This window comes from Vigna umbellata, chromosome 1 (genome assembly GCF_029865625.1).
Source record: "Vigna umbellata cultivar VRB3 chromosome 1, Vumbellata_1.0, whole genome shotgun sequence".
NCBI classification, from domain to species: Eukaryota; Viridiplantae; Streptophyta; class Magnoliopsida; order Fabales; family Fabaceae; genus Vigna; species Vigna umbellata.
Window position 1 is genome coordinate 47,469,605 of NC_142165.1, and position 144,179 is coordinate 47,613,783.

The 144,179-nt window shown below is 31.3% G+C and overlaps 10 protein-coding genes and 1 long non-coding RNA gene across 11 annotated transcripts; 7 read left to right on the forward strand and 4 right to left on the reverse strand.

Annotated features, from left to right (window-relative positions):
• Positions 1-8,352: 8,352 nt before the first annotated feature.
• LOC124828171 (pentatricopeptide repeat-containing protein At5g56310-like) lies at positions 8,353-11,125 on the reverse strand. The gene is made up of 2 exons (XM_088103470.1): positions 10,247-11,125; positions 8,353-9,519 (listed from the first exon to the last, which is right to left on the reverse strand). Exons 1-2 carry the CDS (start codon positions 11,025-11,027, stop codon positions 8,594-8,596), a joined length of 1,707 nt encoding a protein of 568 aa, XP_087959596.1. The 5' UTR covers positions 11,028-11,125; the 3' UTR covers positions 8,353-8,593.
• Positions 11,126-11,759: 634 nt separating this feature from the next.
• Positions 11,760-17,555, reverse strand: LOC124828172 (uncharacterized). The gene is made up of 9 exons (XM_088103471.1): positions 16,841-17,555; positions 14,893-15,096; positions 14,539-14,781; positions 14,083-14,149; positions 13,803-13,991; positions 13,538-13,629; positions 12,831-13,010; positions 12,613-12,749; positions 11,760-12,443 (listed from the first exon to the last, which is right to left on the reverse strand). The coding sequence occupies exons 1-9, from the start codon at positions 17,354-17,356 to the stop codon at positions 12,257-12,259; spliced, it is 1,815 nt and encodes a 604-aa protein (XP_087959597.1). The 5' UTR covers positions 17,357-17,555; the 3' UTR covers positions 11,760-12,256.
• Positions 17,556-32,990: 15,435 nt separating this feature from the next.
• LOC148205551 (uncharacterized) lies at positions 32,991-48,982 on the forward strand. The gene is made up of 14 exons (XM_088103473.1): positions 32,991-33,380; positions 35,933-36,012; positions 37,157-37,315; positions 37,963-38,176; positions 42,752-42,838; positions 42,920-43,059; positions 43,295-43,375; positions 43,496-43,560; positions 46,070-46,242; positions 46,770-46,900; positions 46,999-47,086; positions 47,613-47,826; positions 47,959-48,059; positions 48,221-48,982. Exons 1-14 carry the CDS (start codon positions 33,213-33,215, stop codon positions 48,713-48,715), a joined length of 2,196 nt encoding a protein of 731 aa, XP_087959599.1. The 5' UTR covers positions 32,991-33,212; the 3' UTR covers positions 48,716-48,982.
• Positions 48,983-49,402: 420 nt separating this feature from the next.
• On the reverse strand, positions 49,403-50,103 carry LOC124829106 (uncharacterized). Its single transcript, XM_047302570.2, has one exon. The coding sequence runs from the start codon at positions 49,985-49,987 to the stop codon at positions 49,550-49,552; it is 438 nt and encodes a 145-aa protein (XP_047158526.2). The 5' UTR covers positions 49,988-50,103; the 3' UTR covers positions 49,403-49,549.
• A 35,545-nt stretch (positions 50,104-85,648) lies between these two features.
• LOC148205552 (uncharacterized) lies at positions 85,649-87,077 on the forward strand. The gene has a single exon (XM_088111250.1). The coding sequence runs from the start codon at positions 85,796-85,798 to the stop codon at positions 87,068-87,070; it is 1,275 nt and encodes a 424-aa protein (XP_087967376.1). The 5' UTR covers positions 85,649-85,795; the 3' UTR covers positions 87,071-87,077.
• Positions 87,078-87,096: 19 nt separating this feature from the next.
• LOC148205553 (uncharacterized) lies at positions 87,097-87,690 on the forward strand. The gene has a single exon (XM_088104763.1). It carries the CDS (start codon positions 87,097-87,099, stop codon positions 87,688-87,690), a length of 594 nt encoding a protein of 197 aa, XP_087960889.1.
• A 2,661-nt stretch (positions 87,691-90,351) lies between these two features.
• On the forward strand, positions 90,352-91,780 carry LOC148205554 (uncharacterized). Its single transcript, XM_088111257.1, has one exon. It carries the CDS (start codon positions 90,499-90,501, stop codon positions 91,771-91,773), a length of 1,275 nt encoding a protein of 424 aa, XP_087967383.1. The 5' UTR covers positions 90,352-90,498; the 3' UTR covers positions 91,774-91,780.
• Positions 91,781-91,799: 19 nt separating this feature from the next.
• Positions 91,800-92,393, forward strand: LOC148205555 (uncharacterized). The gene has a single exon (XM_088104768.1). The coding sequence runs from the start codon at positions 91,800-91,802 to the stop codon at positions 92,391-92,393; it is 594 nt and encodes a 197-aa protein (XP_087960894.1).
• A 10,642-nt stretch (positions 92,394-103,035) lies between these two features.
• Positions 103,036-105,157, forward strand: LOC148205556 (uncharacterized). Its single transcript, XR_015782501.1, has 3 exons — positions 103,036-103,078; positions 103,186-103,275; positions 105,050-105,157. It is a non-coding gene; the product is annotated as an uncharacterized LOC148205556 (long non-coding RNA).
• Positions 105,158-105,534: 377 nt separating this feature from the next.
• LOC148205557 (uncharacterized) lies at positions 105,535-107,203 on the forward strand. The gene is made up of 2 exons (XM_088104773.1): positions 105,535-106,857; positions 107,162-107,203. The coding sequence occupies exons 1-2, from the start codon at positions 105,535-105,537 to the stop codon at positions 107,201-107,203; spliced, it is 1,365 nt and encodes a 454-aa protein (XP_087960899.1).
• Positions 107,204-115,290: 8,087 nt separating this feature from the next.
• Positions 115,291-117,562, reverse strand: LOC148205558 (homeobox-leucine zipper protein ATHB-16-like). Its single transcript, XM_088103475.1, has 3 exons — positions 117,023-117,562; positions 116,353-116,726; positions 115,291-116,186 (listed from the first exon to the last, which is right to left on the reverse strand). Exons 1-3 carry the CDS (start codon positions 117,081-117,083, stop codon positions 115,707-115,709), a joined length of 915 nt encoding a protein of 304 aa, XP_087959601.1. The 5' UTR covers positions 117,084-117,562; the 3' UTR covers positions 115,291-115,706.
• Between the last annotated feature and the right edge of the window lie 26,617 nt (positions 117,563-144,179).

A 144,179-nucleotide genomic window follows, 5' to 3' on the forward strand; every position in this document is an offset into this window, starting at 1 on the left:
CTTTTACCTGATATTCTTCTGTAAAATGGCCCATTGTTAGTCGAGAATTAGTTTGGCAGATTATCCTATTGGCTTAAACATCTTTAGCCAATATAATGTTGGCTATTATAGCTTCATATTCGACCTATTTATTAGACGTCTTGAAGATGAAGTGCAATGATTTCTTTACCAGCATATCATTTGATCTTTCTAATACTATACGGCTCTTGCTTCCTTGGGTTTAGAAGAACCGTCCATATACAAGGTCCACCACTCTTACTTTAAAACATTATCTCCTTGGAGATTGTTGCCAAAATCTGCTAGGTATTGAGTCTTTATTGGTCCTCTTGGCACGTAGTAGATATTAAACTCTAACAACTCGATGGACCACAACAACATTCTTCTAGCCAAGTTTGACTTATGCAAAATCTTTTATATCGGGTAATTGGTCTCTACCTTGACAATGTAGCTTCTGCAATATGGTGGGAAGGTTAACACAACTTTAACATCATCAAATTTAACTTGATAGTCTTCATCCAACACAAACTTTGCCAACTTCTTCAATAGTTTGACCATAGGCTTGGTCTTTTCAACTTATCTTGGCAGGAAACAATATATCTTTTTCAATCTTCCTTTCAGCCTCTAAACCTCTTTGACATTCTTGGGGCTTCTCATATCAATTGTAGGCTTAAATTTTTGGGATTTGTCTCTATCCCATTGTGTTTTAACAAAAAAAACCCAAGAACTTTCCTCCATCAACCCCGAATACGTACCTTTTCGGGTTACGAAACATGTTGTAAGCTTTGAAGGCCAAAAAAATGTTGAACAAATAATTTGCGCTAGTGTTGGGTAGGAGACTTTACTACCATGTCATCTACATATACTTTTTCGCTTTTGCTACTTAGGTGCCAAAATACATTGTCCATGAGCTATTGATAGGTTGTTCCAACATTCTTGAGGTCAAAGCGCATGATCTTGTAGTAGTAGTTGGCTTCTTTTGTGATGAAAGTGATATTTAGCTTGTCTCCTTCAGCCATGAGAATTTAATTCTACCTTCAGTAAGCATCCAAAAAACTCAACATGTTGTGATCGGTAGCTCCATGTGACCGACAACTCCATTTACTAATCGATCAATATTGGGTAACAGGTAAGCATTCTTTTGGAAAGCCTTGTTGAGGTCTATGTAGTTTACACACATTTTCCACTTCTCACTAGCCTTCTTCACTAAGACAACATCGATCAACCATGTTATGTAACATGCTTCCTTAACGAACTCAATCTATAGTAACTTTTTAGCCTCAGCCTTAGCGTCCAACCTTCTCTTCTCCAACTTCCTTTTCTTTTTGTGATAACGACATGACCTCATTGAAGATGGACAACCAATGAGAGGTTGTCTTCATATTAACTCCCAGAAGTTCAGTTTTTATCTATGTAAACAGATCAACATTTTCAATTAAAATGTGGCCAATAACTTTTTCTCCTTCTTCATCCACTACCACCCCTATTTGCAGGCCTAGTCCCCTTGCAAGGAGAACATCTTGGTTTCCCCAATAAGCTTCCTTTGTGCATTGTTGCCTCTCCTAGGGTCGATGTCATCTTCTTTTGTAGTTTCAGCATAATTAAAACTAAGTTATAGGGTTGGGAGCCATAAAGTTCCTTTGTAGCATTCTTATGTCGTCTTTCCATCTCCATGACTGTGATGATATCTCTTAACGATGACGAGAACTTCGTGACTAAGTGGGGAATGGATACAATTGTGCCTAACAAGTTGAGTGGTGGTTGACCCAACAAGATGGTATACAATGTGTTTGCATCTATCACCAGATACCACATAGGTATGGTCTTTGTTAACTTCCCTTCTCCAAAGGTGGTATACAGGTCGATATATCTACTGATCTGCCTTGATATACCAAGATATTTTTTCCAGTAAAGTTCTCGATCTCCTCCGTTATGACTATAGAGTTATCTTGTTCAGGGTCCATGTGTCGGAAGTCGACATCCTCTTCCTTCTGAATGTCCTAAATATTGATTTAACACACTACACAACTCTTAGATGTCACTTCCTGGCTAAGACCGATGAGCCTTCTTCGGCAAACCCTTCAGATATTATATTGATGGTATTCCTTAGTGGGTTTCTGGTATCAGAACGTCTCTTGTCACATTGAGTCATCTACTCTTTCTTTTCCTCCCTATTCTGATCCCTATGATTTCATTTCCTATTGTCATACCTTTGATACCTGGCACATGAGCTTCTCGCATCATTGAGCCTCACAAATTGCTTAAGATGGCTAACCTGGATAAGCTCCTTAATATTGTCTTTTAGGATAGCACACTCATATGTTGTGTGGTCGTAATTGCGATGATATCTGCAATGTTTCTCCATATAGATATTAGGTGGTGTTTGGGCTTTCCTAGGTGGTGCAAGAGGTCCGTCTATAAAGCCTCCTCAAGGACACAAGAGCTTTGGCATTCAAGGGCGTATACCGTGAGAATCACATAGACTTCGACTCCTTCTAATGAAATCCTCCCTTTTGGTTAGCATCTCGGTTAACCCCTTTATTTTTAGCCAGTATGGTCTCGACTATGATCTTATTTCTATACTTTCTTATCTCCTCTAGTCGAATAAATTTGGCGGCTCGTTGCCTTAACTCGTCTGTGCTCATGGGTTGTATCACACATAGATCATCCGTTAAGGGTCCCAACCTCAATGTCGTGATCATATAGTGCAAAACTACTTCGAGATTTAGGTTCCTTATCTTCAAATCTACCTTACTAATCCTGTCATTGAAAGTTCATAAAGATTCTCATGTCTCTTCCTTAACACTGAGAAGTGTCAGGGAGATGAGGTGATAACGTCGACTAGTGACGAATTGTGTCATAAAGGACAATGTCAAGGTGTCAAACCAACCGATAGAGTACGGGGGTAGGCGATAAACCACTCCAGGATGGCTCTTGTCAAAGTAATCGTTAGTCTAATATATAATGACTTGAGTTATATACATATCGTCATGCTTGTCTGGATCAATGCTACCATCATACCGATCCATCATTAAGGCCTTCCACTTCTTGGAGGAGTGAGGTATATGTGATACCATCAACAAAGGGATGTTGGCGATTTCTGCTAACACTCAAGTCAAGCAAGTGCGTTAAATCGTAATGAATATTGTAATTAATGAACGTAATTAATACATTTCATAGTTATGTATACTATTGTTCTTAGGCCATTATTTGGGTCTTACCTCGATAGACTTAGGTCATGTGACCTAATTTTCTACTAATCTTAAGTTATCCTTTTGTCTTTAGCTTAATTGTGGATTATCATAACGGATAATTTGGCTGATATGATCCATTCTTGGCCAAATACGTGTGGACTAGATACATTTCGATTCAATTGATCGATATAACTAGTTCAGAGATAATCTTATATTAACACGAGTGAAGTGTCCTCTACATAAATATTATATATAATTCGTTTAAAAATTTAATATTAAAATATCAGAGATTACACTTAAAATTATTATATTTTTACTCTCCATATTATCTTATATTTTAATTTAAATATTTTTATTGTGTTTTAATTTCGTATTGATTTTTTAGCCTTTATATTATCATAAATATTTATGTAGTAGTAGTGCATCATACATGGTCTTATCTAATTTAAAAAAAAAATTGTTTAATATATTTTGTAAAGTTATACATAATGCGAGTGATTAACAAAATCAGAGATAGAACGGAATGCTAGAAATTCTACTCAAGATGTATCGTATATTATGGAATATTATTTTTCCTTTCAAACAAGAATGAGGGGTTTCTCAAAGTTGATATTAGTTAGTTACCGGAGTGTTTTTATAGGAAATATAGATAAAAAAAATATGGATAACAGTAAGGGAGAAAAGGAAATTAATAAAAACTGATAAAAAAATGAAATAGAAAATAGAAATGTCTCATTAATTTTTTTAAAAGGATTACAAATATTTAATTTAAATATTTGATTTTCTAAAGTCTGTAATTGATTGTTAACAAGTGTGATAACTAATGTTGAAAACGTCATAAGATATAATGAATGAAACTTGAACACGTTCTCCAGTGCATGAATCTTAGTTGTTCTGTCGCTTTTGAAAAGTTCATAATCAGGTTCAACTGAATTTTCGTCAATGACGGCGCAATTGAAAAGATTTAGATAATGTCGGAAAATCACTAACTTAACACGTATAGATGATGAAATGGACTGATATTCAAAGAGTTTTAAAAATTATTTTTAAATTATAAAAACATTCTAAATTATTTATAATAAGTTTTGTAAATTTTCTGAGAATTACTTTACATGATTTTGGTGAAATGGATCGTAAATCTTAAACTGGGGTAAACAAATTAAACTAACATATCTTGAGCCAAAACATTTATAGGAACTCATAAAAATATACACTTAAGTAATGTAATTAAACTTTAAAACAAAGGAATGAAGAACCGTGACTTCTCTTCCGAGAAAAATAAGAGAAGTAGTCTCTATTTCTTTTAAATCTTCATCACTATTCATTATCATGCTTCACTTCATAAGATAGGAGGAATAATGTTCACTCTTTTATGTAAATTGGAATTTATTTTACATCGAAATTTTTTATAATCGTCATTACTTAAACTTTTTTTATATATTATTGTGTTTTCTTTTCTATTATAGTTATTAAAATTTAATTAATTAAGTAATTAACTTTAAACACAAGATATCTACACACATAAATCTATAAATCTATAATTGTTAAAAAGATAGTCTTAACATCAATCCTAACCTTAATCCCAATCCCAACCAACTAATGATCTTACTCTTTTTTAATTAATGCGAGACTTTATACCAATGTTGAATCCCTACAATTCCCCTAATCCTAACTCTATCCAACTCGTGATTTTTTTTAACTAATGTGAGGCTTCATACTAATATTGAATTCTCACAATCTCACTATCCCTAATCTTAACCAACTAGTGATCTTACTCTTTTTTAACTAATGTGAGGTTTCATACCAACATTGAATTCTCACAATCTCCCTATTCCTAATCTTAACCAACTAGTGATCTTACTCTTTCTTAAGAAATGTAAGACTTTGTATCAACATTGAATCCCCACAATCCCCCTGACTCTAACCAACTAGTGATCTTACTCTTTTTAACTAATGTGAGATTTCATACCAGTATTGAATCTCCACAATCCCCCCAATAAGTTTATGAGGTCTCTCTACTTATATACTAGTTTTTATAGACTTTTATCTGATGTGGGGCTTCAGTCTCACATTTAATCATACCACTCTCCTCCTAAATAGGTTTGTGGGGGCTTTTAACTTATAAATTAGTCATCTTACTCAATTTTTTACCCAATGTGGGGTTTCATACTTAGTGAATCCTAACAATTTCTCCCTCATTTGGTTATTCATTCTTTTTTACCTTCTTACTCATATTTACCCGGTTTGAGAGTTCAAAAACCCAAATGAGATCCTAAAACTCTCCCATTAATAGCTTTTCGAGTTCATCTACATATGTATTTGCCATCTTACTCACTTTTACCACCCTAATCTTAAACCCTTATCCTTACATACTTTTCATATCACTCTTTTTTACCCCATTTTAGGTTTCAAGCTCATACTAAATACTAACAATCTTCCCATCAATATGTCTATGGATCTTTTTTACTTATATATCAATGATATTATCATTATTTTCTATGTGGGACCTTGGACACCTACCAATCTCTCTAAGGTTGATGTGAGAATTCAAACTCACATTCAGTCCTAACCATTTGTGTCCCTCTATGTCCATCCATTTATGTACTAGTTAACTTACTCATTTTTATCCTTCTATGATATCCTAAACCCTAAACCCTTACCAATCCCTAGTGATCTTTTACATTTTTAACTGATGTGAGACTTCATTCCAACGTTGAATCTCTACAAAACCTCATTATGTTTATGGGATCACTCTACTTATATAATAGTCATCTTATTCATTTTTAGCTAATGTGCGATTCTAGACTCACATTTAATCATACCAATCTCCCCTAAATAAGTCAATGTGTCTTTCTACTTACATCCTGGTCATTTTACTTTTTTTTTTCATATATGGGGTTTCAGACTTAGTGAATCCTAACAATCTCTCCCTCAATAGGTTCTTTTTAATCCTTTTTACCTATGTACTAATCTTTTGACTCATATTTCCTATGTGTAGTAGTTCAGACTCATTGAATACTACAAAGCTTCCCTTAATAGGTTTTCAAGTCCTTTTACTTATATATTTGTCATCTTACTCACTTTTACCCTAAACCCCCTAATTGTATACCCTTCTCTTTATATATTTTTCATATTACTCATTTTTACTCGATATGAGATTTCAAACTCATTGAATACTAACAATCTTCCCATCAATAGGTTTACAAATCATTTTTTTCTTATATATCAATGATCTTATCATTATTTCCTGTTGGAACTTTTGACACATATTAAATCCTAACAATGTCCCTACACTTGTTGTAGGAATTCAAACTAATGTTCATTGCTAACCATTTGTGACCCTCAGTCTCCATCCATTTATATACTAATTAACTTAGTCATTTTTATCCTTCTAGAAACCCTAAACCCTAAGCATGAAACCCTAACCCTAAATCATACAACATTCCCTAAATCTTAAACACTAAACCATAACTGTCAATAACTACCATGTAATTTACTGATTGGTGCTGCGAACATTTTGTTGTTAATGATTTAAACGTCGTCAACAAAAAGGATCAAATTAAACATAAATTACGAAATTAGGAATTACATTGAATATTCGAAAAAAATGAGTCTCATATTAAATAAAGTTGATGAAAATAGGGACCAACAGTGGTATTAAGCATATTATTAACATAAATTTTAGCTTTTCGTTAGAAAAATAAAGTTATAAAATAGACTTTTATAAATTAGACATAAAATCTACACAAATAAAATTAGACGGACACACGGCTAATGTTTTCTTTAGATTAAGAATAAAATAACGAAAAATGAAATAAAAATAGAGAAATAAGAAAATTAAAATGTAAATAAAACACAATGATAAAAATACTTTATTTACATGAATAGAACCAAAAAGTATTTATTTTCTTAACATAATTTTAGTAATTAAAGAAATAAAGTATATATTATGTTATTTTTTCTTAACATCAAATTAATTTAAATAAAATAATTTGACGTCATACAAAGTATTTCTTTTTCAGATATAAAAAAAGGTTGATTTTCTTATCATTTTATACTAACTGGGGTGGTGATATTCTGTCGGTCTTAAAGAAAAACCTATCTTTCTCTCTTTTTTTTTCTTTTCCCCAAAAAAAAATATAGAAATTAGATTAGTTTATCCTAAATCTCTCCTTTCTTTCTGAAAAAATAACGGTGTAAATGATATGACATCTTTCCCAATAATTTTGAGTTCTTTACGTCTTCATTTCATTGTAGATTGCAATGATCATATTGTACTATTTAGTCTGCAACATATATCCAACAAACCTCAATTTGTCGAGTTTGCAATGAATGATTGATTGCCGTTTTTTTTTGGAAGTTAACACATTTGAATGGTGATAACACAATCTGCAAAATTTCACCACACTGGGTAAGCCTAATAAGATTGTCCAACCTCATTAAGGGGAAAGTGAAGTTTGTCATGACGACTGCTAACTCAATTTTTAATGCTAATCTTTGCCAGTGTAGTATTAGTTGGATTTGGATTTTTTAAATTAATGGGGTGTTTAGAGAGTAAATTTTAAATTTATAACAGTTATCAGAAATTTATCTGTTTATTATAACTATGAATTAAGTCTGTGTTATTCAACTAGAGCTTCTTCATCTCAAATAAAACGCGTTTTTTCAGTTACACAAAAAATTGCTAGCATCTACCAGAGCCACACTTTCAGCTAATATTTTGAAGGGATAATATTTCATAATCTCAAATCATTAACATCCTGCAGTTTTCAATTTGATTCTAGAAATGATTAATTATCAAGAGAGAGGAAAGAACAAGAGAGCATGATATCTTATTGGGAAGACAAGATCCCCCAATTTTTTGAAATGCTGTTTGCAGAAAATTTGTATTCTTATCTCACAATTCAATGATATTTGCCCCCTGCCACCAGACAAAATGTATGTTCTATTGAATATTCAAAACAAATTTTTTTAATGGGAAATTCAGCATTCAATGATATAAGAAATGTTTAATAATAACGATGATGAAAAAATACTTTGCTACATTCAAATTACGAAATTGCTTGAGAAATAATTGTAAAATTTATCTCATTGCTTTTAACTAAGAAAAATAAGAGCAAAAGAGAGAAGTATAAACTAGAGTAATATTACAAACAAGACAAAAAAAAAATGAAGAGCTTAATTGATCTATGGTTGATGTTTTGTTCTTCATTTCTTTTTCAGTTGTTATGTTTATGTAGATCCTGTTAATGACAATGTCACTCCTTTTGGGTAGCATGCAATAATTCGGAACTAACAAATAGTGTTGTTAAATAATGTTGTATAGACAATATAACTTGGGAAATTATGGTGAGATAGCTTAATATGGATCACTACTTGTAGAATTTCTCAATAAAAAATCTTCAGTCACCTTTTACTTTCATATGTGATGTTATCCTCCTTAAAGCAACATGAATATCATTAATATTAGGATGTGATGGATCTCCTCCAACGAAATAATGGACTCTGTTTCCAATCTGCAACCAACTATGAGCACTTTGTTTCTTAATTCCTTGCTCTTTCATCAGAACCCTGATTCTATGAACATCCTTCCACTTGCCAGCAGCAGCATATATATTGGACAGCATAACATAAGCACCAGAATTATTAGGATCCAAATTCAAAATTCTTGTAGCTGCCAGTTCCCCCAATTCTACATTTAAATGAACACTACAGGCCGCTAGCACAGCACCCCAGATGCTGGAATCTGCCTTGAATGGCATTTCATGGATAATTTTGCAAGCTCTGCGCAACTGACCTGCTCGACTCATCACATCAACTAAGCAAGCATAGTGTTCAGGCCTTGATGGAATGCCATAATTATGAACCATCAAACTGAATAGATTCATGCTCTCGTCGACTTTCCCAGCACGACAACACGCAGATAATAAACTCAGAAAAGTTATGCCATCAGGTTGAACACTGATTGTCACCATCTGGTCAAAGTAGAAGCGTGCTTTGTCATAGAGACCATGCTGAGCAAAGGCAGCAATGATAGTGTTCCATGAAATTACGTCTGGATGGGAAATTTGTCCAAAAACTAGCTCAGAATCAACAATGCCACCGCATTTGCTATGCATAGTAATCAGATTATTACTCACCGACAAGTGTGACTCAAAGCCATGCTTAATTACAAGAACATGCACCTGTCTTCCTTCTTCAAGTGATGCGAGACTGGCACAGGCAATGAAAACTGAAACAAAAGTCACATCATCTGGTCGCATACCAGTCCTCATCATATGTGAAAACAAATTCAGTGCCTCTTCCCCTCTCCCATTTTGAGCATAACCTACAAACGGTGAATCGATTGTGAAAAGATGGAATAATAAAAGAAAAAATATGCAATGACAGAGTAGAAGAAAACAAGCTCCTCCTTCTCCTAGGAATACATGTTATTATTTTATTTTTTCTACAGTTAATAAAAAAATGTGCTATAAATTGATAAGGCTTTTTCAAATTGAGATTAATTTTAGAGCAAGCCAGGAACACTCCCCTTTGATTTAATTTAAAAATATATTGTGATCTAGGTGCCTTTACTGAAATTTAGGGGTTTACACACTTTTTTACACACATTTTACATCATAGACTTAGGTTCGTTTGTTTATACTTAAAATTTATTTCCTGATCCAATGTGATTTTAGATTATTTTCAAGTTCTATCTCTAATCTAAGCAGGAAGGAGTAGGTTTTTTCCCAATACCTCATAGAGTCAAACTCAGACTTAACCAAAGGCATGCTAGAATACATGCTCTTGCAGGGTAAAGTTTTCCTTAATCTTGTTCTAGAAAAGAAATCAATAACAAAATAACTAGAATCCTAATAACCTACCTTATTTCGTTTGTGTCTCTATCTATTTACTGAATTAAAAACCAAACAGTTTTCTCAAGGAGTAAGACACCTAATGATATGCCCTATAAGGTATAATAAATTATCTTATTAAAATCACGGACACTGTTCGGCATCAAGCTAAGAACTAGCGGATGCTACACATGTTTCGAATATTACAGGTTCGCATACCCGTTATGATTATATTCCAAGATATGCGATCTCTGCATCGAATCTCTTCAAACAAAGCTCTGGCCTCTTCCATCTTCCCTTGTTTACAAAATCCAGTAATCATAGCGGTCCTCGCCACGTCATTCTTTTGCGGCATTCTCCCAAACACTTCCCGTGCTTCCTCATACAACCCATTCTCCAGCAACCCATTGATCATCACAGTCCACGACACCGCGTTCTTCCGAGGCATCGCTTCGAACAGTGCCCTCGCGCGCCCAATCCCACCCTCCACTCTGGCGTACGCATCGACCATGGCGGTATACGACACGACATTCGGATGCGGCATCTCTTCGAAGAGCCTCTGCGCATCCCTCACGCGTCCGAACCTCGCTAGTCCCGAGATCACGGCGTTGTACGAGGCAGCGTTCTTCTCTGGCGCCGCGGCGAAGTAGCGAAAAGCGTCATCGAGGTCGTCGTTTTGGATGCACGCGGCAATGATGGAGTTCCAGGAAACGACGTTTCGCAGCGGCATGGAGTGAAAGAGTGTTTTGGAATGTTGGATAAGGCCGTTTTGTGAGTAGGCGGAGAGCATGGAGTTCCACGTGACAAAGTCTTTGGTGGGCATTTCGTCGAACAGTTTGCGCGCGGCGTCGACTTTTCCAGCGCGTGAGAGGGATGTGATCTTGAGATTGGCGAGGTAGACATCGCGAGTGGAGGAGAAGAGCGTGGCAAGCAGAAAGAGGGAGTGTCGTCGTGCAAAGATTGGGTTTGTCAGCGAAACTGAGACTATACCAGTGAGCATGGAGTTTCTGCAACTCCAACTTTTGTAGTTCCTTTTGTTTTATATCGTTGTATCTGCCAAATATATCTTACAGTAATTATCCAAGGTCTTTTCATTCACTAATCAAGATATTATAAAATTTCTTTTTGGTGATTTAGTAAAATAAACCACATGGGTTTAAGCTTTTGAATTTTATTTTTCTTTCTAATTTCACTAAAGAATAATGAGCATTGTCTAATCAGAAAAAGGCCTTCAATATTACCAAAAATTCTCTCCTAATAAAAACTTTGGTGCTTTCTTGATTTTCAGTCCTAACAAGAAAATAACAATGTTTAAAAAATGTTTTAGAGTAACCGTTTATACAGGATGATGATAGATTGGCCTTGGGGCTCCAACAGAAATAAAATAATTTGATTTAAACTTACATTAGTATGTTATTTGATTTTGATTCTCAAAGATTTTCTGAACACAAGATGATAACACTTTTAAGATTGTTATTTAATACTTCGACTTGTCCCTTGTTAGTATTTTAAACATTGTTATTTGTTTCTTTTGAAAAATATCGGTGAAATAGAATTTGCGACATGAGATAGTTATTTTCCGTCTATCAGATTGTATTATCATAATAACGTTATTGTATTTCGTGTGACATTTCTCTATGTAAGTATGATGGAGCTCTGAAATTGAATATACAAGATAGGTAATCTACTTTGGAATTTTGAAAGAATTCGTTCTTCCTAAAATACATCCTCCTTGATCAATGATGATGTTTAAATACCGTCCAATTCTGCTAAAAAAGATAAAATTAACAATGAGTTTCTGTTTTCTTCTTTTCCTTTTCAAAGCTATGAAGTATGAACAAATACAACTAACTTTAAACTAACAACTATCTTGCCACACTAAAAATACAAAATTATCTTGCCACGGCCAAACAAATGAAAAATCACCAGGCATCCATGATGACCTAACCTTGACAGAGTAAAGAGCAAACCACCAAATACAGTATATATATATATATATATATAGAGAGAGAGATCAATGAAGCAGGTGGGGTCGAAGTACGCAACACAACAAGCAGAGGCAACCATTACCAACAACTTTTTTTACCAGACAGCCCAGGACCCCACATAAATACTCTCTGCCCTGTCGCCCGAAAGGTCAACTCATTATGCTTTTGATCTGAGGATCCTTAGCTTCCAATGCCTGCATGCAACCCTAACAGTTTAGTCGTTACTTTTTAAGATCCAATCTTATGTTTCAGTAAAGTGAAAGGAGTCAGCAACGTCAAAGTGCACGGCAAGTTGCACGACAGCTGAACGCACGGCTTCAGACGATGGTGCAACAGAAGTGGGTAGATGGGGTAAACAAATTGGCAGATACTGTTCACTTTCCTCAGGCGGGCAGAAAAAAGAGATCACGGATCGGCAGAATATGAATCTGTGTACATAAATGATACCAAGATGTCACACAGTATGTCCATTCAATAATTTTAATAGCGCTTAAAGTCCAAATAGCAGTTGACATCCCCCGAGACCAATCAATCACCGATTATAAATTAAAAGAAAAAAGAAAAAACTACATAGGCTAAAAAGTAAAGAACAAGCACCTTAGAATAAGCCGCCTCAAAAATGGATCACTTATAACCTGCGCCCATACTAAATTCATGGTAGTTGATGAGCAAAGACTTATTTCCCACTCAGTGAAAGCATTATCTATTATGTTCTCTGCTTCATTGTACACATCCTACAGGTTAACAAAACACAATTAGACCAACGATAATTGAAGTTAACTACAGATATGTTAAAGATTACTCGTGTTGCTTACTGTATCAGCCTCATTAGGGAAGACACCAATCATTTGGCAGAATGCTGACAAAGGACAAGTCAAAAAAAAGGTAAATTGGCTTCCATTATTGGAATTTACATCAGATGGATTCTTGAAAATTGGTCTTAAGGGTGAAAGGAATAAAGCAGCCGTTTCACCCCTTTCAGCGCCATGTAAAACCTGCAAAAATTTGTGATGTACACAATCAATCAAGGCTTGTCAAAGAAAATACCATGGGTCAATCAATTCTCAAGCCTAAGATTAACCGCATCCAATTTCCTACCAATTCCAACTTCCAACACATTTGCTATGGAAGAAGCCAACAAGCAAATATCCTACGCCTAAAACGAACTATAAAATCATTATATAACCCAGAAAGATGCTGTATTTGTCAGTTTTTTTGGTAAGCACACACGAATCATTGATAGTGGTCCTTTCTTTCCATCCATTTAACTCTGTCCTTGAAGAAAGTTAAACATTCATATTCAAATTGTAGAAGTTCAACAAGGCAGGGTTTCTGTGGTTGGTTAGTTAAAATTCAATTTCAAGGATTTTGACAAACCCTTGGACTACACAGTAATAAACTAATTACAAGTTTTATTAAGCCATTAAAAAGTACAATTAGATTCTGGGAATATCCTGAACAGCTCAACCTAACAAAGTTCTCACGCAACTCATACACAAGTTCTGAGTTATGACAAACCTGCCTTGAATGCATGGCTGTTATCACTGTCAATAATCAAAAAAAGAGGTTTCCGAGTGAAGGGGATAAGATCGCCAGGGTAGAGATTATTTGTACCTGATAATTTGAATAAAGCACATGTAAATGCAGCATCATCAGATATACCTTATTCTATATATCATTTCATCTAAACTAACCCAAAAATTGAGAAAATATAAAATTCTTTTAACGTTTCCTTGAACAATCTGAACAGAAATTTTATAGAGAATAGAATCAGAGCATCTACTTACCACTATTTCCCTTGGGACCAAACCACAGATAATTGTCATAATAGCCACTTTCTCTCTTGCCATTATTTTGAGTTTCAGAAAGTCCAGAATTCTGTCCATGGGAAGTCTGAGAAGAGACTCTGTGTCTTGAAGATTTGGATGAACCTCCAGAATTTTCTACCTGAGAGACATTATTAAGACCAGCGTTCCCTGCATGAATGATCATTAAGATAACTTACCTATTATAACAGGCATGAGAGGAAGACTATTTACACTTGAAAAAGAAAGAGAAAATGTAAACCTGAGGCTGAAAGGTATACTAGCACGACACTGTCTGGTGGCAGTTCCTCACAAATTGTAGCCATTACCTGCATAACATCATGAAGCTTATATAAGAAACAACAAATTGTGTTCAACGGCCAGTGAAAGATTGCGTATAAATAGGATGTAAAAAGCCATTTGTTTTCAACAAGTCAAATTTTTGGCATTGGTTCATAAATCAGATCATACAACACAAAAGAAATACCGAATGTATGTGTGCACAAATAGATAAGAGAGTGTATTATAAAAATCACTAAACTAACGAAGCAGACCAAAGGCAAACCAAAATATCCAAGTGATGATAGGAGAAGCCATAAAATTGTCATGCAATATCATCTGATATTGACAAGGTCTAGTTACCATGACAGTTTACTAATTTTAGTAAGCAGACAAGCAAGTATGTAATATAATCTTTCCAGTACACTTGAAAACTCACTGCTATCATATGTGTCACAGATGGACGGTACAGGGTAGCTTTTCTAGGATTAGGAGGTATATTTGGATCCGTCATATCTGCAGTGAGATTCATGTCTATTATCCCAGAAGCTCCTGAGTGATCAATTGTGTCACCGTTCTCCTTAGGTTTAAATGTATGCTTTTGGTAGAATGTTCCGCTAGGCTCCCATTCTAAACACTGTATCATTCTATACATGTCCAATGTAAGCTCAGCAAACTTGACCTGAAAGAGAGAATATACAAAGATTCATAAGCTCCAGTTCCTTTTTAGCCACTAAAGTAAATCAACAATCCAAATTTAAGAATCATCACAGTAATGTGAACCAGTATTAACCTCATTTCGATGATAACTTGTCAACAGGGCATCTTGAAATTTTAAAACTCTCTTAGCATGAAAACGAGCTACATAAGGAAGAGATGCTCGATGAGTATCAAATGTGGCACAATATCGCATGGGTCTGAAATTAAAGCCCTTATCAACTTTTGTGAAACGGTTAATTTCTTGCACCACTTGCTTCCATTCCTTAAAGTTAGTTTCCTGAAAAGAAATTATTCACATTCATAAGTCAAGCATGCAATATAGTACATATAATTTTTTCTCGAGGTTGAATAAAGGAATACAAAGCATCAACAAGTTCTGTTATAACAAAATTAATGAGATCTATTTTTAAAGAAAAAACAGAAGTTAAATATTAATATTGAACAATATGAATTAAAAAGTATAAAACAATCAGATTGAGAAGTGGAGGCTTGATTTCCAATCCTAAAGAACAACAACCAAAGATGTAAAGTTATAGGTAATTGATAACACCTGAAGCAGAACAATGCAGTGATGATCATGATATCGGGCCAGAGATAAAAAAGATAGAGTAATTTTACAAAGAAATACCAATCATAGTCTATAGGGCTGTTGTCATCATGCGAATAATAAAGTATCATTATTTTCTGCATAAACACTTTTGTTATCCTGATCATTTGATAAACTTATCAAATCAACACATGAAATGCATTTAGGAAATTCGGAACCTCGTGTTTTGTTTTGAAAAACTGACAGAAATTTTATTAGTATGCTCTTGTTTGACAAACTGATTTTGACCATAAAATCATAAATAAAAATCAATATTCGATTTAAGTAAAACAATTTTGACTGTCCATGTTTAGTGGTATGGTCCAGATTAACTCCAACATCTCACGCTCTCATTAAATAACTCTATAAATATGGTTTCAGAAGAAAATCACAACTGTACCAACAATGTTATTCTACAAAAAATTTCCCCGGCAATCAGTATAATGAATTGATCAACATATGTATATTAAGGATCTTCAGAATCGTTATTTTTGTTTTGCCATCTGAGAGTAATTTCATCAATGCACCAACAATTTATTCTAAAAAAAACTGGCCCCCACATGTACAACTTGAAATCCAGTTGATCCAGAGCATTACTATGGTTCTATAATGGGAGGCCATTTCTTTAGAAAAACTACAACTTGCTTTTCTTCAGTACTGTAAAACTGAGAACCTTCAATAACCTTGATATTTATCCTACTCCGGAACACCATAGTGATCACTTCCACAGTTCATACAATAGTCAGGTCAGCTATAACAGAAAAAAAAAAAAAACCTGAATCTTGCGGCTAAGCTATGAAAATAACCTATCGTAAAACAAAGGGAGCAAAATTTTGCTTAAATTAATATCCATTAGATAACCCATCGATTTTATCCTATGGAATCAGATGTCAATGAAACAAAGATTGAATTACTTATTTCAAAAATCTCCTACAGTGGGATTGCCATCAAACGATGAAACTAACGTAATTTAGTGACACGGATTCCATCCCAAAAACCGTGAATTCTACCATATTACATGCAAAAACACACAAGGTTAGGTGGGGCCGGTACACTACACAGATCAAGCCAGCATATGATCGCTGTTCTGTTCTATCACATAGCCCAAAACACAAGAAGCTAATCTAATCATCCTCAGGTTTTCACCTACGGAATCTAAATCAAGTATCACACAATGACCAGTAACAATTGATCTGCACGGAGCAGCTTCTAACTTAATCCCTAAGATAAAAGCATTTTCACTTTTCAGAAGAAAGGAAACACCAACCCACATCGCTTCACTCCTAACTACTTCATTTGCAGAAACAAAATAAAATAAAATAACTACACGCACATAAAAAAAGAAGATGAATATTATCAGCTCACTTTCCTCTCCAAAAGCTGAAACAAGAAATTAAAGCAAATTGAGAAGCGAACGAGAAAATGCATAGATTACCCGAAAGGTGCTCTTGCAATCCTCAACCAAAGCCCCAAAGCGTTCGACGAGGTGGTTAACCATCTCGGTCCGGTTAAGAATGACCGAAACAAGCAAAAAGCGCGCGTAGAAGCGCAACTCCTTGGAGCGAACACCGAGATCTTTGGCGTTGGGTTCGGATCCTTGGAAGTACCTTCTGCTGAGTATGGCCTCGTAGAAGACGTAGGCCTCGACGAGGAACCTGCACTCACTCGTCCTAGTGTACTGCCCGAAGTACAGCTGTCCGATTCGGCTCGCGATCTCGCCGATTTCCCACCGCTTCAGCCCGCACTCCACCAGCTTCGAGCGGTTCTCCTGCTGGTACTTCCACAACCTTGTGTACGCCTTGAACACCTTCTGGAACGCGTGCTGCTGCTGTTGCTGTCGGCTCGTGCCGCCTCCGTACGCCGCCACGTCTCGAACGCGCCCGAACTTCCTGTCCGCGCTCTCCACCAGCGCGCGGAACGTCTGCAGCGCCCGCTCCTTGTCCTCGGACATGCCTTCCAGAGAATCAGACAGAGAGAGCCTTCTTAGGTCCCCGTCCGGTGACTCTCCTCGCCGCCGGTCATCGGAGAATTCGAGAAAGTAGTGCTAACCGGAAAATAGAAACGAAATGCGCGTTTGTGTGTGTGGGCGTCGGAAAAAGAGAGAAACGGTGAACACTCAAGAGGGCGGTTACGCTTTTCGTTTGCCAAAGACTGTGTAAGAAAAGTATATAATATAATTTTTAATATTTAATGTTATAAATAACGCTATGTGCATGTGTTTTTTTTATTTATTATTATTACACTGCATTAATTATAAACATTAACATTTTATTAAATTTCATGTTAATGACTATTTGTAAGTTCATTTTTTCATTACAAAATACATCTATTAGTTTTACAAATGGTTAAATTTTACAAACCACATTTAATTAACCATTTTAATAACTTTTTTTATATATTTCTTTTATCGTCTTAATGTATATTCTAATCACATTATAATTTAGTGTTCCTCAAATTAGCAATATTATAACTCATTCATGTTTAATGGGTCTGAGGAAGAAATTCTATCACTCAGATTATTCATAGATATCAATTATCCACAAAGTTAATGAATATTTCATAATTAAAAAAACAGCATTTTGCTTGACTTATTCTTTTGAAAAAAATTAAAAATTATAACAATAATAGAAACCTGTCTATAAACAATAACATAAAATTGGTTTTCGTTAATTAATGAATTCTAAACTTGCGATTGTATTAAATATTTGAAATGAGAAGTGTATTATTACTGGTGGCAGTTGTATCTAATTTGAAAAATAATCATGATTAACGAGAGATACGTGTAATTTTATAAATAGAAAGTGTATGCCTCTGACATATATTTATAATATCTTAGATGTTAGAATATTCCGAGAGAGAAAAAAAAATGGAATTTACTGTTTATTTCGCTTTTGCTTTTTCGCTGTTTGAGAGATAATCGAATGATAGTGTTTGGATTTTGGATTATTTGCTGAAGGGACTTTCTTTCCAGCCAATTTATTTTGGCTTTTGTACTGAGGAGCGACCGATTTATTCATTTTCATTTTTGTTCTTTTTTTACGTGAGAGGTGAAAGCAATGGCAAAACCAGGACCAAAACTGGAAAAATCACGACCTTACAAATGAAATCCCAACAACATCAGCCAAAACAAACTTTGCTATAGGGTTGGCTCTTTCGTGTTTGGGGACAGAAATTATTTTATTATAACCAGTTAATTAATTACTTGTAGCAGATTAAGTAAGAGAAGGAATAATATGCTCAGAAAAACATTTGTGTCTGGTGTCTTTTTCAGAATTTTTAAAACATTAGACTTAATTATTACCCTTATTTTACTCGTAGGTATGGTACTGTCTTTTTTTCTTTTTTACGAAAAAAAATATAGTCAAAGTTTGGAATACAGGTATGCTTTTGAATAAAGAAAAACTGCTTTGGTAAACCAAAGACAGAGACTGTTTGTTTGAAGTTATTTGCTGGCACCAAATGAAACTAATTTATTTATTTTCGCTGTGTCAAACTAATGGCGAACCTTCTTCTCTCTATATATATCTGTTCAGGCTGCGTTGGCTCGTATTAAATTGATGCATCGTCCATTCGTTGCACCATAAATGCAGTTTTTGAGTGGTGGACCTTGATTCATTCATCATGATATCCATTAATTTGGAATTTAGTTATATGTCATTTTCAGTATGTAGCAATTACAATTGATAGAAACCTCACATTAGAGTATATATATTTATAGTTCTTCTTCTTACTGTACACAACAATTTTTATAGTGTTTATGAGTTGAGATTAAAATAGTTTTTAAATATTTTTTTTATTTGAGACACTTTTTAAAGTTAAAACGACAATACATCGAATATATAAAAATTAATAATTGATGTTAATATTATAACACTTTTAATATGATACTGAATTTAAAATCTAATTTAATTTTACATCATCATGTTTATAAGATAATATTTGTAATTATTTATATGTTATAAATTGACTTTATTAATAGTTGATGTAAGAGAAATTGAAAAAAAATTATGAAAAATATGAACAAAACCTTTAAATTGAAAAGTAAAAGTTGAGGTTTTTAACTGGCACGCATTTGAAAGGTTTGTGTTTTTTAGTGTAAAATTTTAAACTTGTGTTGTTAAGTGTGGTGGTGCGTAAAGATTTGTGCATAATGTGGCCAATGATATGAAACAAAATGTTAATCATTCTCTAATTGCTCGCAAAGGCATATATATGAGTTAATAATTGGGTTATGAAGTAGAATACACCCTAGCAGTTGGTGAATGATGTCACCGTTCACAGTGTTGTTTGGTTTTGTTTTGATTGGTTCAACGTGCCCAGATTGGAAAATTCTTATAATAATCGAGAACATGTCCAACCACTGAAAAAAAAATCCGAGATTGGAACTTGGGAAGAAGAACTTCGACATTGGACCTGGGATTCTTGTAATAATGATCTATCTTTTGCCTTTCATTCTTTTTCCTCCTATTTCAGTTGGTGAATCATGAGTTTTGAAGAAGTCCAAGTTAAAGTAGTCAATTTATTAATTTGACGCGTTTGAAAATGAGATTGAAAAATGGCATTGGGGTGTGTTTGATTGTAGCCAAAAAGGTTTTTGATGACATATATAGAAATTACCTAGTAAAGTGTTTTTATTTTGTAGCTTCACTTAAAAAATATAATAATAGTCAGAAATATGCATAATTGTGGTTATATAATGTGCCAAAATTGTTCTGTATCTCTAGCACAAGTTGAGAAGTGGACAAACATCATGTGACTTGGTTGACATCATTATTCTGTATCCCTAGCACAATCGAAAACCAAACCTTGATAGCCACCACCTCCCAAGTTACATCATGCAGTTCGGATGGTTACTATCTTGTACAAAATTCGTAGAAATCACGAGTTAGGAAGTTTTCCACTAAATACAAATAAGAAAGATGATCAATATCTGAATAAAATAATCAATAAATATATTAATTTAAAGTTTCATACTGTAATTAGTCTCGTAATCTTCTTTAGTTTCAAAATGTATATCAGATACTACGCAAATAAAAAATATTATTTTAATACTTGTAACTATTTATCGTCTGTTTGCAAATAACAAATAAAGTAAAATAATGACATTTTTTATTTTTTAAATTGATAAGAATTTGGGTTGGAACTCGTGAAACAAAGGAATGAAAAGTTTCGGTAAATTAATAATCAACTATGGTACGTTTGGGTTTGTCAAGAAAAAATAAGTGGCGCTTAATTAGCTAAATTATGAGCAAAAAGTACATTATTTTTAAATAAATTAAACTAATTTTCTCTTAAATAAAATTGGTTGAACTAAATTAAATTTTAATTTATGAAATTGAAAGCATGCTTTGAAATAATATGTTTGTCCATGATAGTTTAAAATTATTTTAGAATACTTTAATTTATCGAAATTATAATCCATTTTGTTCTTTCTTTATTTTCTGTAATATTTGTATATCAAAATAATCTAAATCATCATGGTATATTATAAATGATAAAATATAGTTCTATTAACTAATTTTCTAAAGATAATTATAAATTATTATACTGTATAGGTGCATGATCATATTCACGTAATAGACCGTAGAAATGATATTATAACTAATTTTAATATTGAAGTATCTTCTTCCAATTTTACTATAAAAATGACGGACAAATGATACAAAAACAAACACTTGAAAATACATAATCTATAATACTTATAACATTGACCCATAACCAAGACAATTACTATAATATATAATGAAAACTGGTAGGTGTAATAAATTATAGAGTTATGACATTTTTAGTCATTGATTTTTCTGATGAAGGACCATAGCAATAGTGTAATTTGTAAAGTGCACTCTCTCTTAAAAAGAAATTAATTAAATTACAAAACTTAAGTGCATTACAATATTTGTGTGTTGATTGTTAATCAATAAGTTTTAGCTAATTAACTTATATAATAAAAGACGACATTAAAAGTCTGTAATTGTCTAGATACAGATTTTATAGTTGCTAGTTACTTAGCATTCAAGCATTTATATTATTCATTTATGACTCACTGTAATATACATGAAGCATTAAACATTTTTCTGAATTTTCTTGAAATATAAATTCCACATCATCATAGTACAAGAAAAAACGATGATGAAAAAATCGCAGAATTTCTGCGTTGAAAAGTTGGATTATGAATTTGGTAAAAGCAAAAAAAAGAGAAAATAGGATCCATTACTTTTGATATTCTTAGTTGTAATGGAAGCATTTTTCAATGGGTTGACTTTGATAGAAAAAGGAAGGAGAGGAGCCAGAAATCTATGAACATGAATGTGACCACTAGGTTATGTCCGACCAAATAATTCACCTTTTTCTATGTTTCCAAATTCAACCGTCTCGATAATTGGATCTCTTAATTTTCCCAGCTGTCTTGGTTGTTAAATAATCTGCAAAATGTGTTATTATTTTGAGTGGTTAAATTCAATTACTGCTGTGCGTGTCTCGTAGATTAAACTACACTATTTTTCATCCACACAACCTGTTTTATTGCTTATGGATGGTCACATTTAGCTACAATTTCTACCCAACCGTTGTTGTTGCTGCCTGCAATAAAATCTGGAGTTGTTGCATCTTGATGAGTGTTTATTGTCCTCATTCAGCCACTGGACCCATCACATATTATTTTTCCATTTTTATTCCCATTTATATGTATTTTCTTCTTTTTCATTTTCAAATTAAATAACTTTTGGTTTTTTTTATTGAATGTGATGAAACTTAAAAAGTCGTCTAATTTGGGCCATAAGTTTCAAACAAGTCATTTTCCCTTGCTTTATTAGGTACAACCTTTCCCTACTCTCTAACATCGTGTTCCTTTCATGCTACAAGCTAAAACCACCGTTTTAATAAGCTTATATTTTGTTTCAAGATAACTTATTATCAAAATGAAATATAACATTTCAAAAAGAAAAATCTTTGGAATAGTTAAGTTATTAACACTAAATAACATATTAAAAAAATATTTTTAATTCAAATTTAATTTTATAAAATTTATTTATAAAATAAGATTTATATTTATTTATATATTATAAATTGGTATTATTTTTAATTAATAAAAAATTACATCAATTACTGTATAATAATAATAATGATGAGATAAACTTTTGCATTGTTGTATAAATTTGTGGTATGTAGAAATAAATTTTGGAAGAATTATTACTGTAGGAGCAAAAGGAATATTTGCTATTTTTATATTGTTGATGAAAAATCTTATGTATAAATTAAAATTTCTACAATAATCATCTTGATTTAGCGTATTGTACAGAATAAAAGCTTATGGATTGTGTACAAGAAAATTTTTTAAAAAATAAAATGATTAAATCTACTTATTTTGCAATATAACTATAATATTTGATGGTAATGCACTAATTGTTTACGAACATAAAGTAAATAGAGTGTAGAAAATAACTTTTTCTTTTCTGGAAAACAAAGTCCTCTTTTTTACATTTTGTAAAAAAAAATAATATTTTATTGCCAGTATTTAAACTGACCAAAGTTTTTCATATGTTATTAAGAGTAGTGATACTTTTTTATATTCATGTTATATATAATATAAAGGTAAAATGATTATAAATGAATAATTTTAAAAAAAATTTAAAATAGAAAAAATATAAAATAAGAAAAAGTAATATATATATATATATATATATATCAAAATATTATTTTTTATTATTAAATAATACTTTCTTTTTCCATGTTGCTATTAAGGTGGCAAAGCAAGGATACCTTTTGTGGCTTTCATCTTCCAGCTCATGTTTTATTATGATGATGATGAGTGGGAAATGTCATAATAGTAAATCATACAAATAAATAAGTTTTCATAAAATAATAATTAAATAATACAAATGAATATATTTCTATATAACAAATAATGTGAACATATTATCAAAACATTTATATTTTATTAAGAAAATATTAAAGATAAATAGTTCATTTAATATAATCAATATTGACATATATTTTGTTTATAATGTGATAAAAGCAAATAGTTTTTATTGCAAGATATTTACTAATGGTCACATTTATTTATTGGAACGAAATATTTAATATTAATGCACAATTAATATAAAACGAATCACTAAATATTTTTAATTTACAAAATAAAAATAAATGTTTCTTCAAATTTAATCACGTATTAACATTATTTTCTCCTCTAACAATCAACTATTAAAAGTTAAAACAAGAATTTAATTATCTTAATCATCAAAAGAGTTGAAAAAAAATTTAATAAAATTAAAAATTTTACACTGATTTTTTTTTATAACTCTAAAAGTAAAATATGATAATACTAATTATACTTGAAATAACTATTTACCTGAATATTAATAATAATATTAAAAAAAATATTCACAGTAACGTCAACATCCTTATCAAACAAGTCATACAAATATAATATTTCGGAATAGAAGTCACCAAACACGTGCTTCTCTGTGAATTTTTATTCTTGATTCTAAGATTAAAAAAAAATACTATAAGTATAATAAATTTCTACGTTAAAAGTTCACATCGTTTCAAAATAAAGTTAATTTATAATACATGTAGAAGTGGACGTAGATTTTACTTTATAAATTAATTTTGTAAAATTAACTTAAAGTTTAAAATTTATTTTTCAATAAAGTATCAGAGTTATTAGTTACCGTTTATCATTACTATATTTATATTTATTAGAGATTTCATTTGTTATTAAATCACTATTAAATTACTTATTAATATTTTATAGACACCTTTAATCTGACACTAACTAAAAAAATAAAATTGCAGACAAAAGAAAGAGTAGAAGTGAGTTAATTAAGAGACAGGGCATTTGTCGAAATTGGACATGATTTGCGGTTTCTTATAGAGCACAAATTGAGTGAGTGATTTAAAAGAAGAATTTAGAAGTTGACAGTTGTTTGAAATCTTGTCTGTTGTCACCTTTTCAAGTTAATCTAATCTGAAATCTCAAGTGCGTAGAGTAGGTGAAGTATCCCAAGTGACACGGAGTTCAGGAACGAGAAACAAAATGGGAAAAATAGAGCACAAATTCACTTTAGCAATGTTGTGATGCCACACACCAAAAAAAGGCACAGAAAGAAGAATCCAATGGTTAAAGGAAGAGAGGGAAAGTTTTTCTACATGTTCTTTTTGGTATAAAGATTGTTGGTAGTGTTCACTTCTGGAGTCAAAAAGAGGGAAGGTAGACCTACAAGTTTGTGTTATATATGGATCATACCTAATCAATTATTAGTGTAAGACTCAAGGAAGTTTCAAAATTCGACTGTTTCTGTGACTCTTGTCCTCTCTAAATTCATTGTCCACAGGGCGTGGGGCTCTCTCTATTAGCCTAATTAGTGCCCAAAATACAACGCTAACAAATTCACTGAGTGCCCATTTAAGCTACTACATAATAAGAGGGACTTTTTAGTTTACCTATATGAAGAAAGAGTCATAAATAACTTATTTTTACCCTAATTAAAACTCAGTTAATAGATTTAATTTAAATATTGGATTAAATTTATAGATTTTTTTTTCACATTTAATATGGTTAAAACTATAAAAGTATAAAACAGAAGCTAATTTTTTTTATTTGTATGATGCAAATATATTATGAACCGATCAACCTAAATTTATTTTGTGAATCAAGCTTGTGAATCAATCAACCTAAATTTATCTGATTCGTCTAACCAAGTCGTCCAGTTATAATGTGAGATAGACAATTTATTTATAAAAGATAATGTTATTTTCATCGTAATTATTATTCTTTTTAATCTAAATATTGTTTGTAATTTTTTATTTCAAAAAATGTCCCTGCTGAAAACAATTTTCTCTTAATAATATTCACAATGCAAAAAAAAAAATAATTGTGAGTATCCATCCACATTTTTATCTTAAAAAACAATTTAAAAAATAAAATAGAAATAATCTTATAAAGATAAAAATTAAGAAATTATACAGTTGCTTTTAATTAACCTGTTATGCAATTACTCCTTAGTTTGAAAAAATATGTAAAACTCTAAAAATGACACTTGGAAAAGAGGGAGAGGTGTCTCAACTAAAAGAGTTTGAACATTTTATAGAATTTTCCAAACCACAACTCATCCCATTTTCTCATAATCTACATCTTTCTAAAAACTCAAACCTTTTCTTTTCTCCTCCTTCTCTCTACTTTCTTTTATTTCTCCATCTTCTCTCTAAATTTTTTCCTTCTTTCTTCTTCCGATCAGCAATCCGTTGGTGCTTGAGCACTTCTGGTATAAAGGACTTCATTTTTTCATCGGTCAAAATCCTCTCTTGAAGCTGGTAAGGTCCAAACCTTCTTCATGAGAATTCTCTACGTTTTCTGTACATGCAAGAATTGATCAACTTGCATGTGTTCTTGCATTATTCCTGAGTCTTTTCTCTTTTGGTTTCTTCGGTTGGTTTCGCTGCACCAACCAGAAATTGTGGCTGTTGTAGAAGTTCTTGGATTGAAACGTGTAAAAGTGGTCTCTTGAATTCGAGGTAAGGGAAGTTAGCTAATTTAATTACTTGGTTTGATGTATGAATATATTGTTTGATGATTATGCATGTGAATGAAATTGATTTAGATGATTCTGTATGAATGTAAAAGGGAATGATTTGTGTTCGATTGAATTGATGTGGACTGTTAAATGAATATGTTCATGATGATTATTTATGATTGAGTTTCTGGTTCATTGCCGAAAGCATTGTGAAGAAGTGGGATAGTAAAATTTGAGAAATAACGTTCGTTGTGAATGTGGTCGGTATATAGAATTTGGGTAAGTGGTATAAGACTTGTTAGAACCCTTGAGTTACTTAAAACTATAATAAAGTTAGGAAATATGATATTTGGTCCTTGAGTTGATGATCCTGCATAATTGACTCTCAAATCTGAGATGAAACTCTCTAAATGATGTTAGAAAGGTTTAGGTATTCTTAATTTAGTTTAGAAATGTGTATGATTCATGTTTGGAGGGTTAGGAGTTTGTAAAAACGTTTAGTTTTGGTAAAATTTGATGTGTTCATAATTCTGCAGAAGTTTCTGCAGAATTATGCAGAAACTGAGGGTTCATGGTTGACCACTTGGCCATGCTCTGATTTGGCCGTTCGGCCTTCTTCTGTGATCGGTTATTAATTGGGTTCGTGTCTTTGAAGTCCTCCCAGTTCATGACCGTTCGACGTTAGTGCTCGATCATATGCCAACACTCGGTCTTAGTAGTGCTCAGTGATGCACTAAGCGCTCGGTCTTGTACTAGCCATTAGGCTAGTGATAACGCTCGGTCTTGTACTAGCCGTTAGGCTAATGTTAGTGCTCGTTCTTGGTAAGTGCTTGGTCTTGGACCAACGCTCGATATCGTACTTGTACAAAGTTAATAGTGTTCAGTCTAAGCCAATATTGTTCGTTCTAAATCATAAGTGTATGATGTGAGTTCAAGTGTTCGACTCCTGCTTGAGTCTTATTCTCTAAATGATCGCTCGGTCATGTTCTCATATTGGGAGTGTTCTCACGTTCGGTCTTATTCATAAGTTATGTTGAGCTTTCACGTTCGGTCTTATTCATAAGTTATGTTGAGCTTTCACGTTCGGTCCTTTTCAATGGTGGAATTATCCTTTCACTGTGATGTGGGATATGTATTTAAAGATATGATGAATGAGGAAATATGTTGTTAATGAGGTATGGTATTTAAATTGTGATATGAATGAAATCATATGGATATGAAAGAGTATTCCAGGGAGGAATATCTCAAGATTGGTTATTGAATGGTAAAGTATGAATATGGCCAGACTAAGTTGTCGTTCATCCTAACATTCTAATGGTCACCGAGTCTCAAGTAGAGAATGGTGGCACATGTGGTGAGAATAGCAGGAGGCCTGGTTGCGTATAGCTTGGGGTTCCAGATATCAGACTAAACTCATGTGTAGACTTGGGTTTCCAACTACAGTGAGGGATGAAGGGCTAACCTCATGTGGCGGCTTGGGTTTCCAGCTATGGTAATTCTGATGATTTTCCAGATTACCTTTCCACGAGTGCAAGAGCATCGTAGCTACATAATTCATACAGTCCGGACAGTCAGAGTAAAATGAACAGTCAAGGCATGCATTGTTGTATGATTATGGTTGGAAATGTATGATTGTTTGTTGCATGAGGGAATTATTGATTTATACCATATTTATGTTAGTTATCTATTTGCATAGTTAATTAAATTACACTAGCTTACCCTTATTTTCTTGTCTTGTCATGTTGTCCGTTCGGTCGTCCTTGTCTTTGCGATGATCACCCTATGGGTGTGAGCAGATGGTGCAGAAGCTTCTCTGGAGCAGGCGTTGGCAGAAGAGGATGGTCTCCGCTAAGTGTAAGACCGTTCGGTCTGGACTTTGTTTTGGTATTTAGTATAGGACCGTTCGGTTAATACACTTCTTGTATGACCGATCGGTCTGCCCTTTTTGGTTGTATAAGTGTAGGTTTCTGTAAAGTTTTTAATTTATGGTTATTTTAGGATAACTGTAAGTTAAACTTTATCTTCCTGTAACTGTTCTATTTTATTGTAAATGTAAGTACTCTTGAGTATAGTTTAAAGCTATATTTTTAGGATGTTACAAAATATATATTTATGTGTTTTATTTTATTAAGTAAGGAAAATATTTTAATGTAACAACACGTAATTCTGTGTAGTTAAAAATCACAAAAAAAATTCTGAAAATCATATCATTATATGATGTATAAATAATAACTTGCACAGTTTTTTATTTTAATTTGCAACAAAAATACTCACCGAAAAAATATATATAGATTGTCAAGCACTCTTAGTAAGAAAGGGTAACTAAAGGTGTAAGAAAGAAAGATCAAATAATTCTTTTTAGCATAAACGTTTAAATTTAAGTGCAAGTTTTTATGTATTAAACTCGAATGGACAAAGATTTTGTAAATAGATACGCCAGATTTTTATTGAACAATTCACTATTACCTTCATATATGGTTTGTTGATTCCATTTTTTCTAAAGATAGACTACAAGTTTGTCGTACATATTGAATTATAAATCTTAATCAAATACATTTACGAATTACCTCATGTAATGCAAAAAGTTCTACATGATTTAAGGATGTTGTTGTTATGATTTGTTTCACAAATCGTCATGAAATCACTGTGCCACCACATGTGAAAAAAATATCATGTTTGTTATCAACCATTGAAAGGATCTAATAAATAATTTGCATAACCTATTAGATTCAATTTTGAATCATTTAGATAAAATAAACTCATACCCTTAAGATAACGAAGTATAGGTTTTACTTTAATCCAAGGTAAATAACTATATTCTGCTTAAAAAATTTACAAGAATTATTATATCAGATCGAAAATAATTAACAAGATACATTAGTGTTCCTAGAACACTAATTCTTGTGAGCTTTTTAATTCAATATCATGAATTCTTTATATTTAGTTGTTCTCTTTGGTTTAATGGTGTTTTTAAATTCTTGAAAAATCACTTTTCTTTTAATCAAACATCATTATATGAAAGACCTTTCGATCTAGCCAAATGTGTGAATTGTGTACATTAGATAATGGACAAAAATTAATGAAATTGTTTTATAACATGTTGATTGTGAATTTGATAAACACTTGTGTGTAGAATGAAACACTAATTTTTATGAAGTTTTTAATTCAATAGTTTGATTATGATCACATCCACAACCATGAAAAAAAAAGAATCATGTACTCTTATGAAAATGGAGCAAAATCAATTGGACGGGTCTCACGAGTTTTCATCAAAAGCTCATTATTTTGTTCACCTACAAAAAGAAATGAAATAAATTCAAAATATTTCTAATATATCTTTAATGATATTGTTGTCACAATAGTAAATTAGTTGCTAACATGATTTATGTCTTTCTTTAATGGTATGAAATAGATCTATTTCATCTAAATGTATTCAGCATATGATATCTAAGATAAATAATTCTTTTTTATAACATCAACGTCTACAAATTCAAATTTTGTAAGGTTTGTTAAGTTCAAAACTAATATAAAAAATAATAATAATAATAATCATATTCCATATATGATATTATAAAATTAATATAACAATATTAAATGAATCAAAACAATAATAATAATAATAATAATAATAATAATAATAATAATATGCAAAGATGAAAATTAATAAAATCAAACCATTCTTATCATAATAAGAATATAAGATAAAATCGTAAAAGAGAAAAAAAAAATTAGAAAGAATTTGGATTGAGATACATAAATTATTATTTATACAAAAAGGCTTAGAGTAACTCAATTTATTATGTATCTTATTATAAAATAAAGTTTTTAATAAAGAGAAATAAGAAGAAGAAGAGATAATAAGAGCGAATGCACACTAACTTTATTTTATTTATATGTATTTTTAATAAGATAATCTCTTTAATGTTAAAAGAAAATCTTTACCGATTTTTATTTTAGGTTTAAATGCTTACTTCGTCCCTATGTTAAGAGGTGAATTTCTGTTTAGTATCCAGTTTTAAAAGTGAAGACATTGAATCCCAAAATTGTAAAAATTGTATAAATAAAGTCCTATCCGTTAAGTTGGTAGGAACGACATTAACTTCACGCTTGCGTGACTGCATTTTTTTCTCTCTCCTCTACTCTTCCTGCCACCTTTTTCTCTCTCTTTTCTATTTCTCTTGGTCCACCACAATCTTCTACGATTTTATATTCTCCTCCAACCGAGTTCATCTTTCCCACCTACACATAGAGAACCTAGAAACCCATACACAGAAAACCCAAGAACCTACACACAGAAACCCAGAAGCCCTTCTTCAATCTTCATTTATTTGTATTCACGAACACGGTCCAGTTTAATACTACTCCCCATTCTCTTGTACTCATCCTCTACAGTAGTGCGACTCTGCCGCTTCTTCACCTCCTCCGCCTTCCTCTCAGCCTCCGCCTGCTCCTCTTCCCGCGGTTGCCTCAGCTCCACCTTCGTCACCTTTGGCACGGGTATCGACACCCGCCTTCTTGTCCACCTTTTTCATCGCCTTCTCCAGCTCCTTCTCTCCCTAGCGACCTCCATTGTTGGCTTCACCAAATCTCGAGTCCATCAAAAATCCAAGCCAAGGACAGTCTCTTCCATCAGGTTTGTAATCAATCCACCGATTGATTTTGACTTTGCTCCCCATTCTTCCCTTAGATCTTCTTTCCTTCATCTCTGCCCGATTAGAATCTCATTCACATTCCATTTCACCGATTGAAATCAGATTCTAGCCACTTCCACCGTTTAAATCTTCCTTTGCTCCATTTAAAAGGTTTTCCTTCGATCAATCTCTCCTTCCCATCGTTTAATCGGTCCATCTTATGGTCTCTGCTTCATTTAGGGTTTTGCACAATTAAAACATCCCAAATCCTCAACCCTAGAAATTACATCGAATAAACCTTCACTTTAGGGTTCACCGTTTGCTTTCTCTATCTTCCGCTGTGCTTCTCATGGTTCCTTGCTGATATGCCTCGACCTGGACCTATCAGGGGAACTATGCAATCAGAAAACGTAGGAAAGGTCCAGCAACAAGTGGGGAATTAGAAGGAGGAGGAGGCATTGAGGGGTCATTAAACTGGCCCGGTGGCGTAGACAATGAAAATGGTGTGGATGCCAAGGGAGGAGCAGGAGGAGTGAGTATGAAAAAAAAGGCTCCTCAACCATGGTAACAGTTGACGAAAAAGATGTCATACCCTGTAGGTTGGTGAAGGTTTCACAATAGGTTGTTGCGCGAGAATGATGGAGAAGGGGGTGGGTCGGTGGTGTTCTGGTTACACGAAGCTATGGAGTTTTTTGGTGAAGAAGGTGAGTGTGATGGATTCGCAGTGGCTTCGCGATTGGGGAATTTCTGATTGCAGGTCTGTGTTGATGGTGGTGGTGGTCAGGCGAAATAGAGTTTGATGGCGGTGAAGATGATCAGCAGTGGTGCTAGGTTGCGGTGGTGGCTTGTGGTGGTCCACTTCCCACAATACACCTCTGTCCATTCCCATCCTCTCCTTATTCCTCTTCCTCCACTTCTACATCCTCATCACCACCGTCAAGGACCACTTCTCCCTCGTCACCATCAAACTCCAAAAAGAGAAAAAGAAAAAATAAAATGTCCGTTTATGAAAATTATAAAAATCATTAATGTAGAAAGAGAAAAAGCTGAACGTTACAGAAAAAACAGATAAGAAAAAAAAAATCAGATTTTATGACTTAACTCCGTTTATACTAATTTAACGGAGGAGACTTTATTTATTCAATTTTTACAACTTTAGGACTTAATAGATTCAATTTTAAAACCAGATACTAAATAGAAGTTCACCTTTTAATACGGAAAGGAAGTAAACATTTAAGCCTTTATTTTTTTTTTATTTCCCTGCTTATTCCATCTGATTAATGTACTTTCTTCATAAGCACTACGTTTCGTTACTGTTCATATGCAGAAACAAACGGATCCTAAGAATTTTTGACCATGTCCTCTAAGACTTCAATTTATTTTTAAAAAATTATATATCAAGTTAATAATACGAATATAAACTCTAAATAAATCGTTATCTTATTTTTCTTTTTTATATTTAAAACGTATGTCATTGTAATGGATGATACTCCGTCACTTCTTTCACAGAATTTTGAAAACCTTCTGACTTGATGCAATTTAAGGATTGCAAAGAAGCTAAAATCAGAATAAATGACTATATTATGGATATCATGCCTCACTTAGACTTTAAACCATATTACCTTACTTTGCTATATATCGTTTTAAAATGATTTCCAAAATTTTTATGCAAATAAGAGAGTATTTATAAATTTGAGGCATTGTTGAATAAGTGTTTTCATTTCAAAATTAAAGTTTTTTTCTGAGAGCACATAAAAGCTCATGGAGAGTCATGTAACGTGAAAAAATATAAATTAAATATGTTTTTGTCTTTAATTTAAAATGAAAATTATAAATATTTCTTTTAAAATTTTTGGTCAGAGTCCTCTAACTTTATAAATATATGGATATAATATTTTTAACCCATTTAACATTTTAAACGTGTTTGACATTCTTTTATTTTAATATTAATTAAGAAACATTTAACAAAATTTAGTTAAAAGATTAAATTCATATAATTTTAAAAATAAGAAATTAAATTGGTTTAAAATTTTAAAGAGAAATTAATTTCAAATTTTATTAAAAGTAAAGGATTAAAAAACGTATTTAATGAAAACAAGGAGTTCATAGAATAAGTTAAGAATATTATTAATGAGTAAATGTCGAACGCTTTTCCGTTTTTTACGGAGTCGAAACTAAACCCAACCTCGACCATGGTTGGTTACTTTTATCATTTTTTCAAACCCATTAAAAAATTTCAAAGGTAACTTTTATCTTTGGAATATTTTGATTCATTTGTTGTGAGAAAAATAATATATTTTAATATTTTCCAAAACAATAATTATTAAAAAAGAAAGTGATAAAAGGATTCCGTTATTGTAAGAATAAAACGGAGTTACATATTATGAAGAAGAAAAACAAAATTAGAAATGTAAGAAAAACATTTCTGTTGAATTGGTTGCTACGGGCCCTGAAGGCCCAGATAGATATCGGAAATAAGGCGCGAAGCCCAGAGGGAGTGTTGCGTGTTGCGTAGTGGTGCAGTTCGTTCACGAAACTTTACCAGAAGCTAAAGTGAGTCACCGCCACCTACACCTGCACCTCCGCCACTGCCATACCGCCGGAATCCGATTCGATCCGATCCGATCCGATCTGATCTATCGAGTGTTCCGTCGGAGAGAGAGAGATGTGGGTGTTTTACATGATCTCTCTGCCCCTCACAGTGGGGATGGTGCTTTTCACGCTGAGGTACTACGCAGCTCCACGCGTGCCTCGCTACGTGCTTTTCACCGTTGGATACACTTGGCTCTCTTCCCTCTCCATCATCGTCCTCGTCCCCGCTGATATCTGGACGGTACTTCCTAACCATTCCAATTCCATTTCGTTGCGAAATTTAAAATATCGTAGGAAGACTTCACACGACTAGCGTTTTAGGAGTTTCGCTATGGAATTCAAATTAATGATTAGGAGGTTTTGTAATTGAAGTGTGATGCATTGTCAGAGTAGAAAAGTTGTACTATCGTTTAGTTGTTGATATATAAAGTGTGTTTGCTTTGTGGCATTTTCACTTCGCTAAACATGCTTACGCTAATCCTTCCCCCACGGTGGATTTGGGTTGAATTCCACTCTATGGCTTCTCAAACATAGCCCAGACGTAGTCTTAATTTTTGAGTGAGGGGTCAAAGCAAGATTATAATGTTTGAGTTTTGTATTGCTAATTGGCAGTGCGTTTGTCTTGCTTCTTTTTATGTTCGTATCTAAAGTGTTATTCGTTTTCTAGTACATTAATAAGCACTTCTATCGTATTGAGTAGTATACTCTTTTTTTCTCTATCCTTTTTGTTCCTTTCAACTTCAGAGAAAGAAATAAGAGGTTGGGGTGTGCATTCATATAATTATCTACCGATAGTTATAAAACCGATTTTCTGAGGCCTTAGGCCTTACCTTGCTATAGTTTATTTTTTCTTTCTGGATTGGAAAAATGAGAGCAAGAGATGCCCTAGCATGTAAATCATGTGTGAAATTCCCACATAGATTCCAAGAAGACAGCTCAGTCCCTCAAAGGATGAAAGGGAATAAATTTGTTGTTTGAAGTTCGAGTATTTCCATCTACAAATCACTATAGAGTTACTATGCCAAAGAGTTTTATCATCCCTCTGGCAAAACCCTCTAAAATGAGTAGACACGACCCAATGCAGGACTGTGCACAAACCAATGCTCCTCAAAGAGCCAAAAGTCAATTATTCATGCACAAGAATTTTTGTGGTTGTGGGTGTCAGAACACCAGAGACAGGTAACTTAAACATAGAAGTAACCTCGTGATGCATACCCACATCGAATTATTTGTTTGTTACTGCTATTCAAACAAAATTCTTCTCCGCCTTGCTATCCGGTTAACCTTACAAAAGGACTTTGATGTCAAGAACTAGATTTCATTTGATCTGAAATTTGATGAAAGATTTGGGCCTAGTTTGATTCTAGTTGTCAAAGCTATTTTCCATTTTTAAAAACAAAAGAACAAAAGAAACATGTTTGGATAAGTATTTTCTGCATGCGTTTCAAAACAAAATTATTTCCAAATTACGGAAATTGAGAAACAAAAATTGCTCATTATTGTTTTTATACTTTTTTTTTTTAAATCTAATGTTATTCTTGTAATAAGTAAAGCACTATTTTAATCTCATACAATGTGCCAAGGTGGCAAAAATTAAGATTATGGTTGAGATCGTGAAAGGCTCACAAGATCATAAATATTGGAATTGTAACTCAAATAGTGGATTCTACTTCTACATAAATATTGCTTAGAAAGGGGACTTAAATTTAAGTCAACCATACGAAATTAACTTGCAAGGTGGGATTTGCACCGATTTATATATTATAATTTAGTCATATCTCTAGTCAATGTGAGATCTCTAGTCAATGTAGTATTTCTAGTCAAAGTGAGATCTCTAGTCAATGTAGTATCTCTAGTCAATGTGAGATCTCTAACACATTTTCTCATGTCAAGAACTGGAAATCACAAGCATAAGACTAGATATTTGTTGGTGGTTTGATAGTAGGTGTCGTGCTAGATTCAAGAAATCTTACTGTGATCAATTCTAATAACATTTTTTAGAGATTGAGTTTTTTTGTCTAACTCATTCTCACCAAATTGGTTCGCAAGATGAGATTTGCATGTATTTATATATCATAATTTGACCATACTTTTGGTTAATATGAATGTCCAACACACACATATATAATAATAATAATAATAATAATAAATAATAATTAAAGAAAGCAGTCCCAGCTGTGAGTGAAGGAGAAAATCGTTAGACTATTATTGGTGTGCCTCTGTGTAGCTTCACTTTTGGTATGGTTGAGCGATTAGGTGATCCACATTTTTAATTGCGATTTTGACTACAGTGATGTGCAATTGACAAATATCCACATCTCATGTACTGTTCTTTTGAAAACTTTTTTGAAACTTCTCTTACCGTTGTTTGGTTTTGTTTCTAAAAGCTACATTGAAAACAAGTCTTAAAAACTGCATTGCTGACAAGTTTTGAAAGTAAAACACTATAATTACTTAAAACAAGCCCTTATTCATTTAGCCCTGGATAGATCGACTTTTGTAATAGTGTAACAAAACAGCTCTTGATTTCAGAAAAAAATATTGTGCTACCCTATGGTTTAGACAAGGTAGATTTATGAACTTCTATTTGCATCTAAGCTTGTCATTTTTTTTCCCGTTTTCTACTTCAATTCAATATTTGTAGGCTAACACATAATATATTTCCCTCCTTTCAAAAGGAAGATTTTTTGAATTTAAATTGTTAAATGCTGAATAGTGTTGTGAATCAATGAAGAAATATATATTCAATTATTTCATTTGTATATTGAGTGTTACTTTCTTTGACACCTGCAGACAATATCTTCCTACCATGAGAATGGAGGAATTTCTTTCTTCTGGAGCTGGTCATACTGGAGTACCTTTTTGCTTACATGGTAAGCCTCTTGTAAAAGTTTTTCCCATCATTTGAGAAATGGCAATTTTTAACTCCATGTATTGGATGATGGTTCAAGACTTTCTTGAACTCCTTTTGATTATCTTGTGATCTTTATTTTTGTCTCTATTTTCCTGACAATAAAACATTCTCCAGTCTCTTTGTTTGAATCAATGAACTATGAACTTTGTAATGTGGTATAGAATTTAGGATGGAAAGTTGAAAGAAACAGAAAGGCAGAGAAAGAAGAAGGGGAAAGTGAAATAAAACAGAATAAAGAGATTTCAGAGAGAGAGAGTAGAGAGTAGAGAGATCAAAGAATGTGTACTGCACTTCTGTCATTAACATTCTATCTAGATTCATCCATGTAGAATACAACAGCTTACCTTATTTATAGGCAGCTAGCAAACAACTATGAGCTGACAATACTTGATTTACGAACTTAAATCTTTGTCTTATTGATATTTACATATCATAAAGCATATGATATGTGGAATGAGTTTAATTTGAAATAACTATTACATGCGAGCATGAATGTTGTCCATTTAAATGAAAATTGTCAAATTCAAATTCGTGTAATTTTCATCAAAGCATACCTATTGATAAGATTATTTTCATTTCGTTGTGTTATAGACCCCAGAGAAAGAGTTGAGAGTTAAAGAGTATAGAAAAGTTACAACTGTTCTATGATAGTAGATTGAATGCCAAGCCCTTAATTTTATGAACCTTAATTTCCTAACCCACTCTGTAACTGCTCTTAACTACATATCCAACTTACGAAACTACTGTAAAAGCTTTACCTGCTTTCCCTTTATTCTTGTACCTAGGCCTCAACAGAAAGGTACTTCAATGTGATATCTTTTATTTTTAAATTCTTGATAATATATAATGCATTTAAGTTGACATTTTTTTGCTGTGGAATAAACTGAGGCTTTGAGCCAACTTTGGAAGTAGTAATGCTGACAACACACGAGTAGTTATTATGAGTGCTTGTTAAACTTAGATTTTGTGTATGTGCTATTATGCCATTTGCTCTGTCTTCTCATATGCTTGCTTGCATAGAAAGTATTTCAAGTATTTGAACAGACCATACAAATCAGAAAGGCAAATTTGCTGATGTATTTGTGTCATTTTATCATGAGCAGGGTTGTTGTGCCCCTTATCCAGGGTTTTGAAGATGCTGGGGATTTCACTGTATCAGAAAGATTGAAGACCAGTTTACATGTTAACTTGATCTTTTATGTAATTGTGGGATCCATTGGCATTTTTGGAATTATTCTTCTTGTTATGATGCATCGGCATTGGTTGGTTCTCAACTTCTTAATCTTAGTTATTTTGAAATATATATTGTTGAATGAAATTTGTTGTAAGATACCGCTTCCTAGAGTTTCTTAATTATATGTTTTCTGATAAAGATTCCTATTGCACTCATTAGTTCTGTTGTTCCCGTACATCCATATCGAAAGGCAATATTTGGCTGCATTTGTTGTCATGGCTGATGTGTTGCAGAACGTTTCCCACATGCTATTTCCTCTGCTTTTTGTAATTGTGAATAATGATGATTTGTGCTAAAACCACTTTTTATGAGACATAACGTACTACATTATCTGTTAAAGACTTGCAGTAACAAGTCAGATTTTTACCCAACCTATGTAGTTTTTTTTTTCGAAAATTTTGCGTTTATTCCTAGAGACTCACATTTCCTCTCTCAGAAACTTAAATGCTATGGCACTACCAAAGCACTGAATTTTTAGTTCGTATGGTTTTCATGCCATGAAGACTCAAATGCCTACCTTCTGTCCAATTATTTTATATTTTTCTATACGACAGTCGTGATTGCCTAATTAACATTCAATTAAGGTTTTCCACTTCTACGCACATGTTTATGCTTGTTGGTTTCAACTTAAGTCCCACTTTGTTTCTTTTAATTTTTTTATTCTTATTAAAACAGGAGTGGAGGTCTTTTGGGATTAGCCATGGCTTGCTCAAATACTTTTGGACTTGTTACTGGTGCGTTTCTTCTTGGCTTTGGATTAAGTGAAATTCCCAAAGGCATTTGGAAAAATGCTGATTGGACAATCCGTCAGAAAGTTCTTTCCCACAAAATTGCTAAAATGGCTGTTAAGCTTGATGATGCTCACCAAGAACTTTCAAATGCTATTGTTGTAAGTGGTCTACATGAGGCAGGGAAATTTCTTATGTAGTTTTAAATTTTTATCTCTTATATTTTCTCAATCTGCCAGGCAAGCTTGAAAATTGTGGATTTCTCTGAAGCAAAGTATAACTTATTATTCTTGATTGTGATTTTTGTCTTGTGATCTTTTGATGACTCCCCCTCCCCCAAAGTTGTTTTCCCCAATTCTAGAAAATTTAATTTGAACTTCTGGATATACCGGATATATAGTCATTTTTAAACTATTAAGCAAAGCAAAGGGTCATTATTAAGGTAATTTGGAATCATGGAAACTGAACTATGTTTGGCATATGATACTGGTCCTGCCTTTCTTTTGGTAAGATGTTGTCCCTTACTAAGCAATAACAACAACAAAAGCCTTAACACCACTTAGTGATGTCAGTTACACAAATCACACAACATCATTTGACTCAGATAGAACTCAAATCTTTAGAGATATTTTTTCACTAAGAAATCTCTCTTAACAACTTCCTCGATGTCCTTGGTCTCTCTTCTTTTTTGTAGGACTGAAACATGCAATCTACTCTCTCTTCATCAGTTCCAATATCCTTGTTGTACATGCTTGAATCACTTCAACCGATTTCTTGTCATCTTTTCCTCAGTCTATTTCATACTAATATCTTTTGCCAAGAATGTTGATAATTTGATTGTTGCTAATTATGGTAAATTTTAAGGGAAGGATTGGTGAAGGACATTTCTATTTTAGGGAAACTCCATTTTAGATGTCTTTACTCTTTTGGAGAAGTGTTACTATCCAACAGTGTTTGGGCGGTTTTGTTGTACTAGTAAAAGCTATTTCTTAAATACAAATTGTCTCTCCATCTTTGATAAGTACGTAATATTCGATATGATTGGTTTATTTATGTCATACCGTGTGCATCACTTTTTTTTTCTTTGTTTTTGTCTGAAAATAAGAAAAACTGTAAGTAGCTGGCTATCAAAGATCCCTACATATGCGTCGTTATGCATTTCAGACATCTGAATCAACCAAGAGAGGGCCAACTAGAGAGCTTGCAATACTATGTAAAATAAGTTATTTCAACATTGGTGTAGGGCATGTATTCATACACAGGAAACTAGGCTATTAGTCCTTTATACAACAAAGGACATAATTACCATCAAGCGCACAATAGTAATTTTGATTCACTATTGGTAATGCGGGTAGGGGGGAACGTGATTAATAAAAATTACTACACCCAGTTTAATTGAACTTTATAGTGGTCGATAATCAAGAGTTAATATTATACATTTAATGTATATTGATTTGATAGATGATTTATAGGAAATTGAATATCTTCCAGTAGTATGCTTTTTATACAATCATTTTATATAAACTAGATGTGTAATGTCATTTAGATACAGGGTTGGAGTGTCATGTCTTTGTCTTCATTCTCATTGAACAAACTATCTGGAGGCATCTTTAAAATCATACCACGTTGGTAGACCCATGCTCTCCCTGATCATTTTGTTTGGCTAACCATGCATATCTTTGAGTGACCCTTGTAGTTGCCAACCTTGTAGCAATCTTTTTTTCTTCTCTGATGACTTTTCTATCCGTCAGTGTCAGCAGTTGTTGCCACTCCAGCAAACTTATTAGCTAAAACTACCTCATTTGGTGTGCCATGTGCCGATTTGTCTAGATCTGATCATCATGTCCTCAACAAACATATGACCGCTGAGTGTTTTCATCAATATGCCAAACATTGTCTGTCACCAGAGTGTGCGACCTTGTTTCAGATTGTGATTTCTGGTTGGTGGTCATCCCATGTGACCCTAATCCTAAAGTCTCCTTCAGTTGAGATGTTTTGATCATGTTCCCTTTATAACAAATTGGATGTATCATGTTATGTGTTGTTCTAGGATATGGCTTCCACTGGTTTTTCTACCCATCGTGAGAAGACAGCACTATTTTCCTGAATTTCCCACTTTATTGAGATGTTGGATAGTTCAAACTATTTTACTTGGGCATCTGAGTTCACATCATGGATTGGTGGTTTGGGGTACAAATCCCATCACCAATACGTTTATTCCATGCCTATTGTTAACTGTGCACAGTAGGGAAGATCACTGCCTATTACGCAGTGTCATCAAGTCCACCCTGAATCCCTCCATAAATTGATTTTTTATCCCTATGTAGCCCGTTAATCAGTCTGGATTGAGGCATGTGCTCTTTATACTAATGATACCTAACATTAGTATGGGGTTTGGTATGACACGGTGACTCTTGCACCTTAATGTTTTGATGGTTGTATGTTTGCATACCTTGGGCATGTTCATGTTACTTTGCACATTTTTAATGAATTATTACCATTCGTGGTCCTTATTCCAATTGGGACTAAAGAAAGGATTTGAGGGTTAGGCGTTTTTTTATTGTCCTTGCCCTTAGTGGTTTACCTTTTGATTAATCTATCACTTGTGACCAAATTCTCAGGGACCATGGTCCCTATGATGACATACACTTCTTTTACATTGCTTTAGATTTCATCGAAGATTACTACCACATTTAGTGATACATTTACTCTTGCTTCTCAAACTAGTAATTTTGGACTAGGACATCTCAATTCAAGAGTCATCTCAACTGTGACATACCATTTATTGTTGTTGGAAGCTTCATGGTAAATTCCTCATCCTACCTAGGTGGCCCAAACACCTATGATAGAAACCTCCTAACTCATTGGTCATCATTGTGCCAATTTGTCTAAGTTTCAACAATTGGTCCCTAGTCTCTCCAAGTTTCCAATTTACAATACGAATCATGTTGGTTAGGAAAACATAATCATAGTTTTTTTGCTAATTGAGTTAATAAAAAGGGTCAATTTGCCTTAGTTCATTTTTTTGAGTAAATGGACATGGTTCCTCAATGTCCCAAAACTTTGCCTTAAACTAGTTTTGCGTGGCTGAGAAATAAGTAAAGTCTGACCAAGGATTGATTCTGCAAAGGGGTTGAGAACTCAGGTAATGTTTGAATGATTCAACCTTGGTTTCGACACATGGCGTATACCCATGCTTCCTAAGAAAGGAAGTCTTGGTTCAGTGCAACCTGACACATACCTGAGGTAAAAGAATCCCTAATTTTTTAAAAATCTAATGTAGATCTTTTAACCCAACTAGGCAAATAGGTTTAAAAAAACAAGGGTTGGGAGACAAAATCCAATACAAACCCAATGCCAAATTAAATAAAACCTAAGCTAACCTTCATGAACCAACCATAACCCAAAATGGAAAGCCTGTTCAACTAACTACCATAGCTGCTGCAGTCAGCACCAGTGATTCTGCCACCGCCTGCAACCTGTTCCTTTGCTGTTCCTTGTGGCCTTTTAATTGCCATCAACCCTCTGCAGTGCTGCCATAAAAGCACTGCAATGCCTCCATCTGTCTCCCTTATCCTTATGAACTCACCTAGTCCAAACTCAAGGTTCTCATTTTTTTTCCTATTACCTCATTGGTTCTGCCCTTATTCTCCCCTCCCCCCTTTTCCCTTTTTTTTCTACTCAATGCTCATTCTTTATAAAACTGAAACCCCTAAATGTCGATTTTCCACCCACCCCAATGACATAGCTCAACATGGTTGTGTTTTGCTTGGAGTTTGTTGTTATTTGAATTTCTTGACTTGCTATTATTATAAATTGTACAAATGTTTTCATTATTTTTGCATTGTAATGACATTTCTGCATTTTTTATGGCTTAATTAAGTTTGAAGTCCCTTGTAAATTTGGTTATTTTCAATTGAGTTCTTGTTATAATTTTTTGGTCTACTGAGTACTCAAATTTTTTATGTTTTTCAATTGAGTCTCTCCCATTTAATTTTTCCATTAATTGGGTGATGTGGATGTTATCTTACTTTGTCATCTTATTTATTTTCACGGAATAAGAAATGTGAGATTTTGTGGTTAATATAAAATGATATTGTTGTAATTGTAAAATGACAAATAAATGTTATTATTTTATTGAAAATATGTTGGATAACAAGGGACCGTTGTTGTCACCTATATCAATGTGGTGATGGTGACGATTCCTTAGTTGCTACAGGTGTTACATTTATGGGAATATCATTTTATATTAACTACAAAAGCTTACATTTCTTAACAAGTGGAGAAAGTAAGCAATATGACGGGATAAGATAATGGTCACGTGACTCAGTTAACAGGAAAGTTAAATGGTAGGGACTTAATTGAAATATATAAAAATTTGATTACTCGGAACAAAAAAAATTAATAGGGACTCAATTGAAATACAAAAAATTATGAGGGACTTGAAACTTAATTAAGCCTTTTTTCATTTATCTATATGGACATTGATTTTTGTTTAGTCTGCAATGGTTCTGCAATAAATCGTTTTGACTTCCAATATATTTTTGTAAAGGAATTTTGGGTTGTTCATATCTTCCATATCCATAACACCGTTCTAATAATGAGAAATTAACTCAATCTTTTTATATAAACCAGCAATGTAGTGTCAGTTAGACACAATTTCAACATTGTATGTGTGTGACGTTCTCATTAAAAAATAGAAGCCCTGATTTTAACGATGAAGTTTATTTTTGTAGATTGCTCAAGCCACATCCAACCAGATGTCCAAGCGTGATCCTTTGAGACCTTACATGAATGTAATCGATGATATGCTAACTCAAATGGTATTAAACATAGATTTCTTGATTAAATATTTTGAGTACACAGCCTAGATCTTTGTTTGGATATAACCTTGAATGTTCCAGTTCAGGGAAGATCCATCCTTCAAACCACAAGGTGGCCAATTAGGGGAAAGTGATATGGATTATGACACCGATGAGAAGTCAATGGCAACACTTAGGCGTCATCTTCGAGGAGCAACTGAGGAGTACTACAGGTATAAAAGGTAAGCAAATCATCAACTTGGTCTTTTAAGTGGGTTTATTGAAAAATTGTTCTTATCTATTATCCTTACTAAGAGATTTCACATATTGAGATATTTTATGCTTATGATCCATGCTAGTTTGATGGATAATTAACTCTTTCTGTTCATTGGCATTGTCTAATCCCCAAAGTATATTGACTAGGTATATATTACAACTTGATTATTTGATTTATATCTTACTTTTGCATTCTTGTAGTGAGTATATTACTTACGTGTTAGAAGCCCTTGAGTTGGAAGATGTGATAAAGAATTATGATCGGCGCAACTCCTCTGGATGGTTTGCTTTCAATCATATTTTTCTTTTGTTTTTCTTTGCCCCCTTGCAATATCCTTCTATACTAAATATATTAAAGGTTTTTCCAGCTCATCTTACTCAATTGTTATGCTTTCGTTACAGGAAATATATTTCAAGCTTTAGAGATGCTCGGACGGGCAAGATTGGGTCTTTATGTGACACTTTAGGTCAATAAAGAATACTAACCTATTTGTTCTTAAGTAAATATACTTTTCCCATGCAGCTAGAAACATATTTATTATTTTTAACTAGTAATAACCATCTTAGAATTTGGACTTAAGATATCGTTTAACCCTGCAAAACTAACTTATAAAGTAAAGATTATACAAGTTCTATTAGTAATGTTTAGGCCTTATCTCTAGTTTATGTAATATCATAAACCCTAAGAGTCACTGTCTTGATGGTTGTACACTATGATGCTTCACTTAGCCTTTTTGGTCAACTCTATCATAGGTGGTCCTTTCATAAGGTAAGGATTGACCAGGTTTTGTAAGCACTATTTAGGTCTTATATCTAGTCAATACGAGATTTCTACCCTTTTAAGAGCCGAAGTCGTGATTGCTGCATACTTTGATCTTCTCTTATCCTTTCTCCTTAGTTCCTCCATATATAGCCCCTTCCAAGACATTGTGAACCTAATATATAGCCATTCCGAGACATAGAGAACCAACTTTGAGAGACCACGGTTAAGGCAGACTAGGACAAGCTCAAGCAAGACAACTTTCGGACATATCAATTTCCACGAGTTCAATAAACATGTTACCCTTTCTGTCTATGAAAATATCATTAACAAATAATGCAACATATATGGCTTAATTGACCTTTTACTTCCTGCATAAGAAACATTTTGTGTAACTATTTTTGCAGTGTATATTTTTCAATGTCGATTATTTGGGGAAAATTGTATGTAACTAATCAAGTACTAATTTCAGAGGTACCTGTGATTAATTATCGTCCTAACTAATGTTCTTAGGTGCTAATATGTTAGTTGACTTTTATTGGTATTTTAAGCTCTAATTTAGTTAAATCTTATTAAGTGCTCATTTTGTTAAAAGTAAACACAAACAAAGAAAATTAAGATTTGAAACAACTCAGTGTAACTTAACCAAATATATTACTCTCATTGACAGTGTTCTTGGTTTATAGCTCTTGAAAATCTTGGGCTCAAAAATACTTTAAGAACTCTTTTGGCATTCTCACCCAACATGCTCAATTCTCTTTACTAGTAGCACCTAGGACTCACAACAATCTCCCAAATATCAAAGTAGGAAGATTACTAAACTCTCTTGGGCCAGATGACAGCACCCATCATTTAACCTCATCTGTGCTGAAGCATTAATGCTCACATACCCCCTGCACCCTTAGCTTCACCTACACGTTGTGATTGTCTTGGTCATTGAGCATCCCTTTTATCCATTGAGTATAGAGCACCTCAGTCTTGTACCAAACTGGCCATCATATGCATTATAGAGTCACCCCATTCTGATCCCTGAATCAACTTCCATCCCTGCAACTCCGCCAGTCACACTCTGGCCACCTTCTCAGTCATGGCTGCCCCCGAACAAAACACATTTCATTTGAACCTTTGTCATGCATCAAATCCAAGAAAAGGCAGAAAAAGTACCTTTAGCTGTTGAATAGAAATTGATAAATCACCAGGGGAAGCAAACAATTACAAACATAATTGATTCAAGAAACAAAGGGAATGATTGGAAAATGATAGAAAATGCAGTTCTGTTGGAACAGAATACAGCGGAAAGATGAATACATGTTGCTAATACTTTGACACCTAGTTTAAGCATAGAGTAAATTGCACTCATCTTCCCTGTCTCCTTTCCGAATTCACCTGAACCCCCTCCCTTTTGGAGACCTATAGAAAACTTTCACAATTGTTTGAAAAATATTATTTGTACCCCTATAAGGCTGATTGCTATAAACATTTAAGAAACAGGAGTATTATGTGCAATCCGTAAAAACTTTAGTAGTTGATTTACTCTTGATCATGATATTTGGGGGATAGTATAGGTCTTGTGTACAGAAATTAATTTTTTATATGTAGAGTGCATTAAGAACATGAGCTAATCAAGGACTAATGGGGCAAACTGAAAGCTATTAACAACAGTCATAATTATAGTTGGTTAGCATTTTAGTGTGTTCTAAATGTGGTAGTAAATTTAAACTATTTCTCTGACAGTACATAATGATGGATTAAAGTGATAGAGAACGAGTGCATCCATCTCTTATTTCAAGTGAGTTAATTTTACCAAGATTTTATTTGAGATCAATGGTGGATCCTTCCTCGCTTTACAATTTCTCAATTTAAGAAGACCAAATCCATTACTTTTTATGCATATAGATTATAGTGAATTTGTGTTCATTATTCAATACAATAATGTATATTGAAGTCATTTAAAACATTCAAGCTTGTTAATGGAGGTTTCCTTTGGTTTAGAAAGAGCAGAGAATTTGAATCCAATGTTTTCAAACCTGGTGGGAAGTCTATGTAGTTTGGTCATACACATATGCGCTGTCTTTTGCTTCAAACATTCTTAAACTTCATTTTGCTCTATATTTTCCTTTCTCAGTTAAGTTTCCTGCTGCATCAATGTTGCATGATGACATCATGTACTCCGTCCTTTTAATACAGGCTTATGAATAAATGGTGGTTCTTTGCAGAATTTTTCTGGCGATGCATTTTAAGAAAGCAAGTTCAGAAAGGCTTGGCTGTTATACTTGGTGTCATGTCTGTTACAATTCTTTTAGCAGAAGCTACTCTTCTACCTAGTCTTGATCTATCACTTTTCTCGATTCTTATAAAATCTGTTGGAACAGAGGAAGTGCTTGTTCAGGTAGATCAAGTTAATAAGAGACAAGTCTTTGTACTAAACATGGGCACCAACATACTTATATGTATATTTGAAATCTTAATTTACCTTGTAAAAAGAAAGATTGGATGAATAGTTAATTCTAGGATACGGAAATCTTTTATCAATTTAAAGTAAAGTGAAGTCTCTCAGGTCCCGTGAACTTCTGTGATTGAGTAACATGCTCCTGTTTGGTGCATATTGACCAACTGCACGGGCTTTTCTTTTGTCTGTTCCCGGCATATCTTTATCTAGCAAATTAAACTTGCTTTTTTGTTTGAGGCTGTAATTCAATCCCTGTGAAATTGTTACTGTCATCATATATAGTTAACAAAAGGTTTGAAACTAAATTCGAATTTGGAGTTGGGTTATACATGAAACTGAAGCAAACAAATACTCTTGTAATTTGTCAATAATATGCATTATTTCTTTGATGAAATGCTTTATATATACCATATTTAAAATAAAGACAGGCTGCCTTTTGAATCCCATTTCTTCAATTTCTTGCTTAGGCGTTTGCATTTGTTCCTCTCATGTACATGTGCATCTGCACATACTACTCCTTGTTCAAAATTGGAACATTGGTGTTTTACTCGTTGACACCCCGACAGACCAGCTCAGTGAGCCTGCTTATGATATGCTCGTAAGATTTTACACTCTACCACTACTGCTACTTATTATTTCTGTTCCTTGAATTGCTAATTCTATCTTGCACATCATTATTTTCTCTCTCATTTGCAGTATGATTGCTCGTTATGCTCCTCCAATCTCATACAACTTTCTCAATCTTATTCGTCTTGGTTCTGCGAAAACAACTATCTTTGAAAAGGTAAGTATTTTTTCATGGTTTACGAATTGGTTTCGTTGTTGTTTAATATTTTCTTCTGAACTTATCTGCATATAGTATTGTTAAAAACTATCGTTGAGTGTAAAGAAGTAAAAACCTCTGGTTACTTTGCGATTAGAAGAGTAATTTGATTCTAGAGTATCAAATCACTTCTTAGATTTTAGTAATCCTGGAAATTGTGATTTACATGGCTATACTGCCTGAGTGCACGACATATTGTAACTAGAAAAAGGCATGGCACTGAACCATTCCTTGATCAAGTTTACTGACAAAAAGAATGCTTTTCTTCTTTTTATTTTTTCCATTTTTTGTTTATTTTATTTTACCTTAACTTATTTTTCTAAGTGTCTGATGGTTTTGTTGTCTTTTATTTAGTCTCTAACTGCCTATATATAAATGTTCACATTATGCCAAAAAATCATTGACAACTGCTTATCAACATTTTTTGCTTTCCTTCCTTCCTATTAGTTCCTTTTGCTAATTTAGTGCATTACATTATTAATTGCAGAGAATGGGGAACATTGATAATGCTGTCCCTTTCTTTGGAGACAAGTTTAACAAAATCTATCCACTTATTATGGTTGTATACACCCTTTTGGTTGCAAGCAACTTCTTTGATAGGGTATTTAATTTTCTCGGTAGCTGGAAGAGATACGTTTTTGAAGCTGAAGGTGAAGATATGGATGGTTTTGATCCGTCAGGATTAATTATCTTACAGAAAGGTATGCTAGCGAAGAACTCTGTAGTTGTCATCAGTCAAACTATTAAATGATAAATCATGTCTAAATTAGTTAACCTTGAAGAAACGTGGGGTTTGTGATGATTTCTTGTACTGATTTTCACACAATCTGTAGAACGATCTTGGCTTGAGCAAGGACGCAATGTAGGCGAGCAAGTTGTTCCATTAGTGAGGAATTTTAATGGAATTGATCTTGAATCTAACGACAGTAGTACGGTATGTCAACACCCTATCAATAAGAAAATTGAAGCTATTTTCTCTCTATTTTCATCATTCATGCGACACTGTCATGAATTTGATGGCTGCAAGATATGACACTTTTTACTTGTGGTCAAAATTCAAACAGTTCACTCACATTATGGCTGTGGTATGGTCAGGTGAAAAATGATGTTGAAATGAAGGGAACCTCGGCTTTAGTTAATAAAGAAATAGATGGAAATCAGCCTAAAACTTTAAAGGAAGAGACAAGGAGGCATAGCTCGAGCAGGGAAGCCATCAGCAGCAAGTATGCTGCTATCAGACAGCAAAGTGGATCAGCATATAAATTGAAGGCAGAAGAGAAAAATTTAGCATCTGCTAAGGTTTCCTTGGTCGAACACGACAATAATCGTTCTGGTAATGCTGCTGGAACTTCAGGCTTGGCCTCAACATGGCAAACAATGAAAACAAACTTCCAGAGTTTCAAGGCGAACTTAGGGGCCAACAGGTTCACACCTATTCGGCAAACACAGGAAAGTAAGATCCCTCATGTGTCCTCATCTGAGTCCCTTGATGATATATTTCAAAGACTGAAACGGCCTTCATTGGACCAAAATATTAACAATGATGAGGATAATTTGATGGGGAGCAATATTTCTGGCCCTCGTAGATGATATCCATAATTTGGGCGAGAAGTTGCAAGTGTTCTATAATTGATCGTGCAAAATCATATTATCATGTACAGTTTCTTGTTTCCTATGGTAGTTTATACCCCGATTGCATTCTAAAGATAGATAGCTTACCATACAGGAACTCGTAGTAGTTACAAATCAACCTCACATTAAATGTAGATTGTCATAGAGAAGGAATACTTCAAATTGAACCACTATACAGAGTTTCAGATATTTGTTCTGTTTATATTCATAATCTCATTTCACTTACCGGCGCATCATACCACACCTCTATACAGCGTTTCAAATATCGGGGTTTGGTTGTGTTTGTACACCTTGATTAACTTTTCTTACTTTGAAAATTTTCTAGTACAACACTTGTGGAACAATGGGAAAAGGGAGAGCGTGTGGAGGGGGGAAGTGAATATGGAATTGTTTAAGAAAACCACTAAAACTTCTGAAACTAAATATCCATCTTTACCATAGAGGAAGTCCATGCTCATACCCATCTTAATTATGAGGCGAGTTAGTTTAACTTTCATTTACATTACAGGATAAAATCTGAAGCTTCAACAAGAACCTCTCCTCGAACTTGGAGAATAAGTATATGTTAAACTGATACATCAGCTTGTTCTTTTTGAATAATCTTGTTACTGATACGGCGGATACCAAATTTGCTTGTCGAAAATGTGTTAGAAAGTAAATTAATTCTTTCTTAGATGAATACACATTTGTCATATGGAAACCTTTGCACGAACCCAATTGCAAACTCAATAAAAGTCCTCCACAATTATGTGTAGTTACATCACTGAAAAAAAAAGTGGATCTACAATAACATTAAAAATGCATACTCTTTCCCTCCCTCACTGTCCTGGAATGCATGAAGGCCTCCTTACCGTTCTTTCTGGTCAATTTGAGCAGCTTGGACCAAACACCCATTTTCTTACTCCCCCCGCGGTTTTCATTGACTTCCCTATCTGTGTTTCGGCTTCCTGAAGCAAAGGCAATGGAGTTACTCTTCTTCAATCCATAATTGAAACTAACCATGGAAGAGGCAGAATCCACCACGCTAGAAGCATGGCGACGATGGTGATGGTGATTGTGAGACATATAATAAGAAAAAGGTTGAGAAGGAGAAGGAAGAGGATAAGTTGGATTGTTTATGTCATAGAGCTTCAAAAGTTTGTCTCTTAAGCAAAAGGGACAAACACCTTGTAATTGCTTGTTATCAGGGTGGTACTTGCATCCTCCTCCTCTTGCTGCTTCTAACTTCATATCTGATCCAATGCTACTTCTTTCTCTTTGCCTCTTCTCAATTTATAGATTCATTATTCGCAGTTGCAATGCATAGAAAATTCACCAGTACTACTTTCCTCGAAGTTTCTTCTTAATTACCGCCACGAATGACAGTGAATCAACTTCTATGACTCCGTCCAATATAATCCCATTTCTTATGTTCCTTTTTCCATTAAATGATTTTTTTACGCAATCTTTAAAAGGAAATGACATAAATCAATTTAAGAAAATTGTACGTGTGATCACATACAATTATTATGAATAAATAAATAGTGGTCAAAATCATGTACTTCACGACCCTGTTTGTATAAGAAACAAACAGAACTTCCTTTTCACAGTGACAATACTTCAACAACGTGGATTTTGAGAAAAGAAAAAAATCTCTCCATTTAAAGGAGGAAGTTATTATGGGCAGCATATATAATTTTCAATTTGGACATCCACTAATTGTAATCAATTCACAAAAAAATCAGAACTGAACACATTCTTTTTGTTTGATTTTGTCTCTATGGGTTTAAATCCAACTAAATTAATAAAATCAGTTATCTTTGATTCCGAGATTTATTTTGTAATTTAAGGCTTGTTGACTTGGTACTTCATTGGAATAAATTACAAATTAATAAACAAATATGTTGTAATTAAGGAATATGATTATTGTATATATACACATATTTCTGATTTTCAGTCTAGTTTTATTATTTATTAAATTAAGGATGTGATTGTAATATATATTTATGACAGATTATGTATTATTAAGAAATAAATCTTCTATAAATTAAGACACAAATCTGCTGCTAATATGCATATATCTATATATTAAGACACTGTATTAGAGTAAATCAGTTAAATATCTTATATTTCTTTTATTTTTACCTTAAAATGCACAATAAGATATCTTTTTTTATTATTTGAACTAATCAACTTGAATTTTAAGTCTGCTTGATTCAAACTGCTATCATAATTATTCAAATTATTCAAAAATTATGAAATCAAATTAATTTATTCAAAATATTCAAATTATTTGTCATAAAAAAAAGACTAGATCAAACTGCTATCATAATTTTCTTTTAATTATAATTTGATTTTTTTTTATATGTGAATGACATTTTACCTTCGCACTTAAGGAAAGTGGTTTTCCTAAAAAGAAATATGCACACATTTGTAATTGAATACTGTATTAAGTTTGACGTTAATGCATATGTAACCAAAAGGTTAATGAATTAGAAAATAAAGCATTTCAATGGTTGAGAAATCAAATAACATAATGTAAAGAATGTTTCTTTCATAAAAAAAACAAAAGATGTGGAAAAAGCAGCAAAATCAAAGGTGTGTCCTTTGACTCGGAGAAAAATATGTAGCAAGTCAAGGTTGCACGTGAGGCTATTAAATTAATTATTTTTAGGTTTCGTAGAACAAAAAAAATTAGGAGAAAGAAAGAAAAAATTGTTATTTTATTATTATATATGAATAGTGTTGTTGGATTATTACGGTGATTGATAGGTATACAAGGAAACTTCTCTGAACATAGCCCAATACAATGTTTTTCGTTTTTTGAAGTGGTCATAAGAGAAGAAAACAAAAGAGGTTCAAGTTCACGTAAAAGTCTATATTTTGTATGAATGCATCAAATTTGGTAATACGGGTTCCATTTTGAATGTCTAAATGTATAATAACATTATAATTTAAAACGTATGAACTTTTACAAATTTAAATTTATTAAGTAATTGCAATTAAACAATTGAAAACTAAATGGCATGGCCAAACCCATTTTATCTTCTACAATTTTGAAAATTTGTCATTACATAGAAAATTGAGTTTTTAAGAATAGATAATATGTTCTAAATAATAAGACTATGTTATTTTAATATTAAAAAATCAAAAGGTATAAATAGAAATTTGATTAAAAGTTTCGTTACTTAAAACACACAATCTCTCTAAAGATAGTTCTATGAACTTCTTTGTCCTCTCTCTTCGAGTTCTAACCATAGAATCATTTTCTTGATGATTACGAAGTGCATGTGATCACGACAACGAGGTCTTTACTTCCATTCGGTCAATTTTCTGAAAAGAAAAAGTTAGTTTCTATTCTTTTCTTAAGCTGCATTTTCTTTAATGCATGTGAGGAATAGCTTGTCGCATGCTTCTTCTTGGCTTTCTAGTTGATTCTCTACTGACCAGTGGTTCTAACTGTGTATCCTAATTATAATTTTGTTATTTGTAGGTATAGATAGAGTATTCTGAGCTAAGGGGGTGATTATCTGTATCTTAGAGTTGTTGAAGCTTCCTACCATGTAAGGGAAGCTATATATTTGCTTTTCTAAGTCTTTAATAAATTTGTTTGGATGTGTTTTAATATGATTGCTTGAAATTGGTAAAATTTAATGTTATCTATTACTAGTATAGTCTTTATGTAAATATTGATTAATTGTATTTGTTTTGATAACTTGAGATGATGTATTGAGGTTATAATTAGTGAAATATGTTGTTGTATCTTGAGGTAGTCAATAGGTTGAGTTTTAGGATAATTTTCAGTCCATTTTTGGAGGTTTTTACAGGTGAAAATCTAAAGGAGTTATTTTGTAATGAAACTGAAAGTTTGAGGTCTGTTTTTGAGTCAATTATAACATGTTTAAACACTTAGTTTGCTGATTTCTGGTTTATAACATGTAGAATTGAATATATGAGTTTTTGAGTGGTTGGGTTGATCTAATGCTTCTTCTTCTTTTACCAAATGAGCAAATAGGTACTCATTTTCAGTCATAAACATATTTTTGCATCAATTCTAGTGTCAAGGATACTAATTTAGTCTTTTGGATAGGTCTGAGGTGCATTAAAATTAGAAAAAATAATTGTTGTTATCTCGTACAACGCTGAGCGACCCTATGTGGTGTAGATCACTGTTAAAACTGAGAGTCACTAAGCTTCATGATGTTGAGTGCCACCTTAGGTGCTGTGCCATGAAGTCAATGAGGTCTCTGACTTTTGGGAATTGAGTGATGGAATTGAGCGTTGATTGTCACTTTTCCACTACAGGTCTGGACCTCTTTTTCCCTTAATTTGTTGGGCGAGAGTTCCTCTCGTTCGGCGTCTTATCTCTTTGGTGGGCATCCAGTTTCTAGTTATTTATGTGGTTTTCCATGCTTTCTTTCGTGGTTGCTTTGATCTGATTATTAGGATGTTATGAGTATATTTTGAGGTTTATGAATATTTATGAATGATAATGATGAAAGTGTATTTGATTTTAGTATGTGGTGAAAGGAATTCCATGGAGAAGATCTTTGTGTGATGCTTATGTGTAATGTATTGTTGTAGGGGCTCCGAAATTAGAGAATGTTGTAGGGGCTCCGAAATCAGAGAATGTTTCTTACACTCCAATATCCATCCAACCTCAAGTTGAGAGGGGTGGTTATGTCATGAGGAGTAGCATGAGATCTTTAGCCTAGAGTCAGTTTGGCCATAGGTATTTGCATATTAAGCTTGTATGGTAGTTAGGGTGGTGTGTTGTTTCACCGCGCATGCACAAGTTCCCTAAGAGTTTGACACCAATATGATCAAGTCTAGAGTCTAATTATGTATTTAGGTATTTGATGGTTTTGAGAATGAAATTGTTAGATTATTGACTTGATTGAATTACATATTTGTTTCTTTTATAAATTAGCTTACATTGTTGCTTGTTTGATTCTTTCTCTTTTGTAATAATCACCTGATTAGTGTGAGTAGAGGAAGATATTTCAGTTGAGTAAGTGTTAGGTGATGAGGATGTTGATGCTTAGATAATTAGAGTAGTATTGGTTTAATTTATGCTGTTTTGAAGAACCTTTAGTTTATGTTTATATAATCTTAGAAATAGAATATCTTGTATATAAAGTTTAAATTATGGTTATATTTAAGGTAATTATAATCATATTTTATATGTTTCCTTTTAGCTTAACCGATCATGTTTATTAAATATGTGATAATTCCATAATAGTGTTAAAACTATAAATTTGGGATGTTACAATTTGGTGTTAAAGTAGTTCTTCCTTAGAAAACCTATAGGTTATGAGTATACTAAGTTTTTGTAGTGTACTCTTAATTATGTTTAGTTAAGATTTCAGTTTATTTGAGTAAACTGATGGCTTTTTTCTGTGTGAGCAGAGTATGTCACCTAGGCCTCCTCCTCCTCCACCCACGAATCTGAATCTGCCCAATTTGGTTAGGATGATGAAATCCTTTGTGGTAGTAATGCAGTAGAATGCTTCATTGGTTCAAGAAAACAATGTAGCTTTGCAACAATTGGAGTCATGATCAAAGATTATCCTTCTAGTAAGAGTTGTGACTCAACTACAGTAGTCAGTGCAACCACAATAGAGTAGGGTGGAAGACCCTAGGCTTCGGGTAAAGTATACACTATGTCAGGGATAGAGGCATCCATTTTAGGTAATCTTATAGTAGAAAGTTGTCTTATATTTGGTATAAGCTTATCTGTGTTATTTGATTATGGAGAGATACACTCTTTTGTATCAAACATGTGTGTGTGTAAGAGTTGAGTTTGCCTATAAAAGAGCTGTAGTACGACCTTGTGGTATCTACTTTAGCTTCTAATTTAGTTAAGACTTTTTATCTTTGTGCAGGATGTCCAATGGTTGTTGAAGGGTGTAAGTTCAAAGTGAATCTTAGTTGCTTACCCCTACAAGGTTTGGATGTAATCTTAGAGATGGATAGGTTATCTAGTAATCATATTCTTATTGATTACAATAAGAAAAAGTTGTAGTGAAGACGAACCAAAGTTCTTGTCGTCTAGCTAGGTGTGTCATGAAGCAAAGTAGGGATTTTGTTGCTTTATTATCTCAACTCATTTGGATGTTGAGCAAAGTGGAGGGAGTTTGGTTATACCGGTGGTGAGTGAGTCTGTTGATGTTTTTCCCGAGGAAGTACCAGGATTACCTCCTCAGAAAGAGGTGGAGTTCTCTATTGATCTGGTACCAGAAGTGGGGCCAATGTCGAGTTCCTTATAGGATGACTCTAGTTGAGTTGGTGGAGTTAAAGAAACATGTTGATGAGTTGTTTGAGAAACAATTTATCAATTCGAGCGTTTCACGTAGAGAGCACCGGTGTTGCTAATGAAGAAGAAGGATGAAAGCTCTAGGCTATGTGTGAATTACAAACAATTGAACAAGCTAACAATCAAGAATAAGTATCTCTTGTCAAGAATAGACGACTTGATGGATCAGTTGCACGGAGTGGTGGTGTTTTCTAAGATAGATCTACGGTGGGGATATCACCAGGTTTTGGTAAAGGCAGGAGATGTGCAAATAGATATGGCATTACGAGTATGTTGTTATGCCTTTTGGTGTAACTAATTAACACTCCATCTTTATTCATGGATTATATGAACAAGATCTTTCGACCTTTTGTAGATAAGTTTGTTGTAGCCTTTATAAACGATATTCTTATCTATTACAGAACTCAGGAGGATGTTTTTCCTATACCTTCATATATATTAAATTTCCAATTATATTCCTTTTGAAATTAATAAAAAAAAATATTTTTTATTATGTAATTCATAAATATTTCGAATTAGACAATTCATAATACGAATTTGAAAGACAATTTGAAAGACAATTTGAAATGCAAATTATATTTCAAATTGTACAATCCGTAATACAAATTAAATTTCAGTTTGTACAATTTGTAATGCAAATTTATATTCCAAATTTTACCATCATAATGTAAATTCGAAAAACAATTTAGATTGCAAATTACATTACATTTGTATAATTTATAATACAAATTTAAATTCTAAACTGTACAATATGTAATACAAATTTGGAAAAAAGAAAACTTGATATGAAAATACGTTCATAATGTAAATTTACATGTGATTATACAATTCGTACTATAAATTTACATTACACATTGTATAATCTGTAAATTTGTAAGTGAACATGGATGTGCAAATTATTTAATAAAGGATATATAAGTTATTTTATCACGATTATGACATTCAGAAAGAAAACATGAAGGTGCAGGAATAAATCCCACTAAATGTCAGAAACTTCATATGTTATTGGGTCATTATGGTGGTTATTGCTTCCTTCACCCCCATAAATTTCTTACTACACCCCATCATTTATTTTAATTCCATATCTATCTTTCTGTGTTTTATTTGAACACTAATGTATCTATATTATGGTGCGAGGTCTCTCGTCGAGGTCAAATGAGGTGGTAAGTGAGCACGTTATGATATGTTACCGGAAAATAGATTTCCAAAAATGGAAGAAAGGAAAATAGATTTCCAAAAATGGAAGAAAGAGGACGCATACAGTTGCCTCAAGCATCAAGGCACACTACCTGGATAATAACAGCCGCACCAGGAACATGAAGGTAGGTGAAAAGTTAGGGCTAAATGAAACAATAAAGATTATTATTGGAATTTCACATTATCGATGGAGTGGAAGAAGAAATTTGAGGGGTGCAGGAAGCAATTCTCTTCAGAGGTCTGCTTTTCTAGAATCATAAAGAGGATGGGCCTAATGGGCTCATCGAATTGCACACTGCAACTCTATCATCCTGGAACAAAAACCTTTCTTGAAATGACACACACTGTGTATATTTAAATTACATTTTTATAAAACAGGAGTTTGATATTTAACTGGACCCACAACTTTTCTTTCTATATTAAACCTAAATAGATGCAATGAGGAATATATGGAGAAAAGTTTTACTGGGAGAGAAAATATAAGAATAAAATGTGAAATGAAAGATGTTGGAGTTATTTTGTATTTTAATGGTATAAGGTAAACGAGTGAATATTGTAAAGGTAATAGTACAGCAGATTTTGGCAGGAATATGAAGATTGGAAATTGTCAGTGGTATTGTAAAGTACATTTCAGTGTCCATCGTGAAAGGGTGGTGGGAATGGATTATGTTCACACAATATGTTATAAGAGAAGGACACAAATTAATTCTACAAGGACTCCGTATCTCTATTATTACAACTTTTATTCTACTATATCACTTTTTCCATATTTTTACAACTTTTATTCTAGTATAAGACTTTTATAAAACTCTTTTTTTATCAACATTTTACTTAGTTATTGTGAAAATTGTATTTTTTTAATGTAAATATTTTATTTTATTTATATGATGTTAGCATACTTTTATATTAATATCGTATAAAACTCAAATTTTATTAGATTTAGATATATGATTAAGATTCACATACATTTTTTTTTAATTTTAAATAAAATAATTTTTTATTACCTAAATGTATATCATATATTGACATAACTTTCTGAAGTTCACATTCTTTAAGTGTTTATACCAATTTTGATATATTACGTTTTTTGACAAATGAATATAAAAAATTTAAATTTAGGTGTGTCGTTCTCCTACTTTTATTATCGACCAGTTTCACTACTTATCACCACTACTATTTCATATCAGTTTTCTCTGTCATTGTCATATATTTTTCAAGTCACCTTTTCTTAAAAAAACATAAATGTTTGTGTAGAAAATGCTATTTATGATCGATTCAGCTTCTTGATTTTACAGTAATGATAAAAATGCTATTATTATATACACAGTCATTCTTTTTACAGTCAAAAACTGCAAAAACTTTCCATAAATTAAGAAACTATCTCCTCTCCTGAGTTGATGATAGTTAATTCTACCTACTAAATTAGTTAATATAAAGAGAAAAAAGGTAGGAATTTGCCAATCCCAATGGGAGTTGAAAAGTATTGGGTGGATGCAAAAGTGATTCTTGCTTTGTATTCTTTCAATTTCAGTTTGATAATGTGTCTCATGAAATGTAATGTTAAGATGTGACATAAGAGAGAGTGAATGTAATTGTGGGGTCTATCTCATACTTCCCACCAACCATCTCCACCTTCTATCTCCACTCACCTACCATTCTTCGACTTACAAATATCAATGGCTAGGGTTTGGAAAAATCTGCTACTCCTTCTCGTCTTCCTTAAATATCTTATATTTATTCATGTGTGAATTTAATATTAAAATTATAAATTATAATATAATTTTATAATTATATACAAAGAGGTAGTAAATTGTTATCTTATACATAATTACACTAACTACATCGTGAGTGTAATGATTCATGTAGATATATGTTGTAACTTGTTAAAATAACACCAAAAGATGATCACACAAACGTTGAAGAACGGGTAAGTTTAATACTTGTGCGTCACCACTTCCAGAACTTCCACAAAAAAATTCAAGGAAGCAAAATTATAATTTTTATATAAAAATTATTTTCTTTATTAGAAAAAGTTTTCATTTCTCTTTAAATTTCCTTTGCTCAAACTTTAGAATTTTTTTGGTTGTTGTCCAAACATATACACCACCTTGTATTATTGATAATTTTTAAAATTTAAATATTAACGAGCATCAATAATAAAATATTGAAGTTGAAAATTTAAATTAATCATCTCTTATATTAAAATTCATAGATATTATCTATCTACAAATGTATAAATTTTATCAATATCATTCTCAGTAAAACTTAGAATTAATAACTTCATTGTTAGGTCATTAAATCTACAATTCTTATAATTTTTTTATCAATTGTAACGAATAATATTTCAACTCTCAAATAATACTCTATTTAATATGATATTTTTTAATGACGAAAGTGTCCTTGTCTTATTACATAAGAAGTCCCAAATTTAGACACTTCAGGATCATGTTTTTTAAATTCATTATATGTAACTCTAGAAACTTTAGAGAGTTGTTTTTCATTTTTTTTCAATTCTTGAATTCTTATGAGTTTCTCAAGTTTAATTGACGTAGATGTATTTTATTCATCTTCAAGTCTTTCTTTTGAAAAAATAATTAAATTTTTTACTCTTTATCATAATTTGTCTAATATAAATTTATCACCCCTCACCTATTTAGAAAAGGATAAATTTATCAACACTCCAAATTAAATCTCAAAACCAATATTCAATGTTTCAAAAAAATTAACAACTTATAAATGATTATTTTCCTTTACCTTAGAAAGTAGATTCCTAATATTGTTCTTTCCTTACACAACTTCAAATCCTAAAATAGCTCTATGTACACAAAGAAATGGAAGAAGAAAAGCCACGTACAAGAGAAAAACATATTGCTTAAAGAAAAAGGTAGAAAATGAACTTGCTCAGAAAAAGAAAGTGTTTAATACAAAATGTTTCTTTGCATTTCAATTTCACTGTGGTGCAATTTGATTTAGGAAATGATGAGATATTGAAGGTGAAAATTGAGATAGAAATGAAATGTGAGCAATCTAGATATATTTTATTGTCTTTAGTCATTGTGTTAGTGTGAAATCATGAGTGACTAAACACCTTGTTTTAAGATATTAAAATAGTTATCCAACTTACATAATTTATCTTCTCTATTATATCAAAGTTCAAAAGACCTTTTACTTTAGTTTTAAGCATGTTCTTAAATAATTTAGTATAAAACAAAATTTAATAAGCATTAAGATTTTGTCAAACTCAATAACTTCATTTCTCCTAACAAGCACAAGCATGTTGTTGTCATAATTTTTTTTAGTCAAACAAATATAAGTATATAGCTTTATATTACTAAACAAACATAAACATCTTTCTTTTTACACTTTGTTTGATAAGTTTTTACTATGATAGACCAAGTTGATATATAGACTAAACATTTATAGTACATATTAAAAAATTATACATGATTATTCTTGAGTTCAAGGAATGTTCATCTCTTTGTTTCTTTCAAGAATATCTCACAATAAAGTCTTCACATCAAGATTTATGGTAGAACATGTATATTCTTGAGCAAGTTATCCAATTGTGTCAAGCCTTGTACTTTACTTAAAGGTGGAAAGAAACTACCTTTGAATCATGATGTGTATAAGAGGAGTTATCTAAAGAAGTCACACATTTAATATTGCATGGGGTGAATTTAATGCATCTACATGCTTGAACACGGAAACACCCAAGACAAAGAAGATGAAGGGTGCAAAATCTCACAACAAATCCAAAATGATTTAGAATGACTCTTTTCTTCTCAACTATACATATAGAAGATCTCATGAAGAAGAAAGATTGACAAAACTCTTACGACATGAGTGGAAATAACATCTTGTAGTAAGCAATCCTTAACCTTCGTTTTGGAAGAAAGAACAATGTTTGTGTTCATAGTTATATGAAAGATTGTCCTTAAACTTGTATTCATCTCAAGACATTAATTCTAATTTAGTGAACAAAACCCTTGATCATTTAGATCTTAACCTTTTTTTTGGTTGGGTCCTAACAATGCTCGAGCTTAGCCAGAAATGATCGTGTCTAAAGATAAATTATGGTGTGACCATGATTGAATTTGTAAAAAAATAAAAACTTGTAGTTTAACTAAAAGTACAAGTCAAAGTAATATTTTGTAACTTGTAGTGTTAGCCTCCATTAGTGAAACATTTATTTTTATTGATAAAAAATGGACATAATCCTAGTTTGTTAAACAAACTAGTATAAATAATTATAAATCGCTCTAATCTATTCATTTTTTTAGTTGTATGTTATTAATCTCATCTAATTGAAGAAGGCGATTTTACAAAAATAAGTTTTTAGGTAGCAATTTTGACAATATGTTTGTCTAGTTGAAGTTGCATGAGTTTTGTCAAATAAATATTTTAAAAAAAATAACTTGATACATTTATCTAGCTTAAACTTTATAGGTTTAAGTGTGTTATGTTGTTTTAAATTTTTTAAATCTTAAATACAATATTCAACCTTTTTATTGTATATTTGACGTGTTTTTACATTCGTCTTTCCAATATTATTTTATTAGTTAATTACTTTTTTTTTACCTTATTGTTAATACTTATTTGGCTTAAGTAGCTAGGTATTTAATCATTAAAAAGATAAGTCAAAATCAATTTTATAGATCGTTAAATTAAGTGCATAATTGAACTTAAACTGATGACATGAATAAGAGGGAATTATTGAGAAATGGATATAGAAATTAATCTCTAGGTCTTTTATGATTTAAATATTTATCTTTATTTTTTTTGTTATTTCTAAATTTTGAGTTATATAAATATTTTTTCCTCTTATAAACTAAAACTCAATTTTTATTATAAATAATCCAAAAATGTCTTAATTATGTAAAATAATCTATTAAAAAAGAATGATGTAAAATATTTTTTGCGATTCACTTTATTGATCTTTTCCTTAAATTAAAAAAATAAAAATAAATTATACGTATATATGGATACATACTATTAAAGAAGACACTAGGGACTGTGTATGAGTTTGACAATCTCTTTTCCCCCTTCTTTTTCATTTTTAAAGTACAATTCATCATTATGTTCATTCTCATCTTATACTCAAGAAACAAAAATGTTTTATCTCATTTTTATCTCTATAAAAAATACATCATTCTTTTACAGTTTCAAATATTAATTAATTTTTTTTAATAAAAGTAAAACTCACAACAAATATAAATATGAAGAGGCTTATTATCCATACCAAATTTAAAAGACTGGACATTACAATGTCTATACTAATATTCATTTAATGTGAAATTTTCAGTCAAAATTAAAATACCTGAAAATAAGTTAAATTGTTATTTCTAATTAAATTCCAAAATTAAAATGCCTAAAAATGAGTTAATTTGTTATTTCTAATTACTAGTTGTTTTACTTAATTGCTCCAATAATAATTTTGAAAATTTGAATTCTGTTAAATTGTTAATATTATATTGTTATTGTGTCTTCAAAACATACTCATTTTAATATTTTAAAATACATTAAATAAATTATTAATATACCAAAACCAGTATATTTTATAGGCTTTATAGGCAGCACACAAGGAATAACACAAAAAAATAAATAAATAAAAAGAAGCTAGACTATAATTTTAAAACAATCAAAGTGATTGGAGCAAGTATGCAATTAAGGCATAATATCTTGCAAGATGAAGCTATCACAGTATAGACTTTAGTGGCTATCAATGGGTCCCAAAATTTACCCATTTTTTAAGTATTGGGCCCACTTGTCCCTATCTTCCAGCTGACAGCTACTTTCTTTATGGGCCTTACCTAAAAGAGCAACCTTTATGACCTTCACCATCAATTTTCTTATCAGATCATCACACTCACTAATTCTAATTTTATTTTAATTCTATTCTACAATATTATAATAAATTACAATTGTACATATCAAGTTTTCTTATTTTTTTTATATTTAAAATTTCATTATAAAAATACATTACATAATATTTTTCAACAATTAAACATGTTAGTATATATAATAATAAGTGTTTCTAATAATAACATCTAATAAGAAATTGTATCATTATATAAAGAAAACTTTCAATTAAATTGACATACCAGTCTATGTCCATCATTCATAATACAAAGTGTGAGATTAAACTAAAAATCATCAAAATGACAGACCTATATCGAAAGGTAAATTGAGGTGTATTTTTTTGTTAGTTTTTTAAATATTTATTTTTTAATTAATTAAGCAATTTTCTTTTACTTTTTTTTATGTATCTGACTTAATTTTTAAAAACAGACCACACTTCTTAAACAAGTGATTTTTCAAAAATAACATTATAAAAAATACCGGTTTCAATTTCAAACAAACTAACCATATATCTATGTCTAAAGCTTCAAGCAATTATAAAATAATATTTTTATTTAAAGTTTTCAGTTTTAGTAAAATGACTGAAATATTTTTCTTTCATTTTTGTTTAAAATAAAAACATTCAATAAAAGGTGTTTAATCAAGGAGTATAAATATTGAAAAAAGAGATATGAATGTATGGGCCAAGACTGGGCCCATTCTCAGAATCCTGCAGTCTGTTTCAACCTAGGACGTCATCACGCACTAACTTTTGAAAAGTTTATGCTATATTTGAAATGTTTAATAAAAGTCCAAAAATAAATTAATAACAAAAAAACATGTTCAGATAAGGTCTAGGTTACTGTTGGCTCCAGGACTAAGCTCTCAAACACAGAAACAGAGCTATAACTAGAATCATGGCAGCAAAATTTGAAAAGAAAATAAAAACTTTTCATAAACTTTACTTCACCTTTCTCTGATCTTCAAAATGAATCAGAAATTACATTTTAGGGTTGGGGTTTTAGCATTTTTATGGAAGAAAAAGGGAAGAATTGATGGCGAAGGTACCAACCAGATCGGTTTTGTTTTTGACACACTTGACCACATTGCACAGATCGAGGAAGTGCGTCATTTTATGAATAGGTTAGTGTTTTTTGTTTGCTAAGTTTTTTATGTTTTGTTCTGTATTCTTCCTCTGAACCAAACATGTGCATACTATTACTATGTGTCGGCAGGTTTCGTGACCACAATTTTGTTCTCTGTTCACTTCAGAATTTGTTCAAACCCTTTGATTTATTTTTTATTCCACACTCAGATGGTGACAACTACTGGGTATGATTTATCAATCCAATAAACTATGCAAGGAAATCTGTTGAGAGAGCACAAAATCTAGTATTTAATTCTTATTCCAATATCAAACTATTTTTCTGTTTTTTTTTACTATTTTTTTCAGACATATATTACATCGCAGTTCATACTCTGCCAAACATTTAAATATTGTTCATACGATTTATGGTTGTTTTTTATTCGACAGAAATTGAAACACGCAACTGAGATGTCACAACTAATTATTGATATTTGTAATCAGTTTTCTTATTTCTTAAATAAAATATTCACTTTTGGTTATGTGAATTAAACCACCGACTTTGTTTGTCAGTTTTCATTTTCCATCGTTAACCTTTAGTGAAAAGTTCTCAGATACTTCAAAATTAATATTTTTATGCTCACACGTTACAATGACTATTCCTGTAAAAGAAGAAACTGTTAGATTTGTTCTATATGTAAAAGCTAGTAGATTAACTATAATTACAGTATTATGAAGTAGCTTAGTAAGAAATTATAGAGTTACGAAATTAATACCTGATTAATAAATTATTAGTAAAAATGAGAAAATAAAAGAGCTTAAAATGAAGTGAGAAGCAGATGAAGAAAATATAGAGAAGAAAAATAAGGGAAGAAAGGGACGTAAGTGAAATTTAATGGATAAGGGTTTTGATTATTTTCTAATTTAGCTTAATTAGTGCATTATCTCTTGTGCATTGCATTGTTTTTCAACAATAATGGCAGTTCCTGTAACATAAAAAGGATATTACGCTCTTAATTAAAAAAATCTCCTCCACACAAACAAAAAGATAATGCCAAGTCTTTTTCACACATCATTTCTATTCAAAATAAACACGTGTTTCGATTACATGGATTTCAATTTACAAGTGTAATTAAAATGGTAAGATAAGAATGAGTTTCACAATTTTTTTAAATGTGAAAAAAAAAACTACATCAGAAACTATTCACAAATACAAATATGATACATTTATTGGCTTTGGTAATATTTCTTTTTAAAAAATTGTACGAAATTATCGCAGATCATGAAACTTGATTATATTTTTTCATGATCACTACTTTTTTATTATACTTATAATTAAAATGATTTATTATAGTAAACTATTATGTTTGCCTGTAATACGCTCTGAATTTTTAATTTCTTTATATGATAGTTTATATAATAAAATTATATTTTAATTAATTTATAAAAGTATATATATCATAAATTAATGGGTTAAATATGTTTTTAGTCCTTAAACTATTGGTCGTTTCTGGTTTTAGTCACTCTTTCAAAATAAGGTACAACTTGGTCTTATTCTTTTCGAAACTTTGGTTTTAGTCCTCGAAAACTAACGCCGTTAAAAATGTGCTGATGTGTCTAACGTCTCTGTCCACGTGTAATTGTTTTTTTGCTGACATGTGGACAAAGACGTTAGACACATCAGCACATTTTTAACGATGTTAGTTTTCGAGGACTAAAACCAAAGTTTCGAAAAGAATGAGGATCAAATTGTACCTTATTTTAAAAGAGGGACTAAAACCAGAAACGACCAATAGTTTAGGGACTAAAAACTTATTTAACCCTAAATTAATTGAAATTTGAAGAGTTATTGTGAAAATAATTATACTTTTTTTATTATAAGTACTCTTGAAAAAAAAAATAGACATAGGCTAAAATTCTAATGTGTATTTGTGTGTTTATAGGTGAAAAATACAAAGAGATAAATTTAAGCCTTCATTACATCTAACAATTTTAATAATAGACATATGATAAATTCGACAGGGAAAGTTTAAAGTTCTCTCTAAAAATGATGCATATAAATAGTATTTGTAGAAAATTTGTTACAAACATAATCTATTCTAGGCTTTCGTAATGATTTAGTAAGTTCTAGTTAATTTCAATAATTATCAAACTTAGTTTTTATTTATTCAAATACAATATATTCTTGAATAAAATGAGAATAAATCTCAATGTGTTTAATTTTTTTTATGAAAGATAAAATTTGAACTAGTATGAAAACTATGTTGATTATCTCATATAAATATCATTTGAGTAATTTTTCTAAATTTTAATTATTTAAGCCAAATAAGTTCATTAGTTAAAATCATAATTCTATATTATACTTTCACACTAGATCTTACTATAGCATTATTTTGTAAATTTTTAGTGATTATAATAGTATTATTATTTATTAAAATTTGTATGATAAATAAATTTTAAAATAAAAGTAGAGGCTATGCTATTATTTAATTGAGACCTTCAAAACAAATCTACTTTGATAGTATATATACAATGAATTTTAATTAATGTATTGTAAAGTTTCCTAATATAGTATAAGAAATTTGTTTCTCATCCATTTTAAAAATATTTCTTTCATTAACTTACATTTTTTTAATAAACACATCTAAATGTTAAATAATAAAAATGAAAATATACATATATTAACATTCTATTATTATTATATACCAACCAATTTTAGGTCATAATAACCAATAAATTGTATCAATCATTAAAATCAGTAAGTAATTAATGTCAAATATTTATCAACGAATTTTAAATCATCACTGTTAGTGAATTTTAGGTAGTTGATAATTAATGATTGTTATTTACTAAGAAATTTTAGGTTATTAGTAATTAGTAACAGATTTCTAATTTATCAATGAAATTTTTTAACAAATATTTTATGAGATTTTTTTTACTATTATAATAAACTTGAAGTATTAATAAATTTTATTTGTTAGTAATTAGCATGCATCCGTGCTTGTGTGTGATGGCCAGAATTTGAAATTTATTTAACTATGTGTTTGACCTTTTTTATTTTCATATGTAATATTATATCTCTTCTTGTTGTACTTAATGTATATTCATGTTAAGCAAGTCGAATTAGGCACTTATATGATCCATCAAAACTATCTTGAAAATTCATCCTCATGTTTCTATGTTAAGTGGTATGTTACAACTACTTTGCAACAAATTGATCCTTGTACCTTTCAAAGATTTGCTTCTACTAACAAATGAATATTTTCTTGAATATTGAATTATCTTATATCTCTTAAATGATACTAGTTCTAATAAAAACATAATTGGTTTGACATTTTTTTTGCTTGAATTTTTCATGTCGTCCAAGTGACAATCCTTCTTCTTGTAGTGCTCAAACATACATCAATACTTGAATGAAGGAACTTATATAATATCGAATGTTGATTATAAAAAGTGTGTAGAGTCAAGGGTTATAACATCCCAGATTATATAGAAATATATAACATAGTAGGTCCATATTTTAATATAAAAGAACAGTTAGAGTAGACTTGCAGATAAGTTATTAAGATTACAGTCATCCAAAATAAGCCATGATTTAAAACTAAACACCTTAGAGTATTTCAAAATGATAGTACTTAATTAAGAAACTCCTAAACAACTAAGCTTCAACATCATCTCCCTCCAAAGCATGCTCTAGAGGTACCTCATTCACCTCTACTCACACCCAAGTGGATGACCATTGCAAAAGAAAAGCATACCCAAGCAAAACACAAACACAGAAACAAGGGTGAGCTAGGTATACAAAAATCATGTTATAACAATCATACACAATATGCAATTAAAGACAGATATACTAGACTACACAAACATAACTTGTTGCACTTGAATTTGACTCGTCCGGACTTAGAATGATTGTCGAGCTATGGCGGGTTATGCACTCATGGTGGCCTTTACTGCTTTGCAAAGCCATTGCCAATGGGTTTCACCTTACCACACTCACGAGGTTAGTCCGTTATCACTCACCTTGGGCCATATTGGAAGCACCAAAGACTAGGACCTCCTGCTACTCCTCACCACATGGATCAATCTCTCTACTTGAGAATAAAAGACCATTGGAGCGTCAAGAAAACCCTCAAGACTGAGCTACCATGCAAATCATTCTAAACACTAAGGGCACCACCATGAATCTTCTCCTTGAAGATCATGGAATTACGTCCAATAACATAGGGCACCACCATGTAACCTCTTTTTGAGATCCATGAAATTATGTCCAATAACATAAGGCACCACCATGTGACCTCCCTTTGAGATTCATGAAATTACGTCCATCAACCATACTGTCACTTTGAAACTTAACTCAAGACATGAACAACCAAATACCATAATATTATCACATTGAATCCAAATATATAACCTCACTGATCATAAAATATAATAGATACTTTTACACCATTCTAATAATCAAAACATAACTCAAAATCACTATCTCACTTCCTTTCAACAGTTTCAAAACACTAATATTTCACTATGCTTCTGCGAAAACCAGGTTACAACAACCTTCTACTCGAAATACTTCTAACATGAACCATTCCAACAGTCAAATGCATCCAATACAGTTTATTAACGTCACCTCACAGATTCACAGATTCAACACTTCAGCATATGCAATACATATCATTCCATCTACTCAAAACCTAACATGCAAACCAAGCAGCAAAAATAATACATAACTCAATATATACACATACATGCAACTAATTATAAAGAAGTATTTCTAACTCTCCTTACCTCAAGATATCACAGCTCAGCTCAAAGACTTGCCTCAACAGTACAGAACACCACATTGGTGATAGGAACAACTCTTAGAGCTAGAATAGAGTGGAAAAATGAAAAAGATGAAAGCACAAGACACATGCAACCAGAAAAGTTTTCGTGTGCTAGGGCTAAAACAGCGGAAAAACGTAAAACAACTTACCAGTCAGAATGAAGAAACTGATTGGTCAAAACAAAGTCCTCTGCTCCGTGGACGCTTGAGCACCACCTGATCGGAAATCAAATGGCTCAAAAAAGAGAAATGGAAGAGAGAAGACAGAGGTATGGTAGAGAGAAGGTAAAGAAAAAGGAAGAACTGAGTTTTAGAGAGAAAATGGGGTTGGGTTAATGAATCAGGATGTGTCTGAAATGTGCTTTTAAAGGAACAATTTCTGGTTTCATTAACTTAATAACCTATTAACTTTCTAATTCATTTTCAGGTTCTTACAAGGGTGCATTTAAGATAATTTTTTTTAATTAAATACAATAAATATTAAGAACAATATTTAAATTGTTAAAATATTTATTCATGTATAAGTTTAATTCAGAAATATTTTAATAACATTAATTAACTGTCCATTATTTATGATTGTATAAATGAAATTTATGAATGTTGTCTGCAAATTAATTATTTTTTTATATGTATAAAATTATCCAACTCGTAAATTAGATTATGTTGGTTGTATGCAAATATAATATAAGATATATCGATAATTTCTTTTTAATTGGTAAGTCAAATTTTCATAAATTATGTTCCGGGATGCATTAATTGTTAGCCCCTTAAATAAAAAAACTTAGACCTGATAATGATAAGCATTGGATTTAATAAGTAACTAAACAATAAGTCTTTCAATGGTAGAATTCATTGAAAAGACACAGTACCAAAAAAACTTAATTCTAACCTATATAACATATTAACACTACTCTTTAAGAAAAATAAAACAATGAGTTTATGAATTTTTTTTATCTTATATTTATTGAACTTTTTATTTATTTATATGGAATGTGAAACTTAAATAACTTGTATGTTTAAAAGAAAGTGTGTTACCATCATTGTTTCATGTAAAAGAGATATTGAATTCATCAAACTAAGTATAGCAGAAAAGATGATTAAAACTAGTTAATCTCTAAGTGCTGGGATATCTGATTGAGAATATACAAGAGGTTGTTTCATGTATTTATTAGTAATAAAGAAGGGTTTAAACCTAAAAAGTTGAGATGGATGATGAAAGCATAGTGTATAGGGGTCCCTAAAACATGAAGAAAAGAAGAAGAAGGAAGTTGAAATGTATAGAGAAAGTGAGAAACGACAGTCCCATAAATGGTAGTCCCAGATTTTTGTCATAAACTGCACTGTCTCACTCATTCCCCTTTTCCTATTCTATCTGGTGGTCGTTCTCATTACTCCCCCAACACGCTACTCCTACTTCCTTTTCAACACTCCCACTTCATTAATCTTCGTAAAGCATTTCAATATCTAACATTATATTCATATACTCTTTGCATATATAAGGTTCAAAAATTATGGGATTTTTAAGTTCATTGCCAAATTAGTATATTCAATAGTCTTTAGAATATCATGATTTACATGTCAGTGTCAGTTCAAGTCTCTTTAACGTGTTACCACTTTCCTTCACTTTCGGATTATTATTACCATGCAGAGTGAATAGTTACCATAATCTGTTTCATATGTCACTTTCATTCATTTAATGGAATACACACGCACATTTCTTTCAATATCTCTCACCTTATATTTCTGTGTTTTATGAGTTAGATGTAAAGTTAATATGATGAAGTTGATGAGTTAGAAAATTTATGAGTGATGATGTGAAGGGAAAGTGTCTCTTTATTTTATGGTGTGGTGAAGGGATTTCTTATTGGTGGAAATAAAAGTAGGGAATTACTAGGCTTAGTATTGTGTGACATTAATTAGCTATCTGATAATAAAAATTAGAAAATTAATATTTTCTTAAAATAATGATGTGAATCAATGGATATTTTTTATGTTTTTGAAATGTCTTCTTTTTAGGATAAACTGTATAAAGTTACCGGAATAATAAGGAAAAATATAGTGTTTCTAAACTAAGTTAGACACAATCAATAAAGAAAAAGAAAACACACTCATTCTCTTCCTATTTCAACTAAAATCTCACATAATTAGCACTAATGAAAACAAAAGTAGTGTACATAATGCGTACAGCACCGACATTTTAAAATTTGAATTCATTTTTTAATCTAATTAAAATTTAAAAACAAAGGATTATCAAATGTTATTGTTACTGTTCCGACGTAAAATTTATGAAAATAATATATTTTACGCTTTAGAATTTATAAGTCTTTTAGGATTTGATTTTTAAAAGGTATATTATAAGGTTGGAGAAGGAAGCGATGTCAGAATATTTAAACATTGTTAAGATAAATTATCATATTTAAGATTGTCGGGTATACCGAAACGACTGTTATATACATACATATGACATGGTTTTAATTAGTTCAATCCAACGAAAATCAACAAATAAATGAGCGATATCTTGTGTAGTGTTTCACTTCGTTAATTTGCAACTCTAGTTTGTTCTATAAATATACACACAGTAATTGATGATTAAAAATATTAATTTAAACTAATAATTTATTTGAATCTATACCTAATTTTATTAACTTAATTATATAAAATGGGGAATACATACATATATACATATACATATACATATACATATACATATACATATACATATATATATATATATATATATATATATATATATATTATATATATATATATATATATATATATATATATATATATATATAAGAAACTAACCTTATTGCCATATTTTGTTTGAAATAAATAATTGGGTAAGATACACTTTTCTTAAGTTTAATAAATACGTAAAAATAATTAATTTTAATAAAATTATTTAGTTAATTTAATATAATATTGAATTTTTCATGTATATATTAATACTTCATATGTTATATAAAATAACTTGATAGTTTTTTTTAATTATAAATTTATTTATTTATTTTTTATTAATTAAGGATTTAATTTTCATTTTTTTTAAATTTTCTTCAAATTTCTATTTTGAAAAGGGAAAACTAAACGAGAATTTGGTTTCATGAGAATTGAATTCCGATCTAGTTTTAGGTGAGATTGTAAAATTGAAAGTCATAAGAGTGAACCGTTCTATCAAAGAAAATAATTAGAAAAATGTGTATGACATATACATATATATATATATATATATACACATATACATATATATATATATATATACACACATATATATATATATATTTTTTTGTGACAAGTTTGTTACTAAAACTAAAATTAATTATTTTTTAGTAATCTACAAGGTTAAATACTTGTTTTTTTCCCCCCAAGATTAGTCAATAATTTAGATTTCTGAAGTGTAATCAGAAGTTCAAATGTCTAAGCGTAGGTTAAAATTATTAGTAATCCAATGACATTCCTGAATTTATGCAGCTCTTTACACCAATGAACTAAATATTTGTTTAATGTTTACGACAACAACAACAACATATAGATTATAAAACCTTAGACGGTGCATAAGGAGACAGAAAGCTATCTTTTCTGCATGTTCCTATCCCTGTATTTTATTTTACTTTTGTGGTTGTTGTAAGATCCCCGATTAAGTTAATGGACAGGATTAACCTGTCTTCTTAGATAAAACTTAAGTAGTAATTAGCTTTAATCATGAAATATTAATTTAGTGATAGTATAATAATATTGTGGCGTTGCGCCGGATTAAGAGTAGTTGGTGGTAGCATTTGATGTAGAAGTATGCAGAGTAGGCATTAAAGTGTACATCCACAACCACTCTTTGTTGTCCCACCCACAAAAAAAAAGGATAGATAAAGAAATGTTATAGGTCACCACTAATGTAGCATCACCAGCCTCTACCTAGGGTTCATCATCTTACATCAAACCCTAATTATATGATAATTACTGCATAATCAGCAAATACACAAGGGGTATATTTTTATCAGTTTTTTTCAGTGGAAGTTTAAAGGTCTAATTTTATTAAGGTATTTTATATTTGATTGATATTTTCACAAGTACAAAAGATCATTTGATTTCATCTAATATGTTTCAGATTTAAGAAAAATGAAGTTTTTGAAATTGTAATCGCATTTTTTAAATTACTAAGAATGAATGAACTTCAACTATACAATAACTTAAGCTTACATGTTCCAAATAATTTAGAAAATGTTACTAATAAATTTTAAAATTTACTAACAAATTTCATTGAAGATTTTAGAATTTATAATACCAACGAAATATTTTTGTTAATAAGATTCTTCAATAAATTAGAATTTTTATTACTAACAAAATTTGTTAATAAGCTTCAATAGTAATTTGATATCATTATTCTGTCGATAAAATAAGTGACAATTATTTTACAAAGTCTAATGAGATTTTTTTTTGTATATTAAGAAGAGGTGGGTGAAATGAAGGAGAGAGAAATAATTGAAGGAAGAGGAATAAGAAAAAGAAAAGGAAGAAAAATGAGAAGAGGAAGAAGAAAAATAGGTAACAACGCAGCTTGTCCACTGTGGAGGAACAAGAAGAAAAAGAAAAAGAGGAGGAAGAAGAATTGAAGGTGGCGGTGATAGACTGGGTGGCAACGATGGTAGTGGCGAAGGGAGATGAGAAGGAGGTAAGGAAGAAAAACAAAAGGAAGAAAAAGAATAAGAGAAGAAAGGAAAAAAAAGAAGGTGAAAAACTAATACCAAATTGTAACATGTATCAGTGAATTTTATTGATAATCAAAATTTGTTGGTAATTATCAATGAATATTTATTAACGAATTTTAGATTATAAGAAATTATTGACTAAATGTACATTTTACTTATAAAATTTATCGATGTTCATTTTATCAACGATTTTTTGACGGTTGTAATTCGTCAACAAACTCAAATTACTAATAAAAGTTTACTAGTGTAGAAGTAATACAATTTTTTTTAATGATAGACAAAATTATTAAAGTTATGTTAAATAAGTTTTTTAATTACAAAAAAAATATTTTTTATTAAAGAAATTTTATGTAATAAACATTTTTAAAATGTTGATATTGATTAAAATATTAATTTTTATGTATGGAGAAGCTTAAGAGATTGGTAGATTTGACGTTGGTTAATATTTTGTGAGAAAATTTGGTTTAAATCTTAATTAATTATTTAAAATTGATTATTATTGTTCTCTATTTATAATATGTTTCAAATTCAATTTTTTGGTAAATTACTTTTAGTAGTTAATGTTTTTATATTAAGTCTATTGCGATATTACTAAGTTTAATTATTGCATACGAAAAGTTTGAAACTCATCGACTTTGGCACAAAAAGTGTCTCCAAAAATTAAAGAAGAAATATATATTTAACTTATTTTTTATCTGAATTTTTAAACAACGACAAATTAAATGTAATATATATATTACGTGATTTGATAATAGATTGAAAATAACTTTTTGATTTAAAAACATGATCTATGATTGTGCTAAAATATCATCTCAAACTATTTTGATTCAAGTGAGAAGTAAGTGGTATAATCAAATATTATTTTTTATCAAATACCAAACTAAGATAACTTCTTTAACGATTTGATCTCTAATTTAATATATATATTAATTACTTGTGTAAGAAAAAAAAATGTTAGATTTAGAATATGTTAGCTCTCGCATGAATGCTCATTTTGAACTTCTCTCTAATTAACTAGGAGGTAGATTTTTATTTTCAGGCACATATTCTAAATTTTTAAGTGAAAATAATAATAAAAAATTCAACTCACATTATCTTCAAAATAAAGCATAAACTAAGTCTCGCGAATCAATTAATATTAACTATAATCTTATTCTGAGTGGGACGACTGTTATGTTTCAATTTAAACTGTGATTTTTATTTAATAAGAAGTGAAGTTATTAAAAATAAAATAAATACATGCATAAATATATGTTTATATGTTGGTGGAGAATAAATTCCTTTTATATTAATTTTTTTATCTATTTCATAAAATCTACAATATTAATAAGATATACGCACGTAAAGATATTTTTACTTATTGTTTTAAGCGAAGTGCATAGATTATGAAATAATATTTTTATTAGTATATATTGTTTTATTTGTGAATATTTAATTAATAAGCATTGGAAGCTACGAGACTAAGAAATCGGGAACTATTTTGAAAACCGGATGGGACAGGTGGAACTAGCATGGTCAGATAATTAATTTAATGAAATCACAAAATTCATATAGTAAAAAAAGTTTAAAATTCTTAAATTGAACAAAACTTATATAAACCGGTTTAATTTAAAAATAATTAATAATATTATTTCATTTATTTAAATAAAAATCAACCAAACTTTTTGATATTTTATATTTACATATGAACTTAATATTATTATTATTTTTAAGGTAAGTATGATAATATATTTTATTTTAACTTGTTTATTTAAAATATTAGAAATCTATTTTACGTTTTATTTTTCTTTGCAGTATCATAAAATTGTTTTTTTTATGTATTATTTAATTGTTATAATATTAATTTGAGCTCAGTTTCACCATGTTTAATGATTGAATATTTGTTTTGACCAATTTAATGACCGGTGTAAGAACCTCTTTTTGTGCCTTATATAAGAGCGAAAATAAATTTAAAAATAATACTAAATTTATTTTATGTTTAAGCTATAATTTAATTAATTATGTGTTTAAGATATGTATATGTATGAGTTAGTTGTAGATTGAAAAGGAGTGTAATAGCGGTATTTGAGCATAGAGGTGAGATAATAGTAATTTTGAGTGGTTAGATACTAAAAATAGAAAAAGCATGTGGCTTTTGGGCTGAAATTGATAAACACATTTTCCGATGACAGTGATTCGATTTGTCTGAGGGTGAGAGAGGAAAAAAAAGTATTTAAATCATGAAATAGATGTGTTGTTAAGGAGTAGAAAAGAAGATCAAAGGATGGAAAGAGGAGATATTTTAACTAAAAGAAAATGAAAAAAATAATAACAAGAAAGTTATAACAATTTGTTATTATAAATTAAATACTAAATTATAATTTATTATTAATTATTATTATAAATAATTTTAATATTATTATTTTCGTTCAGATTTTCTTAATTTATATTATTATTGTATTTTTTTATTACTTTTCATTTTACTTTTTGATTATTAATTTTTAAATATGTTAATATTATTTTATTATGTATATAATATAATTATATAGTATGATAAGATAAAAACATAATCCATTTTACAATAATAGAACCAATTAATAATATTTATTTGTTATTTGTAGTCTTAAAAAATTATAAACATATTTTATCGAAAATATAATGATTTCATGATTGTTTTTATTGACAAATCTTTTCAAAATTTCTTATTACTAGTATGAGAAATTTTGTGCAGAGATGAACTTTCTTCTTGTTATGATTTGAAGCTTGGTCATATGTCAACCACTTCATAGATTATTCAACCAAATTCGATAAGAATTCATAGATTATTCAACCAAATTCGATAAGAATATTTAGTGTTTATGATAGGGTTTAGTGTTGCAAGTTCTAATGATGGTCATAAGAAGAAACAAACTCAAAAGTATTATGATTGAAAGCTGGAGGGTAAACAATTTTGCAAGTACTCAATGCTGCCTTAATTATGCTCCATCTCACCTCTAACCAAGACAAGGAACAAGCTTGGACAATGGAGATATATTTACACATATATGTAAGTTATTTCAACTAAACTTGAATGGAAACGAATCCAAAAGTTAGTATGATACAAGTTTGGATTGAAACACATCCATTAAATACTTAAAAGCATCTAAAAGTGATAAGGATTGAAAGATGCTTGAATACCAAAGCATATAAAGGTGTTAGGGATTGAAATATATGAGAATTGAAAGATATTTGATTATCAAGTTGTCTATAGACATTAAGGACTAAGGTTTTGTTCACTTGAATGGATTTGAGAAAGAATGATTGAATGGATTTGAAAGTAAAATTTTGTTGTCTGTTTGAGTGGATTTGGAAGTAAAGTTTGTGAGAATTAGTGTAGGATTTGATTGATGTGACAGATTAAAAAAATTTACTTCAAAATCCACTCTCACTTATCTCCAAATCCACTCAAATAAACAACAAAAAAATTTACCTTCAAATTCTCACAAATCCATTTAATCACTTTCCTCCAAATTCATTCAAATGAACAAAACCTAAGAGATATTCGAGAATTGAAAAATGTTATGAGTTCTAGAAGTGTTGTTGTATTCAGTAGAGGAGTTATATATAATGGTTAGTCTTTAGCTTGTCATTATATGGGGACATTAAAGGTCAGGTAAAATTTTCAACAATACGATTGTTTTCTTTTTTATTACAAAAATTTTATCGCGTTCATTTTCTTTATTAGTTTTAATTAGAATTAGTATACAAAATTTTCTTATTTATTGCAAAAATATCACTGTATCCACTTTATATACTGATAATAACTAGAATTAATATAATTTTTTTTTCATTACAAAAATGTTACCACGCTTACTTTCTATACTTGTTATAATTACAACCAATATAAAAAGTATTATCGTATTTATAATTATATCACTTCATCACGTTTTATATCTAATAAATTATAACCCATATAAATAACTCTCGTAAAAAGTATTTTTTCACTCGTGATCACAACACAAATTTTACCAATAAACATTATATACATCAAAGCAAAGCAAAGGTTGTGTTATAAATTAGAAAAACTACTTCTTAGTATATTGTATATTAATGATTAAATATATTAAGAAACAAGAAGTGCACATATAAAATTAGAAGAAATATATTAATATAGGGTGATGTAAGTGCTTTAATACTCATGTTGGCTTCTTGTACAAGCAAGGTAAAAAAAAATCACTTACTTTATCTGCAGAAATAGGAAATAGATATAATGGAATCCATGAATATATGGGGTTTGTTTTTTCATGGTAACCTTTAACAGTGCTGAAGAGACATCGACACTTGTCATCATGCATGAAAGCGTTTGATCATCATCTAATCCATGATTGAGCAACAAATGTTGTATGTATAAAAGGATGAGAGTGGTAATAAAATTGTGCAGCCATGGAAACAGCTTTTTGGTAGTCATTTTCTATCCGTTATTCTCCAACTCCCAACAGCCCTATAGTCCTACTTCCTTAGCTTCACATCATTAACCATTTAAATAAGGGTTAAATATGTTTTTAGTCCCTAAACTATTGACCATTTCTGGTTTTCGTCCCTCTTCCAAAGTAAGGTACAATTTGGTCCTCATTCTTTAGAAAAACGTTCGTTTTAGTCCTCAAAATTTTGTTTTTAGTCCTCGTTTTAGTCCTCAAAACGTTCGTTTTTTCGACTAAAACGAACGTTTTTTAAAGATTGAGGACTAAATTGTACCTTACTTTGGAAGAGGGACGAAAACCAGAAACTGTCAATAGTTTAGGGACTAAAAACATATTTAACCCTTTAAATAATACATCATCAATCACTTGCCAATTCTCATTTATCATGTTTTCATACTAATGAACATGTGGATAAACTATGTATTTAATTTGGTATAAGATAATTTTATTCATTGGAATCTTCACTAACAAATAATTTCAAAACTTAAATTCTTAAGTTTGAAAATGAGAATACTAACACATTTTTTATTTGATCAAGAAAATGATTAATTAGATTTAATCTTCATCTTTGTATTAGGATGTTAAGAAGTGGAGACGATTTCATTATCTTATATCTCCATTCTCGTATAATTTTTTATTTGATCTTCGTACAGGGAACGAATATATTATACCGTATGTCTAATTTTTTTATTATTTCAAGGTAGATTAAACATGATATTATCAAATATTTTTCAAATATTAATATTTATCAAAAAATTATAAATGTATATATCTTATACCAAATTAATGGAAAAAAGTTGATTAAAAAAATATAGAAAAACAAGTATGAAAGTTTTAAAATATTTTAAATGCATCTTTACCTCTTTCTATGAATTCTAATGAAATATTTTTTTATACACTAATAAAAATTATAATATATTATTTGAATAAAAATATACAAAGAAAAAAAACTAATAATAATTAAAATTTAGCATAGATTCTTTTTAAGGGTGCAAAATGGGCTAACGCGTTTAAGTTCAGTTCGACTTTGGCCTGCTAAGAATGGATTGAGGCTGGTTCGCCACTTAAAAATAGGTTAATTTTACAACTCGTGCTAACGAGTTGTCAAGCTGTAAGGCTGAAACAAACTCATGCTAGATTGATGTCGAACTACTAGACGAGCTGCCAAGCTGAGATTGGACTGCATATGAATAATTTATCACTTATTTGAATATAACATATCTGCCTGCATTTGAATTTTCCATAATATATCAAAATATTTTCATATATTAAATGATTTAGGTTTTTTTAATGATATCGGGCTGACGAGGCTGGAGAGGCTGGCCTAAGTGTTGTCGTGTATGAGGCTGAATTTATTATATTTAGGATTTTTAAGGGCTACCAAGTTAGCTTGATTATTGTTGCGGATGAAGACGAGATCCTTACATTTAAGCTTTTTAATGATATTGGATTCGACAGGTAATCTCGGTCCACTTTTTTTGACCCGACTGCCAGACTGCAATATTTTTGTCACTCTTCTATTTTTCATCTTTAGAAGTCCATTATGTTGGAGTATGATAAATAAGATTTATGATAATACACTAAGTTATTATATTACAACAAGTTAAATATCTTATATAGTTGTGATTATAAAATTACACTTACTATATGAGTTAGAAAATAAAAATAACTATGTAAAGAATCTTCAAAACAATATTGTATGTGATAAAAATAAATAATAAATAAAAGTATTAAAAAATTTAAAATGATTGTGTCTTAAAAATAATTTAATACATCATTAAACGAAATCGTACAAAGAAAAAAAATGTATAATTAAGGATGAGATAAGGTAAAAAGTACCTTAAATAATTCTTTTAGAAAAGTAAAAATTCTTCAAATAAAACAAAAATTAAATATTAAAGAGAATAAAAAAAGATAAGTTTTTTATATTAACTAGAATATTTATGTGATTGAAAAATAAAAAAAATTATTAAAGTATTAGAAATTATTAAATATGAGACAGAAATTATTTGATTCATATAATTGATAAACAACATTTGAACTTAATGGCACAAATATTATAATGAAAGAGAAAATATCTTGAAAATAAGTAAATTTCATATATATAAAACAATTAGAAGACAAAATAAAATGTGTATAAAAGAATAAAAAATTATAAAATTAAAGACTAAGAGAATAATATATTTTTCAAGTTACCAAATAAATTGTGGGTTTTTTTAATAATTTAAATTGGACAAGATAAGTTTAAGGACAATTATAAGAATGTGGACAGAACTAGGATGGGGATGAGTGAGTACATAGGTACCCAGCCTTGTCCCCAAATCTAATTAAAAAAACCATGCAATAAATATAGAGATTTCCCATAAATTTATTTATCATTTGACTTTCTACACATATTTGAAAGAGTAAAAAAAATAGAAAGATAATATGAAAACAAAGATAAACTTTTATAGTTTTATGCATTTTTGTTTTAGTCTTTACCTATTAAAAGTTATTTCTAAAAGAAACTTGAGCCTTAATTCATTTGTATCTCTTACCTTTGAGGTAAGTTTAATTATTTTACAAATTTAAAATTGAACTTTTAGTCCGTTTAATTTGTAAAAAAAAAAAAACTAGTTTTAGTTCATAAATGTCTTCTACATAATCATTATTAAAATAAAAAATTTTAAGCTTGATAATAAAAAACATAATATATTACCACGTAAAAAAAATTATAATTATCATAAGTCAATATTTAATAATATATTCACAACACGTAGATTAAAAGAGGCATTTTTCAGAACATTGCAATAAAAAAGAAAATTTTTGAATTTGAAAGAGAAAAACAAACCATATGTATATCAATGGTCCTAAACTTACAACCTAAACTAGAATTATTGAGATAAATCTCGTAACATAGGATTTAATTTAGTAATTTTGGATGAATTGAAAGAGAGGAAAAGTTTTTCTATAAAAGGTATAGGATATCTGCACCCGTGAACATTGTCATGATAAACCGTCTTTGTAAGCACCATTTATAGGTAAATATTAAATGGATGGTATTAAAATAAGTATTTAAGATAACCTTAATCATAGTTATTTATTAAAAGATGTATATAAAAGAGAGAATTAATTAAAAATAAAATGATATTGAGTAAGAAAAGAAAGAAAAAAAAAAGAAGAGAAAATGTGTGTCCTGAGAGGTGGGAAGTTGATTAGGTGGATGTGTTGCAATGTTTACGTGACGGTTGACCCTTTCAAATTCACATCTTCCATGCACTGCGGCTCCCACATCACATGCCGCTACCAATACAGGAATCAAACCTAGGGGCAACCTAGGACCCACACCTACCTAGGGACCACCTTCTTTTCCTTTTTTTAATAATTTACCCTCTAAAATCAAACATATCTAAACCAAAACAAAATAAATAAATTAAAAAATACCTCAACCCCAAACAACCTTCAAATGGAATCTCATCACAAATTTAAAGTTAGCAGACAAAAAAAACACCGTCCCGTTTCTCCCATTCCTCCAACTTGGACTGGGACCCTCTGAGAATTGCTGTTTGGCATTTCTCAAAGGCCAAGGAAAACAAAAACAGTGTTTCCCGTTTCACCACATCGCCCTTTATTGCTTTCCATCGGAATTAAATATTAACACATCTCTATGCCCATACAAAAATTAACAAACTGAATTAACTGTTTTTTATTTCACTGCAAAAATTACGCTGTCGTCTTCATGATGACACAGAGGTGTGGACCAGCTCCATCGCCGTACACGTGTACAATGAATGGGTTTGAAGAAATAGAAGACGTAGTACTCCTACACACGATCGATCACATAAGCTAAATGCAGAATATCACAGAGAGAAAAGAGGTGCCATGTGCGACCCTGCTGCAAACAATGAAAGCGGGGTTCTATTATCCACTGCGCTCATGCGCATTGCTCCACCCGTACACCAACACAGTAAAATACTGTTTTGTTTTTAGAGAAAAATAAATAATAAAAAAAGAAAGGCTAGATTTGCATTCTCCGGAAGTAAACACTGGCCACGTGTCTCGCATAATCTTATTGGTTCATCGTGGGGTTGCTTTCTCTTTGTCTTTCTCTTTCTTTTCTCTCACTTTTTATTTTATTTTATTTTAAAATATTATTATTAAAGGAAATGTTGTTGTTTTAAATAAGGTCTTGATGCATATGCTTCGATCATGGTTGATGAAAATCAAAAAATGGTCTTGGGAGGATTTTTGTATTTTTTTATTTTTAGCTTTTTAACCTTTAACACAAAAGTGAAGGATGTTAATGTTACGAAGCAGATCCAATCATACGGCACAGCTTTTTAGGGACTGTCTCTTTAATCATGTTTTGTCTTTTTCAATTTTAGCATCAGATTTGATTAAAGTGGAAGAAAAGGTGGTGAAGGAAAGGAAACACAAACATACCTACCAGTCCTACTACCTCCCAAAATTCATGCACCACCATGTCAAATTCCATTACATTTTTCATACATCCAAGTAATCCTTAAAATTATAAAATCAACATGAAATTTTACAGACTTATATGTCTGAATATGCCTTAAATATGAATAGAAAATAAAATTTGAAAAAAAAAATTATAGGGTGGCAATATATCAGAGGCTATATAAGATCAACAGTTGCATCATTCAAGTAGAATAAAGAAAAAGAACACATTTGTGGCAGAATAGTTGTGTCAGAAGAACTAAACTCGTTTGATTAAACAAGATATAGTGCAAAGAAAGCAAATCAATTGAAGTATTCACATACAGAAAATGCATCCACTCCGAAGTAGAATAAAAAGATTTCAAACATGGTCAATTTTCTAGAAGCTAGAATTCAAATGATTCTAAAAGTTTTTAGAGAATATTTTATTGAGGAAATTCAGCTTAAACAACTGTGTAAATTAAAAAGGAGGATTTTAAATTAAAGGAGATTAGTATCTGCAAAAAGAAAAGTAAACCTAGAGGGTAACAAACAAATATAGGAGATAGTAAAAAACAATGTATGAACAACTTTTATCAAGTTTCAAACCACGTAAAAGATTGTGTTGAGTTCAAACAATCTGTTTAAAATTTGTTTAATTCTTCAGAAAAAGTCAATAATATTTTGCTTTGTCACAATATTCTCCCACACAAGGGAGACTTCAAATAAACAATTCAATATTTACAAATAGATACATATACAAAATGCCAACAAATTTAAGTAAAACAAAGTTATGGTGAAAATAAATAAAAAATAAATTTAATTAGATAAATATGTGTTTTTAGTCTTCAAAAGGAAAAAGGATGTCATGTTAGTTTATCTTTAAGGAAATCAATAAAATAATTAAATAAAAAATTTCATTACAAGAAAATAAGAAATTGTTAAATTACTAGAAAAAAAATCTAATCAATAAAATAAAATTTCAAAATTTTAATTGATTGATAATAGATCCATTAGTAAAATTTGTTATTAATATCTATCAATAAATTAAAATTTTTATTAGCAACGAATATATTTATTATTTTTTGTTACGTATTGTTTTATTTTTAATTTTTTCTCAGCCGATCAAACAATATGTGTAATTTGATCTAATTCAACTTCCATAAATTATCTCGATATTCCATAACTTAACTCAATAGCACACTCACATATGTGAATTTGTTCATATATTTCTAAAACATAATTAAAGAAATAATTTAGATATTCCATAACTTAACTCAATAGCACACTCACATATGTGAATTTGTTCATATATTTCTAAAACATAACTAAAGAAATAATTTAGATATTCTAATGAATTTTTGTGTTATTTTTATACTTTGTTTTCAATATACATTCATTTAAATATTTTAAAATAGATTAAATGTGTTTTTTGTTTTCAAAATATTTTAAAAGATTATGCTTCCTCTTTAAACTATAATGTATTTTATAAAAGTAAAGTAAAATATATGTGTAAGACCCATGAAAAAAAAAAAGAAAATATTTATAGTAGTAAATTTTAGTATTTTATTAGTAATAATAATTTTAATGGATAGAAAAATGTAAATTTTGGATATAAAATTATAGTAATTTTAGAAGGAGAGGTTCAAATTTTTGGTAACTTATTTAGTAAATTTTTTAAATTGAATAGTAAAAAGTAAATAGTAAATAGTAAAAAAAGTAAATAGTAAATAGTAAAAAGTAAATAGTAAAAATAAATTTTCAGCATTAAGATTCCTTAGCATGGAAGAAAGTAGTAGGTAGAAATTAGGATCAGATTTGGTGAGAAAATGATTGAAATATTATTTTTAAATAATATTAAAATAATAAATAATATTAAAATATTAATGAATAGTAAATTTTTTTACCTATAAATAGCCATAGGAGGGAAGGTTATTTTGCACCAAGAAAAGAGGAATCAAGTGAGAGCTTGAGAAATAGAGAAGAAAGAGTTAGGGAGAAATTTTTAGTTGTAAGAAGAGTAGAGGTTCTGAAGGGTTTCAGGGAAACAAATTCGGAGCAGGAGATTAAGTCTGGAATAGAGGTAAGGGGAGCTAATCTTTTTCTTGTATATGATTTTTTTTATCCATGTTATGATAATGAATATGAGTTATGAGTATGTTAAAATTTTGGTAATGGTAGTTATCTATTCACTTACATAAATTTAGTTTTCATGATTATAATTTTCTTATTTTCGAGTTAGTATGGTAAAACTTTTCTTTTAATTATTTTGACCGTTGGATTTAGCTAAAATTTTAATATATGAATCCTAAAACCTATTTCTTCACTTTGACCGTTGGGATTTGTAATTAGAAGTCTGTACTTAGAGAAATAAATCCTGCATGTTTGAGTAAATTAATTACCCTTGTAGATCTATTACTGAGTCATCTCGGTAAAATATATATTAAGACTTATTTGACCGTTAGATCAACTTGAAAATTTTATATATGATTCCTAAGATATATTAATACACTTTGACCGATCGGATTATAAATTAAAAGTCTATGTTTGGAGAAAATAATTTTTTTAGTTTTGAAAAATCTGATGAACACTATATTTCTGTTCTTAAGTTATTATGGTAAAAATTTCATATATATTTTATTTACCGTTAGATTGAGCCCAAAATTTAGTATGTAATTCATAAGACATATTAAGTCATTTTGACCGTTCAGATTTGTAATTAAATGTCTGTGCTTAGGGAAATTAGTTTCGCATTTTGAGTATAATTGAAAACCACTTAAAATTCTGCACTTGAGTTACCTCGGTAAAACCTCAATATCTATCTAGTTAACCGTTGGATCAACCTGAAATTTTAATATGTAGTTTATAACAAATAGTGAATTATTGTGACCATTCAGATTTGAAATCGGAGTTACAGATTTAGAGATATTAATTTCGTATCTTCTCAGGGATCTTAATATTGCTTAATTTCTATTTTTTTGATATCTATATTAAATTTCGGTGTTAATATTATATGCTGTTGTTTTAAATCTGTAAATAAGAAATTTGTTAAAAACTAGTTGAGGAACGCTTTGGCTAAGGAAAGATTTGGTACTTAAGTTGTCCATTGTGACGCACCTCTCTTTCCTGGAAGTCTACTCGACAAGTTTTTAACTTAAATCCTATTGAACAGATTATGTACTGTTAATTTATTTTGTGATATATTCAGTTTGTATGATTTCTAAAATGATTGAATTTTATTGCATTTGAATTATGCATCTGAACATGGTTGTGAACTATAATGATGTATGTGAGTATGAATTGGACATCTCAGGGAGAGATGACTATGTAATGTTGTGGTTGTTGAGTATAACTGTAGTGAACCTAGGATCGGTCTGTCTATCCCTACACTCAAAGCATTGTTCATGCTCACATAGAGAAGAACAGTGTCAGTGGTGAGAGTAGAGGGAGGTCCTCGTCTATAGCCTTTGATGGCAGAGATAGGCAGGTTGGGGATTTACCTTGCTAGTGTTGGAGAAAGACCAACAGACTATGCGAGTGCAAAGACGACTGTTGGTTCGACAGTTATACAAATCCGGATGAGTCATATGTGTGGATTTACCTTGCATAGTGTTGGGAAGTGCCAGCAGAACTATGCGAGTGTAAAGATGTGTGAGTCGTGGTTCAATGAGCATGCTATAATTGTTCTTTTATATAAATCTATGTATGACACCATGAGTTAACTGTGATATTGATATAACATGTTTTTTTTTATATATCTAGCTCACCCTTGCATTGTTTGTGTTGTGTGCTGTTTGGGTATGTTTCTCTGGCGATGATCATCCACTTGGATGGGAGCAGACGTTGTTGAGGAAATCCCTTTGGAGTAAGAGCTGGAGGATACTAAGGTTGCAGAGTAGTCTTCTTAGGAGTTTCCCATCTGAACACATGTAGTGTTCGAATCTATAAACTGTTGAAGTTTAAATTTCAGTTCCTTTTATTTCTGGATGACTGTAATTTCACATTTAATTACACGTCATGATCCGACTGTTCTCTTTATTGGAATGTTGACGTCTTTATTATGTAATAATTGTTATTATATAATAGGGATGTTACATTAATGGTATCAGAGCAGTTCCTTCCTTAGAAACCTGTAGGTTGTGGGTGTGCTTCGTTTGTGATTGCGTACCCTGGTCTCGTGTAGGAAGTTGTATTAGTTTGAGTCAGACTAATGGTCTTTCTTTCTGTGTGAACAGAAGATGGCACCTACGTCTCCTCATCGTTCTCCTCCGCGAGTCGATCAACCTGACTCTAATCAGATGCTGAATGCGGTGCTCCAGGCGTTGCAACAGCAGAATACTGCGTTGGTTCAACAGAATACCTTTGCATTACAAAATCTTGAAGCCGCAAGGGTATCGGCAGAGAACGCGAGAGTGTCTTCTGAGAACACTCAAAGGGAGTTCATGGAATTGATGACTAGTGCTAGGATTCCTCCAAGTGTTTCTTCCGTTGTTATTCCTGCGCAAGAGTGGAGTTTGGAGAGCTTTCTCCAACATCGCCCAGCAAGATTCACTGGAAAGTGCAGCCCTGATGAAGCTGATCACTGGTTTGGAGACATGGAGAGGATATTCGAAGCCAAGGGATGTCCTGATGAGAAGAAATTAGCCTATACTCAATATCTGCTTACCGGAGAAGCTGGCCATTGGTGGAACAGCATGAAGATGATTCTTGAAAGGAATGAGACTTCTATTACTTGGGAATTGTTTAAGACCAAATTTTACACTGAATACTTCCCAGACAGTGTGAGATTTGCAAAGGAAGTAGAATTCCTAGAATTGGTGCAAGGCAACAAATCAGTGTCAGAGTATGCAGATCGCTTCAAGCATTTACTTCGCTTCAACACTATGGCAGTGAATGAAGAATGGCAATGCAGAAAGTTTGAGAATGGCTTGAAGAGCGATATCAAGTTGCTGGTGAAGGGGTTACGTATCAGAGAATTCCCTACATTGGTGGAGATGTCCCGTGATCTAGAGAAGACGAAGGGGGAATCTGAGGGACAGCAGAATCAGCCTGCTAGGAATGAGGGATCATCTGGATCTCGTGACGGGTTTAGCACTAAGAAGACCCCTTACGCTAGACCATCCTTTTCTTCTGGGTTTAGGGGTTCATCCTATCCACCATCGGTGCAGTCAGGACCAGCCAAGCCGTCCGGCACCGTTAGATGTTTCACCTGTGGAGGACCTCATTACCGGAGCAACTGCCCGATGAGAAGTAGAACAGTGAAGTGTTTCAAGTGCGGGAAAGAGGGACACTTTGCTACAGAGTGTACTTCTGCAGTAGGATCAGGGTCTCAGGCACAGAGGACTGGTTTGCCTCCACCCAGGGGAGGTGACAGACCTCAGACGATGGGAAAAGTGTACGCCATGGTTGGATCAGAGGCAGTCAACTCAGGTAACATCTTCATCGGTATTTGTTTACTTCTTGTTTTACCTGTGTTGTGCTTTTTGATTTGGGGGCAACACACTCCTTCATAGCGAAGGCATGTGTTGAAAAGTTGGGTATGTCTATAGAGGAGTTAGACGTTGATCTGTTGGTGTCTACACCAGCATCAGGATTAATTGGGACGTTTTCTGTGTGTGTCCGTTGTCCGATGGTCGTAGAAGGAAGTCGGGTCAAGGTAAACCTCATCAGTTTACCTTTGCAAGGATTAGAAGTAATCTTGGGAATGGATCGACTATCCGCCAATCGCACCCTCGTCGACTACGATGATAAGGAGATGTCGTTTCCGGATGAAGACCAAGATATGTCTTTGTCGATCGACGTCGTGAGGCAAGACCTCTTGGAAGATGATAGTTGCTTCTTAGTGTTATCACCTATGGAAGCGACTCAAGTTTCGGATCATGCGGCGCAGGAGAATCAGAGTGTAAACCTCACGGTTGTGAAGGACTTCTTAGATATTCTCCTGAAGAAAATTTCTGGTTTACCGCCTCCACGTGAGCATGAAGATTACCTTAGGACAGTGCTTGAAGTTAAGGGTGTGCAAGTCGGAGAAGATTTGTTGGTTCAAGTGCAACCAGTAAGGATTGAGGACGAACTGTCAAACAAGTCAAGGTCATCTAGGATGGTAGAACAAGCGACTCTACCTGGAAGTTAGAGGCGAGGTGGGAGTAACTTACCTCGACTTGTTCGTGTAAGCGCAATTTTCGAGGACGAAAATTTTTGTTGTTGGGGAGAATGTAAGACCCATGAAAAAAAAAAAGAAAATATTTATAGTAGTAAATTTTAGTATTTTATTAGTAATAATAATTTTAATGGATAGAAAAATGTAAATTTTGGATATAAAATTATAGTAATTTTAGAAGGAGAGGTTCAAATTTTTGGTAACTTATTTAGTAAATTTTTTAAATTGAATAGTAAAAAGTAAATAGTAAATAGTAAAAAAAGTAAATAGTAAATAGTAAAAAGTAAATAGTAAAAATAAATTTTCAGCATTAAGATTCCTTAGCATGGAAGAAAGTAGTAGGTAGAAATTAGGATCAGATTTGGTGAGAAAATGATTGAAATATTATTTTTAAATAATATTAAAATAATAAATAATATTAAAATATTAATGAATAGTAAATTTTTTTACCTATAAATAGCCATAGGAGGGAAGGTTATTTTGCACCAAGAAAAGAGGAATCAAGTGAGAGCTTGAGAAATAGAGAAGAAAGAGTTAGGGAGAAATTTTTAGTTGTAAGAAGAGTAGAGGTTCTGAAGGGTTTCAGGGAAACAAATTCGGAGCAGGAGATTAAGTCTGGAATAGAGGTAAGGGGAGCTAATCTTTTTCTTGTATATGATTTTTTTTATCCATGTTATGATAATGAATATGAGTTATGAGTATGTTAAAATTTTGGTAATGGTAGTTATCTATTCACTTACATAAATTTAGTTTTCATGATTATAATTTTCTTATTTTCGAGTTAGTATGGTAAAACTTTTCTTTTAATTATTTTGACCGTTGGATTTAGCTAAAATTTTAATATATGAATCCTAAAACCTATTTCTTCACTTTGACCGTTGGGATTTGTAATTAGAAGTCTGTACTTAGAGAAATAAATCCTGCATGTTTGAGTAAATTAATTACCCTTGTAGATCTATTACTGAGTCATCTCGGTAAAATATATATTAAGACTTATTTGACCGTTAGATCAACTTGAAAATTTTATATATGATTCCTAAGATATATTAATACACTTTGACCGATCGGATTATAAATTAAAAGTCTATGTTTGGAGAAAATAATTTTTTTAGTTTTGAAAAATCTGATGAACACTATATTTCTGTTCTTAAGTTATTATGGTAAAAATTTCATATATATTTTATTTACCGTTAGATTGAGCCCAAAATTTAGTATGTAATTCATAAGACATATTAAGTCATTTTGACCGTTCAGATTTGTAATTAAATGTCTGTGCTTAGGGAAATTAGTTTCGCATTTTGAGTATAATTGAAAACCACTTAAAATTCTGCACTTGAGTTACCTCGGTAAAACCTCAATATCTATCTAGTTAACCGTTGGATCAACCTGAAATTTTAATATGTAGTTTATAACAAATAGTGAATTATTGTGACCATTCAGATTTGAAATCGGAGTTACAGATTTAGAGATATTAATTTCGTATCTTCTCAGGGATCTTAATATTGCTTAATTTCTATTTTTTTGATATCTATATTAAATTTCGGTGTTAATATTATATGCTGTTGTTTTAAATCTGTAAATAAGAAATTTGTTAAAAACTAGTTGAGGAACGCTTTGGCTAAGGAAAGATTTGGTACTTAAGTTGTCCATTGTGACGCACCTCTCTTTCCTGGAAGTCTACTCGACAAGTTTTTAACTTAAATCCTATTGAACAGATTATGTACTGTTAATTTATTTTGTGATATATTCAGTTTGTATGATTTCTAAAATGATTGAATTTTATTGCATTTGAATTATGCATCTGAACATGGTTGTGAACTATAATGATGTATGTGAGTATGAATTGGACATCTCAGGGAGAGATGACTATGTAATGTTGTGGTTGTTGAGTATAACTGTAGTGAACCTAGGATCGGTCTGTCTATCCCTACACTCAAAGCATTGTTCATGCTCACATAGAGAAGAACAGTGTCAGTGGTGAGAGTAGAGGGAGGTCCTCGTCTATAGCCTTTGATGGCAGAGATAGGCAGGTTGGGGATTTACCTTGCTAGTGTTGGAGAAAGACCAACAGACTATGCGAGTGCAAAGACGACTGTTGGTTCGACAGTTATACAAATCCGGATGAGTCATATGTGTGGATTTACCTTGCATAGTGTTGGGAAGTGCCAGCAGAACTATGCGAGTGTAAAGATGTGTGAGTCGTGGTTCAATGAGCATGCTATAATTGTTCTTTTATATAAATCTATGTATGACACCATGAGTTAACTGTGATATTGATATAACATGTTTTTTTTTATATATCTAGCTCACCCTTGCATTGTTTGTGTTGTGTGCTGTTTGGGTATGTTTCTCTGGCGATGATCATCCACTTGGATGGGAGCAGACGTTGTTGAGGAAATCCCTTTGGAGTAAGAGCTGGAGGATACTAAGGTTGCAGAGTAGTCTTCTTAGGAGTTTCCCATCTGAACACATGTAGTGTTCGAATCTATAAACTGTTGAAGTTTAAATTTCAGTTCCTTTTATTTCTGGATGACTGTAATTTCACATTTAATTACACGTCATGATCCGACTGTTCTCTTTATTGGAATGTTGACGTCTTTATTATGTAATAATTGTTATTATATAATAGGGATGTTACATTAATGGTATCAGAGCAGTTCCTTCCTTAGAAACCTGTAGGTTGTGGGTGTGCTTCGTTTGTGATTGCGTACCCTGGTCTCGTGTAGGAAGTTGTATTAGTTTGAGTCAGACTAATGGTCTTTCTTTCTGTGTGAACAGAAGATGGCACCTACGTCTCCTCATCGTTCTCCTCCGCGAGTCGATCAACCTGACTCTAATCAGATGCTGAATGCGGTGCTCCAGGCGTTGCAACAGCAGAATACTGCGTTGGTTCAACAGAATACCTTTGCATTACAAAATCTTGAAGCCGCAAGGGTATCGGCAGAGAACGCGAGAGTGTCTTCTGAGAACACTCAAAGGGAGTTCATGGAATTGATGACTAGTGCTAGGATTCCTCCAAGTGTTTCTTCCGTTGTTATTCCTGCGCAAGAGTGGAGTTTGGAGAGCTTTCTCCAACATCGCCCAGCAAGATTCACTGGAAAGTGCAGCCCTGATGAAGCTGATCACTGGTTTGGAGACATGGAGAGGATATTCGAAGCCAAGGGATGTCCTGATGAGAAGAAATTAGCCTATACTCAATATCTGCTTACCGGAGAAGCTGGCCATTGGTGGAACAGCATGAAGATGATTCTTGAAAGGAATGAGACTTCTATTACTTGGGAATTGTTTAAGACCAAATTTTACACTGAATACTTCCCAGACAGTGTGAGATTTGCAAAGGAAGTAGAATTCCTAGAATTGGTGCAAGGCAACAAATCAGTGTCAGAGTATGCAGATCGCTTCAAGCATTTACTTCGCTTCAACACTATGGCAGTGAATGAAGAATGGCAATGCAGAAAGTTTGAGAATGGCTTGAAGAGCGATATCAAGTTGCTGGTGAAGGGGTTACGTATCAGAGAATTCCCTACATTGGTGGAGATGTCCCGTGATCTAGAGAAGACGAAGGGGGAATCTGAGGGACAGCAGAATCAGCCTGCTAGGAATGAGGGATCATCTGGATCTCGTGACGGGTTTAGCACTAAGAAGACCCCTTACGCTAGACCATCCTTTTCTTCTGGGTTTAGGGGTTCATCCTATCCACCATCGGTGCAGTCAGGACCAGCCAAGCCGTCCGGCACCGTTAGATGTTTCACCTGTGGAGGACCTCATTACCGGAGCAACTGCCCGATGAGAAGTAGAACAGTGAAGTGTTTCAAGTGCGGGAAAGAGGGACACTTTGCTACAGAGTGTACTTCTGCAGTAGGATCAGGGTCTCAGGCACAGAGGACTGGTTTGCCTCCACCCAGGGGAGGTGACAGACCTCAGACGATGGGAAAAGTGTACGCCATGGTTGGATCAGAGGCAGTCAACTCAGGTAACATCTTCATCGGTATTTGTTTACTTCTTGTTTTACCTGTGTTGTGCTTTTTGATTTGGGGGCAACACACTCCTTCATAGCGAAGGCATGTGTTGAAAAGTTGGGTATGTCTATAGAGGAGTTAGACGTTGATCTGTTGGTGTCTACACCAGCATCAGGATTAATTGGGACGTTTTCTGTGTGTGTCCGTTGTCCGATGGTCGTAGAAGGAAGTCGGGTCAAGGTAAACCTCATCAGTTTACCTTTGCAAGGATTAGAAGTAATCTTGGGAATGGATCGACTATCCGCCAATCGCACCCTCGTCGACTACGATGATAAGGAGATGTCGTTTCCGGATGAAGACCAAGATATGTCTTTGTCGATCGACGTCGTGAGGCAAGACCTCTTGGAAGATGATAGTTGCTTCTTAGTGTTATCACCTATGGAAGCGACTCAAGTTTCGGATCATGCGGCGCAGGAGAATCAGAGTGTAAACCTCACGGTTGTGAAGGACTTCTTAGATATTCTCCTGAAGAAAATTTCTGGTTTACCGCCTCCACGTGAGCATGAAGATTACCTTAGGACAGTGCTTGAAGTTAAGGGTGTGCAAGTCGGAGAAGATTTGTTGGTTCAAGTGCAACCAGTAAGGATTGAGGACGAACTGTCAAACAAGTCAAGGTCATCTAGGATGGTAGAACAAGCGACTCTACCTGGAAGTTAGAGGCGAGGTGGGAGTAACTTACCTCGACTTGTTCGTGTAAGCGCAATTTTCGAGGACGAAAATTTTTGTTGTTGGGGAGAATGTAAGACCCATGAAAAAAAAAAAGAAAATATTTATAGTAGTAAATTTTAGTATTTTATTAGTAATAATAATTTTAATGGATAGAAAAATGTAAATTTTGGATATAAAATTATAGTAATTTTAGAAGGAGAGGTTCAAATTTTTGGTAACTTATTTAGTAAATTTTTTAAATTGAATAGTAAAAAGTAAATAGTAAATAGTAAAAAAAGTAAATAGTAAATAGTAAAAAGTAAATAGTAAAAATAAATTTTCAGCATTAAGATTCCTTAGCATGGAAGAAAGTAGTAGGTAGAAATTAGGATCAGATTTGGTGAGAAAATGATTGAAATATTATTTTTAAATAATATTAAAATAATAAATAATATTAAAATATTAATGAATAGTAAATTTTTTTACCTATAAATAGCCATAGGAGGGAAGGTTATTTTGCACCAAGAAAAGAGGAATCAAGTGAGAGCTTGAGAAATAGAGAAGAAAGAGTTAGGGAGAAATTTTTAGTTGTAAGAAGAGTAGAGGTTCTGAAGGGTTTCAGGGAAACAAATTCGGAGCAGGAGATTAAGTCTGGAATAGAGGTAAGGGGAGCTAATCTTTTTCTTGTATATGATTTTTTTTATCCATGTTATGATAATGAATATGAGTTATGAGTATGTTAAAATTTTGGTAATGGTAGTTATCTATTCACTTACATAAATTTAGTTTTCATGATTATAATTTTCTTATTTTCGAGTTAGTATGGTAAAACTTTTCTTTTAATTATTTTGACCGTTGGATTTAGCTAAAATTTTAATATATGAATCCTAAAACCTATTTCTTCACTTTGACCGTTGGGATTTGTAATTAGAAGTCTGTACTTAGAGAAATAAATCCTGCATGTTTGAGTAAATTAATTACCCTTGTAGATCTATTACTGAGTCATCTCGGTAAAATATATATTAAGACTTATTTGACCGTTAGATCAACTTGAAAATTTTATATATGATTCCTAAGATATATTAATACACTTTGACCGATCGGATTATAAATTAAAAGTCTATGTTTGGAGAAAATAATTTTTTTAGTTTTGAAAAATCTGATGAACACTATATTTCTGTTCTTAAGTTATTATGGTAAAAATTTCATATATATTTTATTTACCGTTAGATTGAGCCCAAAATTTAGTATGTAATTCATAAGACATATTAAGTCATTTTGACCGTTCAGATTTGTAATTAAATGTCTGTGCTTAGGGAAATTAGTTTCGCATTTTGAGTATAATTGAAAACCACTTAAAATTCTGCACTTGAGTTACCTCGGTAAAACCTCAATATCTATCTAGTTAACCGTTGGATCAACCTGAAATTTTAATATGTAGTTTATAACAAATAGTGAATTATTGTGACCATTCAGATTTGAAATCGGAGTTACAGATTTAGAGATATTAATTTCGTATCTTCTCAGGGATCTTAATATTGCTTAATTTCTATTTTTTTGATATCTATATTAAATTTCGGTGTTAATATTATATGCTGTTGTTTTAAATCTGTAAATAAGAAATTTGTTAAAAACTAGTTGAGGAACGCTTTGGCTAAGGAAAGATTTGGTACTTAAGTTGTCCATTGTGACGCACCTCTCTTTCCTGGAAGTCTACTCGACAAGTTTTTAACTTAAATCCTATTGAACAGATTATGTACTGTTAATTTATTTTGTGATATATTCAGTTTGTATGATTTCTAAAATGATTGAATTTTATTGCATTTGAATTATGCATCTGAACATGGTTGTGAACTATAATGATGTATGTGAGTATGAATTGGACATCTCAGGGAGAGATGACTATGTAATGTTGTGGTTGTTGAGTATAACTGTAGTGAACCTAGGATCGGTCTGTCTATCCCTACACTCAAAGCATTGTTCATGCTCACATAGAGAAGAACAGTGTCAGTGGTGAGAGTAGAGGGAGGTCCTCGTCTATAGCCTTTGATGGCAGAGATAGGCAGGTTGGGGATTTACCTTGCTAGTGTTGGAGAAAGACCAACAGACTATGCGAGTGCAAAGACGACTGTTGGTTCGACAGTTATACAAATCCGGATGAGTCATATGTGTGGATTTACCTTGCATAGTGTTGGGAAGTGCCAGCAGAACTATGCGAGTGTAAAGATGTGTGAGTCGTGGTTCAATGAGCATGCTATAATTGTTCTTTTATATAAATCTATGTATGACACCATGAGTTAACTGTGATATTGATATAACATGTTTTTTTTTATATATCTAGCTCACCCTTGCATTGTTTGTGTTGTGTGCTGTTTGGGTATGTTTCTCTGGCGATGATCATCCACTTGGATGGGAGCAGACGTTGTTGAGGAAATCCCTTTGGAGTAAGAGCTGGAGGATACTAAGGTTGCAGAGTAGTCTTCTTAGGAGTTTCCCATCTGAACACATGTAGTGTTCGAATCTATAAACTGTTGAAGTTTAAATTTCAGTTCCTTTTATTTCTGGATGACTGTAATTTCACATTTAATTACACGTCATGATCCGACTGTTCTCTTTATTGGAATGTTGACGTCTTTATTATGTAATAATTGTTATTATATAATAGGGATGTTACAATATGTCCTAACAAAAGACACACCGAGCATACTATAAACTCCAGTGAACTATAATATAATATCTTATATCTGTTTTGGGAAAGATGTTTTATATAATTTTAAAAAGTATTAAGACGAAATAGATAATAATTTAATTTAGAGATTATACATACTTTTCAAAATTAGTTTAAACATGAAGGATAAATTTAACCCTTTAAAATATTAATTTTTTTAATATTTTAAAATAAAAAGACAGCGAGAAATCTTGGCGATGAAATATGAAACTTTGTTTGGTGGATAAATTAAACCCGAACATTTCTATAATTACAATTAACTTCTAGCTCTTAAATTTTTTATATTTTAATTATTTTATTAGAATATTTGTTATTTGTTTTGTGCACGATTCTAATCATTATAGTACTTAAATAAATTGTATTATTTGCTTAAAAAATGAATATAGAAAGGTAGTGAACGTTTAAATAATAGGTAAGTATGGATTTGATTTGAACTTGTTTAAGATTTGGAGGTGTGAATCGATGGATAAAATCAATAGATTCTTTAAAAAAATACCTTACAAAAACAAAATAGTTAAAGTTTTCAATGTTCGAAATATTTATTTTCTTTTTTATATTTATTTTTAAGTAATATAAAAGAAAAACTTAAAATCATTCTTACTTAATATATGATTTAACTGAGGGAAGAATTTATCGAGAAAAACATAATATCAATGAGATTTTAGCATAATTCACTTAATGAATTATATTGTCTTCAACTCAGTTTTAAAACAATAGTTTTATAAGTTTTTTTTACCTTATATGTCAATAAACGTTTTCATTTTAATTATAGAAATTCTTGAAATTTTTAACGAAAATAAACTTTTTGATAAATTTGAATTATTGATGAATTTATTTCCATCAATAAGATCCATTGATATTACAAATTTTAATTACTGATTATTTTTTCGTTGATAAAATCTATCAATAAAATTCAACAATAAAATCTGTTGATAAAAAGAACGATGAATTTTTCGCTCAAATATGAATTGGCGGTGAGTTCGTTTTGACAACGAATTGGTGGGAATAGTTTTTTTTTAATCATCATCCTTACGTATACATTACTTTTGATTTCACATTCATGGATCATCTTCTTCCACAGTACACTCCACACATCAATCTATCTTTATTCACCCATAATTAAATCTCACATTCCTATCATTCCATCTGCAATTATTGTTGTTCTTGCATAACTCAAAAGTTATGCACCTCTCTCTCTCTCAATCTCAGTCTCACTTGAGAAAAAAAAGGCTGCTCACACAAGAGAGTAAGGAGTAAGTGTGTTTGCTCATGACATGAAACAAAATAAATTGGGCAATAACCCTTTCCCTCCAAATCAAACACATACAACACACCACTTTCTAATTCTCTCTTTTTTCTCATTCTATCGTCAAAACCCTAGCTAAGTTCTTTCTTTCCATTTTCCAACCCTTGCACATGGCAAGAACGTTCCAAGAAAGTAGAGTTGGCGATGGCGATGGCACCATAGACATGCACACCATTCGTGATACACCCATCTAATTAGTGCAGTCAAAATAGGTTGTAACCCGCGAGCCATCCCGACCCACCACATGTTTGAGCCAGGTTGGGTTTGAAAAAAATGTAATTTTTTATGCGGGTTAGTTTTCAACCCGACTCACCTGGGTTGAACCCGTGGTGAGCCAACCGGCTCATCAACCCACATAATTTAATTTATTTATTTATTATTTTTGTGTTTCAATATTATTAGTTAGCATTTTTTTATTATATTGTAGATGTGGATAAAAAAATGTTTCAAGACAGAAAAATATTATAGATTTATCTATTCAAGACTCTGATATTATAAATGGACAAGTGATAAAAAAATTATCATTATTAAATACTTATTTGTTTGTCTTTTGGACTTGTTTTTTGATTACACTTATATTGTATGAAATTTTTTATTTTGAATTGTCTATGGAGTTTAACATCACTTTAGAGTAAAATTTTTTTATATTTTTTTATTTGAAAAAAAACTTATAATTAAGTGAGCCAACGAGCCAACCCACCGTGGTGGATCGAGTCAGGTTCAAATATTTTCAACTCGCTACAGTAAGTAAGTTGGGTTGGGTTGACTCACTGAGTGACCAACCCATGGTGGACTGAGTCCGGTCGAGCCGGGTTACCCGTTTTGACAGCCCACATTTAATACTTCCCTTCTACTTCTTCTACTTTGCCACACCGTACTGTTATGTCCAAGAAGGCCAAGGCTCGAAAACTCACCCCTTTCATGACTTATCATAATCAACAACCACAACCACAAGAAAACAATGTTGTTCTCAATGTCCTCCTCCCAACCTCATTCTTCCAAGCCTCCCTTGCTCTTCGTTTACTAGCATTGATGTAATAGGCATTGCTCTTCTATGATGCATTTTACAATTTGTTGTCCAAAACTAAGGGTAAGGTGAACATAGATGAGAATGATAATGAGAAAAGGCTGTTGAAGAAAAGGAAAATTAGGATCATTGAGTTGAGGAGGTTGGGCATGGATTTGAACACTACGATTGGGGATGCTGACAAACCTCTATATTAGCGGCACCCGGTGACGAGCATAGATTGACGAAGATGATGAAAAGATTTGCAATCTCAAATGCAAAAGAAATAACCCCTCACACGAGAAAGGAGAAACACATTGTTGGTAACAGTAACGATGTCACTGGTGAGGCCATATGATGAAAGGTGTGGTTGTGACGGGTGTTATGGAGGTTTGTACTGGCCATTGACATTAGGAATGAAGAAACCCTTTGCCTATTGAGAGAAGAGATGCGACAGAGAAATGAAAGGGTATCATTAGGTTATTTTTTGCGCATCTGTTTTTAATTTCTTCATGGAAGGAGAAAAATGAAGAAATAAAAGGGAGAAGAAGAAGGATGGCAGAGGAAGAAGACGAACCAAATTGAAATATTTACCGACAAGACTTTTTATCAATAATTACTAACGAATCTTTTCGTCAGTAAAATTTATCGACAACAACGGACTTTTGATTGTCAGCAATTTTGATTTATCATTGAATTTTAAACATTATCAACATATTTAATGGTTGATAATATCAATTTTTCTTGTGATATTTTATTCAATGTGAAGCTTAGACTTACACTTAAATTTGTAACAAACATCAACAAAGCAAACTCAAATATATTTAAATCTTACAATATATTGATATTCATCACTAAATAACTTACTAACTGAAATTAGTCTATTTTTAAAACTTTGACCCAATTTAGTTCCTCAACTTTAAAAATGTGTTTAGTCTTTTTAACCAAATTTTGTTAAGATTATGTTATGTTTCAAACACATATTTAATCCTTATAAATATATATCTGTATTCAAAATATATAGATAAAAAAGAATCATCACACCTTTAACCAGGAGAGAACATTAATCGGAATGGGTTGGATTCAATTTCAATATGTAACCAAATCATACAATCTGAATTTAAATTTTTAAAATCCGTATCCGACCATTAAATGTGTCGGATTGCTCGGTTTGGGTTTATTTAGATTTGGGGAAAGTGTAAACGGGTTATTTGGTTACTAAGTTACTTGAAAGTTGACAAAGAAGACCTTCCCCTTCAAGGAGTTGAGACAACCACACTTTAGTGGTAGCTCTTGAGTTTGAGAGACACATGCGTCCTATCTTTCCATCGTTTCTCTTGCTCCACACTTCTTCCCATACCATCCTCAAGTATATAAAAAAAAAACATAAAAACTCAAACTTCACATAAATAAATGAAATAAATCGCAAATACTCTCAATATCAAACCCTTCGAACGATATCCTTTTGCATAGCTTAACATTTAAGCCGTAGAGCTTATACATTTTATTTTATTTAAAATTTTATAATATTAATATTTGGTCGGGGTTAGATACGAATAAAATTTCAATTCAATATATTTTTACTAGACAAAAAAAAACACTTTTATTATATATTTTTATCTATTATCACCCGTGTTCAATTGAAACCGACCATACACATATTTCGGTGTTTTCAAATTTATCGGTTTCGGACGGATGCGAATATTTTGCCTAGACATACTCTTCACACATATAAACAACAAAACCAATGGAAATATCGATTTTCCTTACGTGAATGCAACATGCCTATTAACCTAAAAAGATTCCATGGACATCTATCTCTCTTTAGCAAACCACCCAAAGAGGACGCTAAAAATATACCATTAATAACAATTCAACCAGTTTTATTAAAAAAGAAAAAAACTACTTCTTATATTTTAGTTTTTTCAATTTGATATTGTTTTCTTACTGTATTAAAATTGACGTGTTTAATAATTAACCCAAGTGGTTTTAAATAAAATGTGGTTGGATAAAGGCTAATGGCAGATGATTATTTTGTCCTTTGTAGTCTCGGAATGCTGAAAAAGACAGTGACCACCACAAACGTCACCAACTCAAGGCTTTTCATTGGACAAATCTCACGGAATCTTCTTCTCTACATATTTTTCACTCTTCTACTGCATCATTCACCTATCAACTCACATTCAAATACTTTATTTTAATACAAATATATAAATATTATTAAACAATTTACAATTTCATATATTTTAATTTAAAATCATTTATACAATCTTTGTAATCTACTTCTACTTAATTTAATAGTTTAATAGCTTATTTTGTCCCCAGTTTTGGAGAGTTGTGTCAATTAAGTCCCTCTTTTTAAAAAAGTGTCAATTGTATCCTCACTTATTACAATTTGTCTCAATCAAGTCCCTTCCGTTAAGTACACAGAAACGTCGTTAATTTTTTTTCTCTCTCTTCTGCTCCTCTGTGCAAACAACAGTATTTGTCAGACCTATATTCAGATCCTTTTCTTTTGTCTTTGGATTATGTTCAGAAACATGATGAGGACTTTTTTAACAATATTTATTGAATAGAAGAGTGAAACGTTTTTATGTGCATTTACTTTATCCTTTAGTTGATACAACAGTCAATTATATTAATAATTATTTTTATAATAAATTAGATCTTTATATATTTTATTATTAAATCTGATAACAAATATATCATAAAAAAGCAAAAGCAAAATTAAAATTTAAATATAATTTTATTTTAATTTCTTTAAGTTACTTAAATTTGATTATGGTAATTATAATTTTTTTAGATAAATAATCGATTTAGTACCATCAACATTAATATATTTTATTTTTAATGTAATAAATAATTATAATTAAAGTTTCAGTAGAAAATTTTATTTTTATTAATTTTTTTTAATTCTATTGATCTAATTGAATTGTTACATATATTATTAAAGCCAAAAAAATATATATTTATTAAAGGTAAAATTAGTATTAATATATAATTAATTTTTAAAATATATTTTTTATTTTATAAATTTAAAATAATTAGTGATTGTTTCAAAATTAACTAATTATTAATATGTTAATAATGATTATTTTTTAATAAACTCACTTGCTAAATGCATGCTTAATTATATTGATCATAAAATTTAAACAAAAACAATAAAATTATTAAAAAATTAAATTTTTACTTTTTAATTTTAGAGTAATTAAGAAATAAATACCTTTTAAAAAAATTATAAACTCACTTATTTTAAAGGAATTAAAAATATATATTTAGATTTATTTTTAATCAATTTTTCAAAAAAATTCTTTTAATTAGCAAGACTTTCAATTTCTTTTAATTATAATGTAATATAATCCAATCCAATCCACCCATAGTAGAACAAATTCGTACTATTTACTCTTCTATATCTTTTATTGTTCGATTTTTAGCGGTAATAATAAGGCAAAATAAACACCGAAATGTTTGTAATTTGTTTTTAAAATTATTAAAATTAGCGTTTTTGAAAAAAATAATATAAAAATAGATAAGTCTAAAGAATTTGATATAATTTTACTGTAAAAAGTCACATTAAAATGATATGATTTTAGAGTAAAATATTTTTGAATTAGAATTGACACACGAGTTTAATTTAAATTATTTTAAATTGAAATCATATTAAAAAAATATTTTAGACTAAAATTATATTATCTTGATATGAATATTGTTAAAAACGCTTCACTCTTCTATGCAATGAATATTGTTAAAAAATTCCTCGTCATGTTTCTGAACATAATCCAAAGACAAAAGAAAAGGATCTGAATATAAGTCTGACAAATACTGCTGTTTGCACAGAGGAGCAAAGAGGAGAGAGAAAAAGTTAACGACGTTTCTGTGTACTTAACGGAAGGGACTTGATTGAGGCAAATTGTAGTAAGTGGGGATACAATTGACACTTTTTTAAAAGGAGTGACTTAATTGACACAACTCACCAAAACTGGGGACAAAATAAGTTATTAAACCTAATTTAATTGTAAAAATGACAACAATCAGTAGGACAAACTAACAAGATAACTTACATGTCTAGTTCTTTTTTAATCATTCCTAAATTTAATACCCATCTCATTTCACAATAAACCTTAATCTTACTTTATGTTGTTTATGTGTGTGATTAATCCATGGTCTAACTCGTTGTGTCCAATTGATTAGGCAAGTTACCTTATGGCAACAAGATGAGGCAAATGCGGATTTTACTATATCCATCATCGTTCTCGAAAAAAGTTCACACTCATATTCGTTTTCATTTGTATAAGATATGAAATTTATATATTGTAACATCCTTACTTTTAAATACTTATATTATTTATTTTATTCTTGGTTAAAAAATAAAAGTTAAAATTTTTTTTATGGTTTAACGGTAGGATTAAATTTACATTAAAAATATCTTTCATTACAAAATCTTAATATTGAGAAACAAATCAAATAATTTTTAGAAAGAAATGGGTGGTTCGATAATGGCCCGACAACGAGTGGAATAGAAATGTCTAAGAAACAAAAAATATCACTAGGATAGACTCTAACAAAATGGAGTAGAAATGCCCAAGAAATAAAAGATATCACTAGAATAGACTCTAGTCATGGCTCTGATATCATATTAGAGAAAGTGATTTTAAACCTAACTCAATCCCACAAAACCGGCTTATAAAGTGAGGTTTGCACCCCACTTATATATATATATATATATATATATATATATATATATATATATATATATATATATATATATATATATATATATATATATATATATATATATATTATAATTTAGCCTTATCTCTAGTCGATGTGAGATTTCCAACAAAACATCGTGACTAAGTAAAATAAAAATAAATATGTAAATAAATAAGAAAAAAATATATATGAATTCTTAGAAGTGGAATATGGATTCATATATTGTAAAATGATATTGAGTCTTATATTTATAAGTTCAATTTTAAGCACTCATGCTTTGTATTGTATGTCAAGTTTATTAAGATTGATATATATGAGGTGAATAAGAACTTGCTTAGTTTGAAATTTTTTTGAGAGATTTTCTTTAGAACTTTGAGTAACAAAGAACTTATATTAGTAATTTTTGGAAATATTAACTCTATTATGATGTAAAACTATTAATATTGCATAAAATGTTAGACATATATATATATATATATATATATATATATATATATATATATAAAAGAAAATTTTATTGCACAATAAAAATGTGAGAACCTGATAATTAACACACTTAAATCCATCCTCTGATCACTGTTTTAATTCACCTTGCCACGTCAAAATTCCACTCTCTTTCTCTCTGCATGCACTGAATGCCATATGTCACTTTGGAAGCTTCTAAAAGCTGTAGTGGAAACCAGGTGGCAGTGAGTAACTGCTCAACCGTTTGACGAGGAAGAGAAAATAATTTCTCTGAAAACTCTTCTCTTCCTTTCATGCAATCTTCTTCTTCCTCACGAATTCTAATCTTCCATCTTCTCTGCATTTTCTCTGCACTCCTTCATCTTCTCTCTAAAATACCTTACTATCAACTCCTCTGATCTAATTTCAGAGACCGTAGACGCCTTCACTGCACCGTGAGCGTTATTCTGATCCGAACCAAACTGAGAACTGAACTGGTAAGTTCTCGTCCCTGCACTTGTCTGTTTTAGTTCATGCAAACCAAGATTTTTGGGTTGCATGTATAAGTGAGAAGCCTGATCTGTTGATGATTTTGGTGTATTAGATAAGTGGAAGTGGTTGAGTGAATTCTGGATAGGAAGCCGTGAGTGGTCGAGATAAATTCTAAGCATTTGGAAGTGCAGTGTTAGACCAGGTAAGGGAAGCTTTAGTAATTTAATTTATACTGGTATGGTGTGTATGACAGCATGAATTGAATTAGATTTATGAAATGTATGATGGTTTAAGCATGCTTGAATGAACTCTGTTGTTGAATTGGATGTATATTATGAATGTTGTTTGAATCGTATGCAGAGAATGAGATGTATGATTTGGAATATGATTGATTTCTGCATAATTTGGAATGATAATGATTTGAACTATATGTTGATGATGATATGTTGGAAACTGGAAAATGGAAGATTCTTTATTTATGAGATGATAATATGAATGTTGTAATGTATAAGATTTATGGTGAAGAAGGAAATTCTAAGTTATGAATCGTATAAAAACTGTGCAGTATAGTGTCTGAAAATCTGGAAATCTGATACTCTATGATTGATGATGTACGCTCGTCATCGAACGGTCTTATACCGTTCGGTTTCCCTGGAACATCACTTAGAATAAGGACTCTTTCATTTGGAAAGGGCCTGATCGAGAACGAGCGTTGTTGGTGTTAAGAGTTAGGTGAGCGTTCGGCTTAGCCTAGCGGGTCCAACCATTAAAAATATAAAGTGAAGTATAGTTAGGACGCTCGGTTTTGTTTACCAGCGTTCGTCATAAGTGGCGCTTAGTATTATACTGAGCGTTCGTCCAAATGAACTCTCAATCTTAGATTGAGCGTTCGTCCCAGTTAGCGTTCGGTCTGATACTGAACGTTCGTTCCCATGCGTGTTCGTTTCCATACACATTCGTTTCTATGTGCGTTCGTTTTATTTGGTGCTCGGTCATTGACCTGGCGTTCGTTCTGAGCAGTGTTCGTTTTTATGATTGAACGTTCATCTTTCCTTGCTTCGTGAGCGAACGTGTATGGCGTTCGTCCAAACTGTTAATTAACGTTCGGTCTTTCAATTGCAGTGTTGTATCTGAACTTTTATCATTTTATGGGTATTTATTTAAACATATCTAAATTATATTTATCCTTTTCATTCAACCTCCAGTATTATACTTAGAATTATCCTAAGTATTAATCAGATCTTTTTGAATCAATCTCAATTAAATTCTTAAGTGTTCTTAACATCTGTAAATGAATAAAGGTTCGTTTCTTTTGTTCAGAAACGAGGCTGCAGTGCACTGTAATACAGTCGTCTTGATCTATTAAATAGTAACTTGTATTTAAATTAAAAGAGTGGAATACAGAAATGAAAATTTGAATAAGAGAAATTGTGAATATGTGCGAATGGTATTTGGAATGGATTTATTGGATTGGATTATGAAAGAGCGTTCCAAGGAGGAACGTTTCCATGATGTGAATATGAGAAGTAGTGTAGTATGACCATGGTAAAGCTGCTGATGGCTGTTCATCCTGATATTCCGTGAGTGCTCATCCTCATGTAGAGGGGAGTAGGTCATGTGTGGGAATGGCAGGAGACCCTAGTCCTATTGAGTACTTTGGACTGATAGGGTTAACCTCGGGTGGCAGCTGATGGATGTTCCAGTTACTACACCACCCGGGTGCAAGAACGCCTGTAGATACATGGCATCATACAGTCCGGACAGTCTTTAATTATGAGAATTTGAATGAGTTACTGTATGCTGGGATATGTGTTTAATATTGTATGAACTGCATGACTTATTTTATAAGTTGAATTATGTTGATTTTATTGAATTAAATTACCTAAGCTTACCCTTGCAACTTTTCCTTGTGTTGTCTACTGTTTCTGTATGTCCGTCTTGTCAATGCAATGATCATCCGTTGTGGATGTGAGCAGATGGTGATGCATCCCTTGAAACCATGCTGGAAGAAGAAAATTTGGAGGATGCCAACCTTGTGGACGTTGAAGTTAAAGCTGAGCAGTAGAGGCTCGTTTCTGTAGTAGCATTAGTTAGTTTTCTGTGCTGTATTTTGACAGTTCTGTATATAGTTCTGCAGAATTGTTCATCCAGATCTGTTTTGTATTTAAATGAATTTACTGAACGCTGTACAGTACTGTATGTTCAGTTTTATCATTTTGAGCAGCTGTTGTAAATGTTAAGACTGCACTGTTTTCTGTAAATGTGATTATACTGGTTAATGGTAATTACTATTTATTGGGATGTTACATTTATTGGTATCAGAGCAGTTTTGTTCTTTTAAGGACATATAGGGTATGAGTGCACTGTGCTTTTCGTTGTGTGCTTGATATGTGTTTGATGAGTTATTAATTTTTAACTCTTGAACATAGCTAACGTACGTTTTCTCTGATCCAGAAAACGAATGGCTCCTAGACTTCCTCCCCCACCTCAGCCGAATGAATCTGATGCACCAATTAGTGCCCGTGTGTTGGAGGCAGTCATAGATAGGCTTCAACAACAAAACACAACGTTGGTTGAGCAGAATGCTGCCTTGATGAGGCAAAACCAGGAAGCAATGCAAAGTATGGAGGCTTCTCGCGTTCACTCAGAAGCAACGCAAAGACAACTAATGGACATCTTGGCAGCTGGCCGAGGCACACCAGGAGCCTCCTCCTCTAATGCTGCACCCCATGCAGAATGGAGTTTGGAAAGCTTCTTGCAGCACCATCCTGCCAAGTTCAATGGCAAAGGGCTTCCGGATGAGGCGGATCAGTGGCTTAGAGATATGGAGCGGATCTATGATGCCAAAAGATGCCCAAATGAGAACCGTTTGGCATTCACAGAATACTTATTGACTGGTGAAGCTAGTCACTGGTGGACAAGTATGAAAGCTATCTTGACTGACGCGCAGAACCCCATTAATTGGGAGGTTTTTAGAGCAAAATTCTATGAAGAATACTTCCCGGACAGCGTTCGTTTTGCAAAGGAAGTTGAGTTCTTACAGCTGGTTCAAGGGGGTATGTCAGTTTCAGAATACACTAATAAATTCAAGCACCTTGTGCGGTTCAATACTATGGCAACAAGTGAAGAATGGCAATGCAGGAAGTTTGAGAACGGGTTGAGGAGTGATCTAAAAGTATTAATATCCTGTTTGTGTATCAGATCTTTCCCTGCTATGGTGGAAAGGGCAAAGGTCCTTGAGAAGAACATTGCTGAGGCCGAAAAACATAAGAAACAACAAGTGAGTAGGGGTCCGGTTTTGTCCAGAGGTACATCAAATATGAGAGGGTCCCCATATACTCGTTCAACTCAGTCCTCTGGTGGATCACAAGCTTTGGTCACTGTTGGCCAATCTGGACAGCCGAGAAGCTTGACCTGTTATCAGTGTGGAGGACCACACTATCGGTGGGCGTGTCCGCAGCTGGCAGGAGGAAAATATTGTACTCGTTGCAGGCAGAGTGGGCATTTAGAGAACGAGTGCAGTATGAGAGGAAGAGCGGCAATGAGGCCGCCAAACGCTGGGAGGACCCAACAAGGGAGAGGTGGACGTGCACAAGCCACATGGAGAGTTTATGCTATTACTGGTGCTGAAGCTGCTAGTTCAGGTACACTCATCACCAGCACTTGTATGTTATATGGAAAGCCTTGCTGTGTACTGTATGACTCGGGGGCAACTCATTCCTTCATCTCGAAGGCGTGTGTTGAGAAACTGGGAATAAAAGAGAGTGAATTACAGTTTGATCTGGTGGTGTCAACCCCAGCAGCTGGTGGGATTAAGACATCTACAGTTTGTGTAAGATGTCCTATAGAAGTTGAGGGGCGTAGATATAAGGTCAATCTTATTTGTTTACCCCTGCAAGACTTAGAAGTAATTTTGGGGATGGATTGGTTGGCTACCAATCGGATCCTCATTGATTGCGGGAAGAAGGAGTTGGTTTTTCCCAATGAAGAAGAAGAAGAATTGTCTCTCACTCTCGGTCAATTGAAGGAGGATATCATGGAGGGAGCAAGCTGTTTTCTGATAATGACGTATGAAGATAATGGGGTAGAGAGTTCGTCCAACAATGATGGCAGCAGAGGACGAACAGTAGTAAATGAGTTTCCAGATGTTTTTCCTGATGAAGTCCCTGGTCTACCTCCTATTCGTGAGGTAGATTTCACAATCGATCTGGTAACCACTGCTGCACCCATCTCGGTCCAACCTTACAGAATGGCACCAGCTGAATTAGTGGAACTCAAGAAGCAAATTGAAGAATTAATGGACAAGAGGTTCATCCGTCCAAGTGCTTCTCCTTGGGGAGCGCCTGTATTGTTGGTAAAGAAGAAGGATGGCAGCTCACGGCTATGCATTGATTATAGACAACTTAATAAGCTGACCATCAAGAACAAGTATCCTCTTCCAAGGATTGATGACCTACTGGACCAGTTGCATGGTGCCTGTGTATTTTCTAAGATTGATTTGCGTTCAGGCTATCATCAAATTAGAGTGAAAGAGGAGGACATTCAGAAGACTGCATTTCGGTCTCGTTATGGCCATTATGAGTATGTGGTGATGCCCTTTGGAGTGACAAACGCACCTGCAATCTTCATGGATTATATGAACAGAATTTTTAGACCGTACCTGGATAAGTTTGTTGTGGTATTTATTGATAACATCCTCATTTACTCCAAGAGCTTTGACGAACATGAAGAACATTTGAGGATCGTCTTGAGTGTGTTGAGGGAGAAGGAGTTGTATGCCAAACGTTCAAAGTGTGAATTTTGGATGAATGAGATCCAATTCTTGGGGCACGTTGTTTCTGCTGGTGGTATTGCAGTGGATCCAGCCAAGGTGAAGGCAGTGCTGGATTGGGAGAGTCCACGTTCAGTCGCGGAAGTTAGAAGCTTTGTGGGACTCGCGGGCTATTATAGGAGATTTATTGAAGGATTTTCCAAGATAGTAGCCCCTCTGACTTACCTCACCAGGAAGGACCAGCCGTTTGCTTGGACAGATAAATGTGAGGAGAGCTTCCAGGAATTGAAGAAGAAATTAACGAGCGCTCCTGTGTTGGTGATTCCAGACACGACCAAGCCTTTTGAAGTATATTGTGATGCGTCGTATCAAGGTTTGGGCTGTGTACTGATGCAGGAAAGAAAGGCAGTGGCATACGCTTCCAGACAGTTGAAAGTTCATGAGAAGAATTACCCCACACACGACTTGGAGCTGGCAGCAGTGGTGTTTGCGTTAAAAATCTGGAGGCATTATCTGTATGGTGCAACGTTTCAAGTATTTAGTGATCACAAGAGTCTCAAGTACCTCTTTGATCAAAAGGAGTTGAATATGAGGCAAAGGAGGTGGCTTGAATTCTTGAAGGATTACGAATTTGAATTACTGTATCATCCTGGAAAAGCAAATGTGGTGGCTGATGCATTGAGTAGGAAAGCCGTAAGGGTCTCTGCAATGATGGTGAAGGAGCTGAAATTGGTGGAAAGCTTTAGGGATCTAAGATTGCAGTTTGACTTGGGAACGGATGTTATCAGGTGCTGTAATCTCAGAATTTCCAGTGATGTATTTGATCGAATCTGGAAGAAGCAACGTGAGGATGAAGAGCTGGTGAAGATATTAACAGCACTCGATTCAAACAAAGATAGGGATTTCAATACAGGAACTGATGGCATGTTACGTTACCGGGGCAGAACGTGCGTTCCAAATGACAGTGAGCTGAGAAGGATCATATTAGAAGAGGGACATCACAGCCGTCTTCGAATGCACCCTGGCATGACCAAGATGTATCAAGACCTTAGGAAGTCATTTTGGTGGCCTGGTATGAAGAGTGACATTGCACGTTTTGTGTCCTCTTGCCTAACTTGTCAAAGAGCCAAAGCTGAACATCAAAGACCAGGAGGATTACTGCAGCCCTTGGAAATTCCAGAGTGGAAGTGGGACGGCATCTCTATGGATTTCGTGACCCACCTGCCACGAACAGTCCGAAACCATGATTCAATTTGGGTGATTGTAGATAGATTAACTAAGAGTGCCCACTTCTTGGCCGTTAATTTGAGGATGTCCATGACAAATTTGGCCAAGCTGTACATTAAGGAGATTGTTAGATTGCATGGAATTCCTTCAAGCATTATATCAGATCGAGACGCGAGATTCACATCTCGTTTTTGGCAGTCATTGCAAGGAGAATTGGGAAGCAAATTGCAGATGAGTTCTGCATATCACCCTCAGACGGATGGCCAATCTGAGCGAACCATCCAGACTCTTGAAGACTTGTTGAGGACCTGCGTTATAGATCATATGGGAGTATGGGATGAGGTTCTGCCGCTTGTGGAATTCACGTATAATAACAGTTATCAAGCAAGCATAGGAATGGCACCGTTTGAAGCTCTTTATGGAAGAAAGTGTAGAACTCCTTTGTGTTGGTTCCAAGAAGGTGAAACTGCAGTCACTGGACCAGAATTAATCCAGCAAACAACAGAGAAAGTGAAACTGATCCAAGAGCGTTTGAAGACTTCTCAAAGCAGGCAGAAATCATATGCAGATAAGAGAAGAAGACCCTTAGAATTCACTGCTGGAGATCACGTGTTTCTGAGGTTAAATCCAATCACTGGTGTGGGAAGAATCCTTCGTCCAAAGAAGCTTTCTCCCAAGTACGTTGGACCTTATCAAATTCTGAAGAAGATTGGAGCAGTGGCGTATGAATTGGCTTTACCACCTCAACTGTCCAACCTTCATCCAGTCTTTCATGTCTCTCAACTCCGCAAATATATAGCGGATCCATCACACGTATTGGAGTTAGAAGATATCCAACTTCGGCCAGATAGAACACTGGAGATGCAACCAGTCTGCATTGAAGACAGCCGCACCAGACTTTACAAAGGGAAGGAGGTCCGTCTTGTGAAAGTGGTGTGGAATGCAAAGACTGGTGACTCAACATGGGAGGTTGAAGAAGCTGTGAGAGAATTGTATCCACATCTATTCTCTGGTAAGCTTTAGAATTTTCGAGGACGAAAATTTTTGTAGTTAGGGGGAATGTGAGAACCTGATAATTAACACACTTAAATCCATCCTCTGATCACTGTTTTAATTCACCTTGCCACGTCAAAATTCCACTCTCTTTCTCTCTGCATGCACTGAATGCCATATGTCACTTTGGAAGCTTCTAAAAGCTGTAGTGGAAACCAGGTGGCAGTGAGTAACTGCTCAACCGTTTGACGAGGAAGAGAAAATAATTTCTCTGAAAACTCTTCTCTTCCTTTCATGCAATCTTCTTCTTCCTCACGAATTCTAATCTTCCATCTTCTCTGCATTTTCTCTGCACTCCTTCATCTTCTCTCTAAAATACCTTACTATCAACTCCTCTGATCTAATTTCAGAGACCGTAGACGCCTTCACTGCACCGTGAGCGTTATTCTAATCCGAACCAAACTGAGAACTGAACTGGTAAGTTCTCGTCCCTGCACTTGTCTGTTTTAGTTCATGCAAACCAAGATTTTTGGGTTGCATGTATAAGTGAGAAGCCTGATCTGTTGATGATTTTGGTGTATTAGATAAGTGGAAGTGGTTGAGTGAATTCTGGATAGGAAGCCGTGAGTGGTCGAGATAAATTCTAAGCATTTGGAAGTGCAGTGTTAGACCAGGTAAGGGAAGCTTTAGTAATTTAATTTATACTGGTATGGTGTGTATGACAGCATGAATTGAATTAGATTTATGAAATGTATGATGGTTTAAGCATGCTTGAATGAACTCTGTTGTTGAATTGGATGTATATTATGAATGTTGTTTGAATCGTATGCAGAGAATGAGATGTATGATTTGGAATATGATTGATTTCTGCATAATTTGGAATGATAATGATTTGAACTATATGTTGATGATGATATGTTGGAAACTGGAAAATGGAAGATTCTTTATTTATGAGATGATAATATGAATGTTGTAATGTATAAGATTTATGGTGAAGAAGGAAATTCTAAGTTATGAATCGTATAAAAACTGTGCAGTATAGTGTCTGAAAATCTGGAAATCTGATACTCTATGATTGATGATGTACGCTCGTCATCGAACGGTCTTATACCGTTCGGTTTCCCTGGAACATCACTTAGAATAAGGACTCTTTCATTTGGAAAGGGCCTGATCGAGAACGAGCGTTGTTGGTGTTAAGAGTTAGGTGAGCGTTCGGCTTAGCCTAGCGGGTCCAACCATTAAAAATATAAAGTGAAGTATAGTTAGGACGCTCGGTTTTGTTTACCAGCGTTCGTCATAAGTGGCGCTTAGTATTATACTGAGCGTTCGTCCAAATGAACTCTCAATCTTAGATTGAGCGTTCGTCCCAGTTAGCGTTCGGTCTGATACTGAACGTTCGTTCCCATGCGTGTTCGTTTCCATACACATTCGTTTCTATGTGCGTTCGTTTTATTTGGTGCTCGGTCATTGACCTGGCGTTCGTTCTGAGCAGTGTTCGTTTTTATGATTGAACGTTCATCTTTCCTTGCTTCGTGAGCGAACGTGTATGGCGTTCGTCCAAACTGTTAATTAACGTTCGGTCTTTCAATTGCAGTGTTGTATCTGAACTTTTATCATTTTATGGGTATTTATTTAAACATATCTAAATTATATTTATCCTTTTCATTCAACCTCCAGTATTATACTTAGAATTATCCTAAGTATTAATCAGATCTTTTTGAATCAATCTCAATTAAATTCTTAAGTGTTCTTAACATCTGTAAATGAATAAAGGTTCGTTTCTTTTGTTCAGAAACGAGGCTGCAGTGCACTGTAATACAGTCGTCTTGATCTATTAAATAGTAACTTGTATTTAAATTAAAAGAGTGGAATACAGAAATGAAAATTTGAATAAGAGAAATTGTGAATATGTGCGAATGGTATTTGGAATGGATTTATTGGATTGGATTATGAAAGAGCGTTCCAAGGAGGAACGTTTCCATGATGTGAATATGAGAAGTAGTGTAGTATGACCATGGTAAAGCTGCTGATGGCTGTTCATCCTGATATTCCGTGAGTGCTCATCCTCATGTAGAGGGGAGTAGGTCATGTGTGGGAATGGCAGGAGACCCTAGTCCTATTGAGTACTTTGGACTGATAGGGTTAACCTCGGGTGGCAGCTGATGGATGTTCCAGTTACTACACCACCCGGGTGCAAGAACGCCTGTAGATACATGGCATCATACAGTCCGGACAGTCTTTAATTATGAGAATTTGAATGAGTTACTGTATGCTGGGATATGTGTTTAATATTGTATGAACTGCATGACTTATTTTATAAGTTGAATTATGTTGATTTTATTGAATTAAATTACCTAAGCTTACCCTTGCAACTTTTCCTTGTGTTGTCTACTGTTTCTGTATGTCCGTCTTGTCAATGCAATGATCATCCGTTGTGGATGTGAGCAGATGGTGATGCATCCCTTGAAACCATGCTGGAAGAAGAAAATTTGGAGGATGCCAACCTTGTGGACGTTGAAGTTAAAGCTGAGCAGTAGAGGCTCGTTTCTGTAGTAGCATTAGTTAGTTTTCTGTGCTGTATTTTGACAGTTCTGTATATAGTTCTGCAGAATTGTTCATCCAGATCTGTTTTGTATTTAAATGAATTTACTGAACGCTGTACAGTACTGTATGTTCAGTTTTATCATTTTGAGCAGCTGTTGTAAATGTTAAGACTGCACTGTTTTCTGTAAATGTGATTATACTGGTTAATGGTAATTACTATTTATTGGGATGTTACAAAAAAAAACTTGTAATTCCTTATATGAAGATTATTTATATGATAATCGAGGCATAGTGGATAAACTCATACTTGCTCCCATACTTACTCTCTCCAAATATAATTGAAATAATTTTCTTACCTAAAAAATAAAAATATAGTAAAAGAATTATAATTTAATTTTCATAACAAGTACAAGATTTATTATTTTTACAAACATTGTCTAAGAGAAAAAATACTTTGAAAATTTGAGTAAACCGGATGAATATCAAACAAATTAATAATTAGATGTGGAAATATATAATTGTGTAACTAAAAGAATATTCTCAAATGAAACAAAATTAAATACTAAAGATAAAAGACAAAAGATAAAATAATTTATTATTATTAAATAAATCAATAATTTACACGAGTGAATATTCTAAATTAAAAGTCTCACATTTTATGTTACAAAAGAAACAATAAATAAAAAATACTAAAAAGAAACAGACATGACGAATTTTATGAATAAGTTAATTTAAGATTTAATACCTATTTTGGTCCCTATGTTTGGTAGGTGTGTTCAAAATGGTCTTACCTTTTTGTTTTCAGATGTTTACAGTTGTCCTATATTTTATAAAAACGGTTCAAGTTGGTCTTTCTTGCTTATGCGTTAAAAACCTAACAACTTAATGTTCATCCTAGCCAAAAATGAGTGAATGCGTTGTCCAATTATGTGACAACTAATCAAATTGACGTGATAATTGAGTACAATTTTCTGAATCCAAGCATACGTTCTCTCAATACAGGGCAGATTCCATTTGAATGTCTTTTGTCTTTAACAAGCCTCATCAACCCAACCAAAAGACTATGGTTCCTGAAAATCTCCAACTTGAAGACGCAACATAGGGTTTCTCCTCCCTTTTCGTTCTAGTTCGAGAGTGTTTCGTAAGAAGGGGAGATGAGTTCCGGTGGAAGACACAACTTCCATCTCCGCGATACCGTGGGCGTCAGCAGTAGCGTCTCTGTGGTGATGCGAAGGCTTTGTTCTCTGGCGTCTCTATGAGACGAGGGTCTCCGTTCTGCAACGATCACATGGCTCGCAGTGGTGCCTCGCATTTTGGGGATCCTAATTCTCGCGATCTGGCTCGTGATTCACATGGGTTGACCTGTGAAGAGGATGATCTTGGTGATTGCAGCGTTTTGGGTTTTCTTTTTCTTGTGTTTCAGATCTTGCAAATTTTAGGGATTTCATATTAGGGTTTTGAATCATGATTGATTTCGCGTTTTGAGGTTCTTTTTTGGTTTGCAAATTGGGTTTCCTTTTCTTGGGATTATGTTTCTCCTCTACAGATTGATGTTCATGATCTTGCAATTTGAGATTTTTTGTTCTTGCTTTCTCAATTTTTGAATTTGAGATTTTTTGTTTGCAGGTTGTTGAATTGGATTTTTGGGGATTCTCCTTTTGTGTTCTTTATTTTTCTTTACTAGTTTGGTATTGTAATTTGAGGCTAGGTTTTGAATTAGGATTCTGAATTTTCACTTGAAGGATGATGACTGTGAATTGAGGTTTTGTTTTTTTTTCTTTTTCGTTTCTCTTTTGGGAGGAAGACGATGATGGGAAAGAAAGAGTTAACAAATTAATTTGGATAAAATTAAAGAAATTGTCACATCAATTGATCTCAGCATGCATATAATAAATAAGTGAACAACTCATTTATTTTTTACCAAGAGACAGTTACACCGTTAACGTTTTTAACGCAACCAACTTGAACTGTTTTTACAAAATATGAAACAACTGTGAACATATGAAAAACACGTATTAAACCTAGAGACCAAAATAGATATTAAACTTTAATTTAATAAAAAAAATATTTTCTTAAATACAAGATATACATATATATATATATATACATATATATATATATATATATATATATATATATATATATGTTTGTTTTCATTTTTAATTTAAAAAATTAAATATTACTTATATAAATACTATATTCTAGCAATATAGACAAACTTTAGAAAGAATTTGAAAAATATTTAGAAAAATATTATATCCCATCTCATGAAAGCTTGAGTCGATGGTATTCTTCCAGACTCAATAATTACTACACACTCTTATGCTTAATGTAGACCATTTTCTTACGTTAATTTCCCCTCTCAATTTTCTCTCTAAGAAAAATCAAATTACACGAATTCCTCAAAAATCTGCTAATTTAAATTAAAAGAAAATCAAAGTTTAATAGTTCGAATAAAACAAACATGAAAGTTTGATGTGATTTTTGAAAATAAAGTCGAAATTATGGTTATATATAATATAAAAACACACTCAAGTGCATCTAAATGTTCTTGGAAAACCCCGAAATATATAATTTTAACCTTTAAAATTACTATGTTTTCTTTTTTATAAAATAAAAAGGCAAATAAATCTAGATAATACAAGAAGAAGCTTATAATAGAAAAATGGTGAGAGAGAAAAAGAAAGGTGAAAGCAGAGACAGGTGAATTGTGGATTTTTTTACAGCATAGATAGATAGATAGATTTGATTTCATTAGGACCTAATCATTATTATTATTATTATTCATAAATTACCCGCACGCCCGAGAGATTGATGATTATTATTATTTTTACCCTTTTCTCGTCATCAACCTCTCTTCTCCGACCCCACCCTGTTCCTGTAACCCCTTCTTCTCTCTCTCAAACTCTTCAGTTTCTCTCACTTCTGCAGTCTTCACCATGCAACCCTTTCCCTTTTTACAAAGCTTCTTTCTCCATTACTATACACCCTGCAAAATAATGCCTTATTCTTCTCTCTAATCCTCATCTCAAAAAGGTGGCCATGATTTTTCTTCTTCTTCATCTTCTTCCTTTTTTTTTCTTTCTGTGTTCATCTTCTTAACTCCACTCCTCTGAACAGTACCACTGCAGCGTGGGCGCTTGTTCATCCGCGAAGAAATTGCACGCCTCGTCCGCGCTCAGAAAATTATGCTCCTCCATCTTCACGTACTGCGTCGGAAACTGTTTCTGGAACTGGAAACAGTTCATCGGAGAAGACGATGACAAAAAGCTCTGACTTTGCATAACCCCAGAAGACGAAATCGTCCCGTTGTTGGGACTGTTGTCGTTGTTGTTGGCATTCTCTTCGTTCAAGATCGCGCTGGAGTCGCTGTCGGAAGACCCGTCTTTGAAAGCCCCTAAAACTTCATCACTCTTGTTGAAGCATTCGTAACTCAACTCCTTAGATTCGGATCCAGGAATGGCGGTTTCACAAAGTGGGTTACTATCTTGCAGTGTTATCATCTCTTCCTTCACCGAAACATCGCTTTCAGTGTTGCTCTCTTCTTGCAGCAGCAACCTTGATTTCAATTCCTTTATCTGCCAACACAACAAACCAACCTTTTAATACTCTTTCCAGAAAAGAACTCCCCTACTAAAAATTAAAGACAAAACTTTAAAAAGCTAATAAATTAGTGATGAATGCAAATTGTTTGCTTGTTTGTTTGTTTGATTTCTTTTTTATTCTAGACTGACGAGATTCTACCTCTTTGAGTAAGGCTTCGTTGTCTTGTTGAAGGGTGTCGTAATTAAGTTTGAGGGAATCATAATTGGCTTTGAGGACTCCATAGTCTCTTTCCAATTGCTTCGTTTTCCATCTGGCTCGACGGTTTTGGAACCAAACCGCAACTTGTCTTGGTTGCAAGCCAAGTTCTTGTGCCAGCTTCACCTTTCTGTCAGGTTCGAGTTTGTTCTCTACTTCGAAGTTCTTCTCCAAAGCTTTCACCTGATCCACGCTCAGTCTTCGTTTCTTCTCGGCGTGGTGTCCTGGTTCCTCCACACACCCTTCATCGTCTAGTCCTTCCAACATAGACTGGAACTCCCTGCCATACACGTGGTTGTTCCTCGGACTGTGTTCGTCTGAATGCAAATCGGACATAATCATGGTTAGTGCGACTGGTTTTGTTGTTTGTCCCTTGAAACAAACGCACACAGCATAACACGATGAGTTGTAAATTGTAATGCAAAAACAAAGTACAGAATAAGGAATTTGGGGTGATTTAAAAAACAGGAAAGGTTTGTAATTGGTGTGGTTGATCACAAAAAAAGTTCGAGACAAGACAAGTCACAAACACGAAACACGCATCATGGATCTATATCTGTCTGAATTAATTTGAGAAAAAAAAAATAAAAAACGAAGCTTTAATTGAATTAACCTGTTGGTGGACAAATGGTCATGAGAGCACCCAGAGAATCGGAGCTGCCAAGTCTCTTCATGAGTGCAAAGCACGGATCTTATTAGATCAAGGAGCTTAAATTTGATCCCTTTATTTTGTTTAGGCAATGTATATTAAGATCTAAGAAGAAAAGGTGAGAAAAGGTTCGTTTTGTTTTCGTGTTTTACTTAAAGGGAGGCATTGAAGATGAATTGTGGTGTCTTAAAAGAGGCCAATTTGCAGAGGAAGTAGTACAGAACCACTCATTTGCATAAACTCCCATGCTTTGTTCCTTCTCTATTGACACCTCTTCTCCCTCTTCACCCATGAATCAAACAATTCCAAGACGAAGGAAGTAGGAGTGAGCAATCTCTTTCGGAGTGGACACAGTGGTCTGTTTTCACTCTCTATCTACATCATCAGTGATGAAGTGTGATGGGTGGGGAAGAGTTACAGTGAAGAGAAAGAGGAAGAGAAAAATGAAGAAAATGAAGAAAACGAAGGGTGAGTGAGGAGTGAGGAGTGAGGAGAAGGGTGAACAAGTTCACAGGCGAGCTTAGGTGAGAGTTTGTGTCTTTAAATAAACCACCCTTGGTTAAAATCTGACTGGGGTTAAGTGACTGCTACTGCGGTTGGCTATGAAATGAACCCAAATTCAACCCAAATGCAACTTTTTTGGGTACCGAGTTAGCCGGTTAAGCTTGAGTTTCCTCGAGGAGCGGTATTTGGGAGGTAGCGCAGAGTGTGGACAGATGAAAATGGAAACGGCGTGGCTTTCGGCAGCTTGCGTCCACTGTTTAAGCCGGCTTAAGGTTTCTTACGTCACCCAAGTAATAATAATTTATTCTTCTTATCAATCAAATAAATATGTCTAATTTTAACATTTCTTTTAATAGTATTATTACATGTTTTCATTAAAGATGAAAATTTCTATCTACATATTTATCCAAATTTTAAAATCGAACAATTTTTAAGTATACTTTTTATAAATGCATTTTAAAATTGAACGAGTCACATGTTGATTCTTTGAGGCATTTCTCTTCGACAGCAAAAGTTTTTTTGTCCAACAACTATCTACTTTCAGTTATATCATGTTTCACAAAATATCAAACAAGATACTAAGTGCATTAAATTTAACTTTTATCGACCAAAATATAAAATAAAGCAAACTTTTAAATGAAATAGTTGTACCACTTATATCAAGTAATTCGTAAACAAAGAACACATAAGACTTCAAGGTAATTAGGACCCCTCTGCTCATGAGAGAAATTGGAATAGTTACACCTACAATAAAAGACACTTCTAAAAATAATTACCAAACCTTGAATCAAGGCACTGCATTGATAGTCGTTCTTATTAAAATTTGAGAGTGAGAGATGAGATTTTATAAAAGATAATCATAATTCGATATCATTTTTGTGATAATATTTTAACATCATCTACATATCATTTTGTTATTAATCCAAAATTACTTTACAGTTAATAATAATACTCATTAACATTAACATGGACCAATCACATAATGACACATAAATAATGTTAAAATGTTGTTAAAAAATATTGTTAAAGTATCGTTATCTTTTTATAAAAATGAGAAAAGTAGTTATAAGAACTACAAAGATTTTCATGACAACTTCTGAGTCAAGTGTTTTCCTTATTTGCAAAATTTATATGTTTTTTTTGTGGTGTTCATATTTTTTTTTTCATTTCTTCTAATAAATGGTGCCCTTCTCGACATCTCCTATTCTAAAGTCAACTTCAGCCCATATTATAAATTGATTCTCATATTTAGTTTTCTCGATGCATATATAATTTATTTATTTAAATACTTAAGATTTTGGTCATTAGATAACAATAGGATTGATGAACTAAATTCATTTCAATAAATATTCAAGATTTTTGTTTATCAGACAAGTATCTCACTCGTTAAATAAACAAAATTAATGATTAAGAAAATTTAGATATGTATTTAATTTGTTGAATGAATTTAAATGTTTTTTTTAATTCACGGAGAAAACATAAATAGTGTTTGAATGAAGACAATATTTTTAGACTTTAAATAATATGTTTAAAAATGTTTCAAAATAAAATAATTGTTTATATTTCACTAGTATATCTTATCAATATACTTGAATACTGTTATAGTGTATTGACGGGTGAATTCAAATTTATTAGTATTAATTTATATGGCAAAATCATGTTATTTATCTATTGTGATATTATTGTAAACATAATTATTTATAATAGAAAATACCGTGTTAAAATATTTAAGTTGTGTATTGAATTTGAGATATAAAATTAAGTAGAGAGACACGAATGAAGTTTTTATGACACAAACTACAGTATGATAAAAGAATTGTAATTTGTTATATGTTATAGAGATTCAACTAGTCACGTGGATATATCTGTCCATATTATGTAATTTTGTTTTGTAAGACAACTTCAATGGTACGACACATTTAAATCTTTTGTCAAGTGTAGAGTGACTAGTAGTTAATTGGTATACTCAATAAAATTTTAGTTTCCTCACAAACAAATTTTCAAAAGCTAAAAAAATGTTAAGACATGCTTTGAATAGTTGGTACCTATAGACTTTCACCCAAAAGCTTATGTAGTTGTATCTAACATCATATATGTAGAATTAGTCAATTTTTAAAATCTTTATACTCATTAGTGCAAAAATAGAATTTTATGATGACTTATTGTGGTGGTTATTATTCATCCGTCATAATAAATAAAGTGGTGACATAATTGTAAATATAATGAGACTTTAGATGTCGATTCTAGTGATAATCGACATAGAAAGTTGAAGTAGTGACAAATTTGTAATAAAATACAAGATATTTTATGCTAATATCGTTAACATCATTATAGTAAGTGAGAGTGGTGACAATTTTGTAATAAAATAAAAGTTTATAATATTATTTTTAATTTAAAAAACAAATACTATGATGGTTCATCATTATAACCAATATGATATATTTAATTTTTCCTTCTGGCTACATTTCACTCTCCTTGTATTAGTTGCTCTCAATCTTTGCACTCTCGTTGTGGCTCTCCTCCTTGTCTCCTCGAAGTTTCTCTTCTTGTCTCTTTGCATCAGTTGCACTTCACTTCACACTCGTTCTCGCTCTAATGCCTTTTTCCCTCGTGCTCTTGCATCATTTTTGCTTTCGTACATTTCTCTCATTTAAGGGTTTTGGGAAACATAGAGAAGGTTAACTTTGAACCCTAATCTTCGTTATTATGTTACTAGTGGTTATTGCTATTGTGAATATAATTTGACAATGAACCATAATCTCTTTCGTGCTTTCACTTTTTCTTATTCATGTTCGCTTTGTGCTCTCATCTTTGATTGTGACAACGTCATCCTCGAGTCTGAGCACTTACATCACTAGGCCTAATTAAAATGTTGTCTTTGTTCACTTCAACGTTTGGTGCCCCTTTCCTTTTTCTTTAAGCCCTTTCAACTGGGATGTCCAATTCTATAATGAACTCCATGACCTTATTGGTGGAGGTAAACCTAAAATGTGATAATACTTTAAGGAACACGAGTGGCCTTTGTCCACATTGTTCGAAGAAATAATCAAGCTTGGAACTATAAGACATAGTCTTGGAGTTCTAAGATTGTTGGATAAGGCCATGTAGGAATTTCATACAGGGTTTTCTATGGTTGAGTCTATAACTGACATATAAAGTTGGTCCAGAACTGACACAAAAAGTAAAATCTTTTTATGTGAGTTGTATTTATGATGAATCCAAAACTGATATAAAAAAGCTTTTTTAATCAACGTAGAAAGTCTTTGTTACACTAGTGAATCTCTTTATACTTAGCTAATTTAAAGACCTTACAAAATTGGAAGAAAAGGGACGCTCGTAGTGATAATGTGGCGACACATTTCGCATTGGTTACCTAGAAGGGAAGAAAAAAAAGTGGAGGAGTGACAACGAAAGTGGTAGTGTGGTTTGCATTTGGCAATGAGAAAGGGGGCAAATTGGCTCTTGCAATAGAGAACTAATGTCACGCAAATGAAAAAACTTTGGTGAGAATGTAATTTTAATCCTAGCAAACGAATAGGTCTCGATTTTTTAAAAAACGGAAACATATAGTTTTGCAAATAATTTAAAAAATGTCATTGGTGACAATTTTGTAAGTATTTGCACAACTATAGCTAAACAATTTAAAAAATGCCATGACATTTTTTAAATTATTTGGAAAATTATAGACATCAGTTTTTTAAAAAACCAAAGCCTATACTTGTGCAAATATATACAAAAATGCCACTAGTAACATTTTTAAAATTATTTGAAAAATTATAAATCTCGATTCTTTAAAAAACTGAAGCATATATAAGTATAGGCTTCGGTTATTTTCGAACAAAAACCTATAATTGAACAAAAAATTCAAAAATGTCATTGCGTTTTGAAATACTTTGTTTTCCTTGAAATCGAAACATATTAAGTGATTTCAAAAGCTTTTTTGTAGAAGTAATATAGTGTGCAACGAGTGTCAAGTGATTTAACCTCTAAATTAGTGTCAATAATTAATAATAAGTTTTACTCTAAGACAATGAGTTAAGGAAAACATTTAATCATAAAAACTTCAATTTATATATAGTTGGAAACAATCTTTAACTATTATAATCTTGATGGCACACTGCACCAAGGTTGTGATTGTTCACAAAAGATCTTACAATCCTTAACCATCCTATATGTTTACCACTAATTAGAAAAATATAATTGTCTTGGGCAAGCTTAAGTATTAACTTTTGATTGGTTTTAGTTAGTGCTATCAAAATAAGTTAGAACTCACAAGTCAATCCGGTCCACCACGGGTTCGGGCCGGGTTAGGTTTGAAAAGAATAAATTTTTTTAATATGGGTCAATTTTCAACCCGACTCACTTAAAATCCAGCTCACCTGGATTGAACCCGTAGTGAGCCAGGTTGGCTCACCAACCCACCTAGTTTAATTTAAATATTTAATATTTTGTGTTTTAATATTATTAATTAACATTTTTTTATTTATTGTAAATGAGAATAAAGAAAAAGATGTTTCAAGAGAGCAAAATATTATAAGTTTATCCATTCAAGATTTTAATCTTATAAATGGATAACTGACACAAAAATGATCAATATTATAAACTTATTTATTTCCTTTTTGGGTTTGCTTTTGGATTACACTTATAATTTAGTGAGTCGGTGAACCAACTCGTTTAATCCACAAACCCATGGTATATATCGGGTCAGGTTCTAATTTTTTCTGTTCGCTAATAAATGAGCTTGGTTGAGTTGGCTCACTAAGAGATCAACTCGTGGTAGGCTTGATCGAGTTGGGCCGAGTGACCCATTTTAACAATACTAGTTCTAGTATTAATAAGATAATTATTCATTTCACTTTTGAAGGGGAAAATTATTTGTTCAAAATCATTAATGATATTTGTTTTTATTGTAATTTGAGTGGATTGATCCGAGGTGAGCTATAAACTTCCTCATGTCGAGTATCTGAAACCAAAAGGAGAAAGTCTACTGGCAAGGACTTCGACATTTTCAAATCAATAAAAAGTATTTAGATGTGGATTAAGTATTAAGTTAGATCACTGTGTGATAACATATATTTATAGATTTTGTAAATATGAATAATAACAAATAAGATAAACTTAAGATAACAATACATTAATAGATATAATAAATAGATTCAATTTATTATAACTTCGATTCTACTTTTATTATTATAAATATTATCTTTATTTGATTTCAGAATATTAATATTTTATACACATTTTACATTTGAACCTAATATTTATTAAATTGTTTTAGATCTGATGATAATAATATATTTATATCATCATATATTTTGGGTCGGATAAATAGAATATCTTATGAATATTTAAGATAGAACATTGTGATTAATCCTGGTAGGTGTTGATTTGCTTTTGAATCACATCTCACAATTACTATATGTTGCAATTGATGGATTTAAAAATTTCTGAAAAGTAGTTGCAATAGAAGCTTTTGTTTATTGATATAGCATCCGATTACCTTTGTATTTCTGGGAATAGAAACATCAGAATAAACTCGTGAAGTTCCAGTCTAATTAGTTACTTGATTAAGCATCAGTATCTTATGTCGTAAGGATAACATTGGTAAGATTTTCATATTGAAAAAGATATTTAATATTAAAAGTCATAATTGATTAAATGTTCAATATAATTATAACAAATACATTTAAGTCAATAACCAATAGTTATAGTGTTTAAATTATTTTAAGAACTCTCAAGAAAAAAAATTACATTAAAGAAGAGTATTATAATTTATTTGATATTTTAACATATATTTAAAAAATTAAAGAATTAGCAATTGTATTACAAATAAAGAGCAGCTCTTTAACCCTCTTCTTTCTATATATATACAAAACGTATAAATATTAATATAATAATGACACGATATAAACTTTTTTTGTCTAAAGCAGGACATTTCTTAAATAAACATGTATAAGCATAACATCTCATAATAATAGAGAGTTTCCTAAATTATTGCATAATATAATACATTAAAGACTCATATAAGTTTGGTGCAAGACATTAAATTGCTTTCTAATTTAACTTTCTCCATTACGATATAAAAAACATTTGAAGAAGTAAATTCCTATGTAGTATATACTTAGTCACTACCATTCATAAAACAACAACAAATAATAAAACACGTTTTTTTATCTATCAATTCTAACAAGAGGAAAACCTCTGCATAGGACCAATAAATGAATATATATATATATATATATATATATATATATATATATATATATATATATATATATATATATATATATATATATATATATATATATATGGGGTTTGCTAACGCGCGTACGCCTGTTTTTCAGTTGGTACATTTTAGCAATGTGTACCAGATTTTAGTAGACAAAAATATCCTTATATACCATGGATTCTAAGTTTTAAGGTTAAGGGTATTTTAATAATTTTCATTCTCAAAACTAAAAAAAAAAAAAAAAACCCGAAACCCTTACTCACCTCTCTCATTTCTCTCAACCCTTTCTCTTTCATCTTTCTCACTCCAATCTTTTCTCTGTCATCCCTACTATAGTCCCAATTGAAAAAATCAGAAACACTTGCCGTTAAACAATCTTACAAAAAAATTATTTTATAATGAGTTTTGATCTTATAATTTTTATCTCATCTAATTTTATTCAATTTTCACAAACATAAAAGAATTGGTAATTGACTTGGAAAAGATCATAAATACTTGTTGTTAACCAATTTCTTACAAAAAATGATTTTATAATGAGTTTTTATTTTATAATTTTTGTCTTATCTAATTTTATCTAATTTTCACACGCATAATGACATCAAAGGAATTGGTAATTGGCTAGGAAAAAAATCAGAAACACTCGGTTGTTAAACAATTTCTTACAAAAAATGACTTTATAATGAGTTTTCATTTTATAATTTTTGTCGTATATAATTTTATCTAATTTTCACAAGCATAATGACATCCGAAAGAATTGGTAATTGGCCTGGAGGGTTTTTTTTAGAGATGATGATTCAACAAATACAGATGATGAAATTAGAGAGGTTAGTGAAGATGGTGAAATTGAAGAGATCTTGAATGAACCTTTGCCTTAAAGGTGAATATGTCAATGACTCAACTCTTTACAAAGGCAAATCTTTTAAAGGCAAGTTTTTCTGATTTTTTCAATTGGGGTTACAGTAGGGATGACAGAGAAAAGGTTGGAGTGAGAGAGATGAAAAAGAAAGGATTGAGAGGAATGAGAGAGGTGAGTAAGGGTTTCGGGGTTTTTTTTTTTAAGTTTTGAGAATGAAAATTATTAAAATACCCTTAACGTTAAAACTTAGAATCCATGATATATAAAGGTATTTTTGTCTACTAAAATCCGGTACACATTGCTAAAATGTACCAACTGAAAAACAGGCGTACGCGCGTTAGCAAACCCCTATATATATATATATATATATATATATATATATATATATATATATATATATATATATATATATATATATATATATATATATATATATATATATATTAGAAGGCTTACCTCTCAATAAATTCTTTCAACTGATTTGATAAAAATCATGAAGTGCTAAAACCTTTACAACATCATAAAAGATGTAGTAAAATGCACCAATATAAGAAAAAATATTATGTTGTAGTGAAAATATTTATTCTTGGAAACGATCCTAGTTACTAGGCATGTTCATGGTTTGATGAAGTAATTATGCAACAAACCAAAATAGAAAAAAACATACTATATATGTTTATGGTCACCAACAAATAAAAATAATAGACATTCATAACACAATAAAAAGGAAAAAGGTATTACTATCAAAGTTTTTAATCAAAGTCTGACTGCTTCTATCTGTTATAAACTAATTTTGTTCTCCCAGTTATTCACCTTAAATTTGACTATTAGTTTGGGAGTGTACATACAAGTTAAGCATTAATGCTCATGCCTACTAAACGGTGAATTAGTGTCAACATTTATTTTTGATTAATTTATATTTTACTATTTTATACAATCTAATGTATTTTGTGTTTAAAGCATAAGTTAGCATAAGTTATTTTTAAACATTTCACCACTACCCATTACTAAGAGTGGTTTTAGAGAGACCATATCACTATTTTTATTAATATACAAATAACACTCATTTATTGACAATCCTATTGTGAAATTCTAAAACTTTAAAATCCTTTTGACAAGCCCAATTAAGATCAATACAACTCAGAAAAAAAATTACAAGCATTATCGTCTTGACCATGGTAAAATCTAGTTAAAGATTTGTGTAATTGTAAATAATTTTATCATATGTATTAGGACTGTCAAAACATGTTACTTGGTCTAGTCCAGTTCAACTCACTATGGATTGACTATTTAGTGAACTAACCTAACATAACTAACCTAACATGACTAACTTATTAGCAAGTCCAAAAAATTTAAATTCGATCCAATTTACCAAGGGTTTGTAGATTAAACGGGTTGACTCAATAACTTAATTAATTATAATTTTTTTCTTCAATCCCAAAAATAATAACAAATTATTTCTAATTCAAATCTAAATAAAATTTAATCCAAATACAATCCAAAGTGATGTTAAACTCTGTATATAATCCAAAAAAAAAAAAATACAATCTAAAATCATCTTAAATTTCAAATACAATCCAAAAGCACAAAAATACAAAAACAAATTATTATCTAACATCAAATCATTGTTGTTACTTATCTATATATAATATTAGAGTCTTAAATGTATAAATTCACAGCATAGGAAGGTTTGAGTTTAATATTTTTATTTTTTTAACATAATTTAAAATTTATGACCAATCCACGAATTTAATCCGAATGAATCGGATTCAATTTTAGTTTGTACCAAAATTTGTAATTTTCTTCAAACTCAATTTACTTCGGACTTGTGATAGAACAAATTGGCTTTGGAGCACTTTTATGTATGATGTCTTGTCATTTTAGAGCATCATGTGTGAGTACCTGTATCATGACATGAGTTGCATTATCTACGTGTCTTTTGTGTCTTGTGTTCGGTTTATGTAATGTACTTTTAAACAGATTTTATTTGTCAATAAATTTTGTTTTTCTTATGATGAAACTGAATGATAATGTATATTAAATACTAGTCAAATTAATTTTAGGTGCAAGAATGATATCATAAGTATTAAAATAAATTACATTCACATGTGAATCAATAGTTAACTGAAAAATTCATATAAAAATGGTTTAATGAGTAATTGAATCAACCACATTCTTATGTGAATTGACACTAATAGAAGAAGAAAGATAAAAAAAATACATATATATATAAAGAAGATTGAACACGTGGATTATGATAAGAAATTTTATTTTTCGAATTTAGTAAGTTAATGTGTATATTGGTAAACAAGAACTACACATTTAAAAAAACAAAGAGTTATATAAGAAAATGCATTTAAAGGTGTTATAGAGTTTAGAACAACGAGGTTATATTAAACAAATAAATTGCAAAACTAAAATTCTATCCATACAAATGTGATTAGATACTACCATTTATTAGTTAGTAATAATCTAGTTACCTTTTAAATGTGTCAATTTTTCATTTGCAAGCACTGTCATTTTATTGTGGTATATTTGGACACATGTATTTTGATGTAAAATGTATTTAAAAGGTCGAGTTAGACTTAAAATTTAATTCTTAAAATAATACTAAATTCATTTGAAACATATTTTAATAAGATTTATTGTTTATTGAGCTTTGATCATGTTACTCGCTGTTAGGACATTATTGGACTATTATTAATAGGGTTAAATATGTTTTTAGTCCCTAAACTATTGGCCGTTTCTGGTTTTCGTCCCTCTTTCAAAGTAAGATACAATTTGGTCCTCATTCTTTTCGAAACGTTCGTTTTAGTCCTCGGAATTTTGATTTTAGTCCTCATTTGTTGCTAAATGAGGACCAAATTTTTAAACAGTGTTTAGTTTTCGAGGACTAGAACGAACGTTTCGAAAAGAATGAGGACCAAATTGTACCTTACTTTGGAACAGGGACGAAAACCAGAAATGGCCAATAGTTTAGGGACTAAAAACATATTTAACCCTTATTAATACCTAGTTACACACTCAAAACGTACATGTTTTTTTGATCGATTTTGAGGTTGAATTAGATTTAAAGTCCACTTCTTAAGAACTCACTCTACTATGAACCTCTATAGAGTCATTAATTATGAAAGTCCTCCCTTGTCATGGCATGATCAAGCCAAACCCACAACATGTAATGTTGGGTATCCAAGTGTGAGTCTAAGTCCCACATTGGATAGAAATGAGAAAGTAGAACAATATATAAAAATGAAAGGCTCATTAACCCATTGTCTTAAGGTTTTAGGTAAAGAGTAGTGTCGATCTTTATATAGTTGGCTCGGATGTTATTGATGTTTGTGTAACTTACAGGGTAACCTCCTCCTCGATAAACCCAACCCAACATGTGAACACATGCACATCAACAAAATCATTGCAAGACAAACATTTCTTCAAAGACACATCACATGTTTAGGAATCACACAAAAAAAATAAATTTTCTAACAAAAACATAGCCACAGATAAGAAAATGAATTTAAATAAAACCATATCATAAATTTAACGTGATTAAATGAGTATTCAATAAAAATATTATTATTCAATTTGTAATTTTATTGATAAAAATTACAAATCCTATTGTGCAATTTTTTTTGACAAAAAAGTTATAAAATCTTGTGACATATAGTATCTTGTATACCCAAGAACCTTATTGATTTCTATTACTTAAATCGACCTATAAAAGTGATTTCTTTTTCTTTTTTCTTTTTTCATATTAGTCAATGCAAGACTTTGATTAATATTCAACGTTATTTTATGGTATCATTTGCGTAAAATATCTAATAGGACCACAAAAGTTTATGGAATAATCAAAAGGAGAACGATGACTTTTTGTGTATGAAACATTAAACTTTTGAAACAATGATAAAAATAATATTTTGAAAAAACCCTGTCATCACTATGTAAGTTGAACGATATGAATTACTGAGAAGTTTACTTGATCTTTGAGTATACGAGATCACATATTTTTTTAGTTTGCAAGGTTCCTCAATCTCATTGTAAAAATATTGATGGAAAAACGTTAGATTTAATTTACTTAAACCCTGATCATTTGAAAAATTGTATATAAATAATAATTTTATTATTTACGTTCTAAGTAGTTTTAATATTTATAATTAAGTCTAAAAATAACTTATATAACATATTATTAATTAAATTGTTCTAATTTGATCTCACGCAAGTTACCTCAATCTTCATGATTTTCTGTTGTTTTATCTATGTTGATTGTTGAACTACAAGAAATATCCAATAATACATATAATACATTCTTAAGAAAGTTATACTCATTTATTATAATTGTATAAAAGGTATATGTATTATTAATTAGTATTAATTTTTTGTAAAAAAAGGAAAGAGATAATTTGGTACCGAGGTTGTAGCTAAAACAAAATCAACAGACACATGACACATATTGTGTAAAATAAATAACACCCCTTAAAAAAATTCAATATTTTAATCATATTATTAACATCAATTAGTAAACGTTTACTTATATATCACGTCGCATATCTATATGAAAGTGAAGGCTGATCTTTAAATATATATTCTGTGAGAAATTTAAAGTGACTGATACATTTTACTTTTGACAGATATTAATGTTGAAAGGGGAGCAAATCATTAATAATGTGTTAGCTCATTGTTTTAACATAAAATATAATCGATTAAAAATATTAGTAACATGTTTTTTTTTTATTATTATAAATGAGTCTAGTCTGAATTTTTATAACTTGAAAAAAAGCTAGTAAGTATTCCTGTAAAACAAGAGCCTTAGTACTTGGAAATCAAGACAAAAAGCCTTTAAACATGGTTGGATGTGGTTAAGTGGTGACTTTTTCTGATTTTAGTATAAGATCACATTTGAAGTGTATTCTTTTCTTTACATTCATATTATAAATTTGATGAAGGAAAAAAAAATCAAAATTTTTAATTCAATTCTCTCTTGATTGAGATTTATTGTTTTTAATAATTCTAACAATTAATAGAGAAATTTCTTATAATCAAACAACAGATTTTTATAGTTATGTGGTTAAATATTAAACAATATTACACTTTCTATGAATTGGTGGAGTATACTAGTTCTAAGGTGGTTCAGTTTTTCACTTCTTCTCTCATTTCAATACGGTCTTTTTTCTATTATGTTTGGTATTACTTTAAGAAATAAAAATAAATAAATATTTTAAATTTAATTTTATTAATCAGCAAGTAATTATAAATTATAAAAAGATAAAAATATAAAATATAAAAAATTAATACTTTAAATACAATTTTTTAATAATTTGTTAAATGAGTAATTAATTAGATTATAGAAGGATAAAACTAAAAATAAAAAAAATAGGATAAACAAATTAGTTTACAAATAAAATAAATAAATAAAATAAATTCTATGAGATAACAAAATAAATAAAATTATAAAGAGTTAAAGATTAACTATTTGTATTAAATTTTGAATATTTTTTTGTGGACATTTATAAAAAATTATTTTTCATAATTTTTTATAGTTAAATTTAGTGAAGTTTCGTAAGTATGAATGATAGTCATCGTTTTGACGAGGATTATTGAATCTGAATAAATGTACATATGTCAAAGTCTAAAATTACTTTTATGATTATAGCAAAAGAAAGTAAGTAAAATATTTTATGTTTTTAATGATTAAGCCACGTTGTTCGAGAAAAAAGACATTGTACAAATAAGACAATAATAAGCCACCTTCCTTCTCTAATCTCCGACATAAACAGTATAGTTAGTTTAATTTTAATGTTTAGCTATTTTGTAGGTTACAATAGATCTTTTTTAGTGAACTTACTGTTGAACTGAATTTCTCATATTTGTATGTAAGTAATCGTTGATGATTTTCTCTATTTCAGATTTTGGTTATAAGCCAAAATCAACTGAATTTAAAAAAGAAATGTCCAAAATTTATGTCGACCCATGTATATTTCGACATAAATTCTTAGTATTTTATACATTATATATATTATTCATTAATATCGATTAGTACAAAGTCCAACATAAATGTATATTGGATATTTTATCCAACTTAAATATATGTCTCCCACATATCTATGTACACTTACCACATATTAAAAGTCCTAAATAGTCTATGTAAAATATCTTTTTTATCAGTAATTTCTTTACTATAATTATTTATATATATATATATATATATATATATATATATATATATATATATATAAACGTTGAAAAAATATAACTAAAAGGTGAACATATTTATTTAATTTCTATACTAATATGAAAAGCAATTCATACTATATAACGAGAAAAAAAATATTGATTTCATAATTTATCCACCCTAAAAATATTTGAGAAAGTAAAAAACAGCTTACTTGGAACACCTTTTAAGTTATTCAAGTCAAGATGTTATCGATAGTCTTGGAAATAGAAAAAAAATCAGCCTCTTATAATGTATTTGTTTATTATAGTTTAGTATTTATAATTAAAATGTTTATGATATAAATAAGTACATCTAACTATTTCCAATTATAATATTACCATAATTAATTTTCAAAACAACTATAATATAATTATATTTAATGAAGATGTATATTTTCTAAGATAAAGTACGATTTTTTTGTAAATATATTTTTCAAACTGTTCTTTCTTTGAAATTAACATTCATTAGACTAATTAATTTTCATATTGTAATAATTATATATATATATATGAATTAAAGTCATAAATTTGTTTCATGCAGTTCAAATTTTGCATTACTGAAAAATGAGAAGTCTGAAATTTTGCTTGTTCATGGAATTTTCAACCATTCAAACCTACTCCACCACAATTGCTTTCTTCACTAACAAACTACACTTTCAATCATCATCAAACAATTAGGCTGCGTTGCACTTTGTAGCTACAATATTATAAGATTAAATTAAATTTAAAATTTATTTTTTTATATTTGATTTACTTTAAAATATATATTTTTGGATGATTTTAAAGAGGCTATATGCACATTTGATTGATAAATTAATAGGTATAGATGGTGGACCATGTTGGAGGAATAGGTACCATAGCAGCAGCTCCCTTATCTGTAAAGCAGAAGAAACAAATCTCCAATTGACCATTAATTTCGACCAAACAAAAGACAAATTGACTATTAATTGCAAATAATGGCATTCTCTTATCAAATAGTAGCCACCATAAAATCCTTACACAACTACTTATCATTTAACTTTTTTATTTTAACAAGTTGAGTGTTGGATTTTAATACTTCTCTCTTCCTTACAAATTTAATATATATATTTCAATGTTTGAAAAGTCTTCTTTACATTTTTATTGCAGTTGTTCTTTTAGAAAATAAACAATCACAATTTTTTTTTTATATATATGCATGTATATGACCACTTCAACTTTCCAAAATGTGGTCATCATTTTATAGATTGGTTTGAATATCTCTACTCCCTGGAAAATTAGCATATTTTTATTTTCAGTTCCTATATTCTTTTTGTCAAAAAATTAAATTCGGTACTTTTAATTAATCCGTATTAAATATATGAATTTTAGGTATAGTTTTTATAGAATGTATTTTCAATTTTTATTTCTTCAAATTTTGAAATCATTTATTTTGTTCATCATAAGATCTGAGTAGCGGGGATATGAAAAGTTTAACGGTGTTATGTTGACATTGAATTATAAGACTAATATGTGTCATTTGACTTCACCATTTCACATTCCTCTAAAATATAAATATATAATTAATGTTAAATATTTATCTAAAGACATTTTTCTCAATTTTCTTAATTAGCTAGTTCTTTATTTCTTTTAATTTTATTATATATATATATATATATATATATTAATTATTTATCTTATTATTATAATTAGTATATATATTATACATTCATCAAATATTATAATCATATATAATTAACACAATTCAGCATTATCGTCATAATTAATTGTTATTTGAGTGAATTTTTTTGTTTGTGTGACATTGTCTCACATAACTGAAGAAGACTATAGCTATCTCATACAACTTGAGTAAGATAAATCTAGAAAACATAATTGATTATATATTTTCTTCACTCAAATGCTTTACTTGAGTGTTCCCATAACATTTGAACATTTTCACACAGACATAAAACACATAATCTCTTCGGTGCTTGAATGATCAATCTTCAATTGAGTGACCTAATTGCATGATTTCTATTATTCTAGAACTCATACACCATCATCATGATTCTAAGTTAAGCAACTTAACTAATTATCACTTAAGCATCATCCTATCCATGTGAGAAAGACGTTTAAGTCTTAAGCTACAAGCTTTCATTTCAGTTATGCATTTTATCACTTGAATGTTCATATTACTACTCAAGTGATAATGAACAATAAACATAACCATTACACATTGTTTGAACATTGTTTGAGTAATAAGTCACCTAAACTAAATTGTATCCAAAAGTATTTTTCAAATTTCATATAATTCAATATTGAAAATAATATCCAATAACTATAATCAACTCCAAGTGAATTACTAATATCATAAACACTCATCTCATACAAAAATCATAAGCTAAGATATACATATTTCAACTTTCTTATATATAATAATTCAACTATTCCACTTTCTTCACAAATCTAAACTATCATTTTTATTCACTAGATCTTAATATGAAATCTCCTCCGTATCTAGATGTAGCATATCTACTAGCAAAATCCTTTCTTAAACACTTCCAAAAATCTAACAGAACATCACTCAAGGGTTAAATACACCAAAACATCTTTAATTTACAAATCATTCAAAGTAGAGAAGAAAATAATATAATATTTAGTATAGATTAAAGTAATGTTATGGGTTACTTGCATTTCCAAAATTTGTAGAAAGGTGGACTTCCCTAGCCACAAAGTCATTAAATAGAAAACACATGTTTATCCCATAGTAGTTGGTGGTTGAAATTGAATTAAAGAAGTTGCACGGAAATAAACATGAGGTACCTTGTAAAACCAAAGAAGCGTTTTGGATGTTTCGACAAAGTGAGAAAATGAAGATTACGAAAGGGAAGTTTATGAATGTAACCAGAATATTGGTCGGAGTTTTTTTGTTAAACTCTATAATGCTCTACAATGGTATAATTCTAGTGGATTAGGACAGCAAAATATTACACTTGTTTTTAAGCCTATACAAAAATTATATTAATAAGATAATAACTATACTCGTTCTAATTTTTTAGATGATATTCTCTTCTCTTATATTTTTAATAAAATGACACTATTATTTTCTGTGTTTTTAAAACAATAGTAAACATCTCTCTTTTTTTTAAATAAATATTAAATAAAATTTAAATGAAAGTTATGAAAATTAAAAATTAATGTTTTAAAAAATAGAAAAAAAATAGTTTCCAAAAGATTAAACGGTTTAATTATTATATGTTAACAATATTAAAAAATTGTAAAATTAAACATTTTTGTACACCTATTAAAATCATAATTAAAAAATATATTCGAAAGAAATTTTATAAATCAGCTTAATGTAAACTAACTTTAACTTAAAGAAAAACTTTTTTTATCCTTTGATCTTCTTTTCTGATAATGCTATAGAGAAAGTGTACAAATATCCACATTTCTTTTTATCTTAATACTAAAAAATAGACTGATTTCATTGAATAGTTACTATTTAAATTTTGATTTGAATTATAATATTTTATTGGCAAAAACTCTTTTCATAATGTTTCTATCATACCAAATAGTCTCACATCGCTTGGGATTCGAGGCCTAAGATAACTTAAATATTTTTTTTTCCTTTCACCCCCTAAAGTGTCTTTAAAAAACAAATCAAGATGGAGCACAAACTTCAAACTAGACAATATATCAGATAAGGAAAGATTGACCCTAACAATGTCACTCGACCAAATTGTGATAGAAACATTGACACTCATTATAATGAGGTTCTAAGACGAACCATTGATCCCTTAAGTCTTCTGCTAGAGATGAAAACTGTGATGAAGTTCTAATCTTCAAAACGAATAATACTTTGAGAATGTGGTGATTAATTCTAATTATATCTCAACGAACTTAGGATCAAAACATTTATATTTTAATAGTTTAATTTAAACAATTAATATTATGTTAAAAGAATGAGATGAGGTTAGACTACAATTTATTCTATATTATTACCGTAAAAAAGTAAATATTTAAAATAAGATGAAAATTAATGTTAATTAGTTAATAATATTAATTTTGCATGTACGATTAATACTAATTCATTAACATTGGTTTTTTAATATCGACCCTAAATAGCGTTGATATCAGTAATTTTTAAATTGGTTTTTTTAATTCAGGCATTCTAGCTTTGATTTTCTTAGTTTAAACTTTATTTGACTTAAAATTGACATTAATTTTAAATAAACATATTTTCAATATTAATTTAACTTATCGATGTTAATGATATTAATTTAAAAAAATTGTACAATCGTCTTCATGTTCAAAAAATAAAATACAAATGAAAAGAATTAAAAAAACATCGTAATGAATTAAAGAGATATATAGATAAATATAAATGAAAGATATGAGTGTAAATGAATCAAACGAATAAAAAAGTGTAAATGATGGTATTTGTAAGTAGAAAATGAATGTGAAAAGATTTATATCAAAAGTAAAAAAACAAAAGTTATTAGTAATGTCATTTGTCATTTTTAAATTTAGATTTTTAAATTAAAAGTAATACATAATTCATATTGATTATCACGAAGGTCACAAATTAAAAAGTATAAATATTAAAAATAAATAAGTTAGTGTTTTCAAAATATCTAAATAAACTCTACTAACATCCAAAATTAAGCAGAGTCTAGCAAGATCAATTAAGTAGACATTGATCTAAAACTAATACAAATATTTATTTATTAAAAATTAAAAATATTTTACATTTTTATTTTTTTCAAAAAAAAATTAATTTTTGTATGAATAGCGAACTTTATTAGCATAAATCATATTAACACTCAAAATTAAGCACACTCTATTAATGTTGTCTTAATAAACACTAATCTATATAACATAAATATATATAAATCAAATATTTTTAGTTCCTAAACTTGATACTATTTAGTCTTCAATTTTTAAAAATGAAAAGATATAATCTTTTTAATTTAATGATATTAACTTCTTTAGGTTTGTCAAACTGTGTTTCAAACTCACATTTGAGTTTAAATGTCTCAAAATAGTGTAAATAATTCAACTGTTATCCAAAAATGCATTTAACACTTAAAAGAATTAATGAAATTGAATTAAAAAGACTATATCTTTTTTTTTTAAAAGTTTAAAAGCTAAAATATATCAAAATATAATATAAAAATAAATTTTAATTCTAGGATCAAAAACTAAAAACATATTTAATCAAATATTTATTTATTATAAAAATAAAAATAATTTCAATTTTTTTTTAAATTAACCTTTTACGTAAGGAAGTAAAATTAACAATAGTTTTACTATTTTATATTATTTTGTTTTCGTTAAAAAAACTTTACCCTTTTTAATGGATTTTTAAAAAGCTGACTTCTTTAACAATTTCTGGACTCTGATGTTGCTTAGATTTTACACTCCTAACAAGTGACTTAACCTATATTATATCTTAATCAATAAATTACGTACTAATGGAGAAATATAGTAGTTAGAATAAAAAGTTTTTCAATGGTATTAAGAAGGACCACTTAATTCATTTTCAATTATTTAAGATGGATTGGGGTTATATATAGACCACTAATTGTATTAATTGCAATAACTTAACCATCCAATTCATTTACTTATGTTTTCTATAATAGATGGTTTAATGGATTTTATTAAAATTAATTGATTGAATATTCGATATATGATTTATTTTGACACCTGACAATCGCGTAACTATAAATAGAAACATCACTTATTACACGGGATGTTTTTTCTTTTAATTTCGCCATAAAAGATGAATTACTTTATAAAATGAAATAATAAAATATGAATGCGTAGCCACCTTTGAGAGTTGCAAGTTAATTAAATTAATAGTTGTATATTGAAACTCGTTCAGGATTGTTTGATCATTATAAAAAATTCTTCTTAATATAATGTTTAAAAACATTGTTTAGTGAAAAGAATAACAAATATTCTATTATTATTTTGAATTTGGCTAAAATATAGTTTAAAAAAATTTAACAAACATTTCTTAATATAATATTGATCAGATGATTTAAACGGTTAGTTTACCATAAACATAACCATGCACTACTTTTTAGGTTTAATGTAACATCCCAAAAATACAATATAAACCATATAAGAGAATAATCATATATTAGTAATATGACAGATCAGTCTTACACAAGATCGGAAACACAGTTATGGTCGAACGACCTTACAAAATACTACAGAATTTAACACTTTACAAATTCTACTGCCTAAAACGAACGGTTTCCAAAACGCCAATAACGAACAGTTCTACCGAACATAAGTAGCAATAGTAATCGAACGTTCCTAAGGTTTGACCTTCACTTCCACCTCTTCCAGTGCTTCTTCCAACAACTCTTTTCCTTCTGCTCACATCCACACGGATGATCATTGCAACAGGACAAACAACCGAATGTACAACAATGACAAGAGAACAAATAGGGCAAGCTTATGTAATTTAATTAATTCAATAAAACATACAATTTTCGTGATTAGATCAAACAACAACCAAATCATAATTCATACATCATGACATGCCAAGATCGACCACTTGACTCTGACTGTCCGGACTGTATGAATATTGTATAGCTACGACGTTTGTGCACATGGGTGATGTAGTAACTAGGATACCCTCAACAGCTGCCACCCGAGGTTAATCTGTTCCGTCCAAGTTAACCTTATGGACTAGGACCTCCTGCCATTCCCACACATGACTTACTCCTCTTTACGTGAGAATGAGTAATCACGGAATATTAGGATAAACGTCCGTTAAGCTTTGCCCACATTCATATTTTACCATTCAATAACCACTTTCTAAGATATTCCTCCCTGGAATACTCTTTCATAACCAAACTATTTCATTCCCATCACATTTCAAATTCCCTTATACTTCATCATCAATATATTCAACTGAAATAAGATCACACTTTCTCATCATAGCACAAGTCGGAATGGAATAACACTTCTTAGAAACTAACATGACCGAGCGCTATTTACAAATTTGTCCGCTTCAATGAACTGACCCTTAAGAGTTCAAATCGGACGTCACGAAGCCTAGGTCGAGTACTAAGACTCTAGGTCGAACACCATTTATAGACCAATACGGTTTGACAACAAATACTAATAACTGACGAGATACTATGAAGAAACAAACGCTATTGAGTTTGGTCGAACGTTCTTATTTAAAATAAAACGGTAATAATAGATTATTGAGACGAGACTGAGCGCTTGGTTTAAGACCGAGCACTGTAGAAACCAAATACTATTGAATGAGCGTTGGTCCAAGACCAAGCACTTATCAAGAACAAGCGCTACTGAGACCGAACGCTTGGTCCAAGACCGAGCACTACTAAACTTAAATAAAATGAATGAATACATATATATACGATTGTGCCACACTTATTTTTAATGAAAAATAACGATATCATCTACGACTTTACTTATTATATAATACATTAACTAAACTGTTTAGGAAACATAAAGAAGAACTATACTTACTCCGAACGCTCATTTACATATATCTAATAATATAAAACGATCATCATTAACTAAATTCTCTCCAGAAGAAGAATTTAGTTTAGACGGACGCTCAAAGGAAAACCGAATGGTCAATACTGACTCTCGGTTACAGTTTACATAATTCTGCAGAGTATTATAGAATGACTCTCAAACAATATCCCTAAAGCCTGAGAATTCAGTTAAGACCATACACTTCCATGAAGAATCGAACGATCACGAATGACGCTCGACCACACTTACAGAATTTACTCATAATACTACAGTTTGAAGATCAAACCCTATTTTAACTCAGTTCACACCATTTATCAATCATCCATCCACACATCCAAACGTGCAGTAACACGAATATTTCATATTCATCAAATAATCAAACAAAGTATCATACAAACATAAATCATTCAAAACAAGAATCTTACTCAAATTATATAAGCTTCTCTTACCTCTAAACGTAACCGAACACTCACAAATGCAGGATATAGTTCACCACTACTAAAGACCTTAGGGTTCGACAGTCACGCTTTAAGAAACTAAACCCAAACAGAAGACCAGAAACACTCAGAATAAGATGGTCTACTCATGCAACCAGAAATCTAGGTTTGCATGTGAAATGAAACGAACGTGCTAAGGAGAAAGTAACTCACCGGCTTAGAACCACAATTCGATCGGTTTAAATGAAAGCCCTTGACGCCGGGAGAGTTCAAACGGTGCTTGAGGGGTGATCGGAAGAAGAAAATATGAGATTTTCTTAGAGAGAAGGTGGAGATGGTAGAGTGAAGGAGGAGATTCAGAAGGTTGAAGATGAATGGTGCATGCAGAGAAGTAGTACGAAAATTTGAAAGTTTAAGTTTTACTCCTACCTCAAAACCGTTTGTCCAATCTGCATCACACATTTGTCTTCCACTTTCTGAATTTCAAATATCCCTTTCGCTTACAGATGTACTCCAATAAGTTGGGGTTTTAAGGGTTCTGACATTGAAGGGTTATTACCAATCAACCAAACAATCAAAGTATGAAATGAATAACTTTAACATTTATCAAGATAAAATATGATTGTTATATATTGAGTAGATCGTCATTAATAAAAAAGTTTATTCTAAAATTTATAAATATAAATTTGAAATGAAAAAAATAGGTGTAGACATTTAATATTCATTAATAATTTAAATTGTTGAACTAAGTTTATATTGATTTTGATATTAAAATACATTTTACCAGTAATCTTCAAACCTAACAAACGAACAAGAATGAATAATAACTTAAAGACAAACACAGCAAACAACTTATACAACAATAAATCATTAACCTCGAACTCCACATCCAAAACTATCCCTAAAGGATGCTCTCTTATTATTTAAAGAAATGCATTTATCTTCTTCTTAAATTTCAAGCTCACTAGGTCCCAAATAGTTGAACTTTCAAGGAACACTTTGCTAATTTTTTTTGTAAAAAAATGGTGAAAGAGTTAGCTCATCGCAATTAGTGAAACGCTAATGAAAACTTCAACGACCATGTAACCCTTTTTTGTCACGAAACTCAAATTTTCTACTTGAATCCATCTTCACCACCCTCACTTTTTCTCCCTTTCAGCTAAACATATTATTTTTTAATACAAATAAATAACTCTTAAATCATCAGGGTTTTGACTATTTTTTTCCTTCTTATAAACAAATCTTTTTAACTGTATGTGAATATTGATATTTACATACATTGACAGTGTAAAACACTGGTTACTTTATTACAAATTATTATTCATATATATTTTGTATTTAAATATGTTTTTAGCTATTCAAATTTAATAATTGAGTTTTCTGTGGGTCTTTTAAATTTACAATTATATTTTACAATAAGTAAAAAAAAATAGTCTTTTGTGTCGAAACATACACTTTGTTTTGTTTAAAATGAATACTTATAAAAAAAACATTCATGAAGTTGCATATTTTATATGATAAAAATGTGAAATGGTTAAATATGTACTTGTGTCTAAATTTAAATACAAAAGTAGAAATCATCTTATCCTATTTTAATACATTTTTGTTCTAAAACTTTTAAAATGAATGAATAATCCTCTTAATCAATCGGCATTAATTTTTTTAATGTATTAAATGGTATTATATATTAACATTTGAGTTGGAATGTGACAAATGGTATAAATAATTCAAATATCAATTTGAAATACTTTTTAACACGTCAAAAAAACTTAACACAGTTGAATTAAAAAAATTATATCTACTCATTTTTAAAACTTATAGATCAAACTATATTAAAGTTTGAAACATAAACAAATTCCAAATTTTAATCAAAGTTTAAGGACTAGATATATATTTAATTAAAAATTAAAATTACCGAATAGACCACTTATAATATTAGCCACTTTCATATGCTAAAACAAGTTCTTCTTTTATTATAGATTAAAAAAAACAATTTTGATGTAGAATACTAAATGCAAACTTATCCAAATTTAAAGACAAATTGAAACATTTTTTTCCTTTCGATAATTATTTCACGTCTAGATTTTAATAAGTCGGGAGTAGAATAACGTATAAAAGTTAAATTGTATGTGTAATTAAGTGACAATTATTTTAGTTTAGATAGCTAACAATGCAAAAGCTGGAATTCTAAATGCTTTTATTAACTTTGTTTAAATTTTGTTAATGATTAAGGTATTTAAACATATGTTCGGTTATTATCATATTGTACTCGGTCACCAAATAAACATTAAACTTAGATACCATTAAGTCTTTGAAATGAGAATTAATTAGAGAGACATATCACAATAAAACCTAAGTTTAACTCATATTATAATTGACACAACTTTAAACCTAAAACTTTAAAAATAATGAGTTTATCGGTCTTTAAACTTAAGCACAGTTAGATTTTCGAATAAATTATTACTTTATCTATAATACTTAACTGAGTGAACAATCATTTCAATATAATAAATAATGATATATTTTAATTGTTTTATTTAAATTTCATGAAATCTTAATATAATTGAACATACGTTTAGTCTTTAGTGATGATCACGTATTTATTAAGAATCGATTGAAAATTTAATTGGAACTAAATCTAACACATTATATATTTATATATATGAAAAGGTTTAAATTATATAAAAATGAAAAGTCATATAATTATGTTATCTTAAGATTTTGAACTAAAAATTATGATAATTCTTTATATGATATAAATTTAGATCTAATTGATATTGTGGATCCTAATAAATCTTTGTTGAAAATTTTCCTTGTGAATTTATGAGAAGAGAGAATGATGAGCATAGTGAATGTAGGTAGAAGGTAGAGGGATGATTATTAGAGAATGGAATGGTGATTGGGAAGAATTTAGTGATGGGAAAAGTAAATGCATGCATGAGATATAATTAGGAAAGCAAAGAGAATGAGACCCCCACATTAGGGTTTCCCTAAACATATGTATAAAATGGCACATGTTGAGAGTATACGAGTGATGTTTGGTGTGTCCAGCTAGGGTTTGATGTGTGGACAATTGTAGTGCCAATGTACTCCATTCCACCTACGTAATTTCAGGCCTTTTCAAACCAGTTACCGACCAGAGACAGGCAAACATGCATCAAACTATGCCTCTTCGGTCCCACTCCCATGGAAAAAAACAAAAACCTAAAGGAAATTTTTTTCATACTTTATGGCCAACGGGGCCCACTTTTCTTCATTGCTCCAACACGTGTGTTTCGCCCATTTCATTCAAATTATAAATACATTCCTCACCCCACCATGGAAAACTCTATTTATTATCGACTAAAGTTAGGTCTCGTTTCAAACCCAAATCAACAAAACAAAGTAACAAAAAAATAATCTACAATTATATTATGTTAAACAATTCCGACTGCAATTGGATGAATGAAAAATATTTTTTTTATATGAATTTTTTTATGATTATTGATCATGGAAAAAAAAAAGTTTACAAATCTATTATTTTTAATATTTTAGATTTTAGATGAAATTTTTATTTTATATGGACTTTTTTAATATAAATATTTCTCAAACACTTGTTTATATACAAATTTGAAACGAAAATCCATTTTGTTACTATCAAGTAAGATTAACCGACCGGGCATGTTTAAAGGGTACCGAGTACGCGTGAACGACAGTCTAATCTGTCCAGTCGGGCCTCTCCAGCCGTTTGCTAGAGACAGCGTTTAAATGTTCATGAATGCAGAACTAATGAGGTAACGGTTATTGTCGAGCAGTTAAGATGAACATTGAACGTCATTAAGAGGTAAATTAATGGATAATATTCTCTGAAACCATATAAATAACAATCGAGTGAGAAGGTAAACTCTCTCTTTTGACTAAATTTCGATAGACTTACAAAGACAAATTCTGACTTGAGCGTCGGAGTGTTTTCTGCAGGTCACCCATATTTAAGATTGAGAGAACAAGAGTCACGAAGGAAGGAGGAAGGAAGAAGAAGAACGTTCCCGAGTTGTTACAGCAGGAGTTACCCTCGGTCCCTTTCAGCATAAACACATTTATCAGTGTGTTTTTATGTTTTATTGGATTAATATTATTATTAGTTCAGTTTTATCACTCACAGGCTAGTTTGGAATTGAAAGCATAAGAAGCAACTTTGCACGTTGCAATCGCTGGTATATGTCTTTTCCGTGATTGAGACTTTGGTAAAAGTGGAGTCAATTACGCTGCACAATTTGGCTTCCAATTTTACTTTACCCCTGATTTAGATTGTCGGTGCTGTTAGATTTTAGTTTGAAAAACTATATTAAGTTATTTTGATAGTTTATTTTACTTTCAAGATTTTTTTAATATTTAATTTGTTTATAAAAAATTATTTCGGTCATTTAACCTTGAAATTTGAATTATCGTTTTGGTATACTCTCCGTTTCCAGTTTCGAAACTTGATTTTTAATTAGTTTTTTTATGTTGGATTTAAATGAGGTAATTTAGGAAATAATTTATTTATTTGATGAATTAAAAATTATTTATACTAAAACAATTTGTTTGGATAAATTAATAAGAAAGAAATTAAAATTAATTTTTACAACGTATTTACAGGAATAAAAAAGAAGAACTTCAAATAAAAATATAAAATATTTAAAATTCTAGTACTTTTACTTTATTTTCACTCAACTCATAAAATCGAAGGGAGTTGGTTTCGATTAAAGACTCAGTCAAATTAATTTATATTAAAGGTTCAATTGAATCAGTTTGGAGTGAAAATTTAGTTGAGACAATTGAAGCTCAAGACTTAGTCGAGATAGTTTGGATTGAAGGCTCAATCAATATGGCTTAGGTTGAAGGATTAACTCACTTAACCCAAGTAAAAAATTAAATCTATTAAAGAGGACTGAAGTTTAAGAAGAATTGGTTGGAATCAAAGGTCAAGAATAATTGTTTTGGCAAAGGTCAAGACAAGTTTGTTTAGGAAAGGTTGAGATAGATTAGTGGAGCCAAAGATCGAGAAAAGTTGACATAGGCTACATGTCGAGCCAATTCGACGATGCCTAAGGTAAAGTCGAGTTGGCCAAGGCCGACAGTCGAGCCGATTCAGCCCAAGTCAATAGTCGAGCTTATTCGTCGCTTGTCGATGTCGATCTAATTCGGCTCTGGCTAACAATCAAGTTGATTTGGTTGTGGCTAACGATCAAGCTAATTCGACCTTGATTGATGGTCGAGCTGATTCAGCCTTGGCCATTGGTCAATTTTGATCGAACCTCAAGTTAAGTTGTTTCAGGCTGAACATTGAGGTGAGTCAGTTTGGATCGAACGTCGAAGCAAGTCACCTTGAGCTGCATGTTGAAGTGAGTAGCCCGATCTATACGTCAAATTGAGTGGGCCCTA

Excerpts from the sequence above, each read along its gene's own strand:
- LOC124828171 (XM_088103470.1), bottom strand. The coding sequence starts at position 11,027 with ATGCTCACTGGTATAGTCTCAGTTTCGCTGACAAACCCAATCTTTGCA. Across the intron at positions 9,520-10,246 it reads TTGGAATATAATCATAACGG|GTTATGCTCAAAATGGGAGA; the intron begins GTATGCGAACCT and ends CACCGTTTGTAG.
- LOC124828172 (XM_088103471.1), bottom strand. The coding sequence starts at position 17,356 with ATGTCCGAGGACAAGGAGCGGGCGCTGCAGACGTTCCGCGCGCTGGTG. Across the intron at positions 15,097-16,840 it reads ATTGCAAGAGCACCTTTCGG|GAAACTAACTTTAAGGAATG; the intron begins GTAATCTATGCA and ends ATTTCTTTTCAG. Across the intron at positions 14,150-14,538 it reads CTGTGACACATATGATAGCA|GTAATGGCTACAATTTGTGA; the intron begins GTGAGTTTTCAA and ends GATGTTATGCAG.
- LOC148205551 (XM_088103473.1), top strand. The coding sequence starts at position 33,213 with ATGTGGGTGTTTTACATGATCTCTCTGCCCCTCACAGTGGGGATGGTG. Across the intron at positions 38,177-42,751 it reads AACTTTCAAATGCTATTGTT|ATTGCTCAAGCCACATCCAA; the intron begins GTAAGTGGTCTA and ends TTATTTTTGTAG. Across the intron at positions 43,561-46,069 it reads GTCTTTATGTGACACTTTAG|AATTTTTCTGGCGATGCATT; the intron begins GTCAATAAAGAA and ends GGTTCTTTGCAG.
- LOC124829106 (XM_047302570.2), bottom strand. The coding sequence starts at position 49,987 with ATGAAGTTAGAAGCAGCAAGAGGAGGAGGATGCAAGTACCACCCTGAT.
- LOC148205552 (XM_088111250.1), top strand. The coding sequence starts at position 85,796 with ATGGCACCTACGTCTCCTCATCGTTCTCCTCCGCGAGTCGATCAACCT.
- LOC148205553 (XM_088104763.1), top strand. The coding sequence starts at position 87,097 with ATGTCTATAGAGGAGTTAGACGTTGATCTGTTGGTGTCTACACCAGCA.
- LOC148205554 (XM_088111257.1), top strand. The coding sequence starts at position 90,499 with ATGGCACCTACGTCTCCTCATCGTTCTCCTCCGCGAGTCGATCAACCT.
- LOC148205555 (XM_088104768.1), top strand. The coding sequence starts at position 91,800 with ATGTCTATAGAGGAGTTAGACGTTGATCTGTTGGTGTCTACACCAGCA.
- LOC148205557 (XM_088104773.1), top strand. The coding sequence starts at position 105,535 with ATGGCTCCTAGACTTCCTCCCCCACCTCAGCCGAATGAATCTGATGCA. Across the intron at positions 106,858-107,161 it reads GTGAATTACAGTTTGATCTG|AGAGTTCGTCCAACAATGAT; the intron begins GTGGTGTCAACC and ends ATAATGGGGTAG.
- LOC148205558 (XM_088103475.1), bottom strand. The coding sequence starts at position 117,083 with ATGAAGAGACTTGGCAGCTCCGATTCTCTGGGTGCTCTCATGACCATT. Across the intron at positions 116,727-117,022 it reads GACCATTTGTCCACCAACAG|ACGAACACAGTCCGAGGAAC; the intron begins GTTAATTCAATT and ends ATTTGCATTCAG. Across the intron at positions 116,187-116,352 it reads ACGAAGCCTTACTCAAAGAG|ATAAAGGAATTGAAATCAAG; the intron begins GTAGAATCTCGT and ends TTGTGTTGGCAG.